The 136285-nt window shown below is 44.8% G+C and overlaps 5 protein-coding genes and 1 long non-coding RNA gene across 10 annotated transcripts; 3 read left to right on the top strand and 3 right to left on the bottom strand.

The window, feature by feature from the left end:
• Positions 1–3304: 3304 nt before the first annotated feature.
• On the bottom strand, positions 3305–25914 carry AKAP14 (A-kinase anchoring protein 14). 2 transcript variants are annotated; one of them, XM_015444183.4, is made up of 6 exons: positions 25830–25914; positions 20183–20361; positions 19986–20077; positions 9178–9357; positions 4054–4106; positions 3305–3513 (listed from the first exon to the last, which is right to left on the bottom strand). In XM_015444183.4, exons 2-6 carry the CDS (start codon positions 20349–20351, stop codon positions 3414–3416), a joined length of 594 nt encoding a protein of 197 aa, XP_015299669.1. In that variant the 5' UTR covers positions 20352–20361; positions 25830–25914; the 3' UTR covers positions 3305–3413. The 2 variants fall into 2 exon arrangements, with proteins under 2 accessions (XP_015299669.1, XP_065394226.1); XM_065538154.2 differs by lacking the exon at positions 9178–9357.
• A 14099-nt stretch (positions 25915–40013) lies between these two features.
• Positions 40014–45073, bottom strand: NDUFA1 (NADH:ubiquinone oxidoreductase subunit A1). Its single transcript, XM_005594466.4, has 3 exons — positions 44883–45073; positions 43510–43599; positions 40014–40066 (listed from the first exon to the last, which is right to left on the bottom strand). The coding sequence occupies exons 1-3, from the start codon at positions 44982–44984 to the stop codon at positions 40046–40048; spliced, it is 213 nt and encodes a 70-aa protein (XP_005594523.3). The 5' UTR covers positions 44985–45073; the 3' UTR covers positions 40014–40045.
• A 103-nt stretch (positions 45074–45176) lies between these two features.
• RNF113A (ring finger protein 113A) lies at positions 45177–46374 on the top strand. Its single transcript, XM_005594467.4, has one exon. It carries the CDS (start codon positions 45283–45285, stop codon positions 46315–46317), a length of 1035 nt encoding a protein of 344 aa, XP_005594524.1. The 5' UTR covers positions 45177–45282; the 3' UTR covers positions 46318–46374.
• A 7899-nt stretch (positions 46375–54273) lies between these two features.
• On the bottom strand, positions 54274–57086 carry LOC102144426 (cyclin-I-like). The gene is given in 2 exon segments (XM_065538741.1): positions 54274–56445; positions 56605–57086. Coding segments are annotated over 2 exon segments (1164 nt in total). The 5' UTR covers positions 56751–57086; the 3' UTR covers positions 54274–55427.
• Positions 57087–73007: 15921 nt separating this feature from the next.
• UPF3B (UPF3B regulator of nonsense mediated mRNA decay) lies at positions 73008–91765 on the top strand. 4 transcript variants are annotated; one of them, XM_005594464.4, is made up of 11 exons: positions 73008–73240; positions 74142–74248; positions 74426–74532; positions 81364–81462; positions 83368–83478; positions 84773–84816; positions 85293–85475; positions 85871–85909; positions 88014–88174; positions 88490–88784; positions 90768–91765. In XM_005594464.4, the coding sequence occupies exons 1-11, from the start codon at positions 73085–73087 to the stop codon at positions 90915–90917; spliced, it is 1452 nt and encodes a 483-aa protein (XP_005594521.1). In that variant the 5' UTR covers positions 73008–73084; the 3' UTR covers positions 90918–91765. The 4 variants fall into 4 exon arrangements, with proteins under 4 accessions (XP_005594521.1, XP_045239179.1, XP_005594522.1 ...); XM_045383244.2 differs by lacking the exon at positions 81364–81462; XM_005594465.4 differs by lacking the exon at positions 85871–85909.
• A 19118-nt stretch (positions 91766–110883) lies between these two features.
• LOC135969022 (uncharacterized) lies at positions 110884–121237 on the top strand. The gene is made up of 2 exons (XR_010584073.2): positions 110884–111211; positions 118855–121237. It is a non-coding gene; the product is annotated as an uncharacterized lncRNA (long non-coding RNA).
• The last annotated feature ends 15048 nt before the right edge of the window (positions 121238–136285 follow it).

The raw sequence follows: 136285 nt of genomic DNA, 5'->3' as shown, positions 1-136285 counted from the left end.
CAAACAAACCAAAAAGCAAACTAACCCACAGATTTGTTGAATTGAAAATACGAACATTAGATATTTTAAATTGTTTCTTTTTTGAGATGGAGTTTCGCTCTTGTTGCCCAGGCTGGAGTGCAGTGGGGCGATTTCGGCTCACCACAACCTCCACCTCCTGGGTGCGAACAATTCTCCTGCCTCAGCCTCCTGAGTAGCTGGGATTACAGGTATGCGCCACCATGCCCAGCTAATTTCGTATTTTTAGTAGAGATGGGGTTTCTCCATGTTGGTCAGGCTGGTCTAGAACTCCCAACCTCAGGTGATCTGCCCGCCTCGGCCTCCCAAAGTGTTGGGATTACAGGCGTGAGCCACCGCGTCTGGCCTAAATTCTTAATAAGTTACTTAAAAATGGTTCTTTCAAATATAAAGTCTTAAGAAGTCTACTCTTTATGCCCATGTAAGTACTTTATTTCAATCTGAGCTGATATGAGCTTGAGGATAGGATGACATCCAAAAGAATAGGAGTTCTGATAAGGAAAAATATAATGAGTCAGTATTTTAGTTTAATTGTTTCATAAGAGAAACTAAAATGATATTAAATATTTTTAACTGTCTTTCATATACTAAGTAGATTTCATTTTATACACTGTTAAACCTTTCTGTTTATTTTTAAGTTGGGGAGAAATGGAAAATTGTGGGACTCTGATATCATGATATTGTTCCTTCGTTTATTTTGTTCAATTTTGTTTAGGTCAGAAGAGTGAATGGGGGAGGGAACCCTGAAAGTTTTGGCTGTTTTCGTTAAAGTTGGTTTTGTTTTCTGTTTTTTGTTTTTTGAGATAGAGTCTCACTCTGTCACTCAGGCTGGAGCCCAGTGGTGCGATCTTGGTTCACTGTAACTTCAGCCTCCTGGGTTCAAGTGATCCTCCCACCTCAGCCTCCCGAGTAGCTGGGATTACAGGCACTCACCACCCCACCTAGCTTATTTTTGTATTTTCAATAGAGATGGGGTTTCGCCATCTTGGCCAAGCTGGTCTCGAACTCCTGACCTCAAGTCATCTGCCCGCCTCAGCCTCCCGAAATGCTAGGATTACAGGTGTGAGCAACCGTGCCTGGCTGTTTTTGTTAAGGTTGTTTGATCTGCATTATTATTACATGCCTGTGATAAATTTAAATTACCTGGGTGATAAGGACATTCTGATTATACTATTGTAAAATGCCCTCTTGCCTTATATTTTTAAGTGGTTGTTTTTCAAGTGTTTAAATAAGGCAGTCATATTTCAAAGTATAGAGCAAAAGTTTTTTTATTATTATTTTTGAGACAGGGTCTCCCTCTGTCACCCAGGCTAGAGTTCAGTGGTGCAATCTCAGCTCACTGCAACCTCTGCCTCCTGGGCTCAAGCAATCTTCCACCTCAGCCTCCTGAGCAGCTGGCACTACCAGTGTGCACCACCACGCCTAGCTAATTTTTGTATATTTAGTAGAGACGGGGTTTCACCTTGTTGCCCAGGCTGGTCTTGAACTCCTGACCTCAAACAGTCCACCGCCTCGGCCTCCCAAAGTGCTGGGCATGAGCCACCACACCCAGCCAAAAGTTTTATTATTAAATAGTATTAACAGTCATAAATACTATTAAATATATGTTCCAGGAAATGTCTACTTTTAACCCGCAACTACTGAAATAAAGAGCACGTAGCAACATTAATGACCCCTGAATTTTTGTTTATTTATACCTAATCATAGTTGCTGCCTAGCCTAATAAATCTGTAGTTTTCAAAAGTTAAAAAGAAACTAGTTCCCAAAGTTTTGAATCTCAATCCATCTACTTCCCTGAATAATAAAACCTGAATTTTATAATACCCACTTAAAAATTTTATTCTCAGCCGGGCGTGGTGGCTCACGCCTGTAATCCCAGCACTTTGGGAGGCCAAGGTGGGTGGGTCATGAGGTCAGGAGATCAAGACCATCCTGGCTAACACGGTGAAACCCCATCTCTACTAAAAATACAAAGAATTTAGCTGGGCGTGGTGGCACGTGCCTGTAGTCCCAGCTACTCAGGGGGCTGAGGCAGGAGAATCACTTGAACCTGGGAGGTGGAGGTTGCAGTGAGCTGAGATCACGCCACTGTACTCCGGCTTGGGAGACAGAGCGAGACTACGTCTCTAAATAAATAAATAAATAAATAAATAATCTCTAAGGACTTTTTTTTTTTTTTTTTTTTGGTTACTGGTTCCTAGAGATGAAATGATTATGTTCTCCTATTTTCAGTAGGCAAGGTAGTTTAAATGCAGAAATTTTGTTATATATGAATATTGTGACATCAAGAACAGCTTCATTGGCATATTCTTTGGGAAAGAGGCAGGAAGAATAAAACAGCTAAAACTATTTTATTTTCAGCTCATGAGTGTTGTTACTGCTTCAAATTGTGTTTAGTCACCTGAGCCATAAATCAGTTATAGTAGGGCTATTGTATTTTAAATATATTTTTTATTCTCCAAGGAGACTTACCTAGTTTGCCACCTCCTTGCCTGTTGCTCTGATATGGTTTTCCCTCCTTTTTTATTTATTGCACAAATTTCTTACAGTTAAAAAAAAAAGAAAAATTTCAGTACCATATCAATTGTCTTTCATATTTTGTGTTCTTCCTTTCCAGTGCTTTTCTATGTAAATAAGTATTCTGATGTACTTGTAAGTAATCACTCAGAGCATAATGTAATTTTGTCTTTGGTGTCTTAAAATTTTGCAGCCAGGCAAGAGAGGTTCACAGGGAAGGTAGGAACAAGTGATTATTCAGTGTGAGGATGGGAAGATCAAAGATAAGTAAGGGCAATGACTGAATCCTTCCCGTGTCATTGCCCCTAGTCCCCAAGCCACCCTCCTGCCATCATGAGTATAGTGGTGTATTGTGGAAGGCAGCATGCCCGGTTTTCCAGTTTCAAAATAAATTATTTAGCAGTGAGGCTTAACTCCCAGTAAATGAAGGAGTCTGTGAGTAGGGGAACCCTTCAGACTGGTTATATTATGAGCTGTAGAACTGTTGCCATTTTGTTGTTCCCCAGTTGTGTCCATAAAGAGATGTGTCTGAGCTCGAGACTTAGGCTCAGATGGGGAACAAACAGCCAAGGACCAACCTTAGTTTGGTCCAATAGGTGAATTTTAGCAACTCTCTAAACTCAGCTCTATACCTGTAAGACTCAGAAGTGATGCATATAGTGATGGAAAAAAATATTTTAGAAAATAGAAAACAACTTACTGGTTATTCTGCTAATGTGATAGAGGTTGCAGAATGGAAAATGAATGAATGCAAAAAAATACAGCTGGATTGTGTGCCACAAGTTTATTACTTAATAAATATTCTGTGGTTTGATGTGCTGTATTGTATTTTTAATATATCCTGATGAGAAAAACAATCCTAAGACATCCTGTAAGAATCAGACACGATTGAATAAGAAGGAGAACGACTCCATGAAACTGTATTTGGCATCAGTAAGATTCTTCTGCCAGTTTTCTCGAAAGCGAACCATTCCTGGTCTACAGAGGAAGAAAAACAAACACTTTTAAAGTATTTTTAAATCAAAAGCTTTTAAAATCAAACAAAGGGGATTTCCTGTTTACTCTTTTATATTCTTAGTAAGCAAGAAGCCTCTTTTATTGGCGGGGGAGGGGAGGTAGCTAGGGTTCTCTATATCCTTTACTGTTTCTTAAGCCCAGTCAATGAAAGGATTAATGAGCTTATATGTAAAGATACTTTAAGAGAGCTGCTATAAAAGGAATTATTATACATAAGTTAATTTTATGTGATATTGAAATTTTCCATAGAAACAATAGACATGACCCAGTTTGTCCCCACCCCACTGCAGCAACTAATCCTCAAGCTTATAATGAATGAAAAACCAGACACTAAGAAAAATAATTTTCCAGAACAATTTCAGCCCATTCTAATGGGGTTGGTGGTCCAAAGAAGAAAAGTGACCATTACATGAACTATCTGTTGTTGTGCAACTGATGGATTCCTGGAGTGTAATGACCTTTCTCCCATCCTTTTAAAACAAACCTCCAAATGTTCATTACCTGTGAACTAATGCTTGGTGGTCACCTACATAAAAAACACCAATGGGTGCATCCTAAAAAAGAGAAGGACAACTGTTAGCGCAGACCAGTCATACCAACTCTTTTTGCTTTTTTCGAGACGGAGTCTTGCTCTGTCTCCAAGGCGTAAGTGCAGTGGCATGATCTCAGCTCATTGCAACCTCCGCCTCCTAGGTTCAAGTGATTCTCCTGCCTCAGCCTCCCGAGTAGCTGGGTTCGTAGATGCCCACCACCATGCCCAGTTAATTTTTTTATTTTTAGTAGAGCCAGAGTTTTACCTTGTTACCCAGGCTGGTCTCGAATTCCTGACCTCAGGTGATGCGCCTGCCTCAGCCTCCCAAACTGCTGGGATTACAGGCATAAGCCACCGCGCCCAGCCCAATCATACCAACTCTTAATTCCTTCCGTACACTTGCCCATATGCATACTCTTGAATTTCTAGAATTCATCTTGCTTATGAATTGGGATTCTATAGGTGATAGTTTTTTGTCACTTTAAACCTCTGTTCCCCAAAATATCTTTTTGACAACAAATACCTTAAGAATCTTTACATAAATTGGAAATAAGTTGGGACAGGCTTGTGCTCCTCATTAATAGGAGTGTAAGTCATTAACCTTCTTTACATGCTCCACTTTACTCAACTGACAATCTCTACCTCTTAGGAATGGCGTGAGAATGAATTAATATAGATGAAAAGGTTTGAAACATTTTTAAAGCAGCATAATCATGTAGGTTGTACTATTATCTCAGTAGTCCCTCCCATCCTTGCCTCCAAAATTATACTTGGAATTTTGAGCAAGAGCCATTCTCCCAAGACTTCTCTCTGTGTGGTCTCTGGTGTAGTCTTGTTCCCCTCCACCAATCTCACTTCCTGACCTCTGACCTGGCCAGTTAGCAAGACAGCTGGTAGAGGGATATATGACCAGAAGTAAGATCTCCACATACCGCACCTCTTTAGGTTACCGCAGGATCCAAACGCTCTGAATAGGCGTTTCTACTAGGATAGGATGCATATAGGACATAGATGGCTCACTGACTGTGGTCATATACAAAGCCTTAACATCAGGCCAAGGTGCAAATAACTTTTGGGAAAGGATGGGAAGGCAAAGAGGAAATAAAATGTTTATGTCTGTTGTGTTTCAGGCATGCTTGGTACCAGCCCTGCTCCTCTGATGACCATTCCCCTAGATTCATGGATGTTATTTTGGCTCTTTTCACACCAGCTATCAAGTTAACATATTTCTTATTCATGGTCTACCTAGTGGATACCAGCAATCATTCTCTCAAGTATTTATTGAGTGCCTACTATTTGCCAGGCCTTGTTTTACAGGAAGACAAAAATCCCAGCCTTCATGGAGCTTACATTCTGGTGGAGGGAATAGACAATAATCAAACAATTATAGGGCTAGGTGTGGTGGCTCATGCCTATAATCCCAGCACTTTGGGAGGCCGAGGCAGGCAAATCACCTGAGGTCAGGAGTTCGAGACCAGCCTGGCCAACATGGCGATACCCCATCTCTACTAAAAATACACAAATTAGCTGGTTTTGGTGGCATATGCCTGTAGTCCCAGCTACCCAGGAGGCTGAGGCAGGAGAATCACTCGAATGCAGGAAGCAGAAGTTGCAGTGAGCCAAGATCACGCCACTACACTCCAGCCTAGAAGACAGAACGAGACTCCATCTAAAAACAAAAACAAAAGCAAAAAACAATTATATAGAATATGAAAAGGTGGTAAGTGCTATGGAGAAAAAGCATAGGAAAGTGAGTGAAAGAGGAGGTGAGGGAGCAGGCAATTCACATGCCTGGGGAGAGTGTTCTCGTCAAAAGAAACAGCAAGTGCAAAGGCCCTGAGGCAGGACTATACCTGACTTATTTGAGGAGAAGCAAGATCAGAATGGCCAGAGCACAGTGAGAGGGAAGGAGTAGTGGGAAAGCATAAGTAACAAGGGACCAGATCACACAAGGCCTTGTAGGCCCTTACTACTGAAAGCTGGTCTCTAGGCCTGCAGCCTCAGCATGGCCTGCCAGCTTGTTAGTTCTGCACTCCAGCCTAGGAGACAGAACGAGACTCCATCTAAAAACAAAAACAAAAGCAAAAAACAATCTCAAGCCCTACCCCAGACCTGCTGAATCAGAATCTTCATTTTAACAAGATCCCTAAGTAATTTGTACAAACTTTGAATTAATTTCCTTCTTTTTTTTTTTTTTTTTTGAGACAGAGTCTCACTCTGTCACCCACGTTGGAGTGCAATGGCACCAGCTCAGTCACTGCAACCTCCACCTCCTGGGTTCAAGCCATTCTCCTGCCTCAGCCTCCCAAGTAGCTGGGACTACAGGCATGAGCCACCAGGCCCGGCTATATTTTTGTGTTTTTCTTTTCTTTTTTTTTTGAAATGGTGTTTCACTCTTGGTGCACAGGCTGGAGGGCAATGGTGCGATCTCGGCTCACCACAACCTCCGCCTCCTGGGTTCAAGCGATTCTCCTGCCTTAGCCTCCCAAGTTGTTGGGATTACAGGTGTGAGCCACCATGCCTGGCTAAGTTTGTACTTTTAGTAGTGATGGGGTTTCTCCGTGTTGGTCAGGCTGGTCTGGAACTCCCGACCTCAGGTGATCCACCCGCCTCAGCCTCCCAAAGTGCTGGGATTACAGGTGTGAGCCACTGCGCCCGGCCTAATTTTTGTATTTTTAGTAGAGACGAGGTTTCACCATGTTGGCCAGGCTGGTCTTGAACTCCTGACCTCAAGTTGATCTGTCCACCTTGGCCTCCCAGAGTGCTGGGATTACACACATGAGCTACCATGCCCTGCCAGCACTTTAAATTTTGAGAAGCACTTTTGGAAAGTTTTTTTTTTGTTTTTTTTTTGTTTTTTTTTCCCCTTGGAGACGGAGTCTCGCTCTCTCGCCCAGGCTGGAGTGCAGTGGTGCAATCTCAGCTCACTGCGACCTCCGCCTTTTGGGTTCAAGCAATTCTGCTGCCTCAGCCTCCTGAGTAGCTGGGATTACAGGCATGCACCACCATGCCTGGCTAATTTTTGTATTTTTAGTAGAGATGGGGTTTCCCCATGTTGGTCAGGCTGGTCTCGAACTCCTGACCTCGTGATCCGCCCACGTCAGCCTCCCCAAGTGCTGGGATTACAAGCATGAGCCACCGCGCCTGCACTTGGAAAGTTTTAAACAGAGGAATGGGCCAGGTGTGGTGGCTCACACCTGTAATCCCAACACTTTGGGAGGCTGAGCCAGGTGGATCACTTGAGCTCAGGAGTTCAAGACCAGCCTGTGCAACACAGCAAGACCTTGTCTCTACGAAAACTAAAAAAAAAAAGCCAGGCGTGGTGGTGCATGCCTGTAGTCCCAGCTACTTGAGGGGCTGAGGCAGGAGGATCGCTTGAGCCCAGGAAGTAGAGGCTGCAGTGAACCCTGATCATGCCACTGCCCACCAGCCAGGGTGAGAAAGTGAGACCCTGTCTCAATAAGTAGATAGATAAATAGATAGATAGATAGATAGATAGATAGATAGATAGATAGATAGATAGATAGACAGACAGACAGACAGACAGACAGACAGATGTAGATAAAACAGGAATGACAGAAATTTGTTTTACAGCCAGGTGTGGTGTCTCATGCCTGTAATCCCAGCACAAAGTTTGCTGGGCATGGTGGTGTGCACCTGTAGTCCCAGCTACAAGGAAGGCTGATGTGGGAGGATCACTTGAGCCTGGGATGTCAAGGCTTCAGTGAGCTCTGATTGTACCACTCTACAACCTGGATGACAGAGCGACTCTGTCTTTAAAAAAAAAAAAGAGAGAGAAGTTTGAGAAGCACTTTTGGAAAATTTTAAACACAAAAGTGACAAATTTGTTTTACAGCTGGGCCAGTGGTTCACACCTGTAAGTCCAGCACTTTGAGAGGCTGAGGCAGGATAGCCTGAGGCCAGGAATTCAAGACCAGCCTGGGTAACAAAGCAAGATACCATCTCTTAAAAAGAAAAAGGAAAAAGAAAAAAATTTGCTTTACAAGACTCACTCAGGCTGGCTGCAACATTGAAAAGAGACATGATGAGGGCAAGGGTGGAAGCAGAGAGACTGATTAGGAGGCTACTGACATAATCTTGGTGAGAGAGGATGGTGTCTTGGACCAGAATGATAGGAGTGGAGTAGTAAGAAATAGTTAGGGGGCCAGGCGCGGTGGCTCACGCCTGTAATCCCAGCACTTTGGGAGGCCGAGGTGGGTGGATCACTTGAGATCAGGAGTTCGAGACCAGCCTGGCCAACATGGTGAAAACCCATCTCTACTAAAAATACAGAAATTAGCCAGGCATTGTGGTGCACGACTGTCATCCCAGCTACTTGGGAGGTTGAGACAGGAGAATCACTTGAACCCAGGAGGTGGAGGTTGCAGTGAGCCAAGATTGCAACACTGCACTCCAGCCTGGGCAATAAGAGTGAAACTCTATCTCAAAAAAAAAAAAAAAATTGTTGGATTCTGGATATATTTTTGAAAGTAGAGCCAATAGGATTTCCTAATAGATTAGATGAGGGATATGAGAGAAGAGTCAAGGATGACATCAAGGATTTTGGCCATTAACTAAGATGAAGACTGCAACTAGATAGGCTTGGAAGGGAAAATCAGAAGTTCAGTTTTACATGCAATACATTGGATGTTTATTAAACATTCACGTGGGACGGGTCTGTGCTAGAGATACAAATTTGGGGATCATAAGCTCTAGGTGGCATTTAAAGCTATGAGACTGGATGAGATAACCACAGAACAGAGTATAGAGAAGAGGTCCAAGGTCTGAGTTTCAGGACATTCCAACATGAAGAGGTTGGTATGAGGCAGGGAAACTACCAGTAGAGGCAGACTGTGAAGGAATGGTCAGTGAGGCAGGAGGAAAATCAGGAAAGTATGTTGTTCTAGAAGCCAAATGGAAAGTTTCATGGAGCGGGGAGTGATCAGCTATGGCAAGTGCTGTGCATAGGCCAGTGAGATAAGGACAGAAGTATGACTATTAAATTTTGCAAAAATGGGGTTGTTGATGACCTTGACAAGAGAAGTTTCCATTCTCACTGAAGCCTCACTGAAGGGAGAAAAAGAAGAACTTACCGGCGGTTTGGTTTTGGAGACCTTCATGGTGAAGTAGGTACCAGCAGAGATTCGTGCTACAGGTAGCCCAGCAGTTGAGATACTCCAGTGTACATAGTAGATGTATAGGAAGCTGTGAATTAAGTCTTTCCTCTCTATAAACTCTACGCCGTGTGCCCAGCATTTTTTAGAAACACACTTCTGTTTCATAGAAAAAAGAAAAAGCACACAGAAAAAGAAAAGCCTTCTGTTCAAGTCCTGTAGATAAATGCAGCATGGCTGGGTGCAGTGGCTCATGCCTGTAATCCCAGCACTTTGGGAGGCCGAGGCAGGAGGATTACTTGAGGCCAGGAGTTCCAGACCAGCCCGGGCAATGTAGCAAGACCCTATCTCTACAAAACAAATTTAAAAATTAGCCAGGCATGGTGGTACGCAACCTTAATCCCAGCTACTGGGGAGGCTGAGGCAATAGGATTACCCGAGTCCAGGAGTTTGAGGCTGCAGTGAGCTGTGATTGCACCACTACACTCCAGTCTGGGTGACAGAGCAAGACCCTATCCCTAAAAAAACGAATAAATAAAAATAAAGGATAAGTGTGGCATATAACAATTGGGGTTACAGCTCTGTTCTGGAGTCTGCTCCTTTTTTTTTTTTTTTTTTTTAGGAGATGGAGTCTCTGTTGCCCAGGCTAGAGGGCAGTGGCATAATCTCGGCTCATTGCAACCTCTGCCTCCTGGGTTCAAGCGATTCTCCTGCCTCAGCCTCCCAAGTAACTGGGATGACAGGCATGCGCCACCATGCCCAGCTAATTTTTGTATTTTTGATAGAGATGGGGTTTCGCCATGTTGCCCAGGCTGGTCTCAAACTCCTGAGTTCAAGTCTTCCACCTGCCTTGGCCTCCCAAAATGCTGGGATTACAGGCATGAGCCACCACGCCAGCAAGGACACACACTTCGATGTCTAAGTGTACATACACACAGATGTTGCTTCAGACCCCCTTACAGGAGGCAGGTTCAATTAATTGGAAAATAATTAGAAAGTGATTAGAACACTTGTTCTGCTCACCCCAGGAGACCTAAATGTGTGACTGGAAAGTAACGAGGCTGACTTTAGCCATTTGTGAAAATCCAACTCACTTAATTGTAGCCATAGGTGGTATATAAAGTAAGTTCAGGAAGGCAATAGAATAATCCACATCCTACAGACAGGAGGGATTCCTTGTTTGCACCCTTAGAGAAGCTTCCCCCTTTTCTTTTTAAAATTTTATTTTATGTATTTATTTATTTTAGAGACCAGGTCTTGCTATGTTGTCCAGGCTGGCCTTGAACTCCTGGGCTCGAGCAATCCGCCTGCCTCAGCCTACCAGAGTGCTGGGATTACAGACATGAGCCACCACTGCTGGGCGCTTCCCCATTTCAAGGCACAAATCTTCGCAGTGATGAGAGTTGAGAAACAAAGTATTCCTTGGGATGTCTCCTTTGGGCCTATTCTTGGAGTTGAGATGGGAATACAGTCCCACCGCTGCGGATTCTAATACATAGGGCCAAACTTTTCGATCCACAGTTGGTTAAATCCATGGATGGGGGACCGACTAAGGGACTTGAGCACACGTGGATTTTGATATGCATGGGGGGATCCAAAAACGTATTCCCCTGCAGATATGGAGAGCCAACTGTACACAACTAAAGTTAACTACATTATTGAATGTAGCATTTAGGCTGGGCACAGTGACTCATGCCTGTAATGCCAGCACTTTGGGAGGCCGAGGTGAGCGGATCACTTGAGGTCAGGAGGTTGCGGTGAGCCAAGATCATGCCATTGCACTCCAGCCTGGGCAACAAGAGTGAAATTCCGTCTCAAAAAAAAAAAAAAAAAAGTAGCATTCATTCAGTTCTTCATTCCTTCCTTCCTTAATTAATTCATCTATTTTTTATTAACCTTCAATCATATCTATACTACCTGAAATGTGTCTCAAATCTATCCATTCTTCTCCAGTCCCACTGCCACTGCTCTACTTCAGCTCTCAGTGTTTCTCACCTGGACTTAGGCAATAACCTCTCTAGACTCTGTTGTCCTCAACCTCACTTCTCCAATCCCCCACCCACAATGAAGCCAGAGTTACTTTCCTTAAGCACAGCTTCAGTCATATCTGCTCGGCTCAAAAACCTCCCTGGGCTGGGCGCAAGCTTGGTGGCTCATGCCTGTAATCCCAGCACTTTGGGAGGCTGAGGCAGGCAGATCACCTAAGGTTAGGAGTTCGAGACCAGCCTGGCCAACACGGTGAAACCCTGTCTCTACTGACAGTGCAAAAATGAGCCAGGCGTGGTGGTGGGGGCCTGTAGTCCCAGCTACTTCTCTACATTCTCAGAGGCTGAGGCATGAGAATCCCTTGAACCCAGGAGGCAGAGGTTGCAGCGAGCTGAGATCACACCATTGCACTTTGGCCTGGGCGACAAGAGCAAAACTCCAACTCAGAAAAAAAAAAAAAAAAAAAAAAAGCAACCTCCTGCAGCTCCCCATTGCCTGCCAAACAAAATGAAAATGTTTCACTGTGTCATTTAAGACCTCCCACAATGGCCAGGCATAATGTAATCCCAGCACTTTGGGAGGCTGAGGCAGGAAGATCGCTTGAGCCCAGGAATTTGAGACTGCAGTGAGCTATGATTGTGCCACTGCACTCCAGGCTGGGCAACTCCTTGTCTCAAAAAAAAAAAAACAACAAAAAACAGTTTCATGTCACACTTTTCTCAACAAAATGCTCATATTCCCATCAAACTATAACTAGCACTATTCCCCATGTTTACACCATGCTTTTGATCCGGCTGTTGTAATTTCTTGAGAAGCTTCTCTCTATCACCTACTTGATAAATTCTGTTTTCAAAACTACCACCTCCAAGAAGTCTTTCTGATCCCTCTTCCAACCAGATGTGACTTCACACCCTTTCCCTTTGAACGCTGGTGGAACTTGTTTTCTGCCTCTCTTATGGCACTTGAGACTTCCCCCCCATAGTACAGCCATAAGGAACTGTCTGCGTTGTAGTCTCCATATTAAAAATTTTCTTTTCTTTTGTTTTGAGACGGAGTCTCACTCTGTCACCCAGGCTGGACTGCAATGGCACCATCTCGGCTCACTGCAACCTTTGCCTTCCAAGTTCAAGCAATTCTCCTGCCTCAGCCTCCCTGAGTAGCTGGGATTACAGGCACCCACCAGCACACCCAGCTAATTTTTGTATTTTTAGTAGAGACAGGGTTTCACCATGTTGGTCAGGCTGGTCTTGAACTCCTGACCTCAAGTGATCTGCCCACCTCGGCCTCCCAAAGTGCTGGCATTACAGGCGTGAGCCACCGTTCCCGGCCAATATTAAAACATTTCTAACAGGGCTGACTTATCTGTAAGGCATAGTAGGCTCAATACCTAGGGCCCACAAAAAAATGTGTTCATTTCTTTTAAAATTAGAAGAAAAAGGCCGGGCACAGTGGCTCATGCCTGTAATCCCAGCACTTTGGGAGGCCGAGGAGGGCGAATCACCTGAGGTCGGGAGTTCGAGACCAGCCTGACCAACGTGGAGAAACCCAGTCTCTACTAAAAATACAAAATTAGCCCAGCGTGGTGGCACATGCCTGTAATCCCAGCTACTCGGGAGGCTGAGGCAGGAGAATCGTTTGAACCCGGGAGGTGGAGATTGTGGTGAACCGAGATCGCACCATTGCACACCAGCCTGGGCAACAAGAGCAAAACTCTGTCTCAAAAAAAAAGAAGCAGAAAATATGAATTTTAGGGTCATGATTATATTCATCTTTATACCAGTGCTGTCTTGAGTTTTTCCATATTTTGAGGGAGAAAGGGGCCTACAAAGGGAAGAGTGCCTAGGGCCCACAGAAGTCAAAATGCATCCCTGATTCCTGGCACAGGGCCTTGGATTTCACAGGTATTCAACAAATTCAATTCAACTGAACCTCCTTGGGCTGGCTCTCAGGGCACCAGCAGCTTCTGAATCAAAGAATAGCCTGAATTAAGATGAAGGCTTACAGAAGGAAGGAATTGGGAGAGTCTAACAAATCCCAATAATGTGGAGAGGGAGTACAGGAGGAGACATCAAAAAGATTTCAGGCCCTCCTTTAAAAAAAAATGTAGGCTGGCCTTTTGCCTCAGCTTATTTCAAACTTGTACCCAATTGGCTGTTTCTGTCCAGAGAGGAGCACTGAACTCGAGATTCCTTGAGATCAGGAGCTGTGTATTCTTTCATGCATCATTATTCCTTTTTTCTGAGACAGGGTCTTACCCTGTCACCTAGACTGGAGTGCAGTGGCACGATCATGGCTCATTGCAACCTCCCCAGGTTTAAGTGATCCTCCCACCTCAGCCTCCCAAGTAACTGAGACTACATACAGGCATGCACCACCACACCTGGCTAATTTTTGTATTTTTTGTAGAGATGGGGGTCTCCCTATATTGCCCAGGCTGGTCTCGAACTCCTGGGCTCAAGTGATCCACTGGCCTCGGCCTCCCAAAGTCATTATTCCTTCCTTTTTTTTTTTTTTTTTTTTTTTTTTTGAGACAGAGTCTGTCTGTCTTCCAGGCTGGAGTGCAATGATGTGATCTCAGCACACTGCAACCTCCGCCTCCTGGGTTCAAGCGATTCTCCTTCCTCAGCCTCCCGAGTAGCTGGGATTACAGTTGCTCACCACCACGCCCAGCTAATTTTTGTATTTTTACTAGAGATTCAGGCTGGTCTCGAACTCCTGACCTCAGGTAATCTGCATGCCTCGGCCTCCCAAAGTGCTGGGATTATAGGCATGAGCCACCACGCCTAGCCCTTCATTATTCCTTTTAATGAAGGGGCCCAACAGTCAACCTCTTATGGCTCATTGGAGCACGCCCCCCTTTTTTTTTTTTTTCTAGATGAAGTCTCGCTCTGTCATCCAGGCTGGAGTACAGTGGCGTGATCTCAGCTCACTGCAACCTCCACCTCCTGGGTTCAAGTGATTCTTCTGCCTCAGCCTCTTGAGTAGCTGGGATTACAAGTGTGTACCACCACATTTGGCTAATTTTTGTATTTTTAGTAGAGGTGGGGTTTCACCATGTTGGCCAGGCTGGTCATGAACTCCAGACCACAGGTGATCCACCTGCATCAGCCTTCCAAAGTTATGGGATTACAGGCATGAGCCACTGCACCCAGCCAGAGCATGCCTTTTTTTTTTTTTTTTTCAGCTGTTCTATATTACTCAATATACTTTTCTAGCCCTAATGTTTAATCTGTCACACAATCACAGACTTTATAACATTGAATTGGTCCCTAGAGATAATCTAATGCAGCCCTTCACTTTGCGGATGAGGATACCAGGGCCTAGAAGTGGGTAGGGACAGTCTAACACAATAAACTGGGACTGGTACCCAGGACTCCTGAGCAGCGTGCTCAGTGCTTTCTCTACCCCACCAGAAGCCTCAGTTCTAAGAGTCTCTTCTTCTCAGCTTGGCTCTTAATGGATTTTCCCCCCCTTTTGTGAATGAAGGCAGTCTTACACATGACATTAAATTTAACTATTTTCATCAGGCGAATCTCCTCCCATTTTTATCCGTGTGCAGGCAGCAGACTTTTATGTAGCAGCAGTGAGTGTGTTTTGTGATTTTTACATAATACTGCTTCATATACTCACTTCTAGGAAACAGTATCTCACTGTACTACTCGATCATGGATGGCTTAGCCAGCTACATACTACTGGACACTCAAAATCAATAGACACATAGAAGTACATGCACAAGGCAAAAAACAATGAAAAAAAAAAGTCTGCACAAAACTGTTATCCATGGTAAGTCACCTTTGGGGTAATAGAAATGGGTATTATGGGTAATTTCATTTTCTAATTTGTATCTTTTTGATCACTGGGCATTTTTTTCCACTGGGCATTTTTTATAGTGATTTTTTTTTATTATAAAAGTAATTTTAATTGTGTGAGGTGATGGGCATTCTCTGATTTTTCTTTTATAAGGAACCCATTTGTATATTCCTGTTGCCAGACTGTGTTCCTGAAGAGAATGAACCAACTTGGCCATTGGCAATGTGTAAGTGTTCCCTCCCCACAACTATACCATCCTTCTTCTTTTTTTTTTTTTTTTTTTCTCCGATGGAGTCTTACTCTGTTACCCAGGCTGGAGTGCAGAGGCGCGATCTCAGCTCACTGCAACATCCGCCTCCCAGGTTCAAGTGATTCTGCCTCAGCCTCCCAAGCATCTGGGATTACAGGTGCATACCACCACACCCAGTTAATTTTTTTGTATTTTTGTAGAGACAGGGTTTCACCATGTTGACCAGGCTGGTCTCAAACTCCAGACCTCAAGTGATCCGCCTGCCTCGGCCTCCCAAAGTGCTGGGATTACAGGCGTGAGCTACCGCGCCCAGCCTGTACCAGCCTTCTGATACCAGGTTTAATTATTCATATTCACATTGTAGTATCTTAAAATCATTTGAATTTGTATTTTTAAATAATAATAAAAGTCTGCATTATTTTTGTCATCCAAAGTACTTTTCCTGGGTCAGTAGAAGCTGATGAGAAAAAACAAATAAGAAAAAAAAAGTACTTTTCCTACTATGGTGGAAAGAATATATCAGATAGAACTGGCTGGGTGCAGTGGCTCACACCGGGTGCAGTGGCCACTGCCAGTGACTGGCAGTAATCCCAGCACTTTAGGAGGCCGAGGCAGGAGGACCACTTGAGGCCAGGAGTTCAAGACCAGTCTGAGCAACAAAGTGAAACCTCATCTCTACAAAAAACTAAAAAATTTACTCAGCCATGGTGCTATGTACCCATAGTCCTAGCTACTCAGGAGGCTGAGGCAGGAGGATCACTTGATCCCAGGGGTTTGAGGCTGCAGTGAGCCGAGATTGTGCCACTGCACTCCAGCTTGGGCGACAGAGCAAGACTCTGTCTCAATAAATAAATAAATAAATATTTTTTTAAAAGAATATATCAGGCCGGGCGCGGTGGCTCATGCTTGTAATCCCAGTACTTTGGGAGGCCGAGGTGTGCGGATCACTTGAGGTCAGGAGTTCAAGACCAGATTGGCCAACATGGTGAAACCCCATCTCTACTAAAAATGCAGAAATTAGCCAGGCATGGTGGCAGGCACCTGTAGTCCCAGCTACTCGGGAGCCTGAGGCAGGAGAATCCCTTGAACCCAGGAGGCAGAGGTTGCAGTGAGCCAAGATGGAGCCACTGCACTGCAGCCCTGGGTGACAGAGAAACGCTCTGTCTCACAAAAAAAAAAAAAAAAGTATATCAGACAGACATGTGATCATAACTTCATTTTGCTGCTCAATCAGAGAGAGGTTGGGCAATTTGTGCAAAGTTCTCATCTTTTAAATGGGTACACTGATATACCCACACACAGTTTTGTTGTGAGGATTAAATGAGATAATGCATGATGATGTGCACTGCAGTGCTTAACATATAGCAGTACTCAGTAAATGGCAACTCTTAATTTACCATCCCCTGATGTGTAGTGGACCCTGGGAAGTTGGCAATAAGCTTGAGAAAGCTCTCTATCAGAAATGCCTCACACTTTGGCCGGGTGCGGTGGCTCACGCCTGTAATCCCAACACTTTGGGAGGCTGAGGTGGGTGGATCACCTGAGGTCAGGAGTTCAAGACCAGCCTGGCCAACATGGTGAAGCCCTGTCTCTACTAAAAATAAAAAATAAATTAGCCTGGCATGGTGGCAGGTGCCTGTAATTCCGGCTACTCGGGAGGCTGAGGCAGGAGAATCACCTGAACCCAGGAGGTGGAGGTTGTAGTAGGCCGAGATCGCACCATTACACTCCAGCCTGGGTGACAAGAGTGAAACTCCGTCTCAAAAAAAAAAAGGGCTGGGTGCGGTGGCTTATGCCTGTAATTCTAGCACTTTGGAAGGCTGAGGCAGGTGGATCACGAGGTCAGGAGATCGAGACCATCCTGGCTAACACGGTGAAACCCCGTCTCTACTAAAAATACAAAATATTGCCCAGCGTGGTGGCACGCGCCTGTAGTCCCAGCTACCCGGGAGGCCGAGATAGGAGAATCACTTGAACCTAGGAGGCAGAGAGTGCAGTGAGCCAAGATCGCGCCACTGCACTCCAGTCTGGGTGACAGAGTGCGACTCCATCTCAAAAAAAAAAAAAAAAAGAAAGAAAGAAATGCCAGGCATGCTGCATTAGTGGGGCTGGGAACAGGGCGATTTTACATCATGAGCTAATATAACATATTTAGCTTTTCAGTCATTTACTTTTTAATTGTCTCTATCCTCACAACAGCCCTACAAAATAGGTAAGACAAATCCTTTGACCTGGCTCTTCATCTGTGAAGAAATATGGTAATGCGATAATAAATCCCTTCATGTATTCAACACAGAGTTATTGAGCATCTGTGTACCTGACATTGCTAGGGGCTGGGAACAGAGCAGTGAACAGAAACCTGCCCTCATAGACCATATGGTCTGGTGGTGGAAGACAGGCAGTAGTACAAGTAAATAGACTCTAGTATCTTAGGCAGAAAGAAGTGCGGAGGGAAAATGAGTCAGAGAAGTGGAGAGGGTTGTGATTTTAGATGAAGTGGCCAAGAAAAGCCTCAATGAGCAGGTGATATTTTTTAACAAAGATCTGAAGGGAGGTAAAGCAGTGAGCCATGGGTATATATCTTAGGGGAGAGGGTTCCAGGCAGAAGGAACAGCAAGAGCAAGGGTCCTGACAGGGGAACATGCCTGGCAGTCGAGGAACAGCAAGGAGGCAAGTGTGGCCGAGGGAAGAAGGTGAGAGTGGGGAAGGAGTGATGGGAGCTGAACCATAAGTTGGAAGGGGAAAGGGAACTCAGATCATATTGGGCCTGATAGACCATTGTCACGACTTAATTTTGCCTTTTACTCAGAATGACCAATGGGATTTGCAAGGGAAATTTTTCCTACTTGCTATGTGTTCCATTCTAGTTTGATTCAGGAACCCTGAGTGCAGTAGGCGGGGGCCTTTGCCCAACCCCAAATGGAGATGTGCTCCACAGCAGGAAGGCTCAAGAATAACTTGCACCATTCATCTTCACTATGCTCAAGATACCCCTCCTAATGAGAACGGTGAGTGGTGTCCGCTGGAGCATAGAGGGAGTGGAGCCAGAAATCCCTGACTTTTCCTCCTTCACACCTGACCAGGCCTTCCTAAGGCCTGGGAAACTGCCCTGAGGGCTGTAGGCTTTGAGGGGCTGGCCTGGGGAACAGAGACAGCTGGAACTTTTCCCAGGGGTAGAGGAGTTCGCCTCCACCAATTTCAACTGGTCTCTGTTCCATAGAAGCACAATGAGAAGGATTTCAAGCCATTCTTTCTTTCTTTTTTTTTTTTTTCTGAGACAGGGTCTTACTCTGTCACTCAGGCTGACTGCAGTGGCGCAACACAGCTTACTGCAGCCTCGACCTCCTGGGCTCAAGTGATCCTCCCACCTCAGCCTCATGAGTAGCTAGAACTATAGGTGCATACTACCACGCCTGGCTATTTTTTTTTTTTTTTTTTTTTTTGAGACGGAGTCTTGCTCTGTTGCCCAGGATGGAGAGTGCAGTGGTGTAATCTCGGCTCACTGCAACCTCTGCCTCCTGGGTTCCAACGATTCTCCTGCCTCAGCCTCCCAAACAGCTGGGATTACAGGCACCCACCACCATGCCCAGCTAATTTTTGTATTTTTAATAGAGACGGGGTTTCACCATATTGGCCAGGCTGGACTTGAACTCCTGACCTTGTGATCTGCCTGCCTCAGCCTCCCAAAGTGTCAGGCTTACAGGCATGAGTCACTACGCCCGGCCTAATTTTTTAGTTTTATAGAGATGGAGTCCCACTATGTTGCCCAGGCTGTCTCAAACTCTTAGCCTCAAGTGATTGATTCTCCCGTCTTGGTCTTCCAAAGTGCTGGGATTACAGATGTGAACCACTGCACCTGGCCTAAGCCATTCTCCTTTATTCACTCACCAGTTACGCAAAGTAATCCAGGGCCTTCTCAGCAAAGCTGCCAGGATGAGCCACACAAAGAAGTCAGAGTCAGACACAGGCAGAAAAACAAAGGAATTCATGGGATTGTACATCTTACTATGCAGGCAATATATTCCAAAGCCAAATTAAAAAGTCTTTTGATCCATCTGCATGCCCTCTGTTAACAGGAGCATTCTAAAGTTGGTGGTGGAGGCCAGGTGCAATGGCTCACACCTGTAATCTCAGTACTTTGGGAAGCCAAGGCAGGAGGATCCCTTGAGGCCAGGAGTTTGAGGCCAGCCTGGGCAACATAGCGAGACCCTGTCTCTACAAAAAATTAAAAATTAGCCAGGTGTGGTGACACACGCCTATCTACTCGGAAGGCTGAGGTGGGAAGATTGCTTGAGCCCAGGAGTTCAAAGCTGCAGTGAGCTAGGATCGAGCCCCTGCACTACAGCCTCGGTGACAGAGTGAGACCCTGTCTCTAAAAAAAAATAAAATAATGGTGGTGGAGAACTCCTATTTTGGATGAGCATCTCCCTTAGGCCACTAGGCCCCCATTTAATGCACTAGCATGGACAAATTACTTAAGTAGGAAGAGCAGATTTTCCCAGGGAAATGTAAGGTTAGAATGATACAGACACAGGGAAAATGATTGTGATTGTGCATTTCACCTTCAAAGGCTATCCCACCTTGATTTTGGAACTGAGATAGAGACGATGTTTACTTATTCTAGTCACCCCCTTTGATACCATCTCCTAGATTTTCCAGACTTCAAACTTTTGATCTGCTGAGAGTCTCTTTATTGTTCTTCACACTGGTGTACCATGCTGGAGTGGTCGGCCTAACTTACCGAAAAATATTCGTCAATTTGTTTACGACCCTTTTCCACAGTGAATTCACCGTGAGTCATCCACTTGATGTTTTTCAAAGGGTTTTGCTCCTCTGCAAAAAAAAAAAAAAAAAAAAAGGTGTGAATTTGTTAGTTGCCCCGTAGTATGGTGCTATATGAGACAGTTATTTAGGCATCCAAACAAACAGGATTTCTACCTTCCACAATCTTAACAGCATAATTGATGACATCCTCAACCAAAGCTAGAGCTACTTGAGTCAATTTATCCTCGTAGTCCTTATCTTGTGTATTCGGCATTGTTTGGCTTGCGGCTTTGTTATCCTCATCCATTGCTTTCTGACTTGTTGAATTTTGAGTCTCACTCATTTGCTTTTTCCTGGGGAAGAAAAGAAGTTACTCACTGCGTGCATGTGTGTGTACACACATGTGAATGCACTCATATAAGTACAGACCATCTCTTGAAGAATCACAAGAGACAGTAAGCAGTAATTGCCTCTAGGGAGGGGATTGGGGGTTTAAGGGTAGGAGTCAGACCTGTGCCTGGCTGCTGAGATCTACTTTTCCTGAAAACCAAGGATTCTCACATTCTCAAAACCATAATGAGGCCCGACATGGTGGCTCACGCCTATAACCCCAGCACTTTGGGAGCCCAAGGCGGGTGGATCACCTGAGGTTGGGAGTTCAAGACCAGTCTGACCAACATAGTGAAACCTGGTCTCTACTAAAAATACAAAATTAACTGGGCGTGGTGGCGGGTGCCTGTAATCCCAGCTACTCGGGAGGCTGAGGCAGGAGAATGGCGTAAACCCGGGAGGCGGAGCTTGCAGTGAGCTACTGCACTCCAGCCTGGGCGACAGAGCGAAACTCCGTCTCAAAAAAAAAAAAAAAAAACAAAGAAAGTTGAAATAATGAGCATCCTCCTATTGTATCTGACTTTAATGGCCTTGCTTTCTGTTGTTCCACCATTAGTATGATGCTGGTTTATGGTTTGAGATGTATCACATCAAGAAAACATTCGTCTGTTCCTGTTCTAGTAAGATTTTTATCATAAATGATAGCTATAATCTTCCAGATGCCTTTAACATGTATTGACAATGTGAAATTTTGTGTTCCTAGGGCTGTAAACATGGGTCCATCACAGAGCTAGAAGTCTTTGCTCATTTTCAATTTTTTTTACATCTTTTCCCTTGAGTCTTAAATCCTTTCTTTTCTTGCTACTGTTTAAGTCTTTTTCCTTATTAAAAAATTGCTTATTTCCAGCACAGCTTTAAATTCCTTACAGGTGGCCGGGTACAGTGGCTCAAGCCTGTAATCCCAACACTTTGGGAGGCCAAAGTGGGAGGATTGTTTAAGTGCAGGAGATTGAGATCAGCCTGGACAACATACCAAGGCCCCATCTCTACAAAAGTTTAAAAAATTAGCCAGGCATGGTGATGTGTGCCTGTAGTCCCAGCTTTCTACTCACAAGGCTGATGTGGGAGAATCACTTGAGCCTGGGAGGTTGAGGCTGCAGGGAGCTGTGATCTCACCACTGAACTCCAGTCTGGGTGACAGAGCGAGACCCTGTCTCAGAAAAAATTAAAAATATGGCCAGGCACGGTGGCACATGCCTGTAATCCCAGCAATTTGGGAGGCCGAGGCAGGCGGATCACCTGAGGTCAGGAGTTCAAGACCCACCTGGCCAACATGGCGAAACCCCATCTCTACTAAAAATACAAAAATTGGCCTGGGCCAGGTGTAGTGGCTCATGCCTGTAATCCCAGCACTTTGGGAGGCCGAGGCAGGCGGATCACCTGAGGTCAGGAGTTCAAGACCCACCTGGCCAACATGGTGAAACCCCATCTCTACTAAAAATACAAAAATTAGCCAGGCATGGTGGTGGACACCTGTAATCCCAGCTACTCAGGAGGCTGAGGCAGGAGAATCACTTGAACCCAGGAGGCAGAGGTTGTGGTGAGCCGAGATCGTGCCACTGCACTCCAGCCTGGGTGACAGAGCGAGACTCTGTCTCAAAAAATAAAAAATAAGTATGTTGCAAGCAATCCTTCCATTGGGTGGAAGGGCTACATGAAAGTGGATATCTCTCTCCAAAGGGAGCTATTTTTCTATAAATAACAGCTCCCAATTTGGGGGTGTTTAATGTGCTATGTTTCATTTAACTGTCATCACAGCCCTATGAAAGAGTGCGCTGGGCACCTTCCATTTGCCCTTCCAAATCCACTGTCCTTGCATCTCCCCCTGTTTCCTGCCCTGGAAAACTAACCTGACTGCACCCATAAATGGTGCCCTCTGGCTTCTAGGGGGTTCCACACAATAAGGAGATCAGGAAGTCAAAATATATGTTCCTGGTGGTTTTCCCCCTGCAAGTTGGCTGATGGCTGGCTGCATGAAGTCCCCAGTGTCTTTCAGGGCAGCGCTCTCCCAGCTTCTAAGTGTGGTAAGGGTAAGCATTCTCTCCCCTCAACCTTTTAGGCCCACTGTTACTAGCCCCAGCGAGCTGCACCTTCCTCTGTTGCCCTGCACTCTGGCCACACTTTTGTAAATAGTCCCTTACTTAACCCTTCTGCAGCTGTCTTCATTTTAATACACCAACAGTTTCCTACAGGAACCCTGAGTCACAGATAGAGGGCCTATTGCTGCCATGTAAAAATGAGGAAACTGAGCTGTACACCCACACTGTCTGGCTCCACAGCCCATGCTCTCAACTGTGCTGCTCTTCTCCCTCCAAGATTCAGAAAGAGTAGTAGGGCCCTATTTGCATATTTTCTTTCTTTCTTTCTCTTTCTTTCTTTCTCTTTCTTTCTTTCTTTCTTTTTTTCTTTTTTTTCTTTTTTTTTTTTTTTTTGACAGAGTCTTGCTCTGTCGCCCAGGCTGGAGGGCAGTGGCAACCTCTTCCTCCCGGGTTCAAGCGATTCTGCTGCCTCAGCCTCCCGAGTAGCTGGGATTACAGGCGCCCGCCACCATGCCCAGCTGATTTTTGTATTTTTAGTAGAGATGGGGTTTCACCATCTTGGTCAGGCTGGTCTTGAACTCCTGACCTCCTGATCCACCCGCCTCAGTCTCCCAAAGTGCTGTGATTACAGGCGTGAGCCACCACGCCCGACCTTATTCTCACATTTTCATCTAGAGTCCAGTGACCCACTCTCTCTCTCTGGGAGCCTCTTTCACAAAAGGCAACTTTTTCTTTGTTTTTTTTTTTTTTTTTTGAGACAGAGTTTTCACTCTTGTTGCCCAGGCTGGAGTGCAATGGCGAAATCTCGGCTCACTGCAACCTCTGCCTCCCAGGTTCAAGCAATTCTCCTGCCTCAGCCTCCCGAGTAGCTGGGATTATAGGTGTCCGCCACCATGCCCGGCTAATTTTTGTATTTTTAGTAGAGACGGGGTTTCACCATGTTGGCCAGGCTGGTCTTGAACTCCTGACTTCAGGTGATCCACCTGCCTCGGCCTCCCAAAGTGCTGGGATTACAGGTGTGAGCTACTGTGCCCGGACAAAGGGCAACTCTGTTTCCTTTATTGACATAATCACTGGTCCCAGGGGGTAGTAGATACCACAAAAGGCAACCTGGCTCCCACAGCCATCAGTTCAAGAACCATGGGGACAGCCTTTGAACATCCCTGAAATAATGTTGGCCATTGTTCATTTAAGCTTTTTTTTTTTTTGTCTTTTTTTTTTTTTCCTGTTTTTTCTCTTGAGATAGGGTCTTGCTCTGTCACCTGGGCTGGAGTGCAGTGGTGCAATCACAGGTAGCTGCAGCCTCAACTTCCTAGGCTCAAGTGATCCTCCCACCTCAGCCTCCTGAGTAGTTGGGACTAAAGGCCTATACCACCACACCTGGCTATTTTTTTTTTTCTTTTGAGACAGAGTCTTACTCTGTCACCCAGACTGGAGTGTGGTGACACAATCTCGGCTCACTGCAACCTCTGCCTCCTGGGTTCAAGAGATTCTCCTGCCTCAGCCTCCTGAGTAGCTGGGATTATAGGTGGGTAAATACAAAATACACGTGTTGTAAATACAAAAATATGCCCAGCTAATTTCTGTATTTTTAGTAGAGATGGGGTTTCACCATATTGGCCAGGCTGGTCTTGAACCCCTGACCTTGGGTGATTTGCCCACCTCAGCCTCCCACCGTGTCCTGCCTACACCAGGCTATTTATTTTATAGTTCTCAGTATGTTGCCCAGATTGATATTAGCATTTTTAAGCTCAGTTTGCCTCTGCCCCAGTTCCCTGTTGCTGCAGCTGGAGGTAGACAGGATCATCTGCTGGAGGACACAGAGCATTTCCAGGCTGCCCACTCCAGAGCAGCCAGAGGCTAAAGGGTGGGCAGTGAGGAGCCTAAAGACCCTTAACACTAGAGAACTGACTCTCCCTAGCCCTTACTTAGGCCATGCCAATTTGGCCAGAGCAACCTGCTATAAACTCTGTAAAGACAACTGCACAAAGGTTTTTGGGTAAATTGGTAATTTCAATAGACTTTGGTAAGGTAGCCATATATTAACTTGATCCTTTAGAAAATTGTCCATTTGCGCCGGCTGCAGTGGTTCACACCTGTAATCCCAGCACTTTGGGAGGCCAAGGTGGGTGGATGACCTGAGGTCGGGAGTTCAAGACCAGCCTGATCAACATGGAGAAGCTCCGTCTCTACTAAAAATACAAAAAATTAGCCGGGTATGGCCAGGTGCGGTGGGTCACACCTGTAATCCCAGCACTTTGGGAGGCCAAGGTGGGCGGATCACGAGATCAGGAGCTCGAGACCATCCTGGCTAACATGGTGAAACCCCGTCTCTACTAAAAATACAAAAAATTAGCTGGGCGTGGTGGTGAGCACCTGTAGTCCCAGCTACTTGGGAGGCTGAGGCAGGAGAATGGCATGAACCCGGGAGGCAGAGTTTGCTGTGAGCTGAGATCTCGCCACTGCACTCCAGCCTGGGCAACAGAACGAGACTCCACCTCAAGAAAGAAAGAAAAAGAAAGAAAGAAGGAAAGAAAATTGTCCATTTGGGGCCGGGCGCGGTGGCTCACACCTGTAATCCCAGCACTTTGGGAGGCCAATGTGGGAGGATTACCTGAGGTCAGGAGTTTGAAACCAGCCTGGCCAACATGGCAAAACCCCGTCTCTACTAAAAATACAAAAATTAGCCGGGCATGGTGGTGCATGCCTGTAGTCCCTGCTACTCGGGAGGCTGAGGCAGCAGAATGGCGTGAACCCAGGAGGTGGAGCTTGCAGTGAGCTGAGATCGCGCCACTGTACTCCAGCCTGGGCGACAGAGCGAGACTCTGTCTCAAAAAAAAAAAAAAAAAAAAAAAAAGGAAAGGAAAGAAAATTGGTAACTTGGACATTCAGTAACTTTGCTTTCAGCAAATTGCCTATTGATAAATTGATGAGAAGTCAAATCTGTGACCTCCAACACGAAGCACATGGGGTGTGTGCTTTATGCATGGAAGGACCTCCTTAAGACTTTCCCTGGGGAGCCCGTGCTCCAACAGGAGAGGGAAGATGGGGAGCAGTGCCCAGGAAGAAGCTCAATTTTTACCCTCACACATCTGTGGGCACACACCATTCTTAAGCCACCCTCCCACTGGCCTCTCTTAGTTATTTTTCTTCCCTTCCCTCCCCTCCTCTCCCCTCCCCTCCCCCTCCCCTCTCCTCCCCTCTCCTCCCCTGCCCTCCCCCTCCCTCTCCCCTCTCCTCCCCTGCCCTCCCCTCCCCTTCTCAGAGGCCAAATAGGCAGGGTGGGTGGAAAGAGAAGGGGGAATGGTAATGTTTGGGATCTGGGTGATGAATAGGGAGAACCACTGCAAGTCCTTTCTGTGGACTCCCCCATCCCGGAGAAACCCCAGTACCGGAGTGAGCAGATCTTCTTTGCTTGGAACAGGAGCAGTGGTAGGTAGCTGGGGATGTCTCAGGATTCTCTCAGTAGCTTCTCTCAGATTGCCAGATGGAATGTTTGCAAGTGCTGCCAAGGAAACAACAATTTCAACCAATGGGAAGCATAGCCTACATGTTTCTGACTGCTTATGTTAATAACGGAGGGTAAGATGGGAGGGGGTGAGGGAAGGAGGGGAGAGCCAATCACAGCAACTGTCTGACCGCAATAATAGGACCAAACTGTGGTAGCTATACCTAGCTTCTCTTCAGCTGAAGATGAGCTTGCAGGGCCATGCCAGGAAGAACAGTGATGATAAGCCTCACAGCTGGTATGTATTGGGCATCCCTATGATATGCCAGTCACTGTGTTAAGCCTTCAGTATCTGAAGTCATTTACTCCTCACAATAGCATTATGAGGTAAGTATTAGTATTTGCATATTACAGTTGAACAGACTGAGGCACAGCAAGTACTGTCCCAAACTCAAACCCAAAGCTGTCTGACTTCATTGGCTGAGCTTTTACTTTTTCATTTCCAAATTCTGAGGTTAGGACTTCCCATGTGTACTTCATTGCTTTGCAAACCAAAAAGTTGTCTGAAACAGGTCTCAATTTACCAGTTTATTTTGCCAAGGTTAAGGATGTGTCTGGGAGACAGGTCTGTGCCTTTCTCCAAAGATGACTTTGAGGGCTTCAGTATTTATTTATTTATTTATTTGTTTATTTAAAGACAGGATCTCACTGTCACCCAGGCTGAAATGCAGTGGCACAGTCATGGCTCACCCCAGCCTCGACTGCCTGGGCTCAAGTGATTCTCCCACCTCAGCCTCCCAGGTAACTGGGACTATAGGTGTGCCACCACCACACCTGGCCAATTTTTAAATTATTTATAGAGACAAGGTCTCACTCTGTTGCCCAGACTGGTCTCGAACTCCTGGGTTCAAGCTATTCTCCTGCTCCAGCCTCCCAAAGTACTGGGATTACAGCCATGAGCCACCTCACCCGACCAGGCTTCAGGTTTTGTTTGTTTGTTTTGAGACGGAGTCTCGCTCTTGTTGCCCAGGTTGGAGTGCAGTGGCGCGATCTCGGCTCACTGCAACCTCTGCCTCCCGGGTTCAAGCGATTCTCCTGCCTCAGCCTCCCAAGTAGCTGGGATTACAGGCACCCACCACCATGCCCAGCTAGTTTTTGTATTTTTAATAGAGACGGGGTTTCACCATGTTGGTCAGGCTGGTCTTGAACTCCTGACCTTAGGCGATCCATGTGCCTCGGCCTCCCAAAGTGCTGGGATTACAGGTCTGAGCCACCACGCCCAGCCCAGGCTTCAGTATTTAAAGGAGAAATGCAAGGGCAGGTGCAGTGGCTCACGCTTATAATCCCAGCACTTTGGGAGACCAAGGCAGATCACTTGAGATCAGGAGTTGGAGACCAGCCTGGCCAATATGGTGAAACCCCGTCTCTACTAAAAATACAAAAATTAGCTGGGCATGGTGGCGGGCACCTGTAATCCCAGCTACTCGGGAGGCTGAGGCAGGAGAATCGCTTGAACACGGGAGGCAGAGGTTGCAGTGAGCCGAGATCGCGCCACTGCACTCCAACCTGGGCAACTAGAGCGAGACTCCATCTCAAAAAATAATAATAATAAATAATAATAAAGGGGAAATGCAAGCTTGAGGGAAGAGAGGGAAGGTATGGTCACATTATTGAATCCACATGTTGCAAGAGAAAAAGAGCAGGTAGGGGAATCAATTACGTATCCCTCTCCTGCTCATTAAATCAGCACTTTACATAAGATAAAGTAAACATAGAGTAGCTACAGGTGAAGATATTTAACCTGTTATTTGTAGCTGTCTGCTCAGGAACAAAAGGAAAGGCAGCTTCTTGCATGACTCAGCTTTCAGTTTAATTTTTTTTCCTTTTGGCAGAGTGAATTGGGGTCCCAAGTTTTTATTTTCCTTTCACAGCTTTCAAAGATGTCTTTTATGAATCAAAGATGAAAGAGATATAGTGCTTATCAGCTTACACTCAGGAACAATTTAACATTTTTCTTTCTCAGTTCCCTTGCCTATAAAATGGGGTTAATAACAACGCCTACAGAATAGGGGTTTTATGGGGATCAAACCAGATAATTCACGTGAAGACCAAGAACAATGCCTGCTACATCATAATCTCGCTCTATAATGATTAGATAGCCTTTCTTTTTTTTTTTTTTTTTTTTTTTTTTTTTTTTTTTTTGAGATGGAGTTTTGCTCTTGTTGCCCAGGCTGGAGTGCAGTGGCACTATCTCGGCTCACTGCAACCTCTGCCTCCCAGGTTCAAGTGATTCTCCTGCCTCAGCCTCCTGAGTAGCTGGGATTATAGATGCCCGCCACCACGCCCAGCTAATTTTTGTATTTTTTTGTGGGGACGGGTTTTTGCTATGTTTCCCAGGCTGGTCTTGAACTCCTGAGTTCAAGGGATCCGCCAGCCCCAGCCTCCCAAAGTGCCGGGATTACAGGTGCGAGCTACCACACCGGGCCAGGATTTTTTTTTCCCCCTTGTTTTGTTTTCATTTTTCTTTTGGTTGGGGGAGGGGAGAGATGGGGTCTCACTGTCACCCAGGCTGGAGTGCAGTGGTGCGATTACGGCTCACTGCAGCCTCCACCTCCTGGACTCAAGTGATCCTCCCGCCTCAGCCTCCCAAGTAGCAGAGACCACAGGCACACACCACCACGGTCAGCTAATTTTTTGTAGAGGCTAGGTCTCACTATGTTACCCAGGTTGGTCTCGAACTCCTGACCTCAAGCGATCCTCCTGCCTCAGCCTCCCAAAGTGCTAGGATTACAGGGGTAAGCCACCCCAACGGGCTGGGAGTAGGATTCCTTATTGCCCAGAGGAGGCAAAATGCTTTCATGGAAGGAACCTGGAGAGATTTCCCAGCAGATTAGAAAGGCTCCTTCTTTGAAGCAGAAGCTTAACTTCTGTGTCCAGAACTTTACCTCTTACCCGCAGCCAAGCCCCTTACTGAAATGCACAAATTTTGGTTTCCAGGGCTCTATAGGTCGAGAGGTCTTTTGAATCCTCACGCAGCGCGGAGGACAGGTTCTTCCACACTACTCCCTGCTCAGATGCTAGTGCAGGTATGAGTGGAGAAAATGGCTTGCAAGCCGCGATGGAGGGGAGAGCTGGGAGGAGCAGGTGGGGCAGAGCAGGAGAAGCTGGCTAGAGGCTTGCCAAGCTCAGCCCCTCCCTCCTCGGGAAGAAAACAGACTTGGCTGCTTGGGAAGCCGTAACTCCCACCCGACTCCCCACACCCCGCGCCACACCCCAGCCACGGGCCTCTGGAAGCATCCGGACTACGGGGGGGCAGGGAGGCGGCGCCGGCTGGCGCGTGGTCCAGCGATGCGCCCGCGTTGTTCTGAAAGAACGTGGAGACTGCACCAAGACGCGCCGCCCCAATAACAAAAATGAGCCGAGCGTGGCGGCGCACTTCTGTGGTCTCAGGTACTTGCGAGGCTGAGATGGACGATCACTTGAGCCCGGGAGGTCGAGGCTACAGTGAGCCATGATCGTACCACCGCATTACAGCCTGGGCGACAGAGCCAGAGCCTGATGCAGGCCTGGCCACGTGGAGTGCGTCCTCTCCGTTCCCCAGGAGCCGATGGGCGGGGCGGGTCGCAAGTACACTGACCTACTGTCCTGGGCTTTCCGAGGCTGCCGGGAGCTAGACAGACCGCCAGGGGGCGAGAGGGCCAGCGCCTCCCTAGTCCTGCCTGTGGGGAGTGGGGGGGGGGGAATTTGTATCAAGGATGTCGTGCTCATTAGAGAGAACTGCTTTGGAGAGCCTTGCAGATCCACACACTCTACTCTTTTTTTTTTTTTTTTTTTTTTTTTAGTTGGAGTCTCACTGTGTCGCCCGGGCTGGGGTGCAGTGGCGTGATCTCGGCTCACTGCAACCTCCGCCTCCTGGGTTCAAGCGATTCTCTTGTCTCAGCCTCCCAACCGCACTCAGCTAATTTTTGTATTTTCAGTAGAGACGGGATTTCACTATGTTTGTCAAATTGGTCTCGAACTCCTGACCACAAGTGATCCGCCCGCCTCAGCCTCCCAAAGTGCTGGGATTACAGGCATGAGCCATCGCACCTGGCCCACACTCTCTTAGCTGCTTCTTTTTTCTTCTTCTTTCTTCTTTCTCCTTCCCCTTCTTTTTTTATTTTATTTTATTTTATTTTATTTTTTTTTTTTTTGAGACAGAGTCTTATTCTTGTCGCCCAGGCTGGAGTGCAATGACACGATCCTGGCTCACTGCAACCTCCCCCTCCCGGGTTCAAGCGATTTTCCTACTTCAGCCTCCCGAGTAGCTGGGATTACAGGCACGCACCACCACACCCTGCTAATTTTTGTATTTTTAGTAGAGACAGGGTTTCGCCATGTTGGCCAGGCTGATCTCGAACTCCCGTCCTCAACTGATCTGCCCACCTTAGCCTCCCAAAGTGCTGGGATTACAGGTGTGAGCCACCGCACCTGGCCTAGTTTCTTCTTGAACTGAAGAAAATCCAGGGAGATGCCCTAGGCAGGGGTAGTCTACATCACAGGACAAGGAAGAGAGGACAGAGCCCTCTCTTGGGACTCCACACCCTGGGCCTTGAATTATACTCTTTTCCACCTATGCCTCATTTTCATTCCCTCTCAGTTTCTTTCCTCTCCTCCCCTTATACTCTCATGCTCACCCTTTCACCCCTTCCCTTATTTTTTCCCCTTCTTTCTCTTCTACCAATCTCTAGCAAGGCTGATGCCACTTAGCCACAAACCTAAGCTAAACGCTGACATTCTCTGCTTGTCAAATGAACCCAGTTGGCCACCATGTATCTTTTAAGGGACTGTAAAGTGCGCAGGTGGCAGGAATTGTGAGAAGTAAAACTGACTTAAGACGAGGTTCCCACCCTCGATGCACTTACAATGTAGTTGGGAAGACAAAGTGTGTTCACATGAAAAAATAGCAAGTAAGTCGAAGCAGGGGACAATGAAATGCTTTCTTACCCAAAACATGAGGCATGTTGGATTTGGGCAGGTTCTGTTACCAGTAGAGGGTCTTTACTGCAAATTGTCCAGGTTCTTGGCGTTTTGAACAAAGAATTGGACGAAACGCACAGCAAAGCCAGGAAAGAAAGAAGCAAGGAAAGCAGAGATTTATTGAAAGTGAAAGTATACTCCACAGTGTGAGAACGGGCGGAGCAGTGGCTGAAGGGCCCTGATACACAATCTTCTGGGGTCCAAATACCCGCTAGAGGTTTACCATTGGTCCCCCTATGTTCATGAAGTTGCAGCCCACAATCAGAGCCTGAAGTGAAGTTACAAAGGTCACACTCCTATGCAAACATCTTATTGGTTGTGAAAAGCAGCCAATCAGAGGCTAGAGTGAAGTTACAAAGTTGCCCTTCTATACAAGCGAAGACTTGGCCCCCAATCCGTCTGATTGGTTAGGATAGCAACCAATCAGAGGTTGAAGTGAAGTTACAAAGTTACACTCCTATGCAAACGTCTGATTGGTTGCAAAAAGCAACCAATCAGAGGTACTTTCAATTTCCCCTCTGCTTTTTTCAACCAATCAGAGGTAGTTCCCATCTGCCACACAGAAAGGTGGGGGTTTGCAAGGGGAGCAACCTCTGGTTCTTTTGTTACTTAGGCGTGGAAAGTTAGGGCTTTCCTTTCAATTTAGTTATAGGAAGTCAGCGTGAAATGGCCTTAGGTTCCCTGCCTCCAGACCCTATTCACCTGCCTCAGTTCTAAGCAAGTGACTTTGCTTCACGTCTCAAAGGCCACCAGACTGCCCTAGTGGGAGTGAAGAAAGAGGGAGGAGGTGGTAGGAAACCAGGGCCTTTCCCAAGCAGAGGGCCATCCTCTAACAGTAAAGGCCACAGACCTGAGTACTGTGGTAGTCAGGCCTAGGTGGGTGGGTCCTTGAGAGTCATGATGTCACAAAAACCTCTCAGAATATCCTGGCCATCCTTGAGCATGAGTACCTCATTGAATAGTGCCTCCCTCAGAACAAAAGTACTATGGCAAAACTGTTCCTGATGGCTGGATTAAAAAACATTTTTTTATTATACTTTAAGTTCTAGGGTACATGTGCACAACAAGCAGGTTTGTTACATATGTGTACATGTGCCATGTTGGTGTGCTGCACCCATTAACTCGTCATTTACATTAGGTATATCTCCTAATGCTATTCCTCCCCCTCTTCCCCCACCCCACGACAGGCCCCCGTGTGTGATGTTCCCCACCCTGTGTCCAAGTGTTCTCATTGTTCAATTCCCACCTATGAGTGAGAACATGCGGTGTTCGGTTTTCTGTCCTTGTGGTAGTTTGCTCAGAATGATGGTTTCCAGCTTCATCCATGTCCCTACAAAGGACATGAAGTCATCTTCTTTTATGGCCGCATAGTATTCCATGGTGTATATGTGCCACATTTTCTTTTTTTTTTTTTTTTTTTTTTTTTTTTTTTTTTTTGAGACGGAGTCTTGCTCTGTGCCCCAGGCTGGAGTGCAGTGGCGCGATCTCGGCTCACTGCAAGCTCCGCCTCCCCGGGTTCACGCCATTCTCCTGCCTCAGCCTCCCGAGTAGCTGGGACTACAGGCGCCCGCCACCTCGCCCAGCTAATTTTCTTGTATTTTTAGTAGAGACGGGGTTTCACCGTGTTAGCCAGGATGGTCTCGATCTCCTGACCTCGTGATCCGCCCGTCTCGGCCTCCCAAAGTGCTGGGATTACAGGCTTGAGCCACCGCGCCCGGCCTGTGCCACATTTTCTTAATCCAGTCTATCATTGATGGACATTTGGGTTGGTTCCAAGTCTTTGCTATTGTGAATAGTGCCGCAATAAACATTCGTGTGCATGTGTCTTTATAGCAGCATGATTTATAATCCGATGGCTGGATTTTTGATAGTGATGTCTTGAGGTTGAGATCCACGGTCATAACTAGAGTGGGCTGCTCTTATAGGCACTGTATGAAAACTCCAGGGTTTCCCTAGAGACCAGACCAACCCCACCCCAAATACTAAGTTCTTAGATGTAAGAGAGAAGAGGAAGCTTCTGGTAGCCGGGGTGACTTCTGGCCTCTAAAAACGAAGTTTATTAGGCTTAGAGGGAAAAATCTATCTGCTGAATGAAACACTCCCCAGCAACATGGCAGGTGGTACAGAGTGGATAGGCACAGTATACCAGAGAAACTCTGTTTTTTTGTTTGGTTGGGTTTTTTTGTTTTGTCTTGTTTGTTTTGTTTTTTGAGATCGAGTCTCACTCTTGTTGCCCAGGCTGGAGTGCAATGGCATGATCTCAGCTCACCACAATCTCCGCCTCCCAAGTTCAAGCGATTCTCCTGCCTCAGCCTACCCAGTAGCTGGGATTACAGGCATGCACCACCATGCCTGGGCTAATTGTGTATTTTTAGTAGAGACAGGGTTTCTCCATGTTGGTCAGGCTGGTCTCGAACTCCTGACCTCAGGTGATCCGCCTGCCTCGGCCTCTCAAAGTGCTGGGATTACAGGCGTGAGCTGCCGCACCTGGCCACCAAAGAAACTCTTAACCACATGGAAAATATCTTTGTTTTCTTGGGGCAGTAATGCTCAGTGTTCCCAGTGTTCTCCCTACCTTCTTTCTGTTGCCTTTGGGATTATAGTTATTTGGGGTCATAATTCAAATTGCATGGTTGTTTATAAATTTTATTGCCTGACCACTCTCCAGCCCAAATATAATAATTGGTCTCTCCATGTTTGCTAGAACTGAGGAAGGCACCTAGCAAGAACCAAAACAACAGATGATACCAAATGTGTTCAAACTAATAAAGCAAGAGTTACTTGAGTTTATACAAGTAATATCTGCTGGGCCATTTTCTCAGTGGTGCCCTGTAAAGAACAATTATGTGTCTAATGGTGAATCAAGATTTGTGGAAATCCTAAAAGCAATTATTTGGATTTTTGTTGCAGAAGAGTCTTTGGGGTTGGACGAAGGAGTATTACAGACAACAGCATAAGACATATAGGGTACAGAAATATGCCAAAAAACTTAACAATTAAAGATTATGTAAACATAACATAGGATTTATTCTTTATAGGAATTTTTTTCTCTGCCTTTTATCAAAACTGCATCAAAATGTGACAATTGGCCATATGCGGTGGCTCACATTAGTAACCCTAGCACTTTGGGAGGCCGAGACGGGTTGATCACTTGAGGTCAGGAGTTCAAGACCAGCTTGGCCAACATGGTGAAACCCCGTCTCTACTAAAAATACAAAATTAGCCAGGCGTGGTTGGGTGCCTGTAATCCCAGCTACTTGGAGGCTGAGGCAGGAGAATCACTTGAACCCAGGAGGCGGAGGTTGCAGTGAGCCAAGTACTCCACCACTCATGCCATTGCACTCCAGCTTGGGTGACAGAGTGAGATTCCATCTCAAAAAAAAAAAAAAAGGAACATTCTAGAGTATTCAAACCTCAGAGATAAAATATTTGGTCCGGAGGGTATGGATGAGGTGACAGAGGGAGCATTACACAAGCACACACAGACCCAAACCAATAAGCTGAATGACAGTCTTTCGATATCTAAAATCCACATCTATACACTTGGTATAGAAAAAAAAAAAAAAAAAACAAAACCCTAAAATTGTACCATGAGCCTTGTTTCCCACAGAAGTACAGGAGAATAATTTCTCAGTTCACAGAAGTATCAGAGTGATATGGAATCTTGAAAACCAACTGATGTTTAACTCTCATCCTCCATCCCTTACCCTCAACCAGAAGCTTCTTGGTAAGAATGGTCAGCTTCAGTCCTAAGTCCATTCAGCACCTTCCCTTAGAGCAGAGCAAGTAGCAAGAGTTTAGAGGGGTAACTAGGCACTCAGTTCTCACAGTGGCATGAAACTGCGTTTTTAGCTCTGCTTTCAGAAAACACCTTCAGCCTGCCTCGACCTCTCAAAGTGCTGGGATTACAGACATGTGCCACCACGCCTAGCCTAATTTTTGTATTTTTAGTAGAGATGAGGTTTCACCATGTTGGCCAGGCTGGTCTCAAACTCCTGGCCTCAAGTGGTCCACCCACTTTGGCCTCCCAAAGTGCTGGGATTACAGGTTTGAACCACTGTGCCTGGACTCTTTAATACTTTTTTCAAAACAGATAAGGAGTTTTGCTGTTGCCCAGGCTGGTCTTGAACTCTTGGGCTCAAGCAGTTCTCCTGTCTCAACCACCCAAAGTGCTGGGATTACAAGTGTGAGCCACTGTGCCCAGGCAGAATTTTTTAAAAAATACTTCCTACTGTGTTCCTTAATGGAGACCCTGCTACTGTTTTCAGAGTTTCTCAACCTTGGCACTATTGACACTTAAGGCTACCGGAAACTGTCACGTGGGACTGTCCTGTACAACTTAGGATGTTTAGAAGCATCTCTGGCTTCTACCCACTAGATGTCAGCAACACCTCCCGACCCATACCTCCTGTTGCCTCAAGGAATAATGTCTGCAAACGTTGCAATACGCCCTGGGAGGCAAACTCACCCAGCTGAGAACCACTGCTTTAAACCCACCCTGTGCAGAGCAGCCAGGCAGATGTGCACAAGTCGCATCACGCTCCTGCTTCCTGCCAGACTCCCCAGTCGCCCTCAGGAGGAATTCCAACACCCAGTGGTAGACATTCACGTTCTGGCCCCTGCCAACCTCTCTAGTCCCTCTCTTCTGCCTCGCACTCTTTGCTCTACAGAACTGCTTGTAGAGTTTCCCACATAGCCATGCTATTTGTGTCCCCACCCTCATGCTGTTCTCTCTGCTTGGAATGTCCTCCCCTCAGTTGTTTGTCTCATAAATCCTATCCAGCCTTCCAGACAGCTTAGTGTAGACATCCTCTGGAAACGTATCCCTAAGCTCTTTCCTTTCCCCTCAACCCAAGGCTGGGTTGCCCCACCTCTGCGCTCCCACAGCACCTTCTGCAAACTTCTGTCACAGCACTTATCCTTCACATAATTGTCTGTCACTGCCACTGACTAAGTTCCCGCAGAGCAGTTCTGTGTCACATTCATTTATTTTAAGTCGTTTTATTATTTGGTAGAGATGGAGTTTCACTATGTTGGCCAGGCTGGTCTCGAACTCCTGGCCTCGTGATCTGCCCACCTCAGCCTCCCAAAGTGTTGGGATTACAGGTGTGAACCACCGCACCCGGCCTGTGGTGTCATATTCAAATCTGAGGTACAGCACCTGGCATGTAGCATTTAGTCAATCAGTGTTTAGTGAAGTAAGCCACAAAGAACAATACACTAGGTTGGGAGTAAAAACATCAGGATTCTAGTCCCAGCTCTGCCACTGGCTAAATGATCATTTGGATCCCAAACAAAAGGTAGCGCCATTCTCTTCCTCTTCCTTCTGAATATGTATGGCTTCCTCTCTTTTTTTTCAGTCCTTTCCTATTGACTACTTTATTTGACCCTACAAGTAACAACCTGGTAGATGTAATTTCAAACAAGAACCATTCTTCTAAACTTCCAAAGAAGTTAATAGTATGTGTCAGACACTACCATTGCATACAAGACAGAAGAGCCCATCTGTATTTGTATGTGCATAAAGAAACCCTATTGGCCAGGTGTGGTCGGCTCATACCTGGCCGAGGCTGGCGGATCTCTCGAGCCCAGGAGTTCGAAACCAGCCTGGGCAATATGGCAAAACCATGTCTCTACGAAAAATACAATTAGCCAGCTGTGGAGTAAGCGCTTGTGGTCCCAGCTACTCAGGAGGCTGAAGTGGGAGGATCACTTGAGCCCAGGAAGCAGTGGTTGCAGTGACCTAAGATCTCGCCACTGCACTCCAGCCTGGGTGACAGAGTGAGACCCTGTCTCAAAAAAAGAGAAAAAGAAAGAAAAAGAAACACTATTGAGCATTTTTGGTTTGGGTTTAATAAAAAAGGATTTTTTTTTTTTTTTTGAGCCACCACACCTGGTCAAAAAGGATTATTTTTAAAGTAAAAAGAAACCCACACCAGACGCAGTGGCTCACACCTGTAATCCTAGCACTTTGGGAGGCCAAGGCAGGTGGATCACCTGAGGTCTGGAGTTCGAGTTCATGGCCAACATGGTGAAACCCCGTATCTATTAAAAATACAAAAACTAGCTGGGCGTGGTGACAGGCACCTGTAATCCCAGCTACTCAGGAGGCTGACGCAGGAGAATCGCTTGAACCCAGGAGGCAGAGGTTGCCAGTGAGCCGAGATCACGCCACTGCACTCCAGCCTGGGTGACAAGAGTGAAAACACCATCTCAAAAAAAATAAAGTAAAAAGAAACCCTTTGGGGTGGTGTGACAATTGGCAGGTGCTGGGCAGGTGCTGGGCAGGGGATTAGAGCAACTATTTTCACTGCATACCTCATATTGTTGGATTTAGAGCTAGATGAATATAACATCTATTTTTAAAAAACTTAATGATAGTAAATAAAACTGAGCAAATGGGATTGTTTCCTAAAGCAGCATTTTAACAGGCCTTAAAAACTGGTGACAGATGGATCTGAGATCAGCAGCTGTACCACATCAGTTAGAGCTGCTGTAAGAAAACCCTTCTAAATTGCACTTGCAAAAAAAAAAAGAAAGAAAAGAAATCTAGACTACACACCACCGTTAAATCTTCTATCTTCAAAGTGCTTTAATCTGGCTCACCCCCTAGCAGTAGAGTACAAAAATAAAGCTCAATTTCACAGCAGACGCTAAAAAAAGGGCAGTGAAGAATATGGACTCTAACCGTGAACCTGACCAACTCCACCTGTTATTTTGTAGCCCCTCACTATACAGCTGTGCAATTGTGACAGACATCTAAGGACATAAAAATTTAGGAGATGATCCCTGCCCACAGGCAAAATGGAAAAATAGCAGACCTAAAAATCAATAAAAGTAATAATAAATCAGTCATGTTTTCAACACATCTGTATCCACAACTCCCTATGTGTACTACCTGTCCTCTTTCGTACTTTCGAGGCATAGCTTTTTTTTTTTTTTTTTGAGACAGAGTTTCGCTCTGTCGCCCAGGCTGGAGTGCGGTGGTGCAATCTTGGCTCACTGCAACCTCTGCCTCCTAGGTTCAAGCAGTTCTCCTGCCTCAGCCTCCAGAGTAGCTGGGATTACAGGCATGTGCCACCACGCCCAGCTAATTTTGTATTTTTAGTAGGGACGGGGTTTCTCTATGTTGATCCCTCACGTCTTGAACTCCCGATGTCAGGTGATCCACCCGCCTCGGCCTCCCAAAGTGCTGGGATTACAGGTGTGAGCCACCGCCTGGCCAGGGATAGTTCTTCTAACAGTCAATTACCCAAGGCCTGTGAAGCACTAAATGATAATACAGGTTGTATTAAATTTGTTATCATGACCAGGCTTTCCTTATACAGTAAAAAGTAAAGGTCATTGCCGATCAAGGGATGGCACAATCTAGCCACCACTGTAAGTTTAACCGCCACTTCCTTCTATAAGCTCCGCCCTATAAAATGAGATCAATGGCAATCACACAGCGCAGATGTGTTCAGATCAAATGTTTAACTGGATAAGCGATGAAAAGCAACTTAGTATTCTCACCTGGAAGTGTCATCTGTGGTATTGCTTTATACACCTGGAGTTATCACCATCTTTAGTTCTATCTTTTCAGATCTTCATCTTTGGTTACCTTTAACGTTGAACATGCATCTCTATTTCAAGTGCTCAGTACACTCTCATTTTAATAAACCAAATGATTGCTGTTGCTGTATACTAAAATGAAAATTAACTTAAGCATATACTATTTGTTAGATACTATACATAATGCATGAAGATTGAAGGTGCAATCTGTTTTAAACATGTCCCAGCTGGGTTTTTTTTTTTTTTTTGGAGACAGTGTCTCACTCTGTCACCCAGGCTGGGGTGCAGTGGCACAATCTCAGCTCACGGTAACCTCTGCCTCCCGGGTTCAAACCATTCTCCTGTCTCACACCGCGACTGTGCCCAACCTGGAATTATTTTCTTACACCCCTCTCAGCTCAAACCTAACCAACTGGAATTTTAAACATTGTAGGATCCACTCAGAAAAGGAACTAGAAAAAAAACACTTTTTCTTTTTTTTTTTTTTTTTTTTTGAGACGGAGTCTCGCTCTGTCGCCCAGGCTGGAGTGCAGTGGCCGGATCTCAGCTCACTGCAAGCTCCGCCTCCCGGGTTCACGCCATTCTCCGGCCTCAGCCTCCCGAGTAGCTGGGACTACAGGCGCCCGCCACCTCGCCCGGCTAGTTTTTTGTATTTCTTAGTAGAGACGGGGTTTCACCGTGTTATCCAGGATGGTCTCGGCCTCCCAAAGTGCTGGGATTACAGGCTTGAGCCACCGCGCCCGGCCAAAACAACACTTTTTCTGTATTCCCCTAGTCATCTCTGAAGAAACTATGTTTGTAAAATTTACTAGTGTCAGCCGGGCGCAATGGCTCACACCTGTAATCAAAGCACTTTGGGATGCCAAGGCGGGTGGATCACTTGAGGTCAGGAATTCGAGACCAGCCTGGCCAACGTGGTGAAACCCCATCTCTACTAAAAACATAAAAGCTGGCCAGGCACGGTGGCTCACACCTGTAATCCCAGCACTTTGAGAGGCTGAGGCAGGTGGATCATAGGGTCAGGAGTTCAAGACCAGCCTGACCAACATGGTGAAACCCCGTCTCTACTAAAAATACAAAAATTAGCCAGATGCAGTGGCAGGTGCCTGTAATCCCAGCTACTCAGGAGGCTGAGGCAGGAGAATCACTTGAACTTGGGAGGCGGAGATTGCAATGAGCCAAGATTGAGCCACTGCACTCCAGCCTGGGCAAGAGAGCAAGAGTCTGTCTAAAAAATAAATAAAGTTAAATAAAATATACTAGTGTCTACTACAGTAGTAGCAACTACAATTTATGAAGTATTAGGTGCTAGGCACAGAGACAGATGCTTGAGGTACATTATGGATGTACATTACGTCTATACAAGCCTCACAATTGCCTTCCAGTTTTTTTCAGTGATAAAGATTACATTGGGTAGATTGCTTGATTTTGTGTAACATATTTAAAAAAAAAGAAATGCATTTTTTTCATTTTATTTTTATTAAGCACTACATAACACATTGCATGTTACATAATACACTGTATAACCTTCTAGCAGGGGTAGATGGCCATAACTGAGTTATTTTTTTCATCAATCAGGAAAATGCTTCCTTAATCAATGTTCTCCAAACCCTGAAAAACAGTTTAAAAAGGAGAATGTGACAAGTCTGTTCCCATCAAAGACATGCCATGTACTTTTATTTCCAGTGTCACTAAATGGCATTCTGTTATTTAAAAGAATGCTTCCACATCCCACATTTCTCTAACTGCAATAATACATTGGATTAAATTTTATAATCACTAAAGAATAACCTGTAATGAATTCTAGTTTTCATTTGCTGACAGCAGCATATTGCTTTATATGAAACAAACCTTCCCCCACCCCCAATCAGAACTACAGTCAAGCAACTCTTTACCACCTGGATCCTTTTTTTTTTTTTTTTTTTTGAGATGGAGTCTCGCTCCCGTCACACAGGCTGGAGTGCAGTGACGCGATCTCGCCTCACTGCAACCTCCACCTCCCGGGTTCAAGTGATTCTCCTTCCTCAGCCTCCCAAGTAGCTGGGATTAAAGGCGTGCGCCACCATGCCCAGATGATTTTTGTATTTTTAGTAGAGAAGGGGTTTCGCCATGTTGGCCAGGCTGATCTCGAACTCCTGACCTCAGGTGATCCACCTGCCTCGGCCTCCCAAAGTGCTAGGATTACAGGCGTGAGTCACTGTGCCCAGCCTCCACCTGGATCCTTTTACAAAGCACCTCAGTGAGTCAGAGGACAAGCTAAAATCTGTTTTAAAAAATAACAGCCAACGTGAGGTAGATACTATTATTCTCATTCCATTTTTTTTTTACAAACGAGGAAATGGAGGCTCAGAGAGGTTAAAAGTCACCTGCTTAAGTCCATAAGGAATGAGCAGAGCCAGAATTCAAGTCCAGGGACCCCAACTCCAGAACCCTTCTCCAACAAGCACTACACTATCTATTCAAAATACCTACTGGATCTCACTAAGTTGACAACCAAATACTTCAGAAGCTATAAATTAAAAGATGAGGCTGGGCACGGTGGCTCACGCCTGTAACCCTAGCACTCTGGCAGGCCGAGGCAGGTGGATCACGAGGTCAGGAGTTCAAGACCAGCTTGGCCAAGATGGTGAAACCCCGTCTCTACTAAAAGTACAAAAATTACAGCATGCCTGTAATCCCAGCTACTCGGGAGGCTGAGGCAGGAGAATCGCTTGAGCCTGGCGAGTGGAGCTTGCAGTGTGCCGAGCTCGTGCCACTGCACTCCAGCCTGGGCAACAGAGCAAGACTTCATCTCAAAAAAAAAAAAAAAAAAAAAAAAAGACTAATCAGTGATGACACTTCTTCTAGGTATTAAAAGGTATTAAATAACATAGTCCAGGTATTTGGTTTACTATTACAGGAAGAACTGCCTTAAGAGAAGTTAAAATTGCATCTTCTTGGAGCCATCTCTTAGAAATCCTAATTCTGCCTCACATGCCAGGTGATTCTGATGGTTATTCTTGGACCATACTTTGAGAAATATGGCTCCAGATAAGTAGATATCTATTACCATGTGCATTAGATTAGATTCTCAACTACCCCTCCACTGAGAGGCGTATCACCCAGGTTGAGTCCCTATAATATTATTTAATCACTCTGACCCTTGTCTATAAAATGGAAATACTATTTACTTAGGTTTGCTGTGAGGAATAAATGAGCAAGGAGAAAATATTAAAAAGTAAACATTTTGGCTGGGCACGGTGGCTCACGCCTGTAATCCCAGCACTTTGGGAGGCCGAGGCGGGCGGATCACGAGGTCAGGAGATTGAGATCATCCTGGCTAACACGGTAAACCCCGTCTCTACCAAAAATACAAAAAATTAGCCGGGCGTGGTGCTGCGCGCCTGTAGTCCCAGCTACTCGGAGGCTGAGGCAGGAGAATGGCGTGAACCTGGGAGGCAGAGCTTGCAGTGAGCCGAGATCGCACCACTGCACTCCAGCGTGGGTGACAAAGCAAGACTCCGTCTCAAAAAAAAAAAAAGTAAACATTTTAAAAGAATTATGAGAATGAACTACTCCTACAAAATATAAAAACATACTATTAGGGCCAGGAATAGGGGCTCACACCTGTAATCCTAACACTTTGAAAGGCTGAGGTGGGTGGATCACTTGAGGTCAGGAGTTAGGAAACCAGCCTGACCAATATGGTGAAACTCTGTCTCTACCAAAAAATACAAAAAAAAAAAAAAAAAAAAAGCTGGGCATGGTGGCGGGTGCCTGTAATCCCAGCTACTCAGGAGGCTGAGGCACAAGAATCGCTTGAACCTGGCAGGTGGGGGTTGCAGTGAGCCAAGATTGCACCACTGCACTCCAGACTGGGTGACAGAGTGAGACCTTGTCTCAAAAAAAAAAAAGAAAAAAAAAAACATACGATTAGGTCAAACCTTATGAAAATGCTACTGCTTGATCGTTTTTGACCTACAAAAATGGCAATGCCATAACTGAATCAAATATAAAAGTATAGTAATTCTTTAAATGAGGTCTTGTTGCAGGAATAGGCAGACCTAGAGTACAGAAAAGCACATCTGTGAAACAGGCCCATGTGTATATGGAAATTTAGTATACCAGAGTGGTATTACAAATAAAAATGAACTGGGTGTTTGGTGGGGGTTTTTTTTTTTTTTGAAACAGGCTCTCATTCTCTCACCCAGGCTGGAGTGCAGTGGTACGATCCTACCACACTGCAGCCTCGAACCCCTGGGCTCAGGCTATCCTCCTGCCTCAGCCTTCTGAGTAGCTAGGACTACTAAATTGTTCTATAAATGGGTAATTGCGATAACTAGCTACCTCTTGAAAAAAAGTAAAGTTAATCCTCCCTTCACATTATACTCCAAAATGACCTGTAGATGGGACCAAATAACTAATTTTTTTTAAAGAAACAATATTAGGAGAAATTATTTTTTAAAACTAATTTTATGAGCCAGGTATAGTGGCACACCTGTAGTCCCAGCTCCTCTGAAGGCTGAGGCAAGATCACTTGAGCCTATGAGTTTGAGGCCAGCCAGGGCAACACAGCAAGACTGTCTCTATTTTATTTTTTGAACGTATTTTTATAACCTTAGGTAGAAAAGGCCTTTGTATGGGAGACATAAAAACTCAGAATGCAGAGCAACAAAACATGATAAATTGAATATCAAAATTTAAAACTACCTGATGAAAAACATCATAAAGTGAAAAAGACAAACAGCAGACTGGGAAAAATGTTTGTCATATATAAAATAGACAAAAAATTAAAAGTCTAGAATATATAAAGAACTATAGATTGAAAAGAAAAAAGACAAAACAATAGAACAGGCAAAGGATATAGGCAACAATCCACAGAATAAGAAATATATGACAGTAAGAAAAACTAAAAAAAATAAGAAACATAAAAGATTAAATATGTAAAAAGATGCCAACCTCACTAGTAGACAAGAAAATGCTAGTTATATATTAGCATTGTATGACCCTTGGCAAGGCATTACCAGAACCCACCTCAACCCTGGCAGAAGGCTGGCATCAGAGTGGCTTCTTACCTTTGACACATAGTGACGATTAACTCCAGAGATGCGCCTATCTCTTTCCATCAGATTCCAGTGATACCCAAAATGAGCAATCCTTTTTTCCTTCAAATAAGAGACAATTATTGTTGCAGTTTATAAAAGTGAGTGACCCAGTTGATGGATATTACAATTTTTAGAAGGGACATTCTAGAGAAATGGAATCATCATTCAAATAAAAATGCAAATTAGTAGTACAAGAACAGAATCTCCTAAATAAAATCAGACCACTACACTTTAGGATTAAGTTGGTGACCGTGACTTCTTACACTATTTTAACCAACATGAATTTTTTTTCCTTTTTAAAAAAAAGAAAAAAAAAAGAAATATCTAGTTGTTGCCTTTTGGGACACTAAGAAACAACAGCTGTAGATCACACGTGGACAATCACAAATTCAAAAAGTAAGTAAATTTATACTCTGTACTCTAGAGATGATGTGAAGGGCTAAGAGGGGAAAATGAATCCTGATGTAAAACACAAGACCTTGCAGTAAATTCCTAAACGCTTGCAAGAGAAAGTGGGGAATAAAAAAGTCAAGGGTGGCCGGGAGCGGCGGCTCACGCCTGTAATCCCAGCACTTTGGGAGGTCAAGGCGGGTGGATCACCTGAGGTCAGAAGTTCGAGACCAGCCTCGCCAACATGATGAAACCCCCGTCTCTACCAAAATAAATAAATAAATAGCCGGGCGTGGTCCCGGCTACTCAGGAGGGTGAGGCAGGAAAAATTTTTTTTTTTTTTTTTGAGACGGAGTTTCGCCCTTGTTGCCCAGGCTGGAGTGCAGTGTCGCGATCTCGGCTCACTGCAACCTCCGCCTCCTGGGTTCAAGCGATTCTCCTGCCTCAGCCTCCCGAGTAGCTGGGATTACAGGCATGCGCCACCACGCCCCACTAATTTTGTATTTTTAGTAGAGATGGGGTTTCCCCATGTTGGTCAGGCTGGTATCGAACTCCCGACCTCAGGTGATCCGCCCGCCTCGGTCTCCCAAAGTGCTGGGATTACAGGCGTGAGCCACCGCGCTCAGCCAGGAGAATCTCTTGAACCCGGAAGGCGGAGGTTGCAGTGAGGGATTCTCAGGCTTGAGCCACCTCTTCTAATCTACCTTTCCGGCCCCCGCGTCGCTACTCTGCCCTAAGGCCCACTTTGATACACCCAGAAACGCTGTTTTTCACCAGAGCAGGATGTGGTTTCTACCGCGCTTCGTTTCGCAAGCCTCGGCTTCTAGGCAACCGGAAGAAAGTAGAGGGCCGGCCTCGGAGAGAGGGTCCGCAGGCTGACGGCCTCTCTGCCCACCATCCTTTTCAGAAATCAGCCAGTGGAGTCAGCCCCCGGGCCCAGGAAGCCGCCTTACCTTGCCCCCGTTAGTGAACCTCTGGATGTACGCAGTAGCCAGTCCTGGAATAAGCAAGCACACGCCCATGGCGGCGAGTCCGGGGAGAATCTCGAACCACATCTCTGCCCCGTTATCTAGGCCAAAACCCTACTTCTGGGTCCTTGAAAGGTGACCGGGCTTCGGCTCCCTTCCCAGTAAGCCCCGCGGCCGCCCGCGAGCGGGGCGGTGCCACGTACGGCTCCGGAGGAAGCGACGGGATCTGCCAGGGCTCAAGAGAGGCTGGCGCTCGCGCTCTCGCAGTTCTCTTCCGTCAGTGTCTTTTGCTTCGACTCCCGGCGGAGCGCGCGACGTGGAGTAACGCGCAGAGGCCAAGTGCAACCCAGGCAGCGACGGCCGTTTCGGAGCTCGGGACTCTAAAATGGCAGAGCAGTTTTCTCCAGGGAAGACGGCGGATCAGGTGTGCACCTTCCTTTTCAAAAAGCCTGGGCGGAAAGGGGCTGCTGGACGCAGAAAGCGCCCGGCCTGCGACCCAGAGCCCGGAGACAGCGGCAGCAGTAGCGACGAAGGCTGCACTGTGGTTCGACCGGAAAAGAAGCGGGCGACTCACAATCCAATGATACAGAAGACTCGTGACAGTGGTAAACAGAAGGCAGCTTACGGCGACTTGAGCAGCGAGGAGGAGGAGGAAAATGAGCCCGAGAGTCTCGGCGTGGTTTATAAATCCACCCGCTCGGCGAAACCCGTGGGACCAGAGGATATGGGGGCGACAGCTGTCTATGAGCTGGACACAGAGAAAGAGCGCGATGCACAAGCCATCTTTGAGCGCAGCCAGAAGATCCAGGAGGAGCTGAGGGGCAAGGAGGATGACAAGATCTATCGGGGAATCAACAATTATCAGAAATACATGAAGCCCAAGGATACGTCTATGGGCAATGCCTCTTCCGGGATGGTGAGGAAGGGCCCCATCCGAGCGCCCGAGCATCTACGTGCCACCGTGCGCTGGGATTACCAGCCCGACATCTGTAAGGACTACAAAGAGACTGGCTTCTGCGGCTTCGGAGACAGCTGCAAATTCCTCCATGACCGTTCAGATTACAAGCATGGGTGGCAGATCGAACGTGAGCTTGATGAGGGTCGCTATGGTGTCTATGAGGATGAAAACTATGAAGTGGGAAGCGATGATGAGGAAATACCATTCAAGTGTTTCATCTGTCGCCAGAGCTTCCAAAACCCAGTTGTCACCAAGTGCAGGCATTATTTCTGCGAGAGCTGTGCACTGCAGCATTTCCGCACCACCCCGCGCTGTTATGTCTGTGACCAGCAGACCAATGGCGTCTTCAATCCAGCGAAAGAATTGATTGCTAAACTAGAGAAGCATCGAGCTACAGGAGAGGGTGGTGGTGCTTCCGACTTGCCAGAAGACCCCGATGAGGATCCAATTCCCGTTACTTAGCTGTCTGATAATTCTTAAATTTAAATAATAAATATTTTGTTCTTTTGGAAGTCTTAATTCGTGTCCTTCCTTTGTAGAGACAGTGACAGAGAAGGCGGGTGGTGAAGTAGGGTCCTGGATTAAAAACCTCAAGGTAGGTATAATCAGGATTTTTAGCCCTAGGATAACCATTTTGCCTGTGTTTCTTTTCAGAACACTTTGGCATCAATTATAGGGGTGGGAGTAGTTTGAGAAAAGAGCTATAATTTGCTTGAAGTAGCCAAAGCTATGACGAAAGTAAGAACTCTGAGCCTGTTTATCATATCACATTTCTGTATCACTTAATAGTTTACAAAGTACTTTCATGCATTCTTTCTCTTGGGAGCCTGTACTACAAAATATACCGGAGCCAAGGTGTTGGGGAGAGGGGTTGCGTTTGGGGAATTGGTAGCTAGTACCACAGGCTTCACATATGGGAAATGTTCCTTGCTGTCTGGGTTATTTATTTATTTATTTATTTATGAGACGGAGTCTCGCTCTGTTGTCCAGGCTGGAGTGCAATGGCGCGATCTCAGCTCACTGCAACCTCCGCCTCCCGGGTTCAAGCGATTCCCCTGCCTCAGCCTCCCGCGTAGCTGAGACTACAGGCGCTTGCCACCACGCCCAGCTAACTTTTTGTATTTTTAGTAGAGACGGGGTTTCACCATATTAGCCAGGATGGTCTTCATCGCCTGAACTCGTGATCCGCCCACCTCGGCATCCGCCCACCTAGGCCTCCCAAAGTGCTGGGATCACAGGCGTGAGCCACCGCACCCGGCTCCCTTGCTGTCTTGGAAGCAGCTATAGTTAACCCCCTCTTCCATGGATGATAAAAGTATCTGTGCTCAGCTATCCAAGTGTGATAGACACTAGCCTCATGTGACTGTTGAGTACTTGAAATGTGGCTGACCACTGTATTGGACATTGCTATTGTAGACTGAACTTGTGAACCTGCAAAGGGCAAAAACATAGTATTTTATCATCCATTACCTGAAACTATCTGTGTTCTCACAGTCTCTGTAATAGTGTTGATCACACCTTATTAAAATTAGTGGATGTACCTGTCTTTCCAACTGGTTTATGAACTCGGTGACTAGCCTAGTGCTTGGCATATAATAAGCACTTAATAAATAAGCCTGGAGAGGTTTAAAAAGGGAGATTGGGGCCAAAGCCTTGAATCCAAGCTGAGGAGCACTGACTGTATTCTGTAGGCAGTGGGGGAGATAGCAGAGGTTTGGGAAGAGAACACAATCAGACGGGGTTTTTTGTTTGTTTTAGTGTTACTGTGGTTGCGGCTATAGGATGGATCACAAGGGAGATGGAAGACAAGAGGCAGGGAGGCCAGTTAGGCCAAATGATTAGTAAATTTTTATTGATATGGCTAGAATTTGGGCTAATCCCAAGAAACAGATGCAAGAATAAATTCTGGGTTAGTGGTTTTTATTCACATTCATTAATCCGTTTAAAGACATCCTTTTTTTTTTTTTTTTTTTTTAAGACAGAGTCTTGCTCTGTCATCCAGGCTGGAGTGCAGTGGTGCAATCTCGGCTCATTGCAACCTCTGCCTCCCAGGTTCAAGCGATTCTCCTGCCTCAGCCTCCTGAGTAGCTGGGACTATAGAAGTGCATCACCACACCCAGATAATTTTTGTATTTTTAGTAGAGACAGGGTTTCACCATATTGGTCAGGCTGGTCTTGAACTCCTGACCTCGTGATCCGCCCGCCTCGGCCTCCCAAAGTGCTGGGATTACATGCATGAGCCACCGCACCCAGCTTAAAGATATTATTTGAGTAGCTACTCTATCAGGCACTGTGCTTGGCATGGGGGATATTAGCAGTGAACAAGACAGACACAGCCCCTGCCCTCATGGAGCTGGACATTCAATAATGACTTTGTTTGTTTTTGAGACAGTCTCGCTGTGCCACCCAGGCTGGAGTGCAGTGGCATGATCTCAGCTCACTGTAACCTCCGCCTCCCAGGTTCAAGCAATTCTGCCTCAGCCTCCCGAGCTGATCTCGAACTCCTGACCTCATGTGATCCGCCTGCCTGGGCCTCCCAAAGTGCTGGGATTACAGGGGTGAGCCACCGCACCCTGCCTGTTTTGTTTCTTTTAATTTCAAATAGAATCTCCCTATGTTGCCCAAGCCCATCTCAAACTCCTGGCTTCAAGCAATCCTCCCACCTCAGCTTCCCAGCATGCTGGGATTACAGGTGTGAGCCACCATACCTGGCCTAGGAAAGCATTTTGAAAAGTGTCATGTCCTACACAAAACTTCAGATGAAAATGAAATAAATGAAGTGTCGTGGAGGCAAGGCACAGTGGCTCACACCTGTAATCCCAGCACATTTAAAAGCTGAGATGGGAGGATCACTTGAGGCCAGGAGTTGGAGACCAGCCTGAGCAACATAGGGAAACCCCCGTCTCTATAAAAAAAAAAAGCAAAAATTTTAGCTAGGTGTGGTGATGTGCACCTATAGTCCCAGCTACTCAGGAGGCTGACGTGGGAGGATCCCTCGAGCCCAGATCAAGGCTGCAGTGAGCCATGATTGCACTACTACACTCCAACCTGGGTGACAGGAGTGAGACCCTGTCTCAAAAAAAAGAAAAGAAAAAAGAAATATGGCAGTGAGTAGCAAAAGAACCAGAAAAATTGTTCTTTTTTTTTTTTTTTTTTTACTATTTCTGATAATTTATACTAAAAAAAGTTATTCAGGGTTGGACACAGTGGCTCATGCCTGTAATCCCAGGGCTTCATGAGGCCAAGATTAGAGGATCACTTGAGCTCAGGAGTTTGACAATAGCCTGGGCAACATAGCGAGACTCCCATCTCTAAAAAATAAAAATAGTTATTCAAAAGTAGAATAAAGCATTATGGAAAAAGATATACTTTGAGTTGTTATCTTTTTTTTTTTTTTTTTTTTTTTTGAGACGGAGTCTCGCTCTGTCACCCAGGCTGGAGTACAGTGGCCGGATCTCAGCTCACTGCAAGCTCCGCCTCCCGGGTTTACGCCATTCTCCTGCCTCAGCCTCCCGAGTAGCTGGGACTACAGGCGCCTGCCACCACGCCCGGCTAATTTTTTGTATTTTTAGTAGAGACGGGGTTTCACCGTGTTAGCCCGGATGGTCTTGATCTCCTGACCTCGTGATCCGCCCGTCTCGGCCTCCCAAAGTGCTGGGATTACAGGCTTGAGCCACCGCGCCCGGCCTTGAGTTGTTATCTATTATATAAGCTCAGAGAAAAGGTCCAGGAGAAAACACAGATGATAAAAGATGAAAGAATGCTGCTGATGACTAAATTCTAGGAGGTAGAACAGAGAAGCGACAGAATTAAGAGCATAAATCAGTCTTAAAGAGTTGAGAGGGCAAGAGAAAGATGACATTTGTACACTACTCTCCACATGACATTTTTGAATACTTGAATACTTGTCTGTGAATTTTTTTTCTTTTTTTTTTTTTTTTTTTTGGTTTTGAGACAGGGTCTCACTCTGTCGCCCAGGCTGGAGTGCAGTGGCGCGATCTTGGCTCACTGCAACCTCTGCCTCCCAGGTTCAAGCGATCCTCCTGCCTTAGCCTCCCAAGTAGCTGGAATTACAGGCATGCACCACCACGTCCAGCTAATTTTTTGTATTTTTTAGAAGGGATGGGGTTTCACTATGTTGGCCAGGCTGGTCTGGAACTCCTGGCCCCAAGTGATCTGCCTGCATTGGCCTCCCAACATGCTGGGATTACAGATGTGAGCCACCGCACCCGGCCTTGTCTGTGAATTTTGAAAAAGTATACAAAGTATTTGCAAATGAGCATTATTCGGGAGTCTGTAGCATTCAGCAGATTCTTAAAAGGGGCCATAACTCCATAAAAGCACCTAAATCAATAGTGTACTCAAAGTACTTTTCATGTTTACAAGCTTACGATTACATTTTCTACAGGTCAGGAATATTTTCATCACCTTTAATTAAATGGTACAACTTCATTTCATAGGTGGGAACTAAATAGTTATTCTTACAATTTAAGGGAAACTAAATACGTAGAGGGAAACAAGCGCTCCAGCAGAGAGGAGGTTGCAGCTGGACCCTAAAGGAGCTTACCTAGTTTGAGAGGTCAGGGCACCTACGTCTCCCCTAGGAAATGAGCCTCAAACTGAGACCCGAGAGGTGAGTTGGAGAAAGAGTATCTCAGGTAGAGGGACAAGTATATACTAAGGCCCTAATATGAGAGACTGCCGCCATCTAAAAACTCAAGGCAGTCTAAGGTGGCTGGAGAAAAGAGACAAAGTAGTCAGGGCCAAAGAGCAGACACCTTGCAAGTCATGTTAAGGACTTTGGACTTTATCCGAAGGGCAAAAATGCTCCATCAAAGCATTTTAAGGGCCGGACGCAGTGGCTCACACCTGTAATCCCAGCACTTTGGGAGGCCGAGGTGGGCAGATCACTTGAGGTCAGGAGTTTGCGACCTGCCTGGCCAACATGGTGAAACCCCGTATCTAGTAAAAATACAAAAAATTAGCCAGGCGTGGTGGCAGGCACCTTTAATCCCAGCTACTCGGGAGGCTGAGGCAGGAGAATCCCTTGAACCTGGGAGGCGGAGGTTGCAGTGAGCCGAGATTGCGCCACTGCACTCCAGACTGGGAAACAGGGCAAGACTCTGTCTCAAAAAAAAAAAAAAAAAAAGTGGGGAGCTGGGTGCAGTGGCTCACACCTGTAATCCCAGCACTTTGAGAGTCTGAGGCAGGCAGATCATAAGGTCAGGAATTCAAGACCAGCCTGACCAACATGATGAAACCCCGTCTATACTAAAGATACAAAAATTAGCCAGGCGTGGTGGTGCGCGCCTGTAATTCCAGCTACTCAGAAGGCTGAGGCAGAAGAATTGCTTGAACCTGGGGCAGGGGGTGGGGCGGAGGTTGCAGTGAGCCAAGATCACGCCACTGCACTCCAGCCTGGGTGACAGAGCGAGACTTCGTCCCAAAACAAAATTTTTTAATGGTTTTAAGAAGGAAAATGAAATGATCAGATCTGAATTTCAAAAAGATAATTCTGAAGAGTGGGGAATGGATTGAAGGCAGCCAGACATGAAACAGGGAGATCAGTTATGGGGGTGGTGCACTGGTCCAAGTGAGATGATGGTAGGCTGGACTAGACTGGTAGCTGTGAACATTAATTTAATAAATTTGTATTGATCACCCACTACATGACAGGCATTAAGCACCGGGGATACAGCCATGACAAAAGCACACAGGTCCCTGCTCTCATAGAACTTACATGAAGTGAGCACAGTGGCTCACACTTGTAATCCCAGCACTTTAGGAGGCTGAGGCAGGAGGATCACTTGAGGCCAGGAGTTGGAGACCAGCCTGGACAACAAAGTGAGACCCCATCTCTACAAAAAATAAAAAATAAAAAACTTAGCAAGGGATGGTGGCATTTGCCTGTAGTCCCAGATAATCAGGAGGCTTAGACAGGAAGATCCCTTCAGCCTGAGAGTTTGAGGTTGCAGTGAGATGTGATCATGCCACTGCACTCTAGCCTGGGTGACAGATAACCCATCTCAAAAAAAAAAAAAAATTTACATGAGAGACTGTGACACAAATATATATCAGATTGCGATGAGCGCTATGAAAAACAATAAAGCAAGGTAAAGGGCTAAGAGTGCAGGGGTGTAGTGGAATGCTATTTAATATATGGTAGTCAGGGAGGGGCCTCTTCTGATAAGGTGACATTTGGGCAAAGACCTACATGAAACAGATATGGGGAGAAGAGCATTCCAGAGAGAGAACACCTAGTACAAAGGCCTGAGGCAGGAAAGTGCGTAAAACACAACTTTGTAATAGAACCAATAATTATAGAAGAACACTTGCATAACCACTACCTGGGTCAAGAACTACAAAACTGAAAACACTGAAGAAGCCCCTCAAGGATCCCCTTCAGATCACACCCTCAGGTAATCACTGTATTGACTTTTTTTTTTTTTTGGAGATGCAGTCTCACTCTGTCACCCAGGCTGGAGTGCAGTGGTGCGATCTCAGCTCGCTGCAACCTCCGCCTCCCAGATTCAAGCAATCCTCCCACCTCAGCCTCCTGAGTAGCTGGAACTACAGGTGTGGGCCATCACACCTGGCTTTTGCTTTTTTTTTTTTTTGGTAGAGATGGGGGTCTCCCTACGTTGCCTAGGCTGCTCTGGAACTCCTGGGCTCAAGCAATCCTCATCCCTCAGCCTCCCAAAGTGCTGGGATTACAGATGTGAGCTACCACGCCTGGCTGTTGAACCTTTCTGTAAACACTTTTTTATTTGCTAAGGTGAAATTTACATAACATAAAATTAACCAGTTTAAAGCAAACAATTTGGTGGTATTTAACACATTTCCAGTGTTGTGCAACTACCACCTCTGTATAGTTCCAAAACATCGTTTTCATCACCCTAAAAGAAAACCCCATGCCCATTAAGCAACTGTTCCTCATTCCCTCCTCCCCTCTGCCAACCCCCCCAATCCCTGGCAACCACCAATCTGCATTCTCTGTGGATTTAATTATGTTATATATTTCTTTTTTTTTTTTTTTTTCCTGAGACAGAGTCTTGCTCTGTCACCTAGGCTGGAGTACAGTGGAGTGATCTCAGCTCATTGCAAACTCCGCCCCCCAGGTTCAAGCAATTCTCCTGCCTCAGCCTCCCAAGTAGCTGGGATTACAGGCACGTGCCACCACGCCCTGCTAATTTTTGTATTTTTAGTAGAGACAGGTTTTCACCATGTTGACCAGGCTAGTCTCGAACTCCTGACCTTATGATCTGCCCGTCTCGGCCTCTCAAAGTGCTGGGATTACAGGCGTAAGTCACCGCGCCCAGCCTATGTTAGATATTTAATATAAATTGAATCGCAATATGTAATCTTTTGTGTCTGGATTCTTTCATTTCGTTTTCAAGGTTCATCCACATTGTAGTATGTATCAGTACTTCCTTTCTATGGCTAAACAGTATTTCATTGTATGCATAGAACACAGTTTGCACAATCATCTGTTGATGGATATTTGTGCATTTACCTTTTAGCTGTGACTATGGGTGTACATGTATTTGTTTGAATGTCTGTTTTCCATTCCTTTGGGTATATACTTAGGAGTGTAGTTGCTGGGTCATATGGTAAGTCTATGCTTAACTTTATATATATATATATATATAGAGAGAGAGAGAGAGAAAGAGAGAGAGAGAGAGAGAGAGAGAGAGAGAGGGTCTTGCTCTGTCACTCAGGCTAGAGTGCAGTGGCCAGATCATAGTTCACTGAAGCCTCACACTCTTGGACTCAAATGATCCTCCTACCTCAGCCTCCCGAGGAGCTAGAACTACAGGTGCACAATGCCGTGCCTGGCTAATTATTATTTTTTTTCTTTTTTTTTTTTTTTTTTTTGTTGAGATGGAGTCTGGCTCTGTCACCCAGGCTGGAGTGCAGTGGTATGATCTCGGCTCACCGCAACCTCTGCCTCCCTGGTTCAAGGGATTCTCCTGCCTCAGCCTCCTAAGTAGCTGGGATTACAAGCACCTGCCACCACGCCTGGCTAGTTTTTGTATTTTTAGTAGAGACAGGGTTTCATCTTGTTGGCCAGTCTGGTCTTGAACTCCTGGCCTCAAGTGATCCGCCCACCTCAGCTTCCCAAAGTGCTGGGATTACAGGCATGAGCCACTGTGCCCAGCTAAATCTTTTACTTCTTTTGACAATGTTTTATAGTATTTACAGAATAAGTATTGCGCTTCCTTTGTTAAATGTATTCCTAATATTTTGTTCTTGATGCTATTGCAAATAGAATAATTTTCTTAATTCCATTTTTAGATTATTCATCAACAGTATATAGAAATAAAACTGATTTTTTCCCAATATTGATCTTATATACTGGAACCATGCTGAACTCATTTATTGGTCCTAGCAGGTTGTTTTTTACCGGATTCCTTAGGGTTTTCTTTCTTTCTTTTTTTTTTTTTTTTTTTTTTTTTTTTTTAGGACAACTTTTTATTGCTACCAGAGGCTTTTATCATCAGTACACGGTTCTGACTGCAATACCTTTTTCAGACTGCAAAGGGAGCTCAGGATCCAGAAGTCATTAAGAGAACTATATGTAGGCTGGGGAGGCAGCAGGGGAGTAAGTTCTATTAGAAAATCCTAATAGCTTAACAAAACTAGGGTACTAAATTCAGTTATACCATGTTACAGACTCAAATCACAGAGCTGCCCCAACATCTAGACAGTCTCTCCTACTGATTATAAATGAGTGAAAACTATCAGTTAGAAAAATCTAATTTCAGTTGTTACATACATGTTTCTTTGGTGAGCACCTGGATATATTAACTTTATCACAAATTCTTTTATACAAATGTCAAAAATGCTTTCAACAAATCTAAGTGTCCTAATTACATACCACTTTTAAGCATCACTGTAAGGTAAACAAAAATGAAAACCATAATTTTAAATTAAAATTTGAAATGAGACACAAAATCAACCTGGTAATATGAGAACTTTTTCTGTTGCTGTCTCTGATTAATATGGGACAATTCCAAAGTACTTTCATACTAATTGGAACTTGCATCATGGCTGTCACACTGAAATAATTTGTTCGACTGCTAAAAAATAATTTTGGGGTTTCCTATTCAGTGAGAATCAATACAGATCAGCATGCATAAAGTTCAGTAACTTAAATGGAGAAGCAAGCAAAAGCAACAGGAAAATTAAATCAGGATGCTGAGGGGGAACAGGTTTGCTGGCTATGAATTTTAACTGAATTTTTGATGGGGCAAGCTACGTTACATTATGGCAGAAAAAAAGTGCAACTGGCATACTACAAAGAGATTTTTTAAGTTTAAAAAAAGTTTGGATCTTTTGGATTTTTTTTTTTTTTTTTTTTTTTTTTTTTGGTCCTTATGTGTTTAAATAACACTGAATTATAATTAGCCACACAAATAATGAGAGTAGTTTTTTTTTTTTTTTTTTTTCCTGGCTCACTCCAAATCAGCCTGTTAAGGTATATATCCTTCTACAGCCTTTCCTGATTTTGCGTGTTCTCATTCCCAGAGTAGTCTACCTTAGTTTACACTCAAAGGTAACACTTGTTGAAACTACATGACAGAAACAGGCTGCAAAGGTGGACAAGGGGAAGCATGTCCCTCTTGTCTTGATAAGTCAGTGCCACACACAGAACCCACATTTTCTGAGACATTATCTTCATTATAGAGCCGTTTGATTCCATCATAGAAGTCATCCCCTTCCATTTCCTCTACTTTGCGTTTAGCAGAGGTCTGCTTGCACCCACTGGCAGCTGGGAGATGATGGTAAAAGGCTGCTGTACCTCTGACTGGCACTTCTGGCTTGCTGTTGTCCTTGGAGAAGTCTGGGCCTGGGACAGAGGAGGGATGTAATCTGAACACTCCTTTGTCACAGGTCACCAGGGTGTGCTTGAGGGGACGGTAGACATAAACGGAATTTAGAGGCAGGGAAGACTACAGAGTAGAAAGGTGATGTGCCACAAGCTCCTGACAGTGGATCAACTGGGAGCTATCCATCTGTGCTTTCCGAAGCAGTTCAATTGTAAGAGAAAGCCAATCAGGAATAAGTTTCTCCATTTCCAGACTAACCATGGCCAGAGCAAGCATGGATCCTCTGAATTGCAGAAGTTGGTTGCAGGCCATACAGTGAAGTAGTTGCTTGGTAAGGACTGCCAAATGTTGAGATGGGCTCAATTTGGGCAAACTGAAAAGTAACTGAGGCCTAGTTGACACCGCAATAGCATGGAAAATATGAAGACAATCCAATGGTGTGGCTGTGTGAAGATCCCAATTCAACTTATCCAGAATAATTCTCTCCATTCTCAAAATTTCAGATGAGGAACATCCACAGAAACTGTCTCTTGCCAATACCTTTAGTACTGGAATTCTCTCATCTTCCTCAACAGTCTTGGCAGCTAGGAAAAAACAGCTGATTGCAATACAACTCAAGTATATCGGATGAGCCTTTACGGTAGCTAAAAACCTGTCCAAAAGACTGCCAGCCAGAGCAAATGTTTCTGGGTAAAGGTTGAATTGGTACTTGAGTTTGGCCAGCCATTGAATTACTTCATCTCTCTGGGATGGAGAAATACTCTGATTTGAAGGCATTTTCCGCACATTCACTTTCCACATCTGCGCTTCCCTAGTGATTGCCTTTTCCAACAGGAAAGACAATCTCTGGTTTTCCAAAGGCCCTGGAAACTTCATGATATCCTTTGGATCTGCCTGCTAGCCAGCTTGATGTAGCTACTTCTCCTCCTCTTCCTCCTCCTCCTCCTCCTCCTCCCCGGCTGAGCTGTAGGCCTCACAGTGGTGACGCGAGGTCATCCGGGGGCCCGTTACCACCTCATTCTCATCCGCGCGCGGCGGCGGTGCGCGCAGGACTACGGGGCCCATTGAGGAGGGAGAAGAGGGGGAAGCGGTCGGGGGGCGCGGTCGGTCAGCGAATTAGTTCCATGATGACCCCCGGCCTGAGGCCGCCGCCGCTCGAGCCCGGGTGGGGAGGAGGCTCCCTCTCGCCATAGGGCGGCAGGGGCCGGGGAGAGGCGGGGGGGTGAGACCGGCTCTGTCCCTGCCCGGGGAAAGCGCCTCCGAGAGGAAATGGTGAAAGGGGAGGAGGGGGGAAAAGAAAAGAAAAAAAAAAAAAAGAAGAAGAAGAAGAAAGGGGAAAAGGGGTAAAAAATAAGAAAAAGCGAGACAGAGGCGCTGCCGCGTCCGCTCGCGGGGAAGGCTGAGGAGGGAGGGCTGGATTCCTTAGGGTTTTCTATGTACATGACCATAATATTCTATGTACACGAAATCCATGACTATGTCATCTGCCAATAAAGTTTTAGTTCTTCCTTTCCAATCTGAATACATTTTATTTCATTGTCTTGCCCAATTGCCATCGATGGAGCTTCCAGGACAATGTTGAATAGAGGTGGTGAGATTAAACATTCTTCTCTAGTTCCTGATCTTAGGAGGAAAACATCCAGTCTATCACCACTAAGTATGTTATTAGCTGAGAGTTTTTGTAGATGCTCTTTTTTGAGTTGAGAAAAGTTCCCTGTATTCCTAGTTTGTTGAGTGTTGTTATCATGAAAAGGAGTTGGATTTGGGGCAAATGCTTTTTCTGCATCTATTAAGATGATTATGTGGTTTTTGCTTTTTATTCTACTGACATGGTCTATTACAGTAACTGATTTTTGGATGTTTTAAAGACAAAACAAAACAAAGTGTTTTTCCTACTCTCACACTCAAGGAAACACAGAACACTTCACCTGTGGTCACCAAAATGTGTGGGGAAATACACACATACACCAACCAAGCAATTCTCCAGCTGACGTCAGCTGGATCGCCTCCAAATCAATTCAATTCCACCACCGACCTGCAGATAGCATCAGATCCCATAGATCCTATACAGAGATTTGGGGCTCAGTCCTACGAGGCTGCCCCACACCTCAAATGCCAATAGTAAGTAGTAGGTTGTCATCTATACTTCTGACCCACCAGCTATAAATCAGGAGTTCCCACTACCCTCTCCTCAGGTTCCATTTATTTGCTGGAGTAGCTCACAGAATTCAGGGAAACACTTTACTTAAATTTACTGATTTATTATAAAGGATATTACTAAGCATATAGATGAATAGTCAGAAGAGCTGCACAGGGCAAGGCATGTGAGAAGGGGCCCAGAGCTTCCATGCTCTCTCTCTCAGAGAACCACCCTCAAGGTAACTCATGTCCAGCTAGCCAGAAGCTCTCAGAACCCAGTCCTTCTGGACTTTTATGGAGGCTTCATTACACAGGCATGATTGATGACGTCACTGGCCATTGGTGATCAACTCAACCTTCAGCCCTTCTCCCCTCCCCAGAGGTCTAGGTTTGTGGGGCGATGTGGGATTGAAAGTTCCAACCCTCTAATTACATGATTGGTTCCCCTGGCAATCAGCCCCCATCCTGAGGCTATCCAGGATCCCACCAAGAGTCACCTCATTAAAACAAAAGATGCTACCATGACCCAGGAAATTCTGAGGGATTTAAGAGCTCTATATATCAGAGCTTTCTTTAATCTAATTCGTTTCTTTTGTTTTAATTTTTTTTTTTTAAGACGAAGTCTCACTCTGTCACCCAGGCTGAAGTGCAATGGCAAGACCTCGGCTCACTGCAACCTATGCCTCCCGGGTTCAAGCAATTCTCCTGTCTCAGCCTCCCTCGTAGCTGGGATTCCAGGCGTGCACCACGACACCTGGCTTTTTTTTTTTTAGATGGAGTCTTGCTCCGTTGCCCAGGCTAGAATGCAGTGGCATGATCTCAGCTCACTGCAACCTCCACCTCCCGGGTTCGAGTGATTCTCCGGCCTCAGCCTCCCGAGTAGTTGGGACTACAGGTGTGCGCCACCATGCCCAGCTAATTTTTTTTGTATTTTTAGTAGAGACGGGGTTTCACTATGTTGGCCAGGCTGGTCTTGAATTCCTGACCTTGTGATCCACCCACCTCGGCCTCCCAAAGTGCTGGGATTACAGGCGTGAGCCACTGCACCTGGCCAGTTTTTTGTATTTTTAGTAGAGATGGGGTTTCACCATGTTGGCCAGGCTGGTCTTGAACTCCTGACCTCAAGTGATTCACCTGCCTCGGCCTCCCAAAGTGCTGGGATTACAGGCATGAGCCACCGTGCCTGGCATTATTTTTATTTATTTAATTAATTTTTTGAGACCGAGTCTCACTCTGTCACCCAGGCTGGAGTGCAGTGGTGCGATCTGCACTCACTGCAACCTCCACCTCCTGGGTCCAAGTCATTCTCCTGCCTCAGCCTCCCAAGTAGCTGGGACTACAAGTATGCACCACCACACCCGGCTAATTTTTTTGTACTTTTAGTAGAGACGGGGTTTCACCATGTTGGTCAGGCTGGTCTCAAACTCCTGATCTCAAATGATCCGCCCGCCTTAGTCTCCCAAAGTGCTGGGATTACAGGCGTCATCCACCGTGCCTGGCCACAACTGATTTTTCTGTGCTGATTTTGTATTCTACATCTTTACTGAATTAGGGTTACAAGAATAAACAATGGGGAAAGGATAGTCTCGTCAATAAGTGGTTTTGGGCTGGACAAGGTGGCTCATGCCTATAATCCCAGCACTTCGAGAGGCTGAGGCCAGAGGATCGCTCAAGCCCAGGAGTTCAAGACCAGACCGGGCAACACAATGAGATCTCGTCTCTATTAAAAATTAAAAAATTAACTAGGTGTGGTGGTGTGCATTTGTGATCCCAGCTACTTAGGAGGCTGAGGCAGGAAGATTGCTCGAGCTCAGGAAGTCAAGGCTGCTGTGAGTTGTGATGGCACCACTGCACTCCAGCCTGGGTGACAGAGCAAGACATTGTCTCAAAAAAAAGTAAAAAAAATTTAGCTGGGTATGTTGGCACACACCTGTGCACTAGTGCACACCTGTGGTCCCAGCTACTCCAGAGGCTGAGGTGGGAAGATCACTTGAGCTCAGGCATTCAAAGCTGCAGTGAGCTGTGTTCATGCCTCTTAAAAAAAAAAAAAAAATCAGGAGTATATATAATTTATTTATTTTATTTGTTTATTTATTTTGAGATGGAGTCTTGCTCTGTTGCCCAGGCTGGAGTGTAGTGGCGTGATCTCTGCTCACTGCAAGCTCCGCCTCCCAGGTTCACACCATTCTCCTGCCTCAGCCTCCCGAGTAGCTGGGACTACAGGCACCCGCCACTATGCCCGCCTAATTTTTTGTATTTTCAGTAGAGACGAGGTTTCACCGTGTTAGCCAGGATGGTCTCGATCTCCTGACCTCATGATTCCACCGCCTCAGCCTCCCAAAGTGCTGGGATTACAGGTGTGAGCCACCGCCCCCAGCCAAAAATATTTTTAAAGGAGACATAACTACAGATTCAATTTTAATTTTTTTTTTGAGAGATAGGGTTTCACTCTGTTACCCAGGCTGGAGTGCGGTGGTGTGATCACGGTTCACTGCAGCTTCAACCTCCTGGGCTCAAGCAATCCTCCTGAGTTAGCCTCCCAAGTAGCTGGGACTACAGGCACGTGCCACCACACCTGGCTAATTTTCTTGATTTTCTTTTTCTTTTTTTTTTTGAAGTAGAGTCTCACTCTGTTGCCTGGGCTGGAGTGCAGTGGCACGATCTCGGCTCACTGCAACCTCCACCTCCCAGGTTCAAGGGATTCTCCTGTCTCAGCCTCTTGAGTAGCTGGGATCACAGGCGCACGCCACCACGCTCGGCTAATTTTTTGTATTTTTAGTAGAGACCGGGTTTCACCATATTGGCCAGCCTAGTCTAGAACTCCTGACCTTAGGTGATCTGCGCACCTTGGCCTCCCAAAGTGCTGAGGTTACATGCGTGAGCCACTGCGCCCGGCCGAACATAATTTCATCTCCACAACACCCTGAAATCCCATTAAAGTGATAATACAGAATTATAAAAGATATGGACCCAGAAAGATGTAAAGCTTGGTTAGCTGAATGGAGAAACTGTGAAACCTAAACACATGCACAAGGGGAAGCCAACAGGACACAAGCCAATTTGTGCTGCAGAAACCTAGAAAAGCTCAGGAACTGAAGGCATCAACATTACCAGTATTTCACATTATCTGCAACAACCGTAATGTGCTAAGAAAATATCTATTATTTCCATCAGTCAAAATCGCAAGTACTGATAATACTGGTATGGTGTATTGCCTACATTCGTTATAGAAGGAAATGCTAGGCCGGGCGCGGTGGCTCAAGCCTGTAATCCCAGCACTTTGGGAGGCCGAGGCGGGCGGATCACAAGGTCAGGAGATCGAGACCACGGTGAAACCCCGTCTCTACTAAAAATACAAAAAATTAGCCGGGTGCGGTTGTGGGCGCCTGTAGTCCCAGCTACTCGGGAGGCTGAGGCAGGAGAATGGCGTGAACCCGGGAGGCGGAGCTTGCAGTGAGCCGAGATCGCACCGCTGCACTCCAGCCTGGGCGACAGAGCGAGACTCCGTCTCAAAAAAAAAAAAAAAAAAAAAAAAAAAAAAAAAAAAAAAAAAAAAAAGAAGGAAATGCTAAATTTCAGTTAATGGTTAGTAAAAATAGAAATGTAGTTTTTTCCATCCAAGTTCACATGTTAAACATATGCTCAACTTCTTTCCTTTTTTGAGAGAGAGAGAGTCTTGCTCTGTTGTCCTGGCTGGAGTGCAGTGGTGCAACCTTGGCTCACTGCAACCTCTGCCTCCCAAGCTCAAAGTGCTGGGATTACAGGCATGAGCCACCATGCCCAGCCCATATGCACAACTTCTGACCCAGCAATTCTACCTTTAGGTATATATCCAACAGAAATGCACACATGGAGAAGCATGCACAAGAATGTACATAGCAATATTATATATTAGTCCAAAATTAGAAACAACCAAAATGGTCAAAAATGGTAGAATGACATCCAGTAAACAGGGGAATCCAAGAAAGGCAAAGTGAATTCCCAGGACAACACCTGTGTAGCAGGCCGATCAAGCAAGCAGTTGAGGAGTAGGAGGGGAGGTGGCAGGAGGAAAAAGATGCCTCCAAACAGAACAATAAATTAATAAATTACCTGATACATCTGACCTTATAGAGTAGGGTTTTACATCTCTGGAGGAGTATTTATTTATTTATGTATTTATGTATGTATGTATTTATTTATTTATTGAAATGGGGTCTTCCTATGCTGCCCAGGCTGGATTCAAACTCCTGGGCTCACGGGAAACTCCCACCTCAGCCTCTCAAGTAGTTGGGACTACAGGTGCACATCACCACCACGTCCACTTCTTTGGAGGAGTTTGATGGAGTAAATCGTAATAGGTAAAAGGAAACAAATCAATAAAACAAATAAAATAACCAAAGTAATTATTAACTCCAGGAGAAAAAAAAAATGTCATATAAGAAGAAAGCATAAAGGCCGGGTGCAGTGGCTCATGCCTGTAATCCCAGCACTTTGGGAGGCCAACGTGGGTGGATCTCTTGAGCCAAGGAGTTCAAGACCAGCCAGGGCAACATGGCTAGACCTCATCTCCACAAAAAATATTTTTAAAAATTAGCCAGGCGGGGTGTCACACACTTGTAGTCCCAGCTACTCAGGAGGCTAAGGTGGGAGAATCTCTTGAGCCCAGAAAATCAAGGCTGCAGTGAGCCATGATTGCACCACTGCACTCCATCCTGGGCAACAAAGCAAGACACTGTGTCAAAAAAAAAAAAAAAAGGCCGGGCGTGGTGGCTCAAGCCTGTAATCCCAGCACTTTGGGAGGCCGAGATGGGCGGATCACGAGGTCAGGAGATCGAGACCATCCTGGCTAACACGGTGAAACCCCGTCTCTACTAAAAAATACAAAAAACTAGCCGGGCGAGGTGGTAGGCGCCTGTAGTCCCAGCTACTCGGGAGGCTGAGGCAAGAGAATGGCGTAAATCCGGGAGGCAGAGCTTGCAGTGAGCTGAGATCTGGCCACTGCACTCTAGCCTGGGCAACAGAGCAAGACTCCGTCTCAAAAAAAAAAAAAAAAAAGGAAGGAAGCATAATAACGGTATAAATGTATGTGTTTCAGCTATGAACAATATGTAAGTCATAATGTTAACACTGAATTATGATTTAATTTAAAAATATAACTAGGCCAGGCACGGTGGCTCATGCCTATAATCCCAGCACTTTGGAAGGCCAAGGCAGGCAGATTACCTGAGGTCGGGAGTTTGAGACCAGCCTAGCCAACATGGAGAAACCCCATCTCTACTAAAAACAAAACAAAACAAAACAAAAAATTACAAAATTAGCCGAGAGTGGTGGCGCATGCCTGTAATCCCAGCTACTCTGGAGGCTGAGGCAGGAGAATCACTTGAACCCAGGAGGTGGAGGTTGCGGTGAGCCGAGATTGCACCACTGTACTCCAGCCTGGGCAACAAGAGCAAAACTCCATTTCAAAAAAATAACAACCAAAAAAAACCCTAAATAATAAAGTTGGAGTAAGGGAAACTATATGGGAGAGCAAGAGTTTGCACTGCAAATAAATCCTGTTAGAAGCACAATTTTTATTTACTTGTGGTTTGCCAGCCCGTTGCAACTTAAGTAATTAAAAACAGACACAATTTCCGAGCTAGCACTATTTTTTTAAATCAGCATTTATTGTTTATCATTATTATTATTATTTTGAGGCAGGGTCTCCCTCTGTCGCCCAGGGTGGAGTGCAGTAGTGCGATCTCGGCTCACTGCAGCCTCTTCTGGGTTCAAGCGATTCTCCTGTCTCAGCCTCCCAAGTAGCTGGGATTACAGGCGCCTGCCACCAGGCCCGGCTAATTTTTGTATTTTTTATTTTTAGTAGAGACAGGTTTTCACCATGTTGGCCAGGCTAGCCTCAAACTCCTGAGCTCGAGCCATCAGCCTGCCTAGGCCTCCCAAAGTGTTGGGGTTACAGGCGTGAGCCACCATGCCCAGCCGCTAGCACTATTTTCTATAGTAGACCTGTTTTTGATGTCTCAAAATTCTACAAAACATGTTTTACAAGCTATTGGAGTTAATACAAGGCTTAACACTGGATAGGTAAAGACAGGTTCTTTGGTAAAAACATTATGGTAAGAGTCCTTGGCTCCTTATACTGAAAACTGGGAAAGCATAATAGAGAGGACCGCTGTAGCTAATGATAAAGAATAAAGCATAGTCCAATTTAATCCTCCTCAGAAACATGTAAAAAAAGTTTCTTACATAGCTAACTGGGTCTTAAATATTCTCTAACTTCAGGGGTTTTTTTTTTGTTTGTTTGTTTGTTTTTTGAGACAGAGTCTGGCTCTGTCGCCCAGGCTGGAGTGCAATGGTACAATCTCGGCTTACTGCAACCTCCACCTCCTGGGTTCAAGTGATTCTCGTGGCTCAACCTCCCAAGTAGCTGGGACTACAGGCATGCGCCACCACACCCGGCTAATTTTTGTATTTTTAGTAGAGATGGGGTTTCGCCATGTTGGCCAGGCTGGTCTTGAACTCCTGACCTCAAGTGATCTACCCACCTTGGCCTCCCAAAGTGCTGGGATTACAGGCATGAGCCACTACGCCGGACCAAAAGTATTCATTTTGCACCATTTTTTCCCTTTAGCCTTATAAGTTGCTGTTTCGTTGTTTACCAGCTGGGTGCAGCAGCATGAGGCTGAGGCAGAAGGAGTTCAAGGATGCAGTGAGCTATGATCACATCCAGCCTGGCCCACAGAGCAAGACCCTGTCTCAAAAAAAAAAAAAGAAAATTATTTGCCATACATAAAGGAGAAATGTTTCTGATTTCAATCTCTTTTCTTATATATTCTTCTTTGATGTGTTTTCTTTTTTTGTTGTTGTTTGATTGTTTGTTTTGAGATGGAGTCTTCCTCTCATCTGGAGTGCAGTGGCGCAATCTCGGCTCACTGCAACCTCTGCCTCACGGGTTCAAGTGATTCTCATGCCTCAGCCTCCCGAGTAGCTGGGACCACCACACCTGACTAATTTTTGTATTTTTAGCACAGACGAGGTTTCGCCATGTTGGTCAGGCTGGTCTTGAACTCCTGACCTCAGGTAATCCACCTGCCTTGGCCTCCCAAAGTGCTGGGATTACAGGTGTGAGCCAGCACACCCGGTCTGATGTGCTTTTTCTTTGGAGGCTTTTTATAGCCCGAAATTCCTCAAACTTGAATGTCTAAAAGTTCCATTATTTCTCTAATTATCTTCCATTACTTTCTTTTTTCTTTTTTCTTTTTTTTTCTTTTTTTTTTTCTTTTGAGATGGAATCTCAATCTGTCACCCAGGCTGGAGTGCAATGGCATGGTCTTGGCTCACTGCAACCTCCGCCTCCTAGGTTTAAGCAATTCTCCTGCCTCAGCCTACCGAGTAGCTGGGATTACACGTGCATGCCACCACATCTGGCTAATTTTTGTATTTTTAGTAGAGATGGGGTTTCACTCTGTTGGCCAGGCTGGTCCTGAACTCCTGACCTCAAGTGATCCACCCGCCTCATCCTCCCAAAGTGCTGGGATTACAGGCATGAGCCACCACGCCCGGCCTCCTTACTTTCATATCCGTATAATGTGTTACTGCATTTAACATTTGACATAAATAATCTCTTCATATTTTTGTAATGTAACAAACATTTTATTAATTTTATTAACATTACTTTTACATCTGAGAATTTACCAGTATTTTTAAGATAACTCTATAATTTTTTCTAGTTTTTTTTTTTTAATAGCCCCTACACAAACTCACAGGATTTAGCGTTTTTGTTTTGTTTTGTTTTGTTTTTTTAACTACCAGCCTTGGAGATGTAATTTAGGTTTAGGAATCAGCTGTATTACTTTCTAGCCATGTAATTTTGGGTTGAGCCACCAAATGTCTTCATTTCACTCACTGCGAAATAGGGAAAACAACAGTACCCAATTCATAGGGCTGGTGTGAGGACCAACCAAGTTAACGCACACAAAGTGCCCGGCACAGGGCAAAAATAAGCTTTGATCATGATTATTTCGTTGTTGTGAAAGTCTGTAAGTCTCCTTTTGTCCAAATTTCATCTCACTCTCAGTACGTAGGATTTTTCTAAGTCTACATTACAGAAATAGAATTAACTGATAATTTTCTACTCTGATACCTGTAAAATTATTCCCAAGAAAATTACACATCTTCAGGATTTTTAAAGCTTACTGGATTTACTTACAAGTTTACATGGGTGCGGCTGGGTGCAGTGGCTCGTGCCTGTAATCCCAGCACTTTGGGAGGCCAAAGCGGGAGAATCACTTGAGCTTAGGAGTCTGAGAACAGCCTGACCAACATGGTGAAATCCCATCTCTACTAAAAATACAAAAATTAGCCCCATGCCCGGCGCCTGTAATCCCAGCTACTTGGGAGGCTGAGGCAGGAGAATAGCTTGAACCTGGGAGTTGGAGGCTGCAGTGAGCCGAGATCATGCCACTGCACTCCAGCCTGGGTAACAGAGCGAGACTCTATCTCAAAAATAAATAAGTGAATAAATAAAGTTTACATGTGTGGTACAGTTTGAGCATCTGAAACCTGAAATGCTCCAAAATCTGAAACTTTTTGAGCATTGATATGATATCACAAGTGGAAAATTCCACACCTGACCTTGTGTGACAGGCCACAGTCAAAACACAGGCACACGACACGCAGTTTATTCAGTGTCTCCAAGGAAAAAAATAAAATTACCTTCAGGCTCTGTGTATAAGGGGCATATGAAACATAAATGAATTTCATGTTGAGACTTGGGTACCATCCCCAAGTTATCTCATTACATATATGCAAATGTTCCAAAATTCGAAACACTTCTGAAATCCAAAACACTTCTGGCCTGAAGCATTTCAGATAAGGCATACTCAACTTGTATTCTCCCTCAGAATCTAATGTCACTCCTCCAAGGCTCAGCTACCGATTTTAAACTAAAAACTTTTCTTAATTGAGAAATTCATCTGTTTCCCATGTGACTGAATTTCTTATATTGTTCATTACCTCCTCCTGTTTTGAGACGGAGTCTCACTCTGTCACCCAGGCTGGAGTGCAGTGGCGCAGTCTTGCTCACTACAACCTCCGCCTCCTGGGTTCAGGTGATTCTCCTGCCTCAGCCTCCCAAGTAGCTGGGATAACAGGCACTCGCCACCACTTCCAGCTAATTTTTGTACTTTTAGTAGAGACAGGGTTTCACCATGTTGGCCAGGCTGGTCTCAAACTCCTGACCTCAAGTGATCTGCCCGCCTTGGTCTCCCAAAGTGCTGGGATTATTAAGCCACTGTGCCCGGCCAACTCCTCCTGTTTTATGTCATCAGTAGACATTGGGAATAGTTGGTTAACATCTTTCGTTATAATCCTTAAACTGTGGGAAGGTACTTCAAATGATTATACTATGTAAGCCTCCTTTATGCACTGACTGGGAAGGAGTCCAACGTTCTCATACATATTTTTCACTTGGCTAATTCATAAAATATTATCCTTTCTTTCATAGGTAATATTAGGATCAGCAGGCGCTCATGTGAAATAATTTTTTGTACTGTACAAATTATCCAACTCCTTTCCTAATTGTCTGTTTAGAATTTGGATAATTTCAGAGCTGATCTGGGTCAAGAATTAATTAAAAACAACAATGAATACAACATTTAAATAAAAGTCAATTTGATCTTGAAATTGGATGTTAAACCACCTTTAAGCGAGGTGGAGCTGAACACCAGCCAGTTCCACAAGATTTCCACAAGGAGTTTTATTTGTGAAAGGAATGAATAAAAAAGGGGCAAGACAATTTATTAAAAGTAGCCTGTTCAATGCAGGGCAGGGAAGATGTTTTAAAGTAAGGTTCTTCCATTTGTGTATAGATATTTTCTTTCTGGGTTTTTGTTTTTGTTTTGTTTTGCGACAGGGTATTGTTCTGTCGCCCAGGTTGGAGTGCAGTGGCGCGATCACAGCTCACTGCAGCCTAACCCCCGGGCTCAAGCTATCCTCCCGCCTCAGCCTCCTGAGTAGCTGAGACCACAGGTGTGTGCCACCACACTCGGCTCATTTTTTGTGGAGATGGGTTTCGCCATGTTACCCAGGCTGATTTCGAACTCCTGGGCTCAAGTAATCCTCCCACCTCAGTCTCTCAAAGTGTTGGGATTACAGGCAGAGCCTCCTTCTGTTTTTCTAAAGTGGGGTCCCAAACATGATACTGCTCATCATCGGAAGTGGGAAGAGGAAACTTGGAGCCCCTAAGAGAATCAGTGGTGCGAGGAACTTTAGGGACAGCTCTCTTTCTCCCTCTCTCTCACACACACGCACGCACACACTCTTGCTCTGCCCCTTACTTGGTGGAAAGGAGCCATATCACCATCCCTGTTTTGTTTTGTTTCTTTTGCTCTGGAATAAATAATACAATAACATGGTGCAATTACCAAAAGAATAGAAAGGCACACAGTGAAAAAATGTATGAAAAGGTGCTCAACTTAATCAGAGAAATGCAAAGTGAAACTACAATAAGCTACCCCTACACACCTACCAGACAATACCAGATGTTGGGAAGAGTATGAAGCAATCTCACACACTGCTGATAAGTGTAAATTGGTACAACCCTGTTGGAAAACTCTATGGTAGTATCTACTAAAGTTGAGCATATGCTTACTCTGTGATCCAGCAATTCCACTCCTAGGTATGTATCTGACATGAATCACCAAACAATATGTTCTAAAATGTTCCCAGTAGCACTATGAGTATTAGCCCCTAAGAGTGGAATAAATTGTAGTAGACTCATACAATGGAATAATATGTAACAGTGAAAAGGAATAATCCACAGCTACATATAACATAAATGAGTTGGGCGTGGTGGCTCACACCTGTAATCCCAGCACTTCGGGAGGCCGAGGCAGGTGGATCACAAGGTCAGGAGTTCAAGACCAGCTTGGCCAATGTTAGAAACAAAATGCTTGTTCCTCGGTGCCACAAAGAAACAGCACTTTTTTTTTAATTTAAATTAAACATAAATTTAATTTTCTCAGCAAGACAATTTTTACTTCTATAGAAGGGTGCAACTCGTGAATGGAGTAACGGCAAGAGCTCACCTGAACAAGGGAGGGGAAGGGGTTCTTATTCCTGACACAGGTAGCCCCTACTGCTGTGTCGTTCCCCTATTGGCTAGGGTTGGACTGCACAATCTAAGCTAATTCCGATTGGCTACTTTAAAGAGAGCAGGGGTATGAGACAGAGTGGCGGGGTAAGTAGTTTGGCGGGAAGGACGGTTAGGAACAGGTAACTAAAGGTGGCTTAGGTCAGAGCAAGTGACCAGGGGTGACTCAGGTCAAAGCAGATGACCAGGGTGAGTCAGGACCGAGCAGGTGATCAGGGGAACAGATGTGAACTACTGATTAAAACTGGTGGAAAAGGTTGTTTACTGAAACTACGAGGAAGTTAAACTTTACAATGGAAGACAAAGAACTGAACATACTGACATACCGATTCTTTGAAGAGAAATCTAGAACTCCCTGTATCCAACAGTCAATATGGTGAAACCCCGTCTCTACTGAAAATACAAAAATTAGCCAGGTGTGGTGGCACATGCCTGTAGTCCCAGCTACTGGGGAGGCTGAGGCAGAAGAATTGCTTGAACCCGGGAGGTGGAGGTTGCAGTGAGTCAAGATGTAAGCCAAGATGGTGCCACTGCACTTCAGCCTGGGTGATAGAGCAAGATTCCGTCTCTAAATAAATAAATACATAAATCTCATTCATAAATGTTGAGAGAAAGGAGACTAACATAAAAGAATACATGCTGTATGATTCAGTTTACGTAAAGTTCAAAGCAGACAAACTCAATAGTATTAGAAGTCATTCATAGAAGGATGTAGCTGCTAAAAAAGAAAAAGCAAAATGGATAGTGATATTCTTGGTGGTGAAAATGACTGGGAACAAGCAGGAAGAGAGCATCTGGAGTGCTGGCAATGTTTTGTTTCTTGATCTGCATGCTGGTTACATAAGTGTGTTCACTTTGTGAAAATTCAGCAAGCTGGATACTTTTAGTGCACTTGTCTGTACACGTGTTATACTGCAATTAAAAGTTTCATTAAAAAGGAAGTCTACAGTATGTGTTAGGCAGAATAATATCTCCTCCAAAGTTGTACACATCCTAATCCCCAGAACCCAAGACTATGTTAGGTTATACAGCAAAAGGAAATTAAGGTTGCTAATCAGCTGTCCTTAAAATAGGGAGATTATCCTGGATTTTACAGGTGGACACAATGTAAACACAGGAGTCCTTAAAAGTGAAAGGGGAAAGTGGGGAGGCCGGGAGTTGGAGACCAGCCTGGGCAACACAGTGAGACCCTTTCTCTACAAAAATAAAAATAAATTAGCTGGGCATGATGGCATGCACCTGTAGTCCCAGCTATTTGGGAGGCTAAGGCAGGAGGATCACTTCAGCTCAGGAGTTTAAGGCTTCAGTGAGCTGTGACCCTGAAAAAACAAAACAAAACTTGGAATGGCAAGGCAGAGAGTAAAAGAGATACAGACAATAGACAGAAGTAGGGGCAGGGTCAAAGAGAGACGCTATGCTGCTGGCTTTGAAGACAAAGGGTTCACAAGCCAAGAAATACGGGCTGCCTCAAGAGTCTGAAAAAGACAAGGAAATCAATTATCTCCTAGAGCCTCCAGGAAGGAACTCAGTCCTGCCAACACTTTGATTTTAGCCTAGTGAGACCCATATTGGACTGCTTATTTATTTATTTATTTATTTATTTATTTATTTTTACTTTTTTTTTTTTTTTTTGAGATGGAGTTTTGCTCTGTCACCCAGGTTGGAGTGCAGTGGTGCAATCTCACTGCAAGCTCCACTTCCTGGATTCACGCCATTCTCCTGCCTCAGCCTCCCGAGTAGCTGGGACTACAGGTGCCCACCACCACGCCTGGCTAATTTTTTGTATTTCTCGTAGAGACGGGGTTTCACTGTGTTAGCCAGGATGGTCTTGATCTCCTGACCTCGTGATCCCCCACCTCGGCCTCCCAAAGTGCTGGGATTACAGGTGTGAGCCACCGCGCTCAGCCTTACTATATTTTTTGCCCCCTCACAGGACAAACTTAAAACCTTGTTGGACTTTTAACCTACAGAACTGTAAGATAATACACTTGCATTATTTAAACCCACTAAATTTGTGGTAATGTTACAGCAGGAATAGGAAGCTAATACAGTTGGTGTGGGGGAAGATCAAGTGTTCGGTTTTGGATGCATTCAGTGGCTGAACACGTTAGACGTCTTAAGTGGAGATGTTAAATAGGCAGTTGGATACATGACTCTGATGATTTCCAAGGCTCATAAGAATGGCCAGGTACTGAAAGAAAGAGTAACAGATCCCAAATACAGGGAAACAGTTTTGGCCACAGGAATAGGAATCCAAAAATAGGCTGGACATTTAGAGTGAAAAAATTTAAGTGCAGAGTCAGGGGAATATATTCTAGAGGTCAGCAAAAATGGGAGTTGGCCCTGAGGCAGCTTTCTGCCTTGGGCTCCTATTGCATCTTTACTTTGGTTTTTGTCCTCTATGGGTGTCTGTCTGTCTCTCTCTCTCTCTCTTTTTTTTTTGAGATGGAGTCTCACTCTGTCACCCAGGTTGGAGTCCAGTGGTTCTACCTCGGCTCACTGCAATCTCCGCCTCCCAGGTTCAAGTGACTCTCCTGATTCAGCCTCCCAAATAGCTGGGACTACAGGCGCCCGCCACCATGCCCAGCTAATTTTTGTATTTTAGTAGAGACAGGGTTTCACCAAGTTGGTCAGGCTGGTCTTGAACTCCTGATCTCAGGTGATCTGCCTGCCTCGGCCTCCCAAAGTGCTGGGATTACAGGCATGAGCCACCACGCCCAGCTAATTTTTTGTGTTTTTAGTAGAGACGGGGTTTCGCCAAGTTAGCCAGGCTGGTCTCGAACTCCTGACTTCAGGTGATCCATCCGCCTTGGCCTCCTAAATTGCTGGGATTATAGGCGTGAGCCACCACGTCCGGCCGACTGAAGTGCTTTCTATCATTGTGGTTTTACCTTTTCTAAAATTTCATATAAATGGAATTGTACAACATGTACTCTCTTGGTGTCTGGATTCTGTCACTCAACATAATCACTGTGAGATTCACTTATGTTGATGCGTATATCAATAGTTAATTTTTATTGCTGAGTGGCATTTCATTCTATGGCTGTACCATATTTTGTTTTATCCCTTTGCCTATTGAGAACATTTGGATTGTTTCCAGTTTGGAGTTATTATAAATAATGTAAAATTGGCCCTTTTTAAGTGAAGAGGGTGATCACAACTAAATCAAATTGGGTTTTATTTTTATTCCCTTCCCTGTGGGACATCAGTACCTGGGGAGAATGATCCTTTTGTAAAATAAGGTGATGAAAACAAATCTCGTATATTTTGGTCATATTACTCCTTTAAATATCAGTATCTTGTGTTTATTTATTATTATCCTTCTTTTTTAGATACAGGGTCTCGCTCTGTCGCCCAAGCTGGAGTGCAGTGGCGCGATCATGGCTCACTGCAGCCTCGAATTCCTGGGCTCAAGATCCTCCCTTCTCAGCCTTCCCTAGCAGCTGGGAATACAGGCGCGCGCCACTGAACTCGGCTAATATTGTAGTGTTTACTAAGTATCTGTAAATCCTAATCAATATAAGGAAAATAAATTTTTTTTAATGTTAGGCTCTTTCTTTGAGTTGTAGGAAAATAAATTCTAAAGCCTCTGAATTCAAAGACAAAATATACAAGTCGCTCCCCTAGTGAGGCAAAATTTGGACGGCATTGAGTTTATCCGATGGAAACTAAGCGTGCAGAACGTATCTTTCGACCTGAAAAACTCTGAAGATGAAAGGATTCGATTTACTTACAAACAGGGACCCTGAGATACCTCTGGCTCCTGAACGCCCAACAAAAGCGGGCAGCTGCTTTGCATGCCGGGACTTGTAGTCCCCGACAGAGTCACTTCAAGATGGCGGAGTTGCTAATGACGCGCGAAGGGGCGGGCCCAGAGGGAGTCTGCGCCGCGAGGGGATTGGGTGGCACAGGAACTTGGCGGGCGGGAAGTAAAAACCAGGTGTTAAAACCTTTGCACTGGGAAAGGCCCAAGTCTCGCGAGAGCTTGGCAGGCCCCAGTGGAACGTGGGGCCCGACTTATCATAAGGGGCATTTGTTGGGGGCGGAGCTTTGACGGGAGCTTCCCTGGAGCCGTTGGTGACCGGGGTAGCCCCGTTCCGGCCGAGCCGCTTCAGCGGGGGACGTAGCCATGAAGGAAGAGAAGGAGCACAGGCCTAAGGAGAAGCGAGTAACCTTGTTAACCCCCGCCGGGGCCACAGGCAGCGGTGGTGGGACCTCGGGGGACAGCTCCAAGGGGGAAGATAAGCAGGATCGCAACAAGGAGAAGAAAGAAGCGCTGAGCAAGGTGCCCGGTCGGCCGCTGGCCCGGGAGAGGGCGGGACGGGTCCGCAGCGCGGGGAGGATGGCTGGGAATGGGGCCGGCCCCTTTCTCTCTCAGGTTCCCCTTCTTCTCTTCGCCTGAATGGAAGTCGCACCATCCTGGTTTATCCTTTCTCCCGAAATGGGGAGAGCCCCTCCCGGCCAAATCCTGGGTAGGGGTGAGGAAAAGGGGGGACTCCCCAAACGGGAAGGGTTTAGGTCAGAGCTGTGAGGTGATAATGGGAAGAGAGAGCGACGGTATAAAGAATGAGGAACTAAAGGTGTAATTGGGGAGAAATATTAAATACTGAAGGAGACATCAGGGATGGGAATATTATTCATGGAGGCGAGTTGGGGGAGAGTTCAGGGTGATTAATGGTACGGGAGGGTAGATCGAGAGCATCCTATTTTGAGAGCAATGGGTGGATTTTTTGTATTCGTTAGAGTTTTGAATTCTTAAGTTCAATGGGCAAGGATTTTGTTTTAAGATGTGTTGGACGTGGGAGAAACTTGTTACTAAATCAAGATTTCGTGGCACCCACAAAGACCAGGGTTGGCTTACTAATTTCTTGCCACTAGATCTGTTAAAAAATGGGTGATCGAAAATGATGCACAAACCTGGTAAACTGCAGGGCTGCTGTAAAGAGCAAAACCTGAGATTTTTCCCTGCTCCAGGTGGTTCTCATTTCCAAGCGTTTTTTTTTTAAAACCGCGTTACTATTATCTTTGACTACTTCTGAGCATTGGGCTGCAGAATATTTTCTCCTGGGTTTTTACAAGTGATCTCATATTTTAAAAAGCCCAGTCTTCTTCAGGAACTGTGATTCTTTCAGGTATGAGAGAAAATTGATTTTTACTAATTTTATTTTCCTTATGCATTTCTTAAGGTGGTAATTCGAAGATTACCTCCCACTTTGACCAAGGAGCAGCTTCAGGAACATCTTCAACCTATGCCTGAGCATGATTATTTTGAGTTTTTTTCTAATGATACGAGGTAAAAAAAAAAAAAAAAAAAAAAAAAAAAGGAAAGGGGTAAATGAAAAAGGTTTCTTTCACTCTTTTTATCCTACTGTTTTCCATTTAATTTTTGAGCTTGTCTTTAATATATGCATACTTGTAATTGGGCCAGACACCTGCAAATACATTTACATAATTGCTTTCCTCTCTGCAGTTTGTATCCTCATATGTATGCCAGAGCATACATCAACTTTAAAAACCAAGAGGACATTATTTTGTTCAGGGATCGCTTTGATGGTTATGTATTCCTTGACAATAAAGGTGAGTTCTGGTAACTGAAATAAAAAGGGAATTTCTTTGTCATTCTTTGTCATTTGTATGTTTAAGACAGTGTGTGCATTGCGTTGCTTCCTGGGTGATAAAATGTGCAACATTTAAGTAAAGAGTTTTACACATTTGATAAGCTTGTTGCAGTCTTATAAATAGACATGTGACTTTTCACAGTCCTTGGTTACTTTTATTAACTTACTATTTTTTTAATTTGATCAACTGAGTGAAATTGCAACTGTTTTCTCCTCGTGTGACAAATTTTTTGCCCTGGCTTAAACCTGCTGTTTTGACTATAGAGTTTCAGCTGCAGTACTGATAAGTGACTCTTAAACTTGTTTGATAAGTTTTAAATATTTACTTCTTATTTTGCTTCAAAGACAAACATTTATTTAATTCAAATCCATTAAGCCAACAGTTCCCAGTTGGGATACTGTTGAACATTCTCACAAAGTTGTATATAATTAAAACATGAAACTTGATACATTGGCCGAGCACGGTGGCTCACGCCTGTAATCCCAGCACTTTGGGAGGCCGAGGCGGGCAGATCACGAGGTCAGGAAATCGAGACCATCCTGGCTAACACAGTGAAACCCCGTCTCTACTAAAAATACAAGAAATTAGCCGGGCATGGTGGCGGGTGCCTGTAGTCCCAGCTACTCGGGAGGCTGAGGCAGGAGAATGGCGTGAACCCAGGAGGCGGAGCTTGCAGTGAGCGGAGATCGCACCACTGCACTCCAGCCTGGGCGACAGAGCAAGACTCCGTTCCAAAAAAAAAAAAAAAAACTTGATACATCTCGGCCCGGTGCGTGGCTCTCGCCTGTAATCCTGTAATCCCAGCACTTTGGGATGCCGAGGCAAGTGGATCACGAGGTCAGGAGATCGAGACCAGCCTGGCCAACATGGTGAAACCCCGTCTCTACTAAAAATACTAAAAAAAATTAGCCAAATGCGGCGCCTGTAATCCCAGCTACTCAGGAGGCTGAGGCAGAAGAATCGCTTGAACCCGGGAGGCAGAGGTTGCAGTGAGCCGAGATCACGCCACTGCACTCCAGCCTGGCGACAGAGCCAGACTCTGTCTCAAAAAAAAACAAAAACAAAAACAAAAAAAACCTTGATACTTCTCTTACTTTATATCTAGAAAGGTCCAGTCTATAGGCAAGACACATTTCTGCTTTAACACTCTATTATATGCTACCTACAACATTTAGCCAGAGAATGTCTAAGCTGCCATTTGCCACTTTTCTTTTTGGTTTGCAATTATAGGTAAATAGTGTGTCTTCTTGTTTAGTTTTGTTTTTTTCAATATTCCTTCAAAGTTGGTAAAAATTAAATTTTTGTCAGGGACTATGCCAGTAAAAATTGAAGGATTGCCAGTGTTTATCCAACTTTTATTAATCTCCCCAAGCCAGCTATTTTTCCACTCCAACTATTTTATTCCAGTAGATATTTAACTAGATTCTAGTTACTTAGCCTGGAAATCTGAGTTGTGTTTAATTTTTTCCTTTTTTAAAATCTCTTACATGTAAGTTATGAATCTTGTCAATTTATTGTTTATCTTTTGAGACAGGGTCTCCACCCAGGTTGGAGTGCTGTGCCGCAATCATAGCCCACTGCAGCCTGGAATTCCTGGACTCAAGCAACCCTCCCACCTCAGCCTCCTGAGTAGCTGGGACTACAGACGCGTGTCACCATGCCTGGCTAATTTGCTTTAAATTTTTTTATAGAGCTGGGGTCTTGCTATGTTACCCAGGCTGGTCTTGAACTCCTGGGTTCAAGTGATCCCCCCACCTCAGCCTCCCAAAGTGCTGGGATTACAGGTGCAGGCCACCGTACCGAGCCCAACACCACTTATTAAAGAGACTATCCTTTCCCCATTGTGGTTTTTGTTTGTTCGTTTGTTTTGTTTTGTTTTTAAATCTTAAAGACAAGGTCTACTTATATTGCCCAGGCTGGATTTTATTGTTTTTTTAATATCTTGTTCACCTAGACTTTCAGTCACACTTTATGTTCTCATCATTTAATGTCTAGACAACCACTGTCTCTAAACTTACAGGATTTTCCATTTTTCCCATTCTTGTATAATTCAGTCTATTATATTGCCATGAAATTAATCTTTTTGAAAATAATGATTTAAACTAACGGTTGGGGGAAAAAAGTCCAAACTCCTTAGCCTGGTAGTCAGGGTCCTCCATATTCTGGCCTCACTTCTGTTTCTTCAGCCTGTCTTCCACAATTTCCCTCTGTTTCAGTCTGGTTTATCTATTCCTTCTCAAATATATTTTGGTTTTTGGTTTGTATTTTTGTTTTTATCATTTTCTTTCCTTTTTTCTTTTCTTTTTTTTTTTTTTTTTTTTTTTTTTTTTTGAGACAGACCATTACTCTGTCACCCAGGCTAGAGTACAGTGGCACAATCTTGGCTCATTACAACCTCCACCTCCTGGGTTCAAGCAATTCTCGTTCCTCAACCTGTCGACTTAGCTGGGATTACAGGTATGTGCCACCACGCCCAGCTAATTTTTGTAATTTTAGTAGGGATGGGGTTTTACCATGTTGACCAGGCTGGTCTCGAACTCCTGGCCTCAAGCAATCCACTCGCCTCAGCCTCCCAAAGTGCTGGAATTACAGGCATGAGCCACCATGCCTGGCCTAATATATCACAGTTTTGAAGCTAATCTGATTCTGTACTCACTGGGATTCCCAACATAATTTTTCCTTTATGACTGCTTTGCAGTGCCTTCTGGTCAATTCTATTTATTTTTATTTTTTTTCTTATGTCTATATGCCAGTGATTTAAGGATAGGATACCTTGTTTTTGACATTCTGTGACAGGGTGCTTGTGAATTTTTTTCCCATTAGTCACTTGAGGGTTTTGTATTGAAATATAACTCACCTATAGTAAAATTTATCCTCTTAAAGCGTACAATTCAGTGGTTTCTGGTATATTCACAAAGTAGTACAACCATCAGTACTAATTCCAGAATGTTTTCATCCCTCCAAAAAGAAACCCATATCTATTAGTAGTTACCTCCCATTCTCTCCCTCCAGCCCCTGGCAACCACTAATCTACTTTATATATCTATGATTTCCCTCCATTTCATATAAATGTAATCATACAATATGTGGTCTTTTCTGACTGGCTTTTTTTACCTAGCACGATGTTTTCAAGGTCCATCCATGTTGTAACATATAACATGTCATTATCTCATTCCTTCTGCTTTTTTTTTTTTTTAACGGAGTCTCGCTCTGTAGCCCAGGCTGGAGTGCAGTGGCACGATCTCGGCTCCCTGCAAGCTCCGCCCCCCGGGTTCACGCCATTCTCCTGCCTCAGCCTCCCGTGTAGCTGGGACTACAGGCACTCGCCACCACGCCCGGCTAATTTTCTTTCTTTTTTTTTTTTTTGTATTTTTAGTAGAGACGGGGTTTCACCGTGTTAGCCAGGATGGTCTCGATCTCCTGACCTCGTGATCCGCCCGCCTCGGCCTCCCAAAGTGCTGGGATTACAGGCATCAGCCACCGCGCCCAGCCTTCCTTCTGCGTTTTTAAAAATTGTAAAATACACATAACATAAAATTTACCATCTTAACCATTTTAAGTGTACAGTTCAGTAGCATTAAGGTATATTCACACTGTTGTGCAACAATCTTGGGAACTTTTTCATCTTGCAAAACTGAAACTCTTTACCCATTAAACAACTTATTTCCTTTCCTGCAGCCCCTGGCAACCACCATTATACTTTGTGTCTCTATGAGTTTGACTACTCTAGGTACCACATATAGGTGGAAACATACAGTGTCTGCCTGGCTTATTTCATTTAGCATAATATTCTCAAGGTGTATCCATGTTGTAGCATGTGTCAGAATTTTCTTTCTTTCTTTTTTTTTTTTTTTTTTTTTGAGATGGAGTCTTGCTCTGTTGCCCAGGCTGGAGTGCAGTGGCACGATCTCAGTTCACTGCAACCTCCGCCTCCTGGGTTCAAGCAATTCTCCAGCCTCAGCCTCCCAAGTAACTGGGATTACTGGTGCCCACCACCACGCCTGGCTAATTTTTTTTGTATTTTTGGTAAATACGGGGTTTCACTGTGTTGGGCAGGCTTGTTTCAAACTCCTGACCTCAAGTGATCTACCTGCCTCAGCCTCCCAAAATGCTAGGAATTACAGGCATGAGCCACTGCCCCCAGCCTCATTTTTAAGACTAATATTCCATTATATGTATATACCACATTTTGTGTATCCATTCGTCTGTCAAGGGGTATTCGAGTTGCTTCCACTCTTGGCTATTGTGAACAATATTGTTATGAACACAGATGTGCAAATATTCGAGTCCCTGCTCTCACTTCTTTTGGATATATACCAAGAAGTGGAATTTCTGGGGTCATTTGATAATTCTATTTTTATTTTATTATTTATTGTTTATTTTGAGACGGAGTCTATCTGTGTCACACAAGCTGGAATACAGTGGCATGATCTCGGCTCATTGCAACCTCCGCCTCCCAGGTTCAAGCAATTCTCCTGCCTCAGCCTTCTGAGTATCTGGGATTACAGGCACGGGCCACCACACCCTGCTAATTTTTTATATTTGTGGTAGAGATGGAGTTTCACCATGTTGGCCAGGCTGGTCTCAAACTCCTGACCTCATGTGATCCCCCCACCTCGGCCTCCCAAAGTGCTGGGATTACAGGTGTGAGCCTCTGCGCCCCGCCGGTAATTTTTTTTTGTTTTTTGTTTTGTTTTTTGTTTTTTTGAGATGGAGTTTCACCCTTGTTGCCCAGGCTGGAGTAAGTACAATGGTGCGATCTTCCCTCATTGCAACCTCTACCTCCTGGGTTCAAGCGATTGTCCTGCCTCAGCCTCCTGAGTAGCTGGAATTACAGGTGCCCACCACCACACCCAGCTCATTTTTGTACTTTTAGTAGAGATGGGGTTTTACCATGTTGGTCAGGCTGGCCCGGTAATTCTGTTTTTAATGTTTTATGGAACTGCCATACTGTTTTCCATGGCAGCTGCATCATTATACATTCCCACCAATACATGAGTGTTCCAGTTTCTGCACATCTTTGCCAACACTTGTTATTTCGTGCTTTTTTGATAGTAGTCCTCCTAATAGGCGTGAGATGATACCTCATTGTGGTTTTGATTTGCATTTCCCTAATGACTAGTAATGTTGAACGTATTTCCATATGCTTGTTAGCCATCTGTATACTGTCTTTGAAGAAATGTCATTCAAGTGTCTTGACCATTTTTTAAATTGGGTTATTTGGTTTTTTGTTGTTGAGTTATAGTAGTTCTTTATATATTCTAGATATTACCCCTTATCAGATAATATGGTTTACAAATATTTCTCCCATTCCATGAGTAGTGAAAAGGCAACCCATGGAAGACATGGAAACAATCTGTTGATTGTGTCTTTTGATGCACAGAAGTTTCTAATTTTGACATAGTCCAATTTATCTATTTTTTACTTTTTTTAAATAAGAGATATACTTTATCTTTTTGTTTTATTGTGGTAAGAACACTTAATATGAGATTTGCCCTCTGGATTTTTACTTTTGTTGCCTGTGCTTTTGGTGACCTGGTGTATTTTTTTTTAAGTGTTAATAGATTTTTTTTCCCCAGCTTTATTGAGCTATAATTGACAAATAAAATAATATATATTTAAATTTTACTGTGTGATAATTGGTTTGTTTTTTTGGGTTTTTTTTGTTTTTTTTTCTACCAGGCTGGAGTACAGTGGCACAATCTCAGCTTACTGCAACCTCCACCTCCCAGGTTCAAACGATTCTCCTGCTTCAGCCTCCCAAGTAGCTGGGATTACAGGCATGCACTACCACGCCTGGCTAATTTTTGTATTTTTATTTACTTATTTTTTTGAGACGGAATCTCACTCTGTCGCCCAGGCTGGAGTGCAGTGGCGTGATCTTGGCTCACTGCAATCTTTGCCTCCCGAGTTCAAGCAGTTGTCATGCCTCAGCCTCCGGAGTAGCTGGGATTACAGATGCATGCCACCACGCCCAGCTAATTTTTGTGTTTTTAGTAGAGACAGTGTTTCACCATGTTGGCCAGGCTGGTCTCAAACTCCTGACCTCAAGTGATCATCCTGTCACCTCGGCCTCCCAAAATGCTGGGATTGTAGGCGTGAGCCACCGTGCCTGGCCCAACGTGATTATTTTATATATGTATACATTGTGAAATGATTACCACAATCAAGTTAACACATTCATCACCTCACATAACACATCACCTCACATAGTTAAACTTTTTAAAAATAACAGCTTTATTGAGATATAATTCACATGCCTGAAATATTCACCCTTTAAAGTATACAGTTCAGTGAATTTTAGTATATCCATAGACTTGTGAGCCTATTACCACAATCTAGATTTAGAACATGTTCATCACCCCTCAGAGAAACCCTACCCATTAGTTGTCACTCCTCATTCTTCTCACCACTTCTACCCCAAACTCCAGGCAGTTACTAATCTACGTTCCATCTCTATAGATTTGCCTATTTTGGAGATTTCTAACATTTTTAAATGAAAATTAGTTTGTAGGGTCTTTTTCACATTAAAATATCACATTTTATAAGTTGAATTTAAATGAATATTTTACTTCCATGCCGTATTGTTTCATTATGTTATCAGTGTGAATTTGTGGCTCCTTTTTTACTGTGTTGATTATGGTTGTGCCAGTGTGCTTTATGCCTTTAGGAGACCCTCTTCAGAAGACTGCCATCAAAAAAGTCCTAGAAAGCAATGGATTGATTCCCTTATATCCACTTTTGACATTTTCTTTGTTATAGCAAGTGTGGTATTTTTTTTCTAAACAGGTCAGGAATATCCCGCTATAGTAGAATTTGCACCTTTTCAAAAAGCTGCAAAAAAGAAGACTAAGAAAAGAGATACCAAAGTCGGGACTATCGATGATGGTATAGTAGAGCTCTAATTATATAATGCTATTGCTGTGGGGTTTTTAAAAATAATATCTTTGCAAGAGTTAATTCGACCCCAAAATTTTAAATTAGAAAATATACAAAATAAAGTAAGTGAGAAATGTTATTTGCCAATGGAAGCTTTGCTTAATTGTTAGAATAGAGAGGGTTTCTTGCAAAGAATTTCTGCTCTCTTTGGCTAGGGCGTTTCATTCTTCAACCATTGAACAATATAATGTTGACTATTGAGTAACAAATCACCATAGGTTTATTGATTAGAAAATAGTGGAAAGGCCAGACGTGGTGGCTCATGCCTGTAATCCCAATACTTTGGGAGGCCAAGGCAGACGGATCACCTGAGGTCAGGAGTTCAAGATCAGCCTGACCAACATGGAGAAACCCTGTCTCTACTAAAAATATAAAATTAGCCGGGTATGGTGGCACATGCCTGTAATCCCAGCTATTCAGGAGGCTGAGGCAGGAAAATTGCTTGAACCCGGGAGGCAGAGGTTGCAGTGAGCCGAGATCGTGCCTTTGAACTCCAGCCCGGGCAACAAGAGTGAAACTCCATCTCAAAAAAAAAAAAGAAAAAGAAAATAGTGGACAAAAAAATAGGTTTCAAAGTTTAACAGGTGCTTCTTGAGGCCTCACCATTTTTATGATTATTTATTTGACTTTTGGTTTCCATTTATAAAGAAGAAGGTTTGAAGTGTCGTAGGAAAATTTCCATACCCAGGTAACTTTATATAAAGTAGCTGAAGTTGTCCCTCCTATTTTCTGGTCTTTGAATATACAGTTAGCTACACACATAGTATTAGGCTGAACAGGAATAGAAGAACTGAGACCAGGTGCGGTTGCTCACACCTGTAATCCCAGCACTTTGGGAGGCCAAAGCGGGCAGATTAGCTGAGGTCAGGAGTTTGAGACCAGCCTGGCCAACATGGTGACACACCCCATCTCTACTAAAAACACAAAAATTATCTAGGCATGGTGGCAGGCACCTGTAATCCCAGCAACTTGGGAGGCTGCTGAGGAAGAAGAATTGCTTGAACCCAGGAGGCGGAGGTTGCAGTGAGCCGAGACCACGCCATTGCACTCCAGTCTGGGCAACAAGAGCAAAACTCCGTCTCAAAAAAAAAAAAAAAAGAAAGAAATACAATAACTGAAAAACCAAAATAATTGCCATTTAAGGTATACTGGCTCCAGGTTTTGAGACCTTTGTAATGTTATGTTAGATAGCTGTTACACAACTCTTTATGTTGGATAAGGACTTAGGCCCATATTTTATATCAGATTGATGTTTTAGAATCATCTAGTTTAATTTCCATCATTTGTTACTATTACAGGTATTTTATAAAAAAAAAAACACAGTAAAGACTCAATAACACATAGCTGTGATATTGGTTTTATTATAGATTTAGATCTGGAAGACTTGATCAAGTGACATATAGAAACAAGCAATATAGTGCCTTAGATGTGTCACCCTTTCTGATGTCAGAGGTCAGAGGTCTAGGAGAGAACTCCAGGAATTATAGTCACCTCAAGTGCCACACCTAGGACTTCTCTCTAATTTATCTTTTTGGAACACCTAACTTAGTTTAGTAGGACAGTGACTTTTAAAAGCAAACTATGTAATACCCCTAGTGGTTCTGTTATAATGCATGGTGTCTCATTTTTCCTGACCTCCGTGTTATACCAGATTCCTATAGTGAGTATCAGTTATAGGAGTTCTGAGAGCAAATGACCAATTAAGCTCTAAATAGTCTACCTTGTGGGTATGGTTTGGTTTTTTTTTAATCTTCCATGAAGTAAAAAATTATTTGATAAATCAGTATCCTAGATAATGTCTTCTTTTTTGCTTAAAGTCTATTATGTTTTCTGTTTCCTTAAATGATTATTTAGATCCAGAATATAGAAAGTTTTTGGAAAGTTATGCCACAGATAACGAGAAAATGACATCTACTCCGGAAACACTGCTAGAGGAAATAGAAGCAAAAAATAGAGAATTAATAGGTAAGTGGGCAAAAGGAATTAGGGCAACAGCCTTTTCATCACAGTACCTAAGTCTGTCTCCTACCTCCCTCAGTTGCTAGCTGTGTGACTTCGGGGAAGTTACTAGCTTCTCTGAGACTGTTACTGTAAAATGCAGATGGTAATACCTGCCTCACAGCATTATGAGAATCCATTAATAAGGTGGGAAAAATTCCTCGACCTATTTAGTGTCACACAAATGTAATATCAATACAAAAAGTTTGATGGCTGATAAGGAACGTTTAGACAGTGGTAAGCCTTTGAAGGTCAATTGGTATTTCCTAGGAATAAGTTCATATTCCTGAAAAAATTTTGATTTATCCTAAGGAATATGTGGGGTTTTTTTGTGTTTTGTTGTTGTTGTTGTTGTTGTTGTTTGCTCTCTCTCTCTTTTTCTCTTTCCCTCTCTCTCTGTGTCTCTCTCTCTCTCTCTCTCTCTCTGTGTGTGTGTGTGTGTGTGTGTGTGTGTGTGTGTGATGAGTCTTGCTCTGTCGCCCAGGCTGGAGTGCAGTGGCGCAATCTCGGCTCACTGCAACTTCCGCCTCCCGGGTTCAGGCGATTCTGCTGCAGTATCTGGATTCTCCCAAGTAGCTGGAAGTACAGGCACCCACCACTACGCCCGGCCAATTTTGTGTTTTTAGTAGAGCCGGGGTTTTCACCATGTTGGCCAGGCTGATCTTGAACTCCTGACCTCAAGTGATCTGCCTACCTTGGCCTCCAAAAGTGCTGGGATTACAGGCATGAGCCACTGTGCCCGGCCAGGAATACGTGTTTTAAAAAATGGCTGTAAGGCTAATAGCTTATTCAGAATGTTGAAAATGAAAAATATTCTTCCAAAACTTGACTTTTATTAATAGGTGCATAGTATAAGCACATTTCCGGTAACTTTCTTAGAATAAATTCCCAGAAGTGAAATTATGGGGTCAAAAGGATTAGATATTTTTAGCCCCTTCCCCCCAACTTCTTCCAGTTGAACAAGTTTACACTCAGTAAAACAAGAGAATGTCCTAAGTACTTAATTCTCATCAATTGGGAATAACTCTTTTAAGAAATTATTTTGTTGTTTTAATTTGAATTTCTTCACTTTTTAAAAGGTATTTTAATCCCATATTGTTGAAATCGAATGCTGTAAAACTTTCTGATATTACAATTGTGATCTTTCCACATAAGGGGTGTACACATTTTCCCACCTTGGGTGGTTGGCAGGGAATGTCAGAAATGGAATCCTTTCTAGGGATTGATAAGTATTATTAATAATCTGTTTACATTTATGTAGCTAAAAAGACAACCCCACTTTTGAGCTTCCTGAAAAACAAGCAGGTAAATCTTTTGTCTTTATAGTTCTCTCAATACTTTAATTTCATTGCTTTGCATTCTATAGACATTTTAAGAGCATTGGGTTTCTAGAGGATAAATAGCTTCTTTTTCCACCATTACTCTTTAAGGATTTGTCTTGTTGGTCTCACTTTCTGGCCCTCTCTTTCACTCTGGTTGTTGGACCAGGAGTTCACTCTACAAACCTGGAATGTTCTTAGGTTGTCCCAGAGACACTCTTTTGATATTCTGAAAGCCTCTGGAGAGATAGTAAGGCAGCAGTGGAGGACTAATATTAGCAGGTCCTGGTCTTCATTTCCTTTTGTTTTCTGGGTGGAGTGGGGGTAACGGTGGTAGAATGCCACTTTGTAGAAAGTAGGAAGGAAAGATTATTTAGTCGGGGTCTACCATGCCTTCGGGATTGATTAGGGTTTTGGTGATGATTATTTTATTTGAAGACTTGTGTTGATGTTTCTTTCTAGAGAATGAGAGAAGAAAAGAGAGAAGAAAGAAGGAGGAGAGAAATAGAAAGAAAAAGACAAAGAGAAGAAGAGAGGAGGAAATGGAAAGAAGAAGAGAAACGAAAAAGGAAAGATATAGAAAAGTTAAAGAAGATAGACAGAATTCCAGAAAGGGACAAATTAAAGGATGAACCAAAGATTAAGGTATGAGAGTACTGAAGCTGACTGCATGTTGCTAAAAATTGCATGTATCTACTTCTTTAAATATGCATGTGTCTTGTGTTGGTGTAAATGAATTTTTTGTTTTGTTTTTGCTCTTTTGGGGGGAAGTGATCCAATAAAAATCTTTCCTGTAATGCTAATAGTATTCGTTTTTAAATTTAAGATCATTTAAAAGGATTTAGTAGTATGTTATTTCTTCGGTGCAGATCTGTGCCATTTTTGTCATTGAAAATGTTTGATTTGTAGACTACTGTCCTCTAAATTCATAGTAAATGAGGGCTTAGGGCTGGCTGGCATGATTTATGGGTTTTATTCAGCTTTTCCTTCATAATTGATACATGAAGTTACCTCATTTGTTTGTTTTCCACTGTCTTCAGGTACACAGGTTTCTGTTACAAGCTGTGAATCAGAAAAATGTAAGGACCAAGTACATGATACAGAGCATCTAGTATCATGTCACACACACAGGTCTTAGCTAATAAGTCCTTTTGGTGGTGGTGGTGGTAGTGTTACTTGTTGAAAACCCCTTCAGATTGACTTGAGTCTTCTTAAAAGATGAACTATTTTATTATAAATTTCTGCTTTAAAAGGAAGCCCAGGTGACTTCCTGATGCTCTGCTGTGTTCCCAGAAGCTTCATTGACATACAGCCGGAGGACAACCATGCCTCATCTTCTTATACGCTTCTCATAACTGGCTGCCTTGTGAGAGGACTAGGGATAAATACCCTGCATTATGTGCCTTTCCCTCTCACATGACTCCCATAGTATCTTCCTGCATATAGCTGGGAACCTGTGAGCAGCAGATTCGGATTCATGCATTGCATTTGGGAAGAAGAAAATCTGCAGAAAGATCCCAACCTTGCCACTTCCCTTCTGAGGGCATGGCTTGGGTAGCCCTTGTTTCAACATATTTCCTGGGGAAGTACTAGTACCTAGTACTTCAGATAAAGTCAAAGAAAATCTCACAGAGAGGGTGGCAGGGTCTCCTTATTTTACTTCCTGAAAACTCAGCAGTTTATGTAGTAAGGGTTCCCTAAGTCTCTACGGGGCTCATTACTGGTGATGAGGGGCTTGGGGGAGGATGGAGTTTCTCATCTTAATTCTTTCCAGCAATCTCTCTGTCTGCTATGCCACAAGTGACTTGACTTGCTATTCCTAACAATCAGCAAGGCAGAAGGTAGAGCCAGCCATGCTAGAGACATTCATTAATGTTCTTATTAGAGTAATGAACACCTTGGTTTCTAATAAGGATGTTCATTGGAGAAATAAGAGCACTTCCAATGAAACCTGTACATGGTATCCTCACTTCACACTGGTGCTTCTCAGTGTGCATTTTGGACTCACCATTTGCAGTGGCTGTCTGCGTGCCAAAGTGCTTCGTGCTTATGTCTTGTGGTGCTTTGCCTTTTGCTTAGTAATTTACATGATGCCTTCACCCTGAGATGAACCTTGTGTGATGCCTTTACTCTGAGACTTGAAATTCTTCTATTTTGCCTAAGAATCTCTCTGATTATCCAACACTTGGAGGTATTCTCGAGAGATTTATAGCAGGGATGTGAGAAACAATGGCATTTTTGAACATGTGTCAGTATCTATGGCATTGAATACAGAGTTCCTACTCAGTAGAGATGGAACTTCACTATTTGGTTGTATAAGGCATTTAGATTTTTAAATCAAATGCCAAATAATAATTGTTATTCATCTCTAATGGCAAGATAATTGTACCATCATAAGTATGTTATTCTCAGGCTCAAGGCAAAATTATTCCTGCAATGGATCTCTCCTTTGGTGACCAAGATATTTGTCATTCCAAGCACTACATAAAAACAGTCCCAACAGAAATGATCTGCCTAGCACTTAAAATTTGTGGGCTGTTTCCCATCAAGTTATATCAAAATGCTGGTTTGCTGCAGAAGCATACTTCGAAGTATGCATTGGTTCACTTAAAGGTTGACCCACTTAAAGCCAAAGGCGGCCGGGCACAGTGGCTCACACCTGTAATCCCAGCACTGTGGGAGGCGGAGACAGAAGGATGGTGTGAGCCCAGGAGTTTGAGACCAACCTGGGCAACATGGTGAGACCCTGTCTCTACAAAAAAATTTAAAAATTAGCCAGATGTAGTGGCGTGCACCTGTTGTCCCAGCTACTCAAGAGGCTGAGGCAGGAGGATCACTTGAGCCCAGGAGGTCAAGGTTGTGGTGAGCCATGTTCACGCCACTGCACTCCAGCATGGGCAACAGAGCGAGACCCTGCCTCACAATAAAAGCCAAAGGAGTCTTGATCCTATTGCCACAAAGTGATTAAACCACTTCGTTCAAGTGGATAACACTTTAATAGCATCCTTTTAGTAAATTACTGCTCTCGTGCACTAGTTGTTCACCTAAAAGGTTAAGCGCACCTGCAGAGATAGGGGGCCTTGTCTAGTCTAAATTTTAAATATTTGGTATACTGGGTTTTTAATAGAATCAGAAGATAGTGTCCCAGCCTTCAAAATAAAAATAAACATTTTCTTTTTAAAGCTGCTCAAGAAGCCAGAAAAAGGAGATGAAAAAGAATTGGACAAAAGAGAAAAAGCCAAGAACTTGGACAAAGAGAATCTCAGTGATGAAAGAGCCAGTGGGCAAAGTTGTACATTGCCCAAGCGTTCTGATAGTGAACCTAAAGATGAAAAACCAAAGAGGTCAGTAGTCAAGGACTCTTTGTTATGTTTGATTTATACATGCTAGTTTTGCTGCTATGTCCTAGACATATACCTGAATTAAGATAAGCTGTTTTATGCAGGGCAGGGGGATGAGGAGGAACGGTTTCAGATATATCCTTGTATTTTAATCTGGGTGAATGGTTTTGGGGTTTTGTTCCTTTTTAAAACGCTAGTATTTTTCACTCTGCTCTAAAAGTGCAACCTCATTGCAGGGGCCAAATCAGAATCACAGTGTTCTGCATTTGTGATTACAAGATCTTTCAGGGTTCTGTCTCAGAGTTGTTTTTCATGCAGACCTGAAGATGAGAGTGGCAGAGACTACAGGGAGAGAGAACGGGAATATGAACGAGATCAGGAGCGCATTCTTCGAGAAAGAGAGAGGCTGAAGCGGCAAGAAGAAGAGCGCCGTAGGCAGAAGGAGCGCTATGAGAAAGAGAAGACTTTTAAGAGAAAAGAAGAAGAAATGAAAAAAGAGAAAGACACACTTCGGGATAAAGGAAAGAAGGCTGAAAGTACAGAATCAATAGGCAGCTCAGAAAAAACTGAAAAGAAAGAAGAAGTGGTCAAGAGAGATCGAATAAGAAACAAGGTACTGATTGTCATTAAACTTGTTTATGAGGGTTTTTTTTTTCCCCTTTCCTGCAAGTGTAAAGAAAGGGCTAGTTCACCGTTATTATAGAATTTTTTAAAGGGGAACTTTAATAATCTGCAAGTTTTTGTTTTTCTTTTTTTTTTTTTTTGAGACGGAGTCTTGCTGTGTCGCCCAAGGTGGACTGCAGTGGCGCAATCTCACTCACTGCAAGCTCCGCCTCCTGGGTTCACACCATTCTCCTGCTTCAGCCTCCCGAGTAGCTGGGACTACAGGCACCTACCACCATGCCTGGCTAATTTTTTTGTGTTTGTAGTAGAGTCGGGGTTTCACCGTGTTAGCCAGGATGGTCTTGATCTCCTGACCTCGTGATCTGCCTGCCTCAGCCTCCCAAAGTGCTGGAATTACAGCATGAGCCACCATGCCCGGCCAACTTTTTTTCAGTCTTGGCTGGGCTTTTATTAACTTACTATAGAAATTGTAAACATACACAAAAGTAGAATAGAGAATAGTATGATGGGCCAGGCGCAGTGGCTTACACTTGTAATCCCAGCACTTTGGGAGGCTGAGGTGGGTGGATTGCTAGAGCCTAGGAGTTCTAGACCAGACTGGCCAACATGGTGAAACCCCGTCTCTACTAAAAATACAAACATCAGCTGGTTGTGGTGGTGCACACCTGTAATCTCAGCTCATCCAGGCTGGAGTACAGTGGCATGATCTTGGCTCACCACAACCTCCACCTCCTGGGTTCAGGTGATTCTCCTGCCTCAGCCTCCCGAATAGCTGGGACTACAGGTGCGAGCCACCATGCCTGGCTAATTTTTGTATTTTTAGTAGAGACCGGGTTTCACCATGTTGGCCAGGCTGGTCTCGAACTCCTGACCTCAGGTGATCCTCCTGTCTTAGCCTCCCAAAGTGCTGGGATTATAGGCGTGAGCCACCGTGCCCAGCCTAATGTCTTTTTTTAATAGGAGCTAAACAAATTCCACAAATTATACTTGCTTGAAATGTCTCCTTCAGTTCTTTTTTGTTTTTAATGTATTTTTTGAGACAGTCTTGCTGTGTCACCCAGGCTGGAGTGCAGTGGCATAATCTCAGCTCGCTGTAGCCTCAACCTCCTGGGCTTAAGCGATCCCCCCCATCTCAGCTTCCAGAGTACCTGGGACTACAGGCATGCATCACCACGCCCAGCTAATTTTTAATTTTTTTTGTAGAGATGAAGTCTCCCTATGTTGCTCAGGCTGGTGTTAAACTTTTGAGCTCAACCGATCCTCCCAAAGTATTGGGAATACAGGTGTGAGCCCTGCACCCAGCCAAGTTTTCTTTTAATTTAAACAATTTCCCCTTCTCTTGTTTTCCTACCATTTGTTGCAGAAACCAATTTGTCTTGTAGGGCTTTTCCTGTTCTGAATTGGCAGATTACATCCCCGTAGTGTTAACATGTTCCTCTATCTTCTGTGCTTCCTTTAAAACTGGCACTTAGGGCCAGGCATGATGGCTTATGCCTATAATCCCAACAGTTTGGGAGGCCAAGTCAGGAGGATCACTTGAGCCCAAGAGTTGGAAACCAGCCAGGGCAACATAGGGAGAACCCGTTTGTACTAACAATGTAAGAACAGCCCAGCGTGGTAGCGCGTGCCTATAATCCCAACTACTAGGGACCTGAGGTGGGAGGATCATTTGAGTGTGGAATGTCGAGGCTGCAATAAGCCATGATCGTCCCACTTGCTCTTCAGCCCGGGTGACAGGGTAAGGCCCTATCTCCAAAAAATAATTTACCCAAGCATATAAAATAGTAGTTACAAAATGGTTGCTTTTCTTTGGAGATGGAGAGAGGAAGTAGGCAAGTTGTCATTTACCATGCCCTCACATTTTTGGTCTTAAATGACTTCACTTGAGTATTACATAACTATGACTCTTAAAAATCCCATATAAAAGCTTAATAGCATTGTTGTAACAGTAACATATTTTATTGTACTTCAGGATCGTCCAGCAATGCAGCTTTATCAACCAGGAGCTCGAAGCCGAAATCGACTCTGTCCCCCTGATGACAGCACCAAGTCTGGAGATTCAGCAGCAGAAAGGAAGCAGGAAAGTGGTATTAGCCATAGAAAAGAAGGAGGAGAGGAGTGATAAGTCCAGATCGCCTTAGGTGTCCTGACTGTCTAGGCAGCCAAAGAGCACACGTTAAGCAATCCAGAAGTGCCTTCAGGGCAAAGGAATAGAGAGAAAGGGAGTCGCTGTGCTGGTGGGGTACACTGCAGAGGAGTAAGTCTTGTGTCAAAGCAGGAATCTGATCTGAGGTTCAGAATTGGAAGAACAATTTGATTGCTTTTGCAATTTCTACAGTTAATTTTAAAGTGTCAGAAAAAGGTGACGGCGAGGACATGCATTGCAATTTGCAGGGGGAATTGTCAAGGAAGACTTCATCACATATGACACGAGAGAAAAGTAAGAGCTGGTTCTAAAATCAAAAGCTGTTGTTCATCCTGAATTGAATTTTCTGAGTTTGGGTAGAGCAGAGTCGCTTTGAAGCCTTGTTCCGATCTAGTTCTATTGCATTGTTTATGATAAGTGTTGACTTTGGGTAGTGTAGAAGCAACAAGCATGTCCTTGTAGTACAAGTACAGTGAAGGATAGATCACACTTTCATTGATGCAAAAATTTAAATAGTTATGTTACTTCTGTATCCAGTGTCCTAAAGTTTTAGGATTAGTTTTAGTTTTTTGTTTGCTTATGAGCTTAGCATAAAGAATATTTTTAAACATCATGTTTTGTCTTCAGCATTTTTTCTATTAAGAGGTGAAATGTAGTCCTTGTTTGATTCTTGACAATCCAGTGTGTGTTTGATCTTAGGTCTCATGATCTGAGTGCATACCCTCTCCAGGAAGGAAACTGCACCAATGTCTATTCCTGTTAAATAGCAACTTTTAGTCTCAGCTTGTTTTGTTTTGATGTCAATAAATAGTAACAGCATTCAAGTGTGAAGCTAAGTGTGTTTATTAACTTTACTAAATAGCTATGAGTTTTAAGAAATTAAATTTTTGACATCTGACATCACTCACCTTCTGGCGAGGCTGAAGGGAGCTTTAACTCATGGCAGAAGGTGAAGCAGGAGCAGTCATCTCACCCAAAACTTCTCTACAAATAAAAGTCTATTAATTTAAACAAAATAGGCTGGACGCAGTGGCTCACGCCTATAATCACAGCATTTTGGGAGGCCTAGGTGGGCGGATCACTTGAGGTCAGGAGTTCGAGACCACCCTGGCCAACATGGTGAAACCCCATCTCTACTAAAAGTATAAAATTATCTGGGCGTGGTGGCGGGCACCTGTAATCCCAGCTACTCGGGAGGCTGAGGCACGAGAATTGCTTGAGCCTGGGAGGTGGAGGTTGCAGTGAGTCAAGATCGTGCCTCTGCACTCCAGCCAGGGCAACAGAGCAAGACCCCATCTCTAATTTTTAAAAATTAACTGGGCATGGTAGTGTGCACCTGTAGCCCCAGCTACTCAGGAGGCTGAAACTGGAGGATCACTTCAGTCTGGGAAGTCAAGGTTGCAGTGAGCCATGATCACACCAGTGCACTCCGGCCTTGGTTACAGAGTGAGACCCTGCCTCAAAAAATTTTTAAAAATAATAATTTAAAAATAAATATAAACTGTTAGAAACAATAGGAAAGCAAGTGTTTGTTCATTTTCTGCCTCCTTTTCTTCAGATACATGTTTGATTTCTTTGGAAATAAAGGTAGGATGGAGACAACTCAAACCCTGGCTATCTAAACAATAATTGAGCACCTCAGTATGTGTTGGCATTGACACTATGGTAGTGAACACAACGTGGTTGCTTTCTCACAATGCTTATAGCCATGGGGAGTTAGCTGCTCTGGTGGAGAGAAGTGATGCTAAGGGAAGGAGGCAGGAAAAATTGAAAGAGTGAGGGCAGTGGGGGTAAGTAGTTCCAGGGCAGTGAAAAAGGATGACTTGGGCATTCATGAAGCTTTAATGCCTTCAAAATCTGGAGGAACTGGAACTGGACCACCCTCCACAGCATGCATGCATAAGGTAGTCCGGAGATAGTAATTAAGCTTTGATTATAAAATTAAGATGTAACTTTCTATGCTATTCACAGATGTTATCTTTAATTCCATAGGGGAAAGGTTAATTAAGGAGGTTTTGTAACTTTTTGTTGGTATAAAGAGTCCTGTATGTTACATGTTTTTGATGGCAGGGTAGAGGCAGGCTGCCTAGATTTTTCTTTACTGCCTCTGGGCTGTCCTTTATACAACAAAAATTTATTATACCAATTGTATCATTATTCAAGGTAGCCAAGATTACACTTGGTGAATTCTTGGAAAGTATATGCTGACAGCTATATACATGGGATTAGTCGTCCTTAGAAATCTCACAAAAGGCCAGGCATGGTGGCTCACGCATGTAATCCCAGCACTTAGGAAAGCCATGGTGGGTGGATCACATGGGGTCAGGAGTTTGAGGCCAGTCTGGCCAACATGGCAAAACCCCATCTCTACTAAAAATACAAAAATCCAGGTGTAGTGGTGGGCACCTGTTATCCCAGCTACTCGGGAGGCTGAGGCATGAGAATCGCTTGAACCTGGGAGGCAGAGATTGCAGTGAGCCAAGATCGTGCCACTGCAATCCAGCCTGGGCAGCAGAGCGAGACTCCCTCTCAAAAAAAGGAATGAAATGGGCCAGGTGTGATGCCTCATACAGGTAATCCTAGCATTTAGGAGGCCAAGGCAAGAGGATCACTTAACTTCAGGAATTTGAGACCAGGCTGGGCAACATAGGGAGACCCCATCTCTACTAAAAAATTTTAAAACTTAGCCCAGTGTGGGAGAGTGTGCCTGCAATCCCAGCTATTAGGGAGCTGAGGTGGGAGGATCACCAGTATCTGGAATGTCGAGGCTGCAGTGAGCCGCAATTGTGCTACTTGCACTTCAACCTGGGTGACACAGTGAGACCCTGTAAAAGAAATCTACCTAGGCTTATAAAATAGTAATTACAAAATGGTTGCTTTCGTTGGAGATGGAAAGAAGAAGTAGAGAAGTTGTCATTTACCATGCCCTCATATTTATGGTCTTAAATAACTGGGCTTTAGGATATATTAATATATAACTTATGATTCAGAAAATCCCATGTAAAAGCTTAGTAGCATTGTTGTAACAGTAACATATTTCATTGTACTTCAGGATCGTCCAGGGATGCAGTCTTACCATCCAGGAGCTCAAAGCCACTATCAACACTATTTTCCTGATGACAGCACCAACTATAGATACTCACCAGTAGAAGAAAAGCAGGAAAGTAGTATTAGCCATAGAAAAGAAGGAGGAGGCCAGGTGCGATGGCTCACACCTGTAATCCCAGCACTTTGGGAGGCGGAGGCGGGCAGATCGCTTGAGGTCAGGACTTTGAGACCAGCCTGGCCAACATGGTGAAACCCAGTCTCTACTAAAAATACAAAAATCTGTCAGGTGTTGGGGCAGGTGCCTGTAGTCCCAGCTACTGGGGAGGCTGCGGCAGAATTGCTTGAACCCAGGAGGTGGAGGTTGCAGTGAGCCAAGATTGCGCCATTGCACTCCAGCCTAAGCAACAAAGTAAGACTCCATCTCAAACAAACAAACCAAAAAAAAGGAGGAGGAGAGGTGTGTGATAAGTCCTGATGACATAGGTGTCCTGACTGTCTAGGCAGCCAAAGGACACATGGTAAGCCATCCAAAAGTGCCTTCAGGGCAAAAGAATAGAGAGAAAAGGGGTCACTGTGCTGGTGGGGTACACTGCAGAGGATTAAATTTTATGTCAAAGCAGGAATCTGGTCAGAGGTTCCGAATTGGGAGTATAATTTCATTGTTTTTACAATTTCTACAAATTAACTTTATTGTCAGAAAAAGCTGATGGTGAGGACATGCATTGCAGTTTGCAGGAGGGAAATGTCAAATGAGGACTTTATCACATATGACATGAGAGAAAAGTAAAAGCTATTTCTAAAATCAAAAGCTGTTGTTCATCCTGAATTGAATTTTCTTTTTTTTTTTTTTGAGACGGAGTCTCGCTCTGTCACCCAGGCTGGAGTGCAGTGGCCGGATCTCAGCTCACTGCAAGCTCCGCCTCCCGGGTTCACGCCATTCTCCTGCCTCAGCCTCCCGAGTAGCTGGGACTACAGGCGCCCGCCACCTCGCCCGGCTAAGTTTTTGTATTTTTAGTAGAGATGGGGTTTCACTGTGTTAGCCAGGATGGTCTCGATCTCCTGACCTCGTGATCCGCCCGTCTCGGCCTCCCAAAGTGCTGGGATTACAGGCTTGAGCCACCTCGCCCGGCCTTGAATTTTCTTAATTTGGGTGGTATAGAGTCTCTTTGAAGTCTTATTCCAATCTCCTTCTGTTGCATTGTTGATGGTAACTGTTGACTTTGTGTAGTGTAGAAGCAAGAAGCATGTCCTCATAGTACAAGTGCAGGGAAGGATAGAACAAACTTTCGTTGATGCAAACATTTATTATTTATTTATTTATTTATTTATTTATTTATTTATTTTTGAGACAGAGTACTGAATTCACCTCTTGGAAGTATTGAAAGGAGATGAACAATATTAGTTTCTGCCTTCACTAGCTTACCTTGGTTTTTTTCCACCAGGGAAAAATCAATTCATGGTTCACTACTGTATTAGGCCATTCTTGCATTGCTATAAAGAAATGTGTAAGACTGGGTAGTTTATAAGAAAATAGATTTAATTGGTTCACAGTTCTGCAGGCTGTACAAGCATGGCATCTGACATCTCTCAGCTTCTAGGAGGCCTCAGGGAGCTTTTACTCATGGCGGAAGGTGAAGCAGGAGCAGGCATCTCACGTCACAGAGTGAGCAAGAGAGTGAGTGCGGGGAGGAGATGCCACACTTTACAACAACCAGCTCTGTAAGCACTCACTATGGAGAGGACAGCACCAAGCCATGAGGGATCTGCCCCATAACCCAAACACCCCACCAGGTCCCACCTGCAACACTGGGGATTATATTTCCATGAGATTTAGGTGGGAACAAATATTCAAACCACATCAACTATTCTGGTCCCATAAGAACAAAATGTTTAGACAACATCCTTGAGCTTTTGCCTGATTTTCATTCATTCTGCCAGCCCTTCCTAACATGGCATCAGTTTGCCTTTACTTTCTAAATCACCACTTTATGTTTCCTCAGCTTTTAGAAACAAGTAGCCCAAGAGGCATGTAGAAGAGCCCCCAATAATGATTGAAAGTGAATGACTCAACTGGGAGAGAGGATTAAGGGAAGGGAAAATTTCAAGGAGATTGGCTGACAGTGTCCCATGCCACAGAGAGGTTAAGGAAGACGAGAAATGGAAGTGTTCATTGGATTTGGCAGTCGTGATTTCATTAGTGAACTAATGAAACTGATGACCTAAAAGAGACAGAAACCATGTTTACAGTGAGGGGTGAATGGCAGGTGGGAAATGGATGTATAGATTTGAAATTCATCCATTTTTATTTAGGTGATCATTGAGGTCTTGGCTATGGATTCTGTCACTTTAGGGGGAGAGAGAAAAGAACAGAAGCAGACCTAGGCCCCAGTCTTGAATAATGCTAACGTTACATAGAGGTAAGAAAATATATCTACAAAGACAGAGAAGGACTAGCCAGAGAATAGGAAAAAAACCCAGAAGACTCTGGGTTACTTAATCCAAAGTAACCCAGAGAAAAGTTTCAAGGAAGAGGACTGGCCAGCAGGGTTGGATGCTGCTGAATGGTCAAATACGATGCCTGACAAAGGCCATGGCATTCAGTGACTTGCAAATCATTGATGACCTACAATTATGGGACAGGGAAGCCAGACTGGGTTGAGAAAGGAAACAATATATACAACTTTTTAGAGAAGTACAAGGGAACTTCAAAAGTCTGTGGACCCTTAGTTCTACTCTGAGGCCTCCTTCACATTCTTCTGAACATATCAAAGTATAATTATAAGAAAGAATTGCCAGGCAGGGCGGCTGACGCCTGTAATCCCAGCACTTTGGGAGGCCAAGGCGGGCAGATCACAAGGTCAGGAGTTCAAGGCCAGCCTGGCCAATATGGTGAAACCCTGTCTCTACTAAAAATACAAAAATTAGCCAAGCGTGGTGGCGCACGCCTGTAGTCCCAGCTACTTGGCAGCTGAGGCAGAAAAATCACTTGAACCGGGGAGGCGGATGTTGCAGTAAACTGAGATTACGCCACTGCACTCCAGCCTGGGAGACAGAGCGAGACTCCATCTCAGAAAAAAAAGAATTGGCTAGGCATGGTGGCTCACGCCTGTAATCCCAGCACTTTGGGAGGCAGAGGCAGATGTATCACCTGAAGTCAGGAGTTCAAGACCAGAATGGCCAACATGGTGAAACCCTGTCTCTACTAAAAATACAAAAATTAGCTAGGTGTGGTGGTGGGCACCTGTAATTCCAGCTACTCGGGAGGCTGAGGCAGGAAAATTGCTTAAACCCAGGAGGCAGAGGTTGCAGTGAGCCGAGATTGCACCACTGAACTCCAGCCCAGGTGACAAGAGCAAAACTCCGTCTCAAAAAAAGGAGGAAAGAATCATGATATGCAGTAAGTTCCTATGAGGATTTTTTTTTTTTTAAAGTAAGGACTCCCTCTGTTACCCAAGCTGGAGTGCAATGGCACAATCGCGGCTCACTGCAGCCTTGACATTCAGGGCTCAGATGATTCTCCCACCTCAGCCTCTTGAGTAGCTGAGATTACAGGCATGTGACACCACACTCAGCTACTTTTTGTATTTTTTGTAGAGAGAGGGTTTTCCCATGTTGCCCAGGCTGGTCTGAAACTCCTGGGATCAAGCAATCTGCCCACCTTAGCCTCCCAAAGTGCTGGGATTACAGGCATGAGCCACTGTGCCTGGCTTCATATGGATTTTCAAAAGAACAGAGGCCAGGCGTGATGGCTCATGCCTGTAATCATAGTCCTTTGGGAGGCCAAGGGAGGTGGATCACCTGAGGTAAGGAGTTCGAGACCAGCCTGGCCAACATAGTGAAACCTGGTCTCTACTAAAAACTACAAAAAAAAATTTAGTGAGGCATGGTGGCGTGTGCCTTTCCTTCCAACTCCAACTATTTGGAAGGCTGAATCAGGAGAATCGCTTGAACCTGGGAGGCAGAAGTTGCAGTGAGCCAATATTGAGCCACTGCACTCTAGCCTGGGCAACAGAGCAAGACTCTGTCTCGAAAAAAGAAGAAGACAAAATGTGAAAAAAGAAAGAAAAGGTTGGGCACGGTGTCACGCCTGTAATCCCAGAACTTTGGGAGGCTGAGGCAGGCGGATCATCTGAGGTCAGGAGTTCCAGACCAACCTGGCCAACATGGTGAAACCTCGTCTCTACTAAAATACAAAAAAAAAAAAAAAGTAGCCGAGCATGATGGTGGGTGCCTGTAATCCCAGCTACTTGGGAGGCTGAGATGGGAGAATCGCTTGAACACAGGAGGTGAAGTTTGCAGTGAACTGAGATCGCACTGCTGCACTCCAGCCTGGGTGATACTGTGAGACTCCGTCTCAAAAAAAAAAAAAAAAGAAAAGAAAAACCCAAGAGTGTGTGGAAAATAGAACTAAAAGGCCGAGAGCGGTGGTTTGTGCCTATAATCCCAGCACTTTGGGAGGCCGAGGCATACGGATCACGAGGTCGAAAGATCGAGACTATCCTGGCCAACGTGGTGAAACCCCGTCTCTATTAAAAATACAGAAATTAGCTGGGCGTGGTGGCACACCTGTAGTCCCAGCTACTCAGGAGGCTGAGGCAGGAGAGTCGCTTGAACCCAGCCACTGCACTCCAGCCTGGGTGACAGAGTGAGAGTCCGTCTCGAAAATATATATATGTGTGTGTGTGTGTGTGTGTGTGTGTATGTATATATGTGTATATATATATGTGTGTGTGTGTATATGTGTGTGTGTGTGTGTGTGTGTGTGTGTGTGTATATATATATATATATATATATATATATATATATATATTTCTCATCATAAGCTCCACCAAGGTCAAGACACTTTGTAAGCAATGATACTAGCCATTTATCTATTTATTTATTTTTGTCTCTTGCTTGCAGCACCTAGATACTAGCCATTTCATCCATCCCCAAGGAATTGGAGATCGTGGTAATTTAACCACATCAATGCAATCTTTTTTTGCATTATTTACTGAAGAGAAATGGGTGCCCTTTGCAGATTTTTTAAGATTAGGAAACAAAAAGAAGTCAGAGGGTACTAAATCCTGACTGTAAGGTGGATGCCTAATGGGTTTCCATGGAAACTCTCAAAATTGCTCTTGTTTGGTGAGAGGCACAAGCAGGAGAATTGCCATGGTAGAAAAGGACTCTCTGGTGAAACTTTCCTGGGCATTTTTCTGCTAAAGAGTTAGCTAACTTTCTCAAGACACTCTCATAATAAGCAGATATTATTATCTGGCCCTCCAGAAAGTCAACAAGCAAAATTTCTTAAGCAGTTCAAAAAGCTATTGCCATGACCTTTGCTCTTGGCCAGTCCATTTCACTTTGACTGGATCACTTTAACCTTTTTGGAGTCATTGCCTTGATTGTGCTTTGTTTTCAGAGTCATACTGGGAAAGCCACGTATCACTTCTCATTACACTTTCCCAATAGATGGCTTCATGATCTATCGGTTGGAGCAAAAGTCATTGCTGTTTTTGACATTCCTTTCGATGGCAAATATAATAATTAATTTTGCAGCAACCTGATAGATCCCACTTGTTTACAATTTCCATTGAAATCTCTGTTCTTTCCAGCTGATCTGGTTTCAGCACCCATCAAGTGGAAAGTTTGCTCAGCTTTTACTTTTTCAGTCAGAATTGTGTAAGCTGAACCCATTGAGATGTCTGTGGTGTTGGCTGTTGTTTCTGCTGCTTTTTTTTTTTTTTTTTTTTTTTTTTTTGAGACAAGGTTGCGCCCTGTTGCCCAGGCTGGAGTGCAGTGGGTAAATCTCTACTCACTGCGACCTCTGCCTCCCGGGTTCAAGCTATTCTCCTGCCTCAGCATCCCCTAGTACCTGGGATTACAGGGACGCACCACCACTCCTGGCTAGTTTTTGTATTTTCAGTAGAGACGGGGTTTCGCCATGTTGGCGAGGCTGGTCTCGAACTCCTGACCTCAGTTGTTCCACCCTCCTCGGCCTCCCAAAGTGCTGGGATTACAGGCGTGAGCCACCGCACCTGGCCGTGTTTCTGCTGTTAATCATTGGTCCTTTTCTTTTTTTGAGACAGTCTCACTCTGTTATCCAAGCTGGAGTGCAGTGGCACGATTTCGGCTCACTGCAAGCTCCGCCTCCCGGACACAAACAGATTCTCCTGCCTCAGCCTCCCGAGTAGCTGGGACTATAGGTGCGCACCACCATGCGTGGCTAATTTTTGTATTTTTTCAGTAGAAAAGGGATTTCACCAGCTTGGCCGGGCTGGTCTCAAACTCTGGACCTCAAGGGATCCACTTGCCTTGACCTCCCAAAGTGCGGTTATTACAGGCATGAGCTACCACACCTGGCTGATTCTTTTCAGTTAGGGCACAAAGAGGATTAATTTTTTTCCTTGCAAATTGATGTCCTGCTGCTGCAGCCTTCATCTTTAATGTCATCTTTTCCCTTGTTACAATTATCCATTTGTAAACTGCTGATTTTTTAAGGTGCATTGTCCCCATAAACTTTTGGTAAAGCATCAGTGATTTTACCATTCTTCCACCCAAGCTTCACCCTAAATTTGATGTTTGTTCTTGCTTCAATTTTAGTAGAATTCATGTTGCTCTGATAGGGGCTCTTTTCAAACTGATGACTTCTCCTTTTTTAGTGCCTCAAACTAGATCCTGTCAAGATGTTTTATAATGAGTTAGTACCAGTTTATTTTGGTGCAAAAAGATCTTGAAATCCATGCATAGTTTTTCATAATACACAATTTCCATGAACTTTTAAAGACTTCTGATATGGCTGTTGATACAGTTTGGCTCTGTATACCCACCCAAATCTCATCTTGAATTGTAATCTTCATGTGTCTAGGGAGGAATCTGGATTATGGGGATAGTCTCCTACATGCTGATCTCATGATAGTAAGTCTCACAAGATCTGATGGTTTCATATGAGGCAGTTTTTCCTATGCTCGCACTTCACCTCTAGTCTGCTGCCATGTAAGACATGCCCGCTTCCCCTTTTGCCATGATTATATGTTTCCTGAGGATCCCCCAGCCATGTGGAACTGTGAGTCAGTTAAACCTCTTTTCTTTATAAATTACCCACGCTCAGGTATCTCTTTCTACCAGTGTGAAAACGGACTAATACAGCTGTGAAAGAAATGGCGATACAGCCGGGCGAAGTGACTCACACCTGTAATCCTAGCACTTTGGGAAGCCAAGGCTGGTGGGTCACCTGAGGTCAGGAGTTTGAGACCAGAACGGCCAACATGGTGAAACTCCATCTCCACCAAAAATAGAAAAATTAGCTGGGCGTGGTGGTGCACACCTGTAGTCCCAGCTACTCAAGGGGCTGACGCAGGAGAACCGCTGGAACCCAGGAGGCGGAGGTTGCAGTGAGCGGAGATCACGCTATTGCACTTCAGCCTGGGTGACAGAGCAAGACTCTTTCAAAAAAAAAGAAAAAATAAATAAATGGAGATACATAGGTTAATGGTGCTAATGAAGCTTTATTTTAAATATGAGAAAGTATGTTTAGAAGCCAAAAGGAAAGCTCTAGAAGGATAAACACACAAGAGAAAGAGACAACGAATACTGTAGGCTTCTTGTAAAGGCAGGTGTAAATGGAAGCCAAGGTAGAGGTTAGAGGAGTTGGCCCTAGGAGAAGCAACGCTCCTGAACCACTAGGCATGAGTTGACATCCCTTGCCTCTTTGTCTAGCCTGTTGCCAGCCATCTCAAGGCAGTTTTCATATCAGCACCTCCCTCTTTTGTTCTACTTGCCTTGCCTGTCCAACTCTGGATAAACCATCCATCCCCACCCCACCCTCTTAAATTTCTTCCATTTGCTCATTCATTTAGTAAACATGTACCAATCACTGACTGTGTGCCAGGCCCTGGGGTCAAGGATTCAAATAAGTCCTTGTCTGTGTTGAACTCATGGTTCAGTATTGGCAAGAGACAAATAGCCATAATCAGATCATGATGCACAATGTCAGAAGGGCTGTAGTAGCACAGGGTGGTGTGGGAGCCTCCTGTCCCTAAGCTGCAAGTGTTGCTGGAGAAAATCCCTCAGCCAGATCAACTGGTGAAACCACAGGAGGGCCCTCCCTCCTGCTAAGCAATTTTTTAAATCCATCTTTAATTGGTATCCTTTCCCCCAATACCACATTTCTTCTTCTAGTTTGCCCCCTTCCTCTCCTTTCTTGTGTTGTAGGCAGCGAGGGTGAGGACCAGTTCATCATAAAGTGTAATTTCATGTCCTTAATAACTATAGGCCCGGCACCGTTACTCATGCTTGTAATCCTAGCACTTTGGGAAGCCAAGACGAGAGGATCACTTTGAGGCCAGGAATTCAAGACAAGCCTGGGGCCAGTGTTGGTGGCTCATGCCTATAATCCCAGCACTTTGGGAGGTCAATGCGAGCAGATCACTTGAGGTCAGGAGTGTGAGATCAGCCTGAAAAACATGGTAAAACCCTGTCTCAACTAAAAATACAAAAATTAGCCAGGTATGGTGGTGCATGCCTGTAGTCCCAGCTACTTGGGAGGCTGAGGCTGGAGAATCACTTGAACTGGGGAGGCAGAAGTTGCAGCAAGCTGAGATCACACCACTGTACTCCAGTCTGGTCGACAAAGCAAGACTCTATCTCAGACAAGAAAAAATAAAAAGGAAAAAAAAAAGAAAAGAAGTGGGCCAAGCGTGATGGCTCCTGCAGGTAACCCAGCATTTGGGAGGCCAAGGTAGGAGGATCACTTAACTTCAGGAGTTCAAGAACAGCCTGGGCAACATAGGGCAACCCCGTCTCAGCTAAAATTTAAAAACTTAACCCAATGTGGCAGCACAGGCCTGCAATCCCAGCTACTAGGGAGCTGAGGTGGTAGGATTCCTTGAGTCTGGAATGTCGAGGCTGGATCATGCCACTTGCACTGCAGCCTGGCTGACACAGTGAGACCCTATCTCCAAAGAAACCATATAAAATAATAATTATGAAATGGTTGCTTTTCTTTGGAGATGGAGAGAAGTGGTGGGCAAGTTGTCATTTACCATGCCCTCATATATTTGGTCTTAAATGACTGGGCTTTAGTATATATTAATATATAAGGTATAACCTGAAAATCTCATGTAAAAGCTTAGTAGCATTGTTGTAACAGTAACATATTTCATTGTACTTCAGGATTGTCCATGGATGCAGCGTTACCATCAAGGAGCTCGAGGCCGAGGTCGACTCTGGCACCCTGTTGACAAGTCTAGAGATTCAGCAGTAGAAAGAAACCAGGAAAGTGGTATTAATCTTAGAAAAGAAGGAGGAGAAGAGTGATAAGTCCAGATGGCCTTAGGTGTCCTGACTGTCTAGGCAGCCAAAGAGCATGTTAGGCAATCCAGAGGGCAAAGGAATAGAGATAAAGGGGGTTGCTGTGCTGGTGGGGTACACTGCAGAGAAGTTTTGTGTCAAAGCGGGAATCTGATCAGAGGTTCAGAATTGGAAGTACTATTTCATTGTTTTTGCAATTTTACAATTTAATATTTATTTATTTATTTATGTTGAGGCAGTTTCGCTCTTGTTGCACAGGCTGGAGTGCAATGGCATGATCTCAGCTCACCGCAATCTCTGCCTCCTGGGTTCAAGCGATTCTCCTGCCTCAGCCTTCTGAGTAGCTGGGATTACAGGCATGCACCACCACGCCCGGCTAATTTTATATTTTTTAGTAAAGATGAGGTTTCTCCATGTTGGTCAGGCTGGTCTTGGACTCCCAACCTCAGATGATCCACCCGCCTTAGCCTCCCAAAGTGCTGGGATTACAGGCATGAGCCACTGATCCCGGCCGGTCTACAATTTAAAGTGTCAGAAAAAACTGATGGCGAGGACATGCATTGCAATTTGCAAGGGGAAATGTCAAGTGAGGACTTCATCACATATGACCGAGAGAAAAGTAAGAGCTGGTTCTAAAATCAAAAGCTCTTGTTCATCCTGAATTGAATTTTCTAAATTTGGGTGGAGTAGAGTCGCTTTGAAGCCTTGTTCCAATCTTGTTATATTGCATTGTTGATGATAACTGTTGACTTTGTTTAGTGTAGAAGCAACAAGCATGTCATTGTAGTACAAGTACGGTGAAGGATAGAACAAATTTTTGTTAATGCAAACATTCATTTATTCATTCATTTATATATTGAGATGGAGTTTCACTCTTGTCACCCAGGCTGGAGTGCAGTGGCGCAATCTCGGCTCACTGCAACCTCTGCCTCCCGGGTTCAAGCAATTCTCCTGTCTCAGTCTCCCAAGTAACTGGGATTACAGGCACCTGCCACCATACCCAGATAATTTTTATATTTTTAGTAGAGTTGGGGTTTCACCATGTTGGCCAGGCTGGTCTCAAACTCCTGACCTTAGGTGATCCGCCCGCCTAGGCCTCCCAAAATGCTGAGATTACAGGCGTGAGCCACCACGCCCGCCTGATACAAACATTTAAATAGTCATGGTACTTCTGTGTCCAATATCCTAAAGTTTCTGGATTAGTTTTAGTTTTTTGTTTACTTACATGAGTTTAAGATAAAAATATTGTGAAATATCTCATTTTATCTTCAGGATTTTTTCTGTTAAGAGGTAAAATGTAGTCCTTGTTTGACTGTTGACAATCCAGTTTGTTTTATCTCAGGGCTCATGATCTGAATGCCTACCCTCTCCAGGAAGGAAACTGCACCCATGTCTGTTGCTGTTAAATAGCAACTTTTAGTCTCAGCTTGTTTTGTTTTGATGTCAATAAATAGTAACAGCATTCGGCCATGCGCAGTGGCTCACGCCTGTTATCCCAACACTTTGGGAGGCCAAGGCGGGCAGGTCACAAGGTCAGGAGTTCAAAACCAACCTGGCCAATATGGTGAAACCCCATCTCTACTAAAAATATTTAAAAAAAAAAAAAAAAACAACAACACCAGGCATGTTGGTGCGTGCCTGTAGTCCCAGCTACTCGGGAGGCTTAGGCAGGAGAATTGCTTGAACCCAGGAGGCAGAGGTTGCAGTGAGCCGAAATTATGCCACTGCACTCCATCCTGGGCAACAGAGGAAGATGCCACCTCAAAAAAAAAAATAGTAACAGCATTCAAGTATGAGGCTAAGTGTAACGAATACTAAATAGCTGTGAGTTTTGAGAAATGTTTGTTACTGAATTAACCTCTTTGGAGTTTGGATAGCAGATAAATGATATTAGTTTCTGCCTTCACTAGCATGCCTTTGTTTTGTCTACCAGGGAATGACCAGTTCATGGTTCACTCCTATATTAGGTCGTTCTTGCATTGCTATTATGAAATACCCGAGACTGGGTAATATATAAGAAAAGAGGTTTAATTGGTTCACAGTTCTGCAGGCTATACAAGCAAGACATCTGACATTGTTCATCTTTTGAGAGACCTCAAGGAGCTTTTACTCATGGCAGAAGGTGAAGCAGGAGCAGGCATCCCACATCACAGAGTAACCAAGGGAGTGAATGCGGGGAGGAGATGCCACACTTTACAACAACCAGCTCTGTAAGAACTCACTATGGAGAGGACAGCACCAAGCCATGAGGGATCTGCCCCATAACCCAAACACCCCACCAGGCCCCACCTGCAACACTGGGGATTATATTTCCATGAGATTTGGGTGGGGACAAATATCCAAACCACATCAACTATTCTGGTCCCATAAGAACAAAATGTTTAGACAACATCCTTGAGCTTTTGCCTGATTTTCATGCATCCTGCCAGCCCTTCCTGAGCCGCCGTGTCCAGCCTTATATGGATTTTTAAAAGAACAGAGGCCAGGCACGGTGGCTTCCACCTGTAATCCCAACACTTTGGGAGGCCGAGGCAGATGGATCACCTGAGGTCAGGAGTGTGAGACCAGCCTGGCCAATATGGCAAAACCCCATCTCAACCAAAAAATACAAAAAAAAATTTAGCCAGGCGTGGTGGCATGCACCTGTAGTCCAAATTTCTCAGGAGGCTCAGGCAGCAGAATGGCATGAACCCAGGAGGCAGAGGTTGCAGTGAGCAGAGATCACACCATTGCACTCCTGCCTAGGCGACAGAGCAAGACTCAGCACCCCCCAATGCCCCCACCCCCGGCAAAAAAAAAAAAAAGTCCGATCGTGATGGCACACAACTGTAGTCACAGCACTTTGGGAGGCCAAGGTGGGCACTTCACTTGAGGTCAGGGGTTTGAGACCAGCCTCTCCAACATGGCAAAACCCCGTCTCTACTAAAAATGCAAAAATTAGTCGGGCACAGTGGCAAGGGCTGTAATCTGAGCTACTTGGGAGGCTGAGGCAGAAGAATTACTTGAACCCGGCAGGCGGAGGTTGAGTGAGCCAAGATTATGCCACTGCACTCCTGCCTGGGCGACAGAGCCAGACTCCATCTCAAAAAAAAAAAAAAAGAAAAAGAAAAAAGAAAAGTTCCTGGAAAATAGAAATCAAAGAAACAAATATAAACTTCTCATTGTAACATGTAACATCCACCAAGGTAAAGACACTTTCGTAAGCAATGATACTTTCTATCTATTTATTTATTTATTTTTGTCTCTTGCTCACAATAATTACATTCTAACCATTTCATCCATCCCCTAAGAAGTGGAGGTCCTGGGAATTTAACCACATCAATGAAATATTTTTTACATTTATTAGCTGAAGAGAAATGGGTGCCCTTTACAGACTTTTTAAGATTAGGAAACAAAAAGGAGTCAGAAGGAGCTAAATCCCGACTGTAAGGTGGATGCCTAATGGTTTCCCATTGAAACTCTCAAAATTGCCCTTGTTTGATGAGAGGCATGAGCAGAAGCATTGCCGTGGTAGAAAAGGGCTCTCTGGTGAAGCTTTCCTGGGCATTTTGCTGCTAAAGCTTTGGCTTTCTCAAAACACTCTCATAATAAGCAGACATTATTTTTCTTCGGCCCTCCAGAAAGTCAACAAGGAAGGTTCCTCAAGCAGCTCCAAAAACTATTGCCATGACCTTTGCTCTTGGCCAGTCCAGTTTTGCTTTGACTGGACCACTTCCACCTCTTCGGAGCCATTATTTTGATTGTGCTTTGTCTTCAGAGTCATACTGAGAAAGCCATGTTTAACCTCCTATTACACTTTCCAAATAGATGCTTCATGATCTATTGGTTGGTGCAAACATAATTGCAGCTTTTGACATTCCATACCATAAACTGCAATTAATATGCAGCAACCTAATATATCTCACTTGTTTAAAATTTCCATTGAAATCTCTGTTCTTGTCTGCAGCTGATCTGGTTTCGGCACCCATCAAGTAGAAAGTTTGCTCAACTTTTAATTGTGTAAGCTGAACCTATTGAAATGTGTATGGTGTTGTTGGCTGTTGTTTCTGCTGTTAATTGTTGGTCCTTTTCTTTTGTTGTTGTTTTTTTGTTTGTTTGTTTTTTTTTGAGACAGAGTCTCGCTCTGTCACCCAGGCTGGAGTGCAGTGGCGCGATCTCGGCTCACTGCAAGCTCCGCCTCCTGGGTTCACGCCATTCTCCTGCCTCAGCCTCCCGAGTAGCTGGGACTACAGGCGCCCGCCACCACACCCGGCTAATTTTTTGTATTTTTAGTAGAGATGGGGTTTCACCGTGCTAGCAAGGATGGTCTCGATCTCCTGACCTCGTGATCCGCCCATCTCAGCCTCCCAAAGTGCTGGGATTATAGGTGTGAGCCACCGCGCCCGGCCTTTTTTTTTTTTTTTTTTTTTGAGACAGAACCTGACTCTGTCACCCAAGCTGGAGGCCAGTGGCACGATCTTGGCTCACTGCAACCCCTACCTCCAGGTCCAATGATTCTTCTGCCTCAGCTTCCCAAGTAGCTGGGATTATAGGCACCCTCCACTGCACCCAACTAATTTCTATATTTTTCTTAGATATGGAGTTTCACCATGTTGGCCAGGCTGGTCTCGAACTCCTGACCACAAGTGATCTGCCCACCTTGGCCTCCCAGAGTGCTGGGATTACAGGGGTGCCATGCGTCTGGCTGAAGCTTTCCAGTTAGAGCACAAACAGGATTAATTTTTTTCCTTGCAGATTGATGTGGATGACCTGCTGCTGCAGGCTTCATATTCAACATCATCTTGTCCCTTCTTACAAGTTATCCATTTGTAAACTGCTGATCTCTTTAGGGGCACTGTCCTCATAAACTCTGGGTAAAGCATCAGTGATTTTACCGTTCTTCCACCCAAGCTTCATCTTAAATTTTGTGTTTGTTCTTCCTTCAATTTTAGCAGAATCTATTTTGCTCTGATAGGGGCTCTTTTCAAACTGATGACTTCTCCTTTTTAATGCCACAAGGTAGATCCTGTCGAGATATTTTTTAACGAGTTAGTAGCAGTTTATTTTAGTGCCAAAAGATTTTGCAATCCATGCATAGTTTCTTGATAATACACATTTTCCGTGGACTTTTTGAAGACTTCTCATATGGCTGTTGATAAGATTGGGCTCTGCGCCCACACCCAAATCTCATCTTAAATTGTAATTCTCATGTGTCAAGGGAGGAGCTTGGTGGGAGGTGATTGGATTCAGGGTCGGCGGGCAGTTTCCCACATGCTTATTTCGTGATAGTGAGTAAGTCTCACAAGGTCTGATGGTTTTAAACAAGGCAGTTTTTCCTATGCTCGCACTTCACCTCTAGTCTGCTGCCATATAAGACGTGCCCACTTCCCCTTCTACCATGATTGTAAATTTCCTGAGGCTCCCCCAGCCATGGGAAACAGTGAGTTAATTAAACCTTTTCTCTTTATATATTACCCATTTTCAGGCATTTCTTTCTACCAGTGGGGAAAACAGCTAATACAGCTATGAAAGAAATGGAGATACATAGGTTAATGGTTTTACTGAAGCATCATTTTAAGTATGAGAAAGTAAGTTTAGAAGCCAAAAGGAAAGCTCTAGAAGGATGAAGAGCCAAGAGAAAGAGGCAGTGAATACTGTAGACTTCCTCCAAAGGCAGGTGAAAATGGTAGCCAAGGTAGAGGTTAGAGGAGAAACAGTGCTCCTGAACCATGAGGTGTGAGCTGACATTGCCTGTTTGTCTAGCCTGTTGCTAGCCATCTCAAGGCCATTTTCATGTCAGCAACTCCCTCTTTTGTTCTACTTGCCTTGCCTGTCCAGCTCTGGGTAAACCACCCATCCCCACCCCACCCTCTTAAATTTCTTCCACCCTCTGATTCATTTAGCAAACATGTACCAATCACTGACTATGTGCCAGGCCCTGGAGGTCAAGGATTCAAATAAATCCTTGTGCATATGGAACTCATGTTTCAGTGTTGGCAAGAGACAAATAGCAATAATCAGATCATGATGCACAATGTCAGAAGGGTTGTAGTAGTACAGGGTGGTGTGGGAGCCTCCTGCCCCTAAGCTGCAAGTGATCCTGGAGAAAACCCTTCAAGGAGATCAACTGGTGAAACCACAGGAGGGCCCTCCCTCCTGCTAAGCAATTTCTAAAATCCATCTTGAATTAATATCCTTTCCTCAGCGCTACTTTTCTTCTTCTAATTTGCTGCCTTGTTCTCCTTTCTTGTGTTGCAGGCAAGAGGGGTGAGGACCACTTCCTCATAAAGCATAATTTCATGTCCTTAATAACTATAGACTAGGCACAGTGGCTCATGCCTATAATCCCAGCACTTTGGGAGGCCGAGGCGGGTGGATCACTTGAGGTCAGCAGTTGGAGACGAACCTGGCCTAAATGGTGAAACCCTGTCTCTACTAAAAATATAAAAATTAGTCCAGCATGGTGGCATGCACCTGTAGTCCTAGCTGCTTGGGAGACTAAGGCAGGAGAATTGCTTGAACCCAGGAGGCAGAGGTTGCAATGAGCCAAGATGGCACCACTGCACTCTAGCCTGGGCAGCAAGAGTGAAACTTACCTCAAAAAAAAAAAAAAAAGAAAAGAAAAGAAAAGAAAGAAATAGGCCAGGCCGGGCGCGGTGGCTCAAGCCTGTAATCCCAGCACTTTGGGAGGCCGAGACGGGTGGATCACGAGGTCAGGAGATCGAGACCATCCTGGCGAACACCGTGAAACCCCGTCTCTACTAAAAAAAATACAAAAAACTAGCCGGGCGAGGTGGCGGGCGCCTGTAGTCCCAGCTACTCGGGAGGCTGAGGCAGGAGAATGGCGTAAACCTGGGAGGCGGAGCTTGCAGTGAGCTGAGATCCGGCCACTGCACTCCAGCCCGGGCTACAGAGCGAGACTCCGTCTCAAAAAAAAAAAAAAAAGAAAGAAAGAAATAGGCCAGGGATGAGGGCTCATGCAGGTAATCCTAACTTTTGGGAGGCCAAGGCAGATCATTTAACTTCAGGAGTTCGAGACCAGCCTGGATAACATAGGGAGACCCCATTTCTATTAAAAAATTTAAAACTTAGCCCAGTGTGGTACAGCGTGCCTGCAATCCCAACTACTAGGGAGCTGAGGTGGGAGGATCGCTTGAGTCTAGAATGTCAAGACTGCAGTGAGCCCCGATCTTGCCACTGGCACTTCAGCCTGGGTGACACAATGAGACCAAGTCGCCAAAAAAAAAAAAAAAAAAGTGATACCAGCCTTATAAAATAATAATGAGGAAATGATTACTTTTCTTTGGAGATGGAGAGAGGAAGTGGGCAAGTTGTCATTTACCGTGCCCTCACATTTTTGGTCTTAAATGATTGGGCTTTAGTATATATTAATATATAAAGTAAAACCCGAAAATCCCATGTAAAAGCTTAGTAGCATTGTTGTAACAGTATCATATTTCATTGTACTTCAGGATCATCCACGGATGCAGCGTTACCATCCAGGAGCTCGAAGCCGAGGTCGACTCTGGCACCCTGATGACAAGTCTGGAGATTCAGCAGTAGAAAGAAAGCAGGAAAGTGGTATTAGCCATAGAAAAGAAGAGGAGAGGCCGGGCGTGGTGGCTCACGCCTGTAATCCCAGCATTTTAGGAGGCCAAGATGGGTGGATCACCTGAGGTCAGGACTTTGAGACCAGTCTGGTCAACATGGTGAAACCCCATCTCTACTAAAAATACAAAAATTAGCTGGGCTTAGTTGCAGGCACCTGTAGTCCCAGCTACTCGGGAGGCTGAGGCAGGAGAATTGATTAAACTCGGGAGGTGGAAGTTGCAGTGAGCCATGATCATGCAACTGCACTCCAGCCTGGATGACACTAGGGTGGCTCTATCTCCCCCGCCCCAAAAAAAAGAATGAAAGAAAAGAAGAGGAGAGGAGTACGCAACAGAAGAGTAAGTTTTGTCTCAAAGCAGGAATCCGATCAGAGGTTCAGAATTGGAAGTACAATTTTATTGTTTTTGCAATTCCTATAAATTAAAGTGTCAGAAAATGCTGATGGCGAGGACATGCATTGCAATTTGCAGGGGGAAATGTCAAGTGAGGACTTCATCACATATGACACAAGAGAAAAGTAAGAGCTGGTTTTAAAATCAAAAGCTGTTGTTCATCCTGAATTGAATTTCTAAATTTTGGTGGAGCAGAGTCGCTTTGAAGCCTTATTCCCATCTATTTCTATTGCATTGCTAATGTAACTGTTGACTTTGGGTAGTGTAGAAGCAACAAGCATGTCCTTGTAGTATAAGTACAGGGAAGGATAGAACAAACTTTCATTGATGCAAACATTTAGTAATGTTACTTCTGTATCCAATGTCCTAAAGTACTTTAGTTTTTTTATTTGCTTACATAAGCTTAGCATGAAGAATATTTTTAAACATCTCATTTTGTCTCCAGCATTTTTTCTATTAAGGGGTAAAATGTAGTCTTTTTTTTTTTTTTTTTTTTTTTTTGAGATGGAGTCTCGCTCTGCCGCCCAGGCTGGAGTGCAGTGGCCGGATCTCAGCTCACTGCAAGCTCCGCCTCCCAGGTTTACGCCATTCTCCTGCCTCAGCCTCCCGAGTAGCTGGGACCACAGGCGCCCGCCACCTTGCCCGGCTAGTTTTTTGTATTTTTTAGTAGAGACGGGGTTTCACCGTGTTAGCCAGGATGGTCTCGATCTCCTGACCTCGTGATCCACCCGTCTCGGCCTCCCAAAGTGCTGGGATTACAGGCTTGAGCCACCGCGCCCGGCCTGGGGTAAAATGTAGTCCTTGTTGGATTCTTGACAATCTAGTTTGTTTCATCTCAGGTCTCATGATCTGAGTGCTTCCTCTCCAGGAAGGAAACTGCACCAATGTCTCTTGTTGTTACATATCAGCTTTTAGTTTCAGGTGTTTTGTTTTGATGTCAATACATAGTAACAGCATTCAACTATGAAGCTAAGTATAGTGAGTAACTTTAGTAAATAGCTGTGAGTTTTGAGAAATTAAATTTTTTGATACTGAATTAGCCTCTTGGAAGTATTGAAAGCAGATGAATGATATTAGTTTCGGCCTTCACAGGCATTGTCTTTGTTTTGTCTACCAGAGAAAGATCAGTTCATGGTTCACTCCTGTATTCTTGCATTGCTATAAAGAAATGCCTGAGACTGGGTAGTTTATAAGAAAAGAGGTTTAATTGGTTCACAGTTCTGCAGGCTGTACAAGCATGGCATCTGACATCTCTCAGCTTCTGGGAGGCCTCAGGGAGCTTTTACTCATGGTGGAAGGTGAAGCAGGAGCAGGCATCTCACATCACAGAGTGAGCAAGAGAGTGAGTGCGGGGAGGAGATGCCACACTTTACAACAACCAGCTCTGTAAGCACTCACTATGGAGAGGACAGCACCAAGCCATGAGGGATCTGCCCCATAACCCAAACACCCCACCAGGCCCCACCTGCAACACTGGGGATTATATTTCCATGAGATTTAGGTGGGGACAAATTTCAAAACTACATCAACTATTCTGGTCCCATAAGAACAAAATGTTTAGACAACATCCTTGAGCTTTTGCCTGATTTTCATTCATCTTGCCAGCCCTTCCTAACATGGCATCTGTTTGCCAGATGCCTAGGCTCAAACAATCTGTCCACTGTAGCCTCGAAAAGTGCTGGGATTACACGGTGGCATAAGCCACCGTGTCCAGCTTTATATAGATTTTTAAAAGAACAGAGGCCAGGGGCAGTGGATCATGCCTGTAATCCCAGCACTTTGGGAGGCTGAGGCGGTTGGATCACCTGAGGTCAGGAGTTCGAGACCAGACTGGCCAGCATGGTGAAACTCCATCTCTACCAAAAAATAAAAATAAATTTTAAAAAAATTGGCCGGGCTTGGTGGAGTGCACCTGTAGTCCAAACTCCTCGGGAGGCTCAGGCAGGAGAATCACTTGAACTCAAGAAGCAGAGGTTCCAGTGAGCAGAGATCTCACCACTGCACTCCTGCCTGAGCGACAGAGTTAGACTTCATCTGCACCCCCACCCCCCACCACACTCAAAAAAAGACCAGGTATGGTGGCACATGCCTTGTAGTCCCAGCACTTTGGGAGGCCAAGGTGGGTGGATCACCTGAGGTCAGGAGTTTGAGAACAGCCTGGCCAACATGGTAAAACCCCATCTCTACCAAAAAATACAAAAAAAAATTGGGCTGGGCTTGGTGGAGCACACCTGTAGTCCAAACTTCTCGGGAGGCTCAGGCAGGAGAATCACTTCAACTCGGGAGGCAGAGGTTGTAGTGAACCTAGATCTCACCACTGCACTCCTGTCTGAGCGACAGAGGGAGACTCCATCCCCACCAACAAAAAGGCTGGGCATGCTGGCACATGCCTGTAGTCCCAGCACTTTGGGAGGCCGAGGCGGGCACTTCACCTGAGGTCAGGAGTTCAAGACCAACCTTGCCAACGTGGTGAAACCCAGTCTGTACTAAAAATACAAAAATTAGCCAGGCACAGTGGAGGGCTCCTGTAATCCCAGCTAGTCAGGAGGCTGAGGCTGGAGAATCACTTGAACCCGAGAGGTGGAGATTGCAGTGAGCCAAGATCGCACCACTGCACTCCTGCCTGGGCAACAGAACCAGACTCCATCTCAAAAAAAAAAAAAGTAAAAACAGAAAAGTTTGTGGAAAATAGAAATAAAAGAAAAAAATATAAACTTCTCATCATAAGATCCACCAAGGTCAAGACACTTTTGTAAGCAATGATACTAGCCATTTATGTATGTATGTATGTATGTATGTATGTATGTATGTATGTATGTCTCTTGTTCACAACAATTACATACTAGCCATTTCATCCATCCCCTAAGAAGTGGGAATTTAACCACTTCAGTGAAATCTTTTTTACATTATTAACTGAAGAGAAATGGTTGCCCTTTATAGACTTTTTAAAATTAGGAAACAAAAAAAGTGTCAGAAGGAGCTAAATCCTGACTGTAAGGTGGATGCCTAATGGTTTCCCATTGAAACTCTCAAAATTGCCCTTGTTTGATGAGAGGCATGAGCGGAAGCATTGCCGTGGTAGAAAAGGACTCTCTGGTGAAGCTTTCCTGGGCATTTTGCTGCTAAAGCTTTGGCTTTCTCAAAACACTCTCATAATAAGCAGGTGTTGCTCGGGCACGGTGGCTCACGCCTGTAATCCCAGCACTCTGGGAGGCTGAGACAGGAGGATCACGAAGTCAGCAGTTCGAGACAAGCCTGACCAACATGGTGAAACCTTGTTTCTACTAAAAATACAAAAATTAGCCAGGCATAGTGGTGCATGCCTATAATCCCAGCTACTCAGGAGGCTGAGGCAGGAGAATAGCTTGAACCTGGGAGGCAGAGGTTGCAGTGAGCCGAGATTGTGCCACTGCAGTCTAGCCTGGGTGACAGAGCGAGACTTGGTCTCAAAAAAAAAAAAAAAAAAAAAAAAAAAGCAGGTGTTATTATTCTTCGACCCTCCAGAAAGTCAATAAGGAAAGTTGCTCAAGCAGCTCAAAAAACTATTGCCATGACCTTTGCTCTTGACCAGTCCAGTTTTGTTTTGACTGGATTACTTCCACCTCTTCAGAGTCATTGCTTTGATAGTGCTTTGTCTTCAGTGTTATACTGGGAAACCCACATATCACCTCCTATTACACTTTCCCAATAGATGCTTCATGATCTATTGGTTGGTGCAAACATAATTGCGGCTTTTGACATTCCATGGCATAAACCGTAATTAATATGCAGCAACCTAATGTCACTTGTTTAAAATTTCCATTGCAACCTCTGTTCTTGTCTGCAGCTGATCTGGTTTTGGCACCCATCGAGTGGAAAGTTTGCTCAACTTTGAATTTTTCAGTCAGAATTTTGTAAGCTGAACCAATTGTGATGTCTATGGTGATGGCTGTTGTTTTTGCTGTTAATCATTGGTCTCAGTCTGTCACGAAGGCTGGAGGCCAGTGGCACAATCTTGGCTCACTGCAACCTCTGCTTCCCGGGTTCAATGATTCTCCTGCCTCGGTCTCCCGAGTAGTTGGGATTACAGACACCTGCCACCACACCCAGTTAATTTTTGTATTTTTATTACAGACAGGGTTTCACCATGTGGGCTAGGTTGGTCTGAAACTCCTGACCTCAGGTGACCTGCCCACCGTGGCCTCCCAGAGTGCTGGAATTACAGGGGTGGCCCGCCATGCCCGGCTGATGCTTTTCAGTTAAAGCACAAAGAGGATTTTTTTGTTGTTGTTTTTTGAGAAGGAATCTCACTCTGTTGCCCAGGCTGGAGTGCAGTGGCATGATCTCAGCTCACCACAACCTCCGCCTCCTGGGTTCAAGCGATTCTCCTGCATCAGCCTCCCGAGTAGCTGGGACTACAGGCACATGCCACCAAGCCTGATTAATTTTTGTATTTTTAGTAGAGATGGAGTTTCGCTATGTTGGTCAGGCTGATCTTGAACTCCTGAACTTGTGATCCGCCCACCTCAGCCTCCCAAAGTGCTGGGATTACAGTAGTGAGCCACTGCGCCCAGCCTGATTTTTTCCCTTGCATATTGATGTGGATGGCCTGCTGCTGCAGGCTTCATCGTCAACATCGTCTTGTCCCTTCTTACAAGTTATCCATTTGCAAACTGCTGATCTCTTTAGGGGCATTGTCCTCATAAACTTGTGGTAAATCATCAGTGATTTCACCATTCTTCCACCCAAGCTTCATCTTAAATTTTATGTTTGTTCTTCCTTCAATTTTAGCAGAATTCATTTTTCACTGATAGGGGCTCTTTTCAAACTGATTCCTTCTCCTTTTTAATGCCTCAAACTAGATCCTGTCAAGATATTTTTTGACGAGTTAGTACCAGTTTATTTTGGTGCCAAAAGATTTTGCAATCCATGCATAGTTTCTTCATAATACACATTTTCCATGGACTTTTTGAAGACTTCTTATATGGCTGTTGATATGAGCTCTGTTCCCGCACCCAAATTTCATCTTAAATTGTAATCCTTGTGTGTCAAGGGAGGAGCTTGGTGGGAGGTGATTGGATTGTGGGGGCAGTCTCCCACATGCTGATCTTGTGATAGTAAGTCTCACGAGATACGACAGTTTTAAACAAGGCAGTTTTTCCTATGCTCGCACTTCACCTCTAGTCTGCTGCCATGTAGCATGTGTCCACTTCCCTTTCTGCCATGATTGTAAGTTTCCTGAGGTTCCCCCAGCCATGCGGAACTGTGAGTCAATTAAACCTCTTCGGCTGGGCTTAGTGGCTCACCCCTGTAATCCCAGCTTTGGGAAGCCAAGGCCGGTGGATCACCTGAGGTCAGGAGTTCCAGACCAGCCTGGCAAACATGGAGAAACCCCGTCTCTACTAAAAATACAAAAATTAGCTGGGTGTGCTTATGCCCACCTTTAATTCCAGCTACTCAGGAGGCTGAGGCAGCAGAAGCACTTAAACCTGGAAGGCGGAGGTTGTGGTCAGCTGAGATTACACCATTGCACTCCAGCCTGGGTGACAAGAGCGAGTCTACATCTCATTAAAATAAATAAATAAATAAAATAAAATAAAATAATTAAACCTCTTATCTTTATATATTACCCAGCCTTGGGTATTTTTTCTACTAGTGTGAAAACCGATTAATATAGCTGTGAAAGAAATGGAGATACATAGGTTAATGGTGTTAATAAAGCTTTATTTTAAATACGAGAAAGTAAGTAAGTTTAGAAGCCAAAAGGTAAGCTCTAGAAGGATGAGTACTCAAGAGAAAGAGACAGTGAATACTGTAGGCTTCCTGCAAAGGCAGGTGAAAATGGAAGCCAAGATAGAGGTTAGAAGAGTTGGCCTTAGGAGAAGCAACGCTTCTGAACCACCAGGCATGAGTTGACATTCCTTGCCTCTTTGTCTAGCCTGTTGCCAGCCATCTCAAGGCAGTTTTCATATCAGCACCTCCCTCTTTTGTTCTACTTGCCTTCCCTGTCCAGCTCTGGATAAACCACCCATCCCCACCCCACCCTCTTAGATTTCTTCCATTTGCTCATTCATTTAGCAAACATGTACCAATCATTGATTCTGTGCCAGGCCCTGGGGTCAAGGATTCAAATAAGTCCTTGTGCATGTGGAACTCATGTTTCAGTGTTGGCAAGAAACAAATAGCAATAATCACATCATGATGGACAATGTCAGAAGGGTCGTAGTAGCACAGGGTGTTGTGGGAGCCTCCTGCCCCTAAGCTGCAAGTGTCGCTGGAGAAAATCCCTCAACCAGATCAACTGGTGAAACCACAGGAGGCCCTCCCTCCTGTAAAGCAATTTTTACCATCAGTCTTGAATTGATATCCTTTTCCCAGCGCCACCTTTCTTCTACTTTGTTCCGTTGCTCTCCTTTCTTGTGTTGCAGGCAAGGGGGGTGAGGACCACTTCCTCATAAAGCATAATTTCATGTCCTTAGTAACTATAGGCCAGGCACAGTGGCTCATGCCTGTAATCCCAGCACTTTGGGAGGCTGAGATGGTGGCTCACTTGAGGTCAGCAGTTGGAGACGAACCTGGCCCCCATGGTGAAACCCCGTCTCTACTAAAAATACAAAAATTAGCCGGGCTTGGTGGTGTGCACCTGTAGTCCCAGCTACTCAGCAGACTAAGGCAGGAGAATCGCTTGAACCTGGGAGGCAGAGGTTGCAGTGAGCCGAGATTGCACCACTGCACTCCAGCCTGGACAACCAGAGCGAAACTTCCTCTAAAAAAAAAAAAAAGGCCAGGCGTGGTGGCTCACACCTGTAATCCCAGCACTTTGGGATGCCGAGGCAGGCAGATCATAAGGTCAGGAGTTTGAGACCAGCCTGACCAACATGGTGAAACCCCGTCTCTACTAAAAATACAAAAAATTAGCCAGGCATAGTGGCGGGCACCTGTAATCCCAGCTACTCAGGAGGCTGAGGCAGGAGAATCACTTGAACCCAGGAGGCGGAGGTTGCAATGAGCTGAGATTGCGGCACCGCACTCCAGCCTGGGCGACAGAGCGAGACTCTGTCTCAAATTAATTAATTAATTAATTAATTAAGAAAAAGAAATGGGCCGGGCATGATGGCTCATGCAGGTAATCCTAGCATTTGGGAGGCCAAGGCGGGAGAATCATTTAACTTCAGGAGTTCGAAGTCAGCCTGGATAACCTAGGGAGACCCCATCTCTATTCAAAATTTTAAGTTAGCCCAGTGTGGTAAAGCATGCCTGCAATCCCAGCTAGTAGGGAGCTGAGGTGGGAGGATCGCTTGAGTCTGGAATGTCGAGGCTGCTGTGAGCCACGATCTTGCCATTTGCACTTCAGCCTGAGTGACAAAATGAGACCATGTCTCTAAGAAAAATAAGTTGTACCAGGCTTATAAAATAATAATTAGGAAATGGTTGCTTTTCTCTGGAGATGGAGAGAGGAAGTAAGCAGGTTATCATTTACCACACCCTCATATATTTGGTCTTAAATGACTGGACTTTAGTATATATTAATATATAAGTTATGACTTGAAAATCCCATGTAAAAGCTTAGCAGCATTGTTGTAACAGTATCATATTTCATTGTACTTCAGGATCATCCAGGGATGCAGCGTTACCATCCAGGAGCTCGAAGCCAAGGTCGACTCTGGCATCCTGATGACATAACCAAGTCTGGAGATTCAGCAGTAGAAAGAAAGCAGGAAAGTGGTATTAGCCATACAAAAGAAGAGGAGAGGCCAGGTGTGATGGTTCACGCCTGTAATCCCAGCACCTTGGGAGGCTGAGGCGGGTGAATCACCTGAGGTCAGGAGTTCGAGACCAGCCTGGCCAATATGGTGAAACCCCGTCTCTACTGAAAATATAGGCATGGTGGCAGGTGTCTGTAGTCCCAGGTACTTGGGAGGCTGAGGCAGGAGAATCGCTTGAACTCAGGAGGCAGAGGTTGCAGTAAGCCGTGATCTTGTCACTGCACTCCAGCCTGGGCAACAGAGCAAGACTGTCTCAAAAAAAAGAGAAGAAGAGTAGAGGACTGTGCAGCAAGGAGTAAGTTTTGCCTCAAAGCAGGAATCTGATCAGAGGTTCAGAATTGGAAGTACAATTTCATTGTTTTTGCAATTTCTATAAATTAAAGTGTCAGAAAAAAGGTGACAGTGAGGACATGCATTGCAATTTGCAGGGGGAAGTGTCAAGTGAGGACTTCGTCACATATGACATGAGAGAAAAGTAAGAGCTGGTTCTAAAATCAAAAGCTGTTGTTCATCCGAGATTGAGTTTCTAAATTTCGGTGGAGCAGAGTCGCTTTGAAGTCTTGTTCCAATCTATTTCTACTGAATTGTTAATGATAACTGTTGACTTTGGGTAGTATAGAAGCAATAAGCATGTCCTTATAGTACAAGTACAGGGAAGGATAGAACAAACTTTCATTGATGCAAACATTTAAATAGTCATGTTACTTCCGTATCCAATATCCTCAAGTTTTAGGATTAGTTTTAGTTTTTTATTTGCTTATCTAAGCTTGGCATGAAGAATATTTTTAAACATCATGTTTTGTCTTCAGCATTTTTTCTATTAAGAGGTGAAATGTAGTCCTTGTTTGATTCTTGACAATCCAGTGTGTGTTTGATCTTAGGTCTCATGATCTGAGTGCATACCCTCTCCAGGAAGGAAACTGCACCAATGTCTGTTCCTGTTAAATAGCAACTTTTGGCCGGGCGCGGTGGCTCAAGCCTGTAATCCCAGCACTTTGGGAGGCCGAGACGGGCGGATCACGAGGTCAGGAGATCAAGACCATCCTGGCTAACACGGTGAAACCCCGTCTCTACTAAAAAATACAAAAAAACTAGCCGGGCGAGGTGGCGGGCGCCTGTAGTCCCAGCTACTCGGGAGGCTGAGGCAGGAGAATGGTGTAAACTCGGGCGGCGGAGCTTGCAGTGAGCTGAGATCCGGCCACTGCACTCCAGCTTGGGCGACAGAGCGAGACTCCGTCTCAAAAAAAAAAAAAAATAGCAACTTTTAGTCTCAGCTTGTTTTGTTTTGATGTCAATAAATAGTAACAGCATTCAAGTCTGAAGCTAAGTGTAGTGAGTAACTTTAGTAAATAGCTGTGAATTTTGAGAAATTAATTTTTTGATACTGAATTAACCTCTTTGGAGTTTGGAAAGCAGATGAATGATATTAGTTTCTGCCTTCACTAGCATGCCTTTGTTTTGTCCACCAGGGAATGATCAGTTCATGGTTCACTCCTGTATTAGGCCGTCCTTGCATTGCTAAAAAGAAACACCTGAGACTGGGTAGTTGATAAGAAAAGAGTTTTGGCCAGGCACGGTGGCTCATGCCTGTCATCCCAGCACTTTGTAAGGCGGAGGTGGGATGACTACTTGATGTCAGGAGTTCAAGACCAGCCTGGCTAATATGGTGAAACCCCGTCTCTACTAAAAATACAAAAAAAAAATAACCGGGCATAGTGGCACGCTCCTGTAATCCAAGCTGTTCGGGAGGCCAAGGCAAGAGAATCGCTTGAACCCAGGAGGCAGAAGTTGCAGTGAGCCAAGATCGCACCACTGCACTCCAGCCTGGGGGACAGAGTGAGACTCCATCTCAAAAAAAAAAAAAAAAAAGGAAAAGAAGTTTAATTAGTTCACAGTTCTGCAGGCTGTACAAGCATGGCATCTCACATTGCTCAGCTTCTGGGAGGCCTCAGGGAGCTTTTACTCATGGCAGAAGGTGAAGCAGGAGCAGGCATCTCACATCACGGAGTGAGCAAGGGAGTGCAGGGAGGAGATGCCACACTTTACAACAACCAGCTCTGTAAGAACTCACTGTGGAGAGGACAGCACCAAGCCATGAGGGATCTGCCCCATAACCCAAACACCCCACCAGGCCCCACCTGCAACACTGGGGATTATATTTCCATGAGATTTGGGTGGGGACAAATATCCAAACCACATCAACTATTCTGGTCCCATAAGAACAAAATGTTTAGACAACATCCTTGAGCTTTTGCCTGATTTTCATTCATTCTGCCAGCCCTTCCTAACATGGCGTCAGTTTGCCTTTACTTTCTAAATCACCACTTTATGTTTGTCCAGGTTTTAGAAACAAATAGCTGAAGAGGCAGGTACAAGAGCCACCAATAATGACTGAAAGTGAATGATTGTCAACTGGGCAAGAGTACTAAGGGAAGGGAAAATTTCAAGAAGGAAATTGGCTGACAATGTCCCATGCCACAGAGAGATTAAGGAAGACAAGAAATAGAAGTGTTCATTGGATTTGGCAGTCGTGATTTCATTAGTGAACTAATGAAACTGATGTCCTACAAGAGACAGAAACCATGTTACAGTGAGGGGTGAATGGCAGGTGGGAAATGGATGTATGTTTGGAACTCATCTGTTTTTCGGTGGTCATTGAAGTCATGGCCATGGATTCTGTCACTTAAGAGGGAGAGTGAAGTAGGAACAGAAGCAGACACCTAGGGCCCAACCTCGAAAAACTAACATTACATAGAGGTAAGGAAATGTATCTACAAAGGCAGAGAAGGACTAGCCAGAGAGTAGGAGAAAAACCAGAAGACTCTGGGTTACTTAATCCAAGAGAAAACTGTTTCAAGGAAGAGGAGTGGCCAGCAGGGTTGGATGCTGTGGAATGGTCAATTATGATGCCTGACAAAGGCCATGGCATTCAGTGACTTGCAAATCACTGATGCCCTAGAATTATGGGGCAGGGAAGTCAGATTGGGTTGAGAATAGAAAAGATATACACAACTTTTTAGAGAGGTCTGAGGGATCTTCAAAAGTTTGTGGACGCTTAGTTCTACTCTGAGGCCTCCTTCACATTCTCCTGAACATATCAATGTGTAATTATCAGAAAGAATCATGGCTTGCAATTAGTTCCTAGGTGGATTTTTTCTTTTTCTTTAAGACGGATTCTTGCTCTGTCACCCAGGCTGGAGTGCAGTGGTGGCATCTTGGCTCACTGCAACCTCCACCTCCTGAGTTGAAGAAATTCTCCTGCTTCTGCCTCCCAAGTAGCTGGATTATAGACACCTGGCACCACACATGGCTAATTTTTGTATTTTTTGTAGAGACAGGGTTTCACCATGTTGGCCAGGCTGGTCTCCAATTCCTGACCTCAAGTGATGTGCACACCTAAACCTCTCAATGGGCTGGGAGTACAGGCATGAGCCACTGGGCCCAGCCTGGATATATATTTTTTTCTTTTGAGGTAAGGTTTCTATCTGTCACCACCACTGGAGTACCATGGCACAATCACGGCTCACTGCAGCCTTGACCTTCTGGGTTCAGTTGACCCTCCCACATCAGCCTCCTGAGTAGCTGGGAATATAGGCAAAGGCCACCATGCCCAACTAACTTTTGTATTTTTTGTCAAGACAGGGTTTTCCCATGTTGCCCAGGCTATCTCAAACTCTTGGGCTCAAGCAGTCCGCCCCCCTTAGCCTCGCAAAGTGCTGGGATTACAGGTATGAGCCACTGTGTCCAGCCTGATGGATTTTTTTTTTTTGAGACTGAGTCTCCCTCTGTCACCAGACTGGAGTGCAGTGGCGCAATCTCGGCCCACTGCAACCTCCGCCTCAGGGTTTCAAGTGATTCTCCTGCCTCAGCCTCCCGAGTAGCTGTGGAACTTCAAGCATGCACCACCATGCCCAGCTAATTTTTGTATTTTTAATAGAGACAGGGTTTCACCATGTTGGCCAGGATGGTCTCGATCTCTTGACCTTGTGATTCGTCCACCTCAGCCTCCCAAAGTGCTGATATTACAGGTGTGAGCCACCACGCCCGGCCATGGACTTTTAAAAGAACAGACAATGGGTGCAGTGACTCACGCCTGTAATCCCAGCATTTTGGGAGGCCAAGGCAGGTGGACCACCTGAGGTCAGGAGTTCAAGACCAGCCTGGCCAACATGGTGAAACCCCATCTCTACTAAAAAATAGAACAAAAAAAATAGCCGTGTGTGGTGGTATGCACCTGTAGTACAAACTACTCAGGAGGCTCAGGCAGGAGAATCGCTTGACGCCAGGAGGCAGAGGTTGCAGTGAGCAGAGATCACATCACTGCACTCCAGCCTGGGCAACAGAGCCAGACTCTGTCTCAAAAAAAAAAAAAGTTTGGCCGGGCGCGGTGGCTCAAGCCTGTAATCCCAGCACTTTGGGAGGCCGAGACGGGCGGATCACGAGGTCAGGAGATCGAGACCATCCTGGTTAACATGGTGAAACCCCGTCTCTACTAAAAAATACAAAAAACTAGCCGGGCGAGGTGGCGGACGCCTGTAGTCCCAGCTACTCGGGAGGCTGAGGCAGGAGAATGGTGTGAACCCGGGAGGCGGAGCTTGCAGTGAGCTGAGATCTGGCCACTGCACTCCAGCCTGGGTGACAGAGCGAGACTCCGTCTCAAAAAATAAATAAATAAATAAATAAATAAATAAATAAAGTTTGTGGAAAATAGACATTAAAAGATAAAAAATATAAACTTACCATAAAATCCACCAAGGTCAAGACACTTTTGTAAGCAATGATACTAGCTATTTATTTATTTTTTTTTTCTTTTGCTCACAGCAATTAGATACTAGCCATTTTATCCATCCCCAAAGAACTGGCGTTCCTGGGGATTTACATTATTAACTGGAAAAAAAATGGTACCCTTTACAGATGTTTTATCATTAGGAAACCAAAAGAAGTTGGAAGGGGCTAAACCCCGACTGTAGGGTGAATGCCTACTGGTTTCCCATTGAAACTCTCTCAAAATTTCCCCCGTTTGATGAGAGGTAGGAGCAGAAGCTTTGCTGTGGTAGAAAAGGACTCTCTGGTGAAGTTTTCCTGGGCATTTTTCTGCTAAAGCTTTGGCTTTCTCAAAACACTCTCATAATAAGCAGATGTTATTTTTCTTTGGCCCTCCAGAAAGTCAACAAGCAAAATTTCTCAAGCAGCTCAAAAAACTATTGCCATGACCTTTGCTCTTGACCAGACCACTTTTGCTTGGACTGGACCACTTCCACCTCTTCGGAGCCATTGCTTCAATTGTACTTTGTCTCCATAGTTGGAAAGCCACGTTTTACGTCCTGTTACACTTTCCCAATAGATGCTTCATGATCTGTTGGTTGGGGCAAAAGTAATTGTGGTTTTTGACATTCCTTTCAATGGCAAAAACTGCAATTAATTTTGTAGCAACCAATAGATCCTACTTGTTTACAATTTCCATTGAAAGCTCTGTTCTTTGCAGCTGATCTGGTTTTGGCACCCATCAAGTGGAAAGTTTGCTCAACTTTTAATTATTCATTCAGAATTCTGTAAGCTGAACCAGTTGTGATGTCTATGGTGATGGCTGTTGTTTCTGCTGTTAATCATTGGTCCTTCCAAATTAGGACACAAAGATTATTTTTTTTCCTCACAAATTGATGTGGATAACCTGCTGCTGCAGGCTTCATCTTCAGCATTGTCTGGTCCTTTCTTACAAGTTAACTATTTATAAACTGCTGATTTATTTAGGTGCATTATCCCCATAAACTTTTGGTAAAGCATCAGTGATTTTACCATTCTTCCACCCTAACTTCACCCTAAATTTGATGTTTGTTGTTCCTTCAATTTTAGCAGAATTCATTTTGCTCTGATTGGAGCTCTTTTCAAACTGATGACTTCTCCTTTTTAATGACTCAAACTAGATCCTGTTGAGACATTTTATAACGCGTTAGTACCAGTTTGTTTTGGTGCAAAAAGATTTTATTTTTGAGATGGAGTCTCACTCTGTCACCCAGGCTGGAGTGCTGTGGTGCGATCTCAGCTCACTGCAACCTCACCTCCCGAGTTCAAGCTATTCTCCTCCCTCAGCCTCCTGAGGAGCTGAGAACACAAGTGTGAACCATCATGCCTGGCTGATTTTTCTGTTTTTCAGTAGAGACGAGGTTTCACCATGTTGGCCAGGCTGGTATTGAACTCCTGACCTCAAGTGATCCACCAGTCTCAGCTTCCCAAAGTGCTGGGATTACAGGGGTGAGTCGCCACGCCCAGCCCTCAAAAAGATTTTGCAATCCATGCATAGTTTCTTGATAATACACATTTTCCATGGACTTTCTGAAGACTTCTCATATGGCTGTTGATATGGTTGGGCTCTGTGTCCCCACCCAAATCTTCTCTTGAATTATAATCCTTATGTGTCAAGGGAGGAAGTTGGTGGGAGGTGATTGGATTAGAAGGCCAGTTTCCCCCATGCTGTCCTCCTGATAGTGAGTGAGTCACACCAGATCTGATGGTCTTAAAAGTGGCAGTTTTTCCTATGCTCGCAATTCACCTCTTGCCTGCTGTCAAATGTAAGACATGCCTGCTTCACCTTCTGCCATAATTGTAAATTTCCTGAGGCCTCCCAAGTCATTCGAAACTGTGAGTCAATTAAACCTCTTCTCTTTATATACTACCCAGTCTTGGGTATTTCTTTCTACCACTGTGAAAACAGACTAACACAGCTGTGAAAGAAATGGTGTTAATGAAGCATTATTTTAAATATGAGAAAGTAAGTATGTTTAGAAGCCAAAGGGAAAGCTTTAAAAGGATGAATACCCAAGAGAAAGAGACTACTAATAGTGTAGGCTTCCTGCAAAGGTAGGTGAAAATGGAAGCCAAGATAGAGATTAGAGGAGTTGGCCTTAAGAGAAGCAATTCTCCTGAACCACCAGGCGTGAGTTGACATTCCTTGCCTCCTTGTCTAGCCTGTTGCCAGCCATCTCAAGGCAGTTTTCATATCAGCACCTCCCTCTTTTGTTCTACTTGCCTTGCCTGTCCAACTCTGGATAAACCATCCATCCCCACCCCACCCTCTTAAATTTCTTCCACTCGCTCATTCCTTTAGCAAACATGTACCAATCACTGACTGTGTGCCAGGCCCTGGGGTCAAGGATTCAAATAAGTCCTTGTGCGTGTGGAACTCATGTTTCAGTATTGGCAAGAGACAAATAGCTATAATTAGATCATGATGCACAATGTCAGAAGGGTTGTAGTAGCACAGGGTGATGTGGGAGCCTCCTGCCCCTAAGCTGCAAGTGTTGCTGGAGAAAATCCCTCAGCCAGATCAACTGGTGAAACCACAGGAGGGCCCTCCCTCCTGCTAAGCAATTTTTACCATCAGTCTGGAATTGCTGTCCTTTCCCCAGCGCCACCTTTCTTCTACTTTGCTCCCTTGCTCTCCTTTCTTATGTTGCAGGCAAGGGGGGTGAGGACCACTACCTCATAAAGCATAATTTCATGTCCTTAATAACTATAGGCCAGGCACAGTGGCTCAACCCTATAAGCCCAGCACTTTGGTAGGCTGAGGCAGGCAGATGACTTGAGGTCAGCAGTTGGAGACCAGCTGGGCCTACATGGCGAAACCCTGTCTCCCAGCATTTCGGAGGCCAAGGTGGGAGGATCACTTAATGTCAGGAGTTTGAGACCAGCCTGGATAACATAGGGAGACCCCATCTCTACTAAAAATTTAAAAACTTAGCCCAGTGTGGTAGTGCCTGCCTGGAATCCCAGCTACTAGGGAGCTGAGGTGGGAGGATCGCTTGAGTTTGGAATGTCGAGACTGCAGTGAGCCACAATTGTGCCACTTGCACTTCAGCCTGGGTGACACAGTGAGATGATGTCTCTTAAAAAAAAGAAGTTGAACCAGGTTTATAAAATAATAATTATAAAATGGTTGCTTTTCTTTGGAGATGGAGAGAGGAAATGGGCAAGTTGTCATTTACCAGGTCCTCACATTTTTGGTCTTAAATTACTGGGCGTTAGTATATATTAATATATATAAGATATGACCTGAAAATCCCATTTAAAGCTTAGTAGCATTGTTGTAATAGTAACATATTTCATTATACTTCAGGATCATCCAGAGACGCAGCTTTACCATCCAGGAGCTCGAAGCCGAGGTCGATTCTGGTGCCCTGATGGCAGCACCAATCTGGAGATTCAGCAGTAGAAAGAAAGCAAGCAGGAAAGTGGTATTAGCCATAGAAAAGAAGGAGGAGAGGAGGGATAAGTCCAGATGGCCTTAGGTGTCCTGACTGTCTAGGCAGCCAAAGAGCACATGTTAAGCAACCCAGAAGTGCCTTCAGGGCAAAGAATAGAGAGAAAGGGGGTCGCTGTGCTGGTGGGGTACACTGCAGAGGAGTAAGTTTTGCGTCAAAGCAGGAATCTGATCAGAGGTTCGAATTGGAAGTACAGTTTCATTGCTTTTGCAATTTCTACAAATTAATTTTAGTCTCAGAAAAAGCTAATGGCAAGGACATGCATTGCAGTTTGCAGGGGGAAATGTCAAGTGAGGACTTCATCACATATGACACGAGAGAAAAGTAAGAGCTGGTTCTAAAATCAAAAGCTGTTGTTCATCCTGAATTGAATTTTCTTTTCATTTTTTTTCTTTTTTTGAGACAGGGTATCACTCTGTTGCCCAGCCTGGAGTACAGTGGCACAATGTTGGTTCACTGCAACCTCCACCTCCTGGGTTCAAGTGATTCTTCTGCCTCAGCCTCCCGAGTAGCTGGGATTACGGTGCCCGCCACCATGCCTGGCTAATTTTTGTATTTTAGTAGAGATGGGGTTTCACCACATTGGCCATGCTAGTCTTGAACTCCTGACCTCAGGTGATCCCCCCACTTCGGCCTTCCAAAGTGCTGGGATTACAGGTATGAGCCACCGTGCCCGTCTGTTCCAATCTAGTTCTATTGCATTGTTGATGATAACTGATGACTTTGGGAAGTGTAGAAGCAACAAGCATGTCCTTGTAGTATAAGTACAGTGACAGATAGAACAAACTTTTGTTGGTGCAGAAATTTAAATAGTCATGTCACTTCTGCATCTAATGTCCTAAAGTTTAAGAATTAGTTTTAGTTTTTTGTTTGCTTACATGAGCTTAGCATGAAGAATATTTTGAAACATCTGCTTTATCTTCAGCTTTTTTTCTATTAAGAGGTAAAATGTAGTCCTTGTTTGATTCTTGACAATCCAGTGTGTGTTTGATCTTAGGTCTCATGATCTGAGTGCATACCCTCTCCAGGAAGGAAACTGCACCAATGTCTGTTCCTGTTAAATAGCAACTTTTAGTTTCAGCTTGTTTTGTTTTGATGTCAATAAATAGTAACAGCATTCAAGTATGAAGCTAAGTGTGTTTATTAACTTCACTAAATAGCTGTTATATTTGAGAAATTAAATTTTTGATACTGAATTAACCTCTGGGGAATTTCAAAAGTGCATGAATGATATTAGTTTCTGCTTTCACTGGCATGCCTTTGTTTTGTCCACCAGGGAAAAATCAGTTCATGGTTCGCTCCTATATTAAGCCTGATATTGTTTGGCTGTGTCCCCACCCAAATCTCATTTTGAATTCATACATGTTGTGTGAGGGACCCAGTGGGAGGTAATTGAATAATGGGGGCAGGTCTTTCCTGTGCTGTTCCCATGGTAGTGAAGAAGTCTCACAAGATCTGATTGTTTCATAAAGAGGAGTTCCCCTGCACAAGCTCTTTTTGTCCTGCTGCCATCCATGTAAGACATGACTTGCTCCTCCTTGCCTTCTGCCATGATTGTGGGGCCTCCCTACCCATGGGGAACTGTGAATCCATTAAAGCCTCTTTTTCATTCCAGTTTCAGATATGTCTTTTTGTTTTGTTTTGTTTTGTTTTGTTTGAGACAAGGTCTTACTCCGTCACCCAGGCTGGAATGCAGTGGTGCGATCTCGACTCACTGAAACCTCCGCCTCCCAGATTTAAGCACTTCTCCTGCCTCAGCCTCCCTAGTAACTGAGATTACAGCCATCTGCCACCACACCTGGCCAAATTTTGTATTTTTAGTAGAGACGGGGATTCACCATGTTGGCCAGGCTGGTCTTGAACTCCTGACCTCAGGTGATCCACTGCCTCAGCCTCCCAAAGTGCTGCGATTACAGGCTTGAGCCACTGCACCCAGCCTCGGGTATGTCTTTATCAGCACTGTGAAAACTAATAATACAGGCTGTTCTTGCATTGTTATAAATACCTGGCCGGGGCCAGGGGCAGTGGCACATGCCTGTAATCCCAGCACTTTGGGAGGCCGAGGCGGGCGGATCACAAGGTTAGGAGTTCGAGACCAGCCTGGTCAACATGGTGAAACCACGTCTCTACTAAAAATACAAAAAATTAGCTGGGCATGGTGGCACATACCTGTAGTCCCCAGCTACTCAGAAGGTGGAGGCAGAATAATCACTTGAACCCAGGAGGTGGAGGTTGCAGTGAGCCAAGATGGTGTCACTGTACTCCAGCCTGGGTGACAGAGTGAGACTTCATCTCAAAATAAATAAATAAATAAATAAATAAATAAAGGAGAAATACCTGGCCAGGCACAGTGGCTCCCGCCTGTAATCCCAACTCTTTGGAAGGCTGAGATGGGCGGATCACTTGAGGTCAGGAGTTTGAGAAGAGGCTGGCCAAAATGGTGAAATCCTGTCTCTACTAAAAATATAAAAATTAGCCGGGCATGGTGGCAGGCGCCTGTAATCCCAGCGACTCAGGAGGCTGAGGCTGGAGAATCACTTGAACCCGGGAGGTGGAGGCTGCAATGAGCCAAGATCGCACCACTGCACTCCAGCCTGGGCAACAGAATGAGACTCTGTCTCAGAAAAAAATAAATAAATAAATGAATACCTGAGACTGGGTAATTTATAAGAAAAGAGATTTAATTGGCTCCCAGTTCTGCAGGCTGTATAGGAAGTGTGGCACTGGTATCTGCTCAGGTTTTGGGAAAGCCTCAGGGAGCTTTTACTCATGGCGGAAGGTGAAGCAGGAGCAGACATCCCACATCACAGAGTGAGCAAGGGAGTGAGTGCGGGGAGGAGATGCCACACTTTACAACAACCAGCTCTGTAAGCACTCACTATGGAGAGGACAGCACCAAGCCATGAGGGATCTGCCCCATAACCCAAACACCCCACCAGGCCCCACCTCCAACACGGGATTATATTTCCATGAGATTTAGGTGGGAACAAATATCCAAACCACATCAACTATTCTGGTCCCATAAGAACAAAATGTTGACCCGGCACAGTGGCTCATGCCTGTGATCCCAGCACTTTGGGAGGCCAAGGCAGGTGGATCACCTGAGGTCAGGAGTTCAAGATCAGCCTGGCCAACATGGTGAAACCCTGTCTATACTAAAAATACAAAAAATTAGCCAGGCGTGGTAGTGGGCGCCAGTAATCTCAGCTACTCGGGAGGCTGAGGCAGGAGAATCACTTGAACCCAGAGGGTGGAGGTTGCAGTGAGCCGAGATCATGCCATTGCACTCCAGCCTGGGCAACAGAGTGAGACTCTGTAAAAAAAAAAAAAAAAAAAAGCCCAGGCGTGGTGGCTCGTGCCTGCAATCCCGGCACTTTGGGAGGCTGAGGCGGGTGGATCACCTGAGGTCAGGAGTTCAAAACCACCCTGGCCGACGTGTCAAAACCCCATCTCTACTAAAAATACAAAAATTAGCTGGGCATGGTGGCAGGCGCCTGTAATCCCAGCTACTCGGGAGGCTGAGGCAGGGAAATCTCTTGAACCCGGGAGGTGGAAGTTGCAGTGAGCCAAGATCACGCCACTGCACTCCAGCCTGGGCAGCAAGAGTGAAACTGTGTCAAGAAAAGAAAGGAAGGAAGGAAGGAAGGGAGGGAGGGAGGGAGGGAGGGAGGGAAGGGAGGGAGGGAGGGAGGGAGGGAGGGAGGGAGGGAGGAAGGAAGGAAGGAAGGAAGGAAGGAAGGAAGGAAGGAAGGAAGGGTTGTGGGGCAGCATTAAGGGCCCACTTTAAGTTAATGGTCATGAACTTGAAGCAAGACTAGTTGGTTTCCTCCAGCCTCATTCGGCTGCCAGAGGTACAAGTTGTTGAGTAAGAGAAGAATTGGACTTACCAGGGTTAGGGCTTCACCAATTGAGTACAAGTAAAGGCAAAGTGTGTATGGACAAGGTGAATGTTTGATGCAATTTAAGCTAAGTAAGGAGGGAAGAGTTGTCACAAAGGGGTGGCAGAGAGAAAAGAGAAAAGGTGATAGGGATTGATGGCTCATCAATGGATGAATGGCCCCAGCGAGGTGGAAATAGCCTTAGTGTCAGGGCACTAGAGGAAGTGAACTGCAAGGAAAGGAGGTGGTGATAAGAGAATGGGAGAATGCCCTGGTCAAAGGTTTGACAGGAGCAGGTGGCTGGGGTGTGGTGGACAAGATCACTGGAGGAGAGAAGGCCAAGGTTCTGGAAGTATCTACATGAATATTGAAATCACCAAGAACTGTGACAGAAGTAGTGTTTGAGAGAGTGACAGTGAGCCAGGAGCTAAATTTGCAAGGAATGAGAGGGAGAGACTCAAAGGACTGGTAGGTGACTGCAACAACAACAACAAAAGAGCATCACTGGCCGGGCACGGTGGCTCGTGCCTGTAATCCCAGCACTTTGGGCGGCTGAGGCGGGCAGATCACCTGAGGTCAGGAGTTGGAGACCAGCCTGGGCAACATGGCAAAACCCCGTCTCTACTAAAAATACAAAAATTAGCTGGACATGGTGGTGGGTGTCTGTAATCCCAGCTACTCAGGAGGCTGAGACAGGAGAATTGCTCGAACCTGGGAGGCGGAGGTTACAGTGAGCCGAGATTGTGCCATTGCACCCCAGCCTAGGCGACAAGAGCAAGACTCTGTTTCCAAAAAAAAAAAAAAAGCATAATTGTAACAGCCCCCACAAGTCTTCTTGTTTCCACTATTGTCCCCATCCCCCCTCTACTATCCATACAGCTGGCCAAAGGATCTTTCTAAAATACTTACATAATTGGCCAGGGGCGGTGGCTCATGCCTGTAATCCCAGCACTTTGGAAGGCCGAGGTGAGATCGCTTGAAGTTAGGAGTTCAAGACCAGCCTGGACAATATAGTGAGACCCCGTCTCTACAAAAAATGCAAAAAATTAGGCGTGTCAGCACGCGCCTGTAGTCCCAGCTACTTGGGGGCCTGAGGTTGGAGGATGGCTTGAGCTGGGGAGGTGGGGGTTGCAGGGAACTGACAATACACCACTGCACTCCAGCCGGGGTGATAGAGCAAGACCCTGCCTCCAAAAACAACAACAAATATATAATTGCCACTTATTCTTACCCTTTTAAAAGCTTTCAAGGCTCCCAATTGCCTTTAGCAGTAATTTTGAAAATCCACCCTCAAACAAGAAGTGTCAGGCCAAACAATGAAGATGTAAACTGCCCTGTGAATCTGTTCTTTGATGTTGTCTCTTTGATGTATTAGCGTTTGTTCATTCATTCACCAAATATTTACTGAGCATGTACTATGTGTCAGGCACTGTTCCAGGCTCAGGGAATACAGCAGTGAACAAAATACACAATCCATGACCTCATGGAGCTTACATTCTAGGGAGGGAGTCAAACAATACATAAATAAAATATATGTTATCTCAGGTAAATAATATGGAGAAAAATAAAGCAGTAGTAGGGGCAGGGAGTGCTGTGTGGGGGTCAGGGGTTGCAATTTTCTTTTTAGATAGAGTCTCACTCTGTCACCCAGGCTGGAGTGTAGTGGCTCAATCACTGCTGACTGCAGCCTCAAACTCCCCAGTCTCAGGTGAGCCTCCCACCTCAGCCCCCTGAGTAGCTGGGACTATAGGCATGTGCTACCACACCCGGCTAATTTTTGTATTTTTCTTGTAGAGGCAGAGGTCTCACCATGTTGCCCAGGCTGGTCTCAAACTCCTGGGCTCAAGCGATCTGCCTGCCTTGGCCTCCCAAAATGCTGGGATTATAGGTATGAGCCACTGTGCCTGACCTGGGGGTTGCAATTTTACTTTATTTTATTTTATTGTTGAGATGGAGTGTCCCTCTGTCGCCCAGACTGGAGTGGAGTGGTGTGATCTTGGCTCACTGCAACCTCCACCTCCCGAGTACCGGTTCAAGCAATTCTCCTGCCTAAACCTCCCAAGTAGCTAGGATTACAGGCACGCACCACCATGCCCAGCTAATTTTTTGTATTTTTAGTAGAGACGGGGTTTCACCATGTTGGCCAGGTTGGTCTTGAACTCCTCACCTCGTGATCTGCACCCCCCCCCCCCCCCCGGCCTCCCAAACTGCTGGGATTACAGGCGCGAGCCATCGCACCCGGCCAAGTTGCAATTTTTTTTTTTTTTTTTTTTTTTTTTTTTTTTTTGAGACGGAGTCTCGCTCTGTCACCCAGGCTGGAGTGCAGTGGCCGGATCTCAGCTCACTGCAAGCTCCGCCTCCCGGGTTCACGCCATTCTCCTGCCTCAGCCTCCCGAGTAGCTGGGACTACAGGCGCCTGCCACCTCGCCCGGCTAAGTTTTTGTATTTTTTAGTAGAGACGGGGTTTCACTGTGTTACCCAGGATGGTCTCGATCTCCTGACCTCGTGATCCACCCGTCTCGGCCTCCCAAAGTGCTGGGATTACAGGCTTGAGCCACCGCGCCCGGCCCAAGTTGCAATTTTAAATAGATAGAGTGATTAGGGAAAGCCTCACTGAGAAGGTGACATTGGAAAAAAGACCTGAGACTGATGAAGGAAGCCATGAAGGCGTGGGGACATCTAGGGGAAGAGCTTCCAGGTAGAGAGAAGAGCAAGTGCAAAGGCCCTGAGCTGAAAACTGCCCAGTATGGCCGAAGCCCAGTGAACTGATGGTGAAAGCAGTGGGGGATGAGGTCGCAGTGGGGGATGAGGTCACAGATGTGAGGTGGAAGAGGCTGATGTGGAAGCATATGCCTGTTGTGAGAACTTGGATCTTTAATTTTTTTCTTCTTTTTACATGTTTTTGGAGATAGAGTCTTGCTCTGTTGCTCAGGCTGGAGTGCAGTGGTGTGATCTCACCTTACTGCAGCCTTGACCTTCCGAGCTCAAGCAATCCTCCCACCTCAGCCTCCTGAGTAGCTGAGACCACAGGTGTGTGCCCCGACATCCAGCTAACTTTTTAACTTTTTGTAGAGACAGGGTCTCCCTATGTTGCCCAGGCTGGGGCACTTAGATATTTACTGGAGTGAAATGAGCCATTAAGAACCACTAAGTAGGCCAGGCACAGTGGCTCATGCCTGTAATCCCAGCACTTCGGGAGGCAGAAGGGGGCAGATCCCTTGAGCTCAGGAGTTCAAGACCAACATGGCCAACATACACCCCCATCTCTATTAAAAACACAAAAATTAGCCAGGTGTGGTGGCATGCACCTGTAGTCCCGGCCACTTGAGAGGCTGAGGGAGGAGAATCACTTGAACTCAGGAGGTGGAGGTTGCAGTGACCTGAGATCATGCCACTGTGCTCCAGCCTAGGTGATAAAGCAAGACTTAGTCTCAAAAAGGTAAAAAAATAAAAAGGAGCCACTAAATACAGTGACATGAGGCTGGGCGCAGTGGCTCATGCCTGTAATCCCAGCACTTTGGGAGGCTGAGGCGGGGAGATCATAAGGTCAGGAATTCGAGACCAGCCTGGCCAACATGATGAAACCCCATCTCTACTAAAAAAAAAAAAACAAAACAACAACAACAACAAAAAAACACACAAAAAATTAGCTGGGTGTGGTGGCGTGTGCCTGTAATCCCAATTACTCAGGAGGCTGAGGCAGGAGAATTGCTTGAACCCGGGAGGTGGAGGTTGCAGTAAGCCAAGATCACGCCATTGCACTCCAGCCTGGGCGACAGGGCAAGACTCGGTCTCAAAAAAAACAAAACAAAACAAAAACACAGTGACATGATCAGGCTTAGGTTTTTTTTTTTTTGAGACGGAGTCTCGCTCTGTCGCCCAGGCTGGAGTGCAGTGGCGCGATCTCGGCTCACTGCAAGCTCCGCCTCCCGGGTTCACGCCATTCTCCTGCCTCAGCCTCCCGAGTAGCTGGGACTACAGGCGCCCACAACCGCGCCCGGCTAATTTTTTGTATTTTTAGTAGAGACGGGGTTTCACCATGGTCTGGATCTCCTGACCTTGTGGTCCGCCCGCCTCGGCCTCCCAAAGTGCTGGGATTACAGGCGTGAGCCACCGCGCCCGGCCAGGCTTAGGTTTTAACAGGGACATTGACTGCTGTGTTGAGAAGAAACTGTAGAGGGGCAGGGCCAGACGAAGGGGGAAGAGTTTGGAGGATTTTGCAGTAATCCAAGTGAGAGATGAACCACGGTGGGGGAAATGAGAAGCACTGAATTCGAGATATATTTTTGAGAGCTTACAGGATTTGCTAAGAGATTGGATTAAGGGTGTAACAGAAAGAGAAGAGTCAAGGGTGGGTTTCTATATAAAATGGCCTTTAAAACAAAGAGCCATTCTGTTAAAGAAGTCTGCAAATTACACTGGGCGCGGTGGCTCATGCCTGTAATCCCAGCACTTTGGGAGGCTGAGGCGGGTGGATCACTTGAGGTCAGGAGTTTGAGACCAGCCTGGCCAACATGGTGAAACCCGTCTCTACTAAAAATACAAAAATTAGCCAGGCGTGGTAGCATGTGCCTGTAATCCCAGCCACTTGGGAGGCTGAGGCAGGAGAATCACTTGAACCCAGGAGGTGGAGGTTGCAGTGAGTGGAGATAACGCCATTGCACTCCAGCCTAGGCGACAGAGTGAGACTCCATCTCAAAAATAAATAAATAAATACATACATAAAAAGAAGTCTGCAAATTGTTGGTCCCCAGGATAAATCTCAGACTCCTCGGCTGGCTCTGGGAGGCCCTGGATACCTGTTCTCAGCATCTACACCTTTGTAAATATAATCGTCTCTCAGTATACATGAAGGATTGGTTCCAGGATCCCTTTAACACCAAAATCCACTGATGTCCAAGACCTTTATATAAAATGATGTAATATTTGCATATAACCTACACACATCCTCCTCTATACTTTAAATCATCTCTTGTTTACTTATAATACCTAATGTAGTGTAAATGCTATGTAAATAATTGTTATACTGTACTGTTTTTCATTTGTATTTATTTTTAGAGATAGGATCTCACTACATTGCCCAGGCTTGGCTTGCACCCCTGGGATCGAGCAATCCTCCTGCCGCAGCCTCCCAAGTAG

Source organism: Macaca fascicularis, chromosome X, assembly GCF_037993035.2.
Source record: "Macaca fascicularis isolate 582-1 chromosome X, T2T-MFA8v1.1".
In the NCBI taxonomy this organism is placed as follows: Eukaryota; Metazoa; Chordata; class Mammalia; order Primates; family Cercopithecidae; genus Macaca; species Macaca fascicularis.
This window is presented reverse-complemented; position numbering and strand designations above follow the sequence as displayed.

Bases quoted from the DNA above. Each gene is read 5' to 3' on its own strand.
- UPF3B (XM_005594464.4), top strand. From the start codon at position 73,085: ATGAAGGAAGAGAAGGAGCACAGGCCTAAGGAGAAGCGAGTAACCTTG. The intron at 73,241-74,141 runs GTGCCCGGTCGG...GCATTTCTTAAG, and splicing joins AGAAAGAAGCGCTGAGCAAG to GTGGTAATTCGAAGATTACC. The intron at 85,910-88,013 runs GTAAGGACCAAG...TTCTTTTTAAAG, and splicing joins AAGCTGTGAATCAGAAAAAT to CTGCTCAAGAAGCCAGAAAA.
- RNF113A (XM_005594467.4), top strand. From the start codon at position 45,283: ATGGCAGAGCAGTTTTCTCCAGGGAAGACGGCGGATCAGGTGTGCACC.
- AKAP14 (XM_015444183.4), bottom strand. From the start codon at position 20,351: ATGAGTGAGACTCAAAATTCAACAAGTCAGAAAGCAATGGATGAGGAT. The intron at 9,358-19,985 runs GTAAGTTAGGCC...TCTATGAAACAG, and splicing joins AAATTGACGAATATTTTTCG to AAGTGTGTTTCTAAAAAATG. The intron at 4,107-9,177 runs GTAAGTTCTTCT...TCTCTTTTTTAG, and splicing joins TCTCCAAAACCAAACCGCCG to GATGCACCCATTGGTGTTTT.
- NDUFA1 (XM_005594466.4), bottom strand. From the start codon at position 44,984: ATGTGGTTCGAGATTCTCCCCGGACTCGCCGCCATGGGCGTGTGCTTG. The intron at 43,600-44,882 runs GTAAGGCGGCTT...TCTTATTTGAAG, and splicing joins GGTTCACTAACGGGGGCAAG to GAAAAAAGGATTGCTCATTT. The intron at 40,067-43,509 runs GTAAGAAGCCAC...ACTGTTTTTCAG, and splicing joins ATCGTCACTATGTGTCAAAG to GGTTTGGAGAACATTGATTA.